This window comes from Ovis canadensis, chromosome 16 (genome assembly GCF_042477335.2).
Source record: "Ovis canadensis isolate MfBH-ARS-UI-01 breed Bighorn chromosome 16, ARS-UI_OviCan_v2, whole genome shotgun sequence".
Classification (NCBI taxonomy): domain Eukaryota; kingdom Metazoa; phylum Chordata; class Mammalia; order Artiodactyla; family Bovidae; genus Ovis; species Ovis canadensis.
This window is the reverse complement of record NC_091260.1, coordinates 50,300,023-50,411,206: the sequence shown is the minus strand read 5'-3', so window position 1 is coordinate 50,411,206 and position 111,184 is coordinate 50,300,023. Positions and strand designations below refer to the sequence as shown.

At 38.5% G+C, this 111,184-nt stretch overlaps 1 protein-coding gene across 2 annotated transcripts; it reads right to left on the bottom strand.

The window, feature by feature from the left end:
• Nucleotides 1-5,981: 5,981 nt before the first annotated feature.
• Nucleotides 5,982-109,981, bottom strand: CPLANE1 (ciliogenesis and planar polarity effector complex subunit 1). Of its 2 annotated transcripts, none has more exons than XM_069556169.1 (54): nucleotides 109,855-109,981; nucleotides 108,320-108,446; nucleotides 107,023-107,158; nucleotides 106,774-106,893; nucleotides 106,151-106,383; nucleotides 104,992-105,098; nucleotides 103,627-103,783; nucleotides 103,095-103,198; nucleotides 100,254-100,436; nucleotides 97,809-98,058; nucleotides 97,398-97,553; nucleotides 96,457-97,226; nucleotides 95,672-95,880; nucleotides 95,386-95,466; nucleotides 92,551-92,715; nucleotides 88,731-88,904; nucleotides 87,712-87,940; nucleotides 86,517-86,656; nucleotides 84,091-84,305; nucleotides 81,463-81,627; nucleotides 74,710-74,848; nucleotides 73,914-74,023; nucleotides 73,609-73,767; nucleotides 73,400-73,508; nucleotides 70,592-70,892; nucleotides 68,210-69,119; nucleotides 67,298-67,446; nucleotides 66,510-66,673; nucleotides 65,914-66,005; nucleotides 64,642-64,724; nucleotides 63,509-63,586; nucleotides 61,556-61,748; nucleotides 58,348-58,641; nucleotides 57,394-58,164; nucleotides 55,812-55,978; nucleotides 54,566-54,698; nucleotides 53,539-53,593; nucleotides 50,370-50,474; nucleotides 49,290-49,355; nucleotides 48,213-48,322; nucleotides 47,694-47,889; nucleotides 47,325-47,474; nucleotides 44,597-44,850; nucleotides 40,614-40,701; nucleotides 31,506-31,628; nucleotides 27,528-27,558; nucleotides 26,888-27,019; nucleotides 24,549-24,714; nucleotides 20,695-20,753; nucleotides 20,083-20,250; nucleotides 18,921-19,048; nucleotides 14,403-14,492; nucleotides 7,024-7,196; nucleotides 5,982-6,496 (listed from the first exon to the last, which is right to left on the bottom strand). In XM_069556169.1, exons 2-54 carry the CDS (start codon nucleotides 108,398-108,400, stop codon nucleotides 6,323-6,325), a joined length of 9,795 nt encoding a protein of 3,264 aa, XP_069412270.1. In that variant the 5' UTR covers nucleotides 108,401-108,446; nucleotides 109,855-109,981; the 3' UTR covers nucleotides 5,982-6,322. The 2 variants fall into 2 exon arrangements, with proteins under 2 accessions (XP_069412270.1, XP_069412271.1); XM_069556170.1 differs by having other exon boundaries at nucleotides 64,642-64,721.
• Nucleotides 109,982-111,184: the final 1,203 nt, after the last annotated feature.

Genomic DNA, 111,184 nt, shown 5'->3' with positions numbered 1-111,184 from the left:
TCACCTCATGGTTGATAACTGGCTCTAAAATTCTAAATTGAAATTTTTCCCTTTAAAAATACTTTCCCCATAATCTAACATGTTGGTGTTAAGAGGGCTGCTACCATACAGATTTATTGTTCCTTTGTATATGATCTTTGCTTTCCCTTTCTAGAAACTTGGGATATCTTCTGTATTTCTCATATTGTGAAATTTCACTGTGACGTTCCTTCAGTTCAGTTCAGTTCAGTCGCTCAGTCGTGTCCGACTCTTTTGACCCCATGAATAGCAGCACGCCAGGCCTCCCTGTCCATCACCAACTCCCGGAGTTCACTCAAACTCACGTCCATCGAGTCGGTGATGCCATCCAGCCATCTCATCCTCTGTCATCCCCTTTTCTTCCTGCCCCCAATCCCTCCCAGCATCAGAGTCTTTTCCAGTGAGTCAACTTTTAGCATGAGGTGGCCAAAGTACTGGAGTAAGTGATGTTTCTTGGTGGATCTCTAAAAATTCACTTTTCAGGGTATGTTATAGACTTTTGATCTGTGTTCTTAGCTATGGAGAATTTTCTTTGATAATTTCTTTCCCTTTAGTTTCTTTCTCTGTAATTTGTTAGATGTTATTCCTCCTGGGCTCATCTCCTCAGTTATGTTTTTTGCTCTTTTCTTGGGTCTTTTGATGCTATATTTGAGAATTTTTCAACTTTATCTTCTAACTCTCCTATAAACTTTTTAATTTCAGCTGTATTTTAACTTTCAGAGTTTCTTGTTCTCTGGTTGCCTCTTTCATACAGTAACTTGTTCTTATTCTGTGAATGCAACATCTCATATAAATCTATCAGATTAAAAAGTAGACTTCTCAGTTGCCATTTGGTGCCCTGAGCTCAAGCCACAGCCAATGCATCCTATGTTCAGATTTAAGGAGGTTGAAAAATCACATTCCCTCACTCCTTGGAATTCTGATAAGAATTACAAACTGAAGTCAGACAGATGGAGATAAAATTAACAGCTTTATTGTCAGTAGAGCCAGGGTAGAGATACTGTAGCATGGACCTGCAATCACATGGGGCAATCACATGGACCTGCAATCACAATCAAGCTTGCTGCCATTTGCCCCAAATCTAGACATATATCCATCTGCTGGTGGAGTATTCTGCAAGGCAAATACAGAATCTACTTAGCTTCCTGCCTGAATGAGAAACCACTACCCATCACTCATCAAGAATCAAGAGTAGGGATAAAGGCAATGAAACCACACATACACTTGGTAAATACATGTATCAGTTCAGTCGCACAGTCGTGTCCGACTCTTTACGACCCCATGAATTGTAGCACACCAGGCCTCCCTGTCCATCACCACCTCCCGGAGTTCACTCAGACTCACGTCAGTCGAGTCAGTGATGCCATCCGGCCATCTCATCCTTTGTCGTCCCCTTCTCCTCCTGCCCCCAATCCCTCCCAGCATCACAGTCTTTTCCAATGAGTCAACTCTTCGCATGAGGTGGCCAAGTACTGGAGTTTCAGCTTCAGCATCATTCCTTCCAAAGAAATCCCAGGGCTGATCTCCTTCAGAATGGACTGGTTGGATCTCCTTGCAGTCCAAGGGACTCTCAAGACTCTTCTCCAACACCACAGCTCAAAAGCATCAATTCTTTGGCACTCAGCCTTCTTCACAGTCCAACTCTCACATCCATACATGACCACAGGAAAAACCATAGCCTTGACTAGACGGACCTTTGTTGGCAAAGTAATGTCTCTGCTTTTGAATATACTATCTAGGTTGGTCATAACTTTTCTTTCAAGGAGTCTTTTAATTTCATGGTTGCAATCGCCATCTGCAGTGATTTTGGAGCCCCAAAAAATAAAGTCTGCCACAGTTTCCACTGTTACCCCATCTGTTTCCCATGAAGTGATGGGACCGGATGCCATGATCTTCGTTTTCTGAATGTTGAGCTTTAAGCCAACTTTTTCACTCTCCTCTTTCACTTTCAGCAAGAGGCTTTTTAGTGCCTCTTCACTTTCTGCCATAAGGGTGGTGTCATCTGCCTACCTGAGGTGATTGATATTTCTCCCGGCAATCTTGATTCCAGCTTGTTTCTTCCAGTCCAGCATTTCTCATGATGTACTCTGCATAGAAGTTAAATAAGCAGGGTGACAATATACAGCCTTGACGTACTCCTTTTCCTATTTGGAACCAGTCTGTTGTTCCATGTCCAGTTCTAACTGTTGCTTCCTGACCTGCATATAGGTTTCTCAAGAGGCAGGACAGATGGTCTGGTATTCGCATCTCTCTCAGAATTTTCCACAGTTCATTGTGATCCACACAGTCAAAGGCTTTGGAATAGTCAATAAAGCAAAAATAGATGTTTTTCTGGAACTCTCTTGCTTTTTCCATGATCCAGTGGATGCTGGCAATTTGATTTCTGGTTCCTCTGCCTTTTCTAAAACCAGCTTGAACATCTGGAAGTTCACGGTTCATGTATTGTTGAAGCCTGGCTTGGAGAATTTTGAGCATTACTTTACTAGCGTGTGAGATGAGTGCAATTGTTCGGTAGTTTGAGCATTCTTTGGCATTGCCTTTCTTTGGGATTGGAATGAAAACTGACCTTTTCCAGTCCTGTGGCCACTGCTGAGTTTTCCAAATTTGCTGGCATATTGAGTGCAGCACTTTCACAGCATCATCTTTCAGGATTTGACATAGCTCCACTGGAATTCCATCACCTCCACTGGCTTTGTTCATAGTGATGTTTCTAAGGCCCACTTGACTTCACATTCCAGGATGTCTGGCTCTAGATAAGTGATCACACCATCGTGATTATCCGGGTCATGAAGATCTCTTTTGTACAGTTCTTCTGTGTATTCTTGCTACCTCTTAATATCTTCTGCTTGTGTTAGGTCCAGACCATTTCTGTCCTTTATCGAGCCCATCTTTGCATGAAATGTTCCCTTGGTATCTCTAATTTTCTTGAAGAGATCTCTAGTCTTTCCCATTCTGTTCTTTTCCTCTATTTCTTTGCCTTGATCGCTGAAGAAGGCTTTCTTATCTCTTCTTGCTATTCTTTGGAACTCTGCATTCAGATGCTTATATCTTTCCTTTTCTTCTTTGCTTTTTGCTTCTCTTCTTTTCACAGCTATTTGTAAGGCCTCCACAGACAGCCATTTTGCTTTTTTGCATTTCTTTTCCATGGGGATGGTCTTGATCTCTGTCTCCTTTACAATGTCACAAACCTCATTCCATAGTTCATATACACCAACCCTACCTAACAAGGGTTCTTTTCTTCTCACATGTTCCCCAGACTCAATCTTTATGAAAATGAAAGCATTAGTTTCCGTTAGGTTCTCCTTAATGACACAAAGTCACAGTCTAGATGCTGAACACACATGAAGGGTCAGTATATGAGCAATGCCTAAAGGATAGTGGAGTTCTGGAGGGCTACCAGTGTGACTTCTATACCATTCCTGTCTCTCCTATTCCTTCAGCAAGCTCCAAGGATTGGCTGCTTACAGAAAAGCTAAACAAGACACAAACATATTACTTGAGTTGCTGGGAAATGAAAAAAGGTTTAAGCTATAATGGCTTTTCATGAAGCCATCAAATATGTGAGCATACACTAGGGCTAGAAACAACAGGAGCTGAAGTAGGAAGGTAAGGCTGAAGTCAGTGATATTCACCCAGGTCCATGGATATAATTTCTTGGCAGAAGTCTTGTGTTTGAGCTTCCTTTGTTTAGATTCCAAACTCAGCCAGAATAGAGTAGGACACTCAGATGTGGCTTTGGTTTAGTGACGCATGCTATTAAATGCTGTATAACATTTTCTAATAAAAATGTGAGCAAAATGATATTGTTTTGAGAAGTTAGGAATCCTTTTGATAACTGAGGTAACCCCAAGTATGGCAAGTGCTAAAATCTAGATGTGGAAACTTTCTTTTAACTTATGTTTGGAAGGTATACAGTCTAGACCCCTCCTTGGAAGGATGTTTTCTCTGTGTCAGGCACAGGAATTACACTGCAGTTTTCTGAAGACCAAAAGAACATATTCAAGCTAGATGCTGGAGACTGCCTAGGGCTATTGGTCCTCTGCTGACATGTTCTACCCGCCTTCAGTCCTCTTTCAGGTTTGCTGTATGCAAAGTTCTCCGAGACCAGAGAAGACGTCCACTTCTAGCTATGACAGGGTACAGGATACAGGACTAGCCTTGCTGCTTTAACCATAAAACTGGACAAAGTATATGTGAGGCAGCTGCTTTTAGACACTGGACAGCATACAGCAAGAGACGGTGATCCCCGAGGGAAGAGAGGCTCGCAAGGTAAGTCTCACCAGTGCTTGGCTTGTTAAGTGCATCGTCATGACTCCAGCATAACAAGTTATGTCCAAGGAGACCACAGCGGTCCCACTAAGCTGAGGAGGCAGAGGTCGAAGTGTAGGATGGTAAGCATTGACCAGACTCTATAAGGCCTCGAGTGGGGGCTCCCTGTGTGTCCTTGGACGAGAGTTGAGCTGCTCATATCCAGTTCTGTGCAAGAGTACAAGGGGCTTTACCAGAAAGCTGTTACTATACTGAAACGTTGAGAGACAACAGTCTCTGGGGGATGTTGGAGGCCCAGCTCGGCTACGAAATGGAGAGATCTTGCTGACAGCCTATTAACATTCCAGGCATCCAGTTTATACAACAGGAAGGCCCATCTTAGAAGTAAAGACCTTGTCCTAGAATAACTGCTGCAAAAATACCCTTCAAGAATGACAGTGAAGGATCATAGTTCAGCCAGTGAAAGTCGGAAGAGAAATGCTACACATAAATATGGATCTGAAGGAGGAAATGGAAAAACACCGGAGGCAACACCCTCAAAGGCCAACCGAATGTTTAAATCACAACAGGAGTGAACAGGTATAACACCAGTTTATCAGGAAGTAGTGAGAGTGAAATGTCAATATTGACTCTGTATAGTCTTAAAAGACCTTGATGCTGGGAAAGATTTAAGGCAGGAGAAGGGGATGACAGAGAATCAGATGGAGGTTGCATCACCGACTCAATGAACATGAGTTTGAGCAAACTCTGAGAGATGAACAGGGAAGCCTGGCGTGCTGCAGTCCACAGGGCACAAAGAGTCGGACATGACCAAGTTACTAAACAGCAAAACTCTGGTGGGCTCAGCTCACATTGTTACCTCTACAGCAGCAGTTCTTAAACTTTTTATTCTCCTTATACTCATGATTATTGAGGAGCCCAAAGAGCTTTAATGTAGGTGTATCTGTCAATATTTATGTCAGAAATGAAAACTGAGAAAAATGTTTAAATTACAATGACCCCCCCCCCCATTCAATGTTAACATGTGATGCATGGCGATGTTTGAAAGTTTTACAAATATCTTCATTTCTGGCTTAACAGATGACTGCTGAATTCTCAAAGCAGCTTCTGCGTTGATGTCTTTTTAGATGAAGTGTATGAAGAAAGTCTGGCCTCATACAAGTAGGTAGTTGGAAAAGGAGGAATATTTAACATTCTTTTTCAGATAATATTCTTTGATACAGCACTAAAAATGGACAAATATGTGAAAGTTTTTAGTTTTTTTCTCATAAAAAATTATTTCCAAGATTATGATGCTGTTTGGGTGCAGCATCATAATTACCCAGGTATCTGCCCCACGGTTTTCACGAAGTTAACATGAGCCTTCCAGAGTCAAGAGTCACAGTCACTTTCTTCCCCACCCAAATCATCCATCTCCTTTTCTTCCTCCAAGTCTTTTTTAGTTGAGGACAGAGGACAGAAGATCTGGACGACATGAAACGTGGTTTACTTAGAAGTTCAGAATTGGTGGAAGGTGGTTAGTTCCTTTTTACTCCTAGGCCAAGCCCTATACAATTTTAGGATATGTTTTAAATGGAGTTGATTATAGAGTGTCTCGGGTGAGAGAGTGAACTTCACCTCAATGAAAGAATTTTTTTTTCTATCAGATTTACCCACATAAGGTTGTTTCTCAAAACTCAGGAGATAAAGGAAGATGCGCGATAGATTTTTATTGAAAGTAGCTTAAATATGATATAAGTTTGGCTTGAAAGGTACTGTTTATTTCATCATTTAAAAAATTATACCTAAAGATAATAAGTCAAATGCAAAAACATATCATACGATGACTATAGTTAACCCTTTTCCCTTGAAGGCAAAATAATTGGGAAATGTTTATTTTCCCTCTTAAAATGTCTAATCCAAGTAACAAGGTGCTTACAGGTGGTGAATTCACACTGCCTCCTCCATCGCTTCTCTCCCTTAAACCCACGACATCTTGCTGAACGTTATCGCTGAGCTGTGGGCCTTCATGTGGAAGCAGAGTGACGCTCAGGTCTTATAGGTCCAGGGCCCAGTGGACAGAGAGGCTCCTGTCCTCCACGCCGGCCACCATGTCTTCCACAGCATCCCAGTCAAGCTTGCTGAGGATGCTGCCTGTGCTCTCAGACAAGCTCTCCATGCCACCTACCCCCAAAGGAGCCTCTGACTTTTCTTCAGTTGGTGAGGAGTCCTATCAAATTGAGAAAGACAGTAAATTGTGGTCCTGAGGAAAAAAAAATAAATGGCACATGAGTTAAGTTTTCCAAAGACCCTAGAGCTGCTCATCCACCAAAGAGTGATGGAAATATGAAGGGAACCAGGGCTGCCGTTGCCCAGCACATCTGGACTGGCGACGGCATGAATGACCATCTTTTGACACGAGATGCTGGTACCAGGCCTGAAGAATAGGCAGAACGGACTGTCGCACTTACAGTACAATATTCTGTTCTTACATTTTTGTTGTGTTTTGTTTGGGTTGTGTTTTTTTGTTGTTGTTGTTAAAAAGAAAATATGCAGTCAAGGAAAATTCTGAAAGACAAATGCTAGAGTATTCAGCCCAAAGTGTCGATGTTTTGAATCACTACTTCAAACTGACCTAACAACCCTGAAGTATGTCTACCTCCCGCACATACACAGAAAATAAGTAAATATGCAAAGAAAAAACCCTTAAGAATACAAATAATCCCTAGGCAAACTGCCACCTGAAATACCGCATACCTGTAGCAGGGAACTGTGACTCTCGTGGAGAATCGCACGGATGTCTGAAGGTACCAACCACGGGCTCACCACAGTCTCTTCTCTCTCATACTCTATACACACCTCCTTGGTTTGAGGAGCAAGCCCAGAGCTTCTGTGACTTTTTATACACTGCTGACAGGGAGCACTGGGGCCTTTCCAGGGAAAAGAACAAAGCATACTTTAGGACTGATTCATTGCTAAGTTTGCTCCTTATTGTGACTTTTACTGTCAAATCTAAGGCAGCCGATCTCATCTAATAGTGGAATCACAAGGTCTGGCTGGCTCTAGGGTTCTAGCAATTCCTGTTCTGTTGGTTTGAGAGAAGGAAAACTGAATTCTGGCCAACTCTTTAACTTTTTATTTTACATTGGAGTATGGTTGGTTAGGAAAGAAAAGTGAAATTGCTCAGTTGTATCCAACTCTTTGCCACCCCATGGAGTACCAGGCTCCTCTGTCCACGGGATTTTCCAGCCAAGAGTACTGGAATGGGTTGCCATTTCCTTCTCCAGGTTGATTAACAATATCTGATTAGCAATTAACAATGTTTGATTAACAATACTGTGTTAGTTTTCAGGTGTACAGCAAAGTGATTTAGTTGTACATATACATGTATCTGCTCTTTTTCAAGTTCTTTTTTCATTTAGCTTAATAACATTGAGCAGAATTTCTTGTGCTATACAGTAGGACCTTGTTGGTTATCTATTTTAAATATATAGCAAGTGGGTACATGTCTATCCCAGACTCCAAATCTATTCCTTCCCACCATTTGCTCCCCCAGGGGACCATAAGTTCATATTCTGTCTGTTTTGTAAATATGTTCATTTGTGTAATTTATTTTAGATTTCACGTTTAAGTGCCATCATATGGTATTTGTCTTTCTCTAACATACTTTGCTCAGGATAACTTCGTCTGTCCATGTTGTTGCAAATGATGTTTCATTCTTTTTGATGGTAAGTAATATTTCATTGTATATATGTACCTCACCTTCATTATCCTTTCCTCTGTGATGTACATTTAGGTTGCTTCCATATCCTGGCTATTGTAAACAGCACTGCAGTGAACACTGGGGTGAATGTATCCTTTTGAACCATGGTTTTCTCCAGATACATGCCCAGGAGTGGGATCACTCAATCATATGGTAGCTCTATTTTTAGATTTTTAAGGAACTTCCATACTGTTCTCCAGTGGCTGTACTAATTTACACTCCAACCAACAGTGTAGAAGGATTCCCTTTCCCTCACAACCTCTCCCAGCGTTTTTTAAAATTTTCTTCTTCTTTTTTTTTTTTTGTTGTGGCGCTACACAGCCTATGGGATCATAGTTCCCTAACCAGGTATCGAACCACTCCCCCTGCACTGAAAGTGGAAAGTTCCCACCACTGAACTACCAGGTAAGTCCAAGCATATTTTCACGTGTCTGCTGGCCATCTGTATGTCTTCTTTGGAGAAATGTCTGTTTAGGTCTTCTGCCCATTTTTTGATTGGGTTGTTTATTTGAAATTGAGCTATGTGAACTGTTTATTTCAAATATATTTGTATATTTGGAGATTAACTCCCTGTCGATCCTATTTCTTGCAAGTATTTTCTCCTGTTCCATGGGTTGTCTTTTCATTTTGTTTATGGCTTCCTTTACTGTGTAAAAGCTTTTGAGTTTAACTAGGTCCCATTTGTTTATTTTTACTTCCATGACTCTAGGAAATGGATAGAAAACAAGATTGCTGTGATTGCAAAAAGTGTTCTAAGTTTTCAGCTAGGAGTCTTATAGTATCCAGTCTTACATTTAGGTCTTTAATCCATTTGAGTTTACTTTATGTATGGTGTTAAAGAATGTTCTAATTTCATTTTTATATATCTAGCTTTCCAGTTTTCCCAGCACCATTTATTGAAGAGACTGTATTTTCTCCATTGTATAGCCTTGACTCCTTTCTCACAGATTAACCAACAAGAGGAGCATAGCTTGACCTCTGGTCTGTCTATCCTGTTCCACTGATCTATGTTTCTGTTTCTGTGCCAGTACCATACTGTTTTGATAATTGCAGTTTTGCAGTAGAGTCTGAAGTCAAGGAGCCTGATTCCTCCAGGTCTGTTTTTTCTTTCTCAGAATTACTTTGGCTATTCAGGGTTTTTTTGTGTTTCCATACAAATTAAAACTTTTTTTTGTTCTAGTTGTATGAAAAATACCATTGGTAATTTGATAGGGATTGCACTGAATCTCGGAGAAGGCAGTGGCAACCCACTCTAGTACTCTTGCCTAGAAAATCCCATGGACAGAGGAGCCTGGTAGGCTGCAGTCCATGGGGTCGCAAAGAGTCAGACAGATGAGTCGGACATGACTGAGCGACTTCACTTTCACTTTTCACTCTCATGCATTGGAGAAGGAAATGGCAACCCACTCCAGTGTTCTTGCCTGGAGAATCCCATGGATGGAGAAGCCTGGCAGGCTACAGTCCATAGGGCTGCAAAGAGTTGGACATAACTGAGCAACTAACACTGTCATGTTCCCGCAATGCACACTTTTGGAGAGTGTTTATCATAAATGGAGTTGAATTTTATCAAAACCTTGTTCTACATCTATTAAGATGATCATATGGCTTTTATTCTTCAACTTGATGTATCACACTGATTTGCAGATACTGAAAAATCCTTGCAGAGACTGGTTTAAGATGGTAGAGCAGAAGGACCTGTGCTCATCATCTTCTGAGAGAGCACCAAAATCACAACTGTTGGACAGCTATCGACCAGAGGACACCAGAACCCACCAAAAAAAGATACCCAATATCCAAGGACAAAGGAGAAATTGCAACAAGATGGCAGGAGGGGAACAATCACGACGAAACAAAATCCCAAACCTGTGGGGTGGGCAACCCACACACACTGGATAACAATAATACCAAAGAAGTTCTCACACTGTTGTGAAGGTTCTAGGCCCCACATCAGGCTTCCCAGCTTGGGGATCTGGCAAAGGGACTGGGAATCCCCAGGGCATCTGAAGGCCAGTGGGATTTGATTAAGGGACTCCCACAGGACTGTGGGAAACGGAGTCCACTCTTGAGGGCACAAACAAAAGCTTGTGTGCACCAGGACCCAGGGGAAAGGAGCAGCGACCCCACAGGAGACTGACAAACTTGGCTATGAGGTTTTGAGGGTCTCCGCAGAGGCATGGGTCAGCTGTGGCCCATTGTGGGGACCAGGGCATTGGCAGCAGCAGTCCTGGGATGTGTGTCTTGGCATAAGTCCTCTTGGAAGTCACCATTAGCCCTACAATAAAGCCAGAAGATCAAACTGATCAAATTGCCAACATCTAGTGAATCACTGAAAAAGCAAGAGAGTTCCAGAAAAACATCTATTTCTGCTTTATTGACTATGCCAAAGCCTTTGACTGTGTGGATCACAATCAACTGTGGAAAATTCTTCAAAAGATGGGAATCCCAGACCACCTGACCTGCCTCTTGAGAAACCTATATGCAGGTCAGGAAGCAACAGTTAGAACTGGACATGGAACAACAGACTGGTTCCAAATAGGAAAAGGAGTACGTCAAGGCTGTATATTGTCATCCTGCTTATTTAACTTCTATGCAGAGTACATCATGAGAAATGCTGGATTGGAAGAGACACAAGCAGGAATCAAGATTGCTGGAAGAAATATCAATAACCTCAGATATCAGATGACACCACCCTTATGGCAGAAAGTGAAGAGGAACTAAAAAGCCTCTTGATGAAAGTGAAAGAGGAGAGTGAAAAAGGTAGCTTAAAGCTCAACATTCAGAAAACGAAGATCATGGCATCTGGTCCCATCACTTCATGGGAAATAGATGGGGAAACAGTGGAAACAGTGTCAGACTTTATTTTGGGGGGCTCCAAAATCACTGCAGATGGTGACTGCAGCCATGAAATTAAAAGACGCTTACTCCTTGGAAGAAAAGTTATGACCAACATAGATAGCATATTGAAAAGCAGAGACATTACTTTGCCAACAAAGGTCCGTCTAGTCAAGGCTATGGTTTTTCTAGTGGTCACGTATGGATGTGAGAGTTGGACTGTGAAGAAAGCTGAGTACTGAAGAACTGATGCTTTTGAACTGTGGTGTTGGAGAAGACTCTTGAGAGTCCCTTGCACTGCAAGGAGATCCAGCCAGTCCATCCTAAAGGAAATCAGCCCTGGGATTTCTTTGGAAGGAATGATGCTAAAGCTGAAACTCTAGTACCTGGCCACCTCATGCGAAGAGTTGACACATTGGAAAGACTCTGATGCTGGGAGGGATTGGGGGCAGGAGGGGAAGGGGACGACCAAGGATGACATGGCTGGATGGCATCACTGACTCGACTGACGTGAGTCTGAGTGAACTCCGGGAGTTGGTGATGGACAGGGAGGCCTTGCGTGCTGCGATTCATGGGGTCGCATAGTCAGATACGACTGAGCAACTAAACGGAACTGAATCAAAATAAAAAGAAACAGGATTATGTCCCAGATGAAGGAACAAGGTAAATCCCCAGAAAAACAACTAACTTAAGTGGAGCTAGGCAACCTTCCATAAAGAGAATGCAGAATAATGATAGAGAAGATAATCTAGGATCTTGGAAAAAGAATGGAGAAGATGCGAGAAATGTTTACCAAAGACCTAGAAGAATGAACAGTAACGAACAGTAGATGAGAAGGAATCAAGAGCAGAATAACTGAGGCAGAAGAACAGGTAAGTGACATGAAAGACTGAATGTGTGGAAATCACTGCTGCGAAACAGAATATAGAAAAAAGAATGAAAATGAATGAAGACAGCCTAAGAGACCTCTGGGACAACATTAAACACACCAATATTTGCATTATATGGGTCCCAGAAGGAGAAGAGAGAAAGGACCTGAGAAAATATTTGAAGAGGTGATAGCTGAAAACACCCCTAACATGAGAAAGGACATAGTCAACCAAGTACAGGAGAACACACAGTCCCAAGCAGGATAAACTCAAGGAAGAACACACTGAGACACGTAGTAATCAAACTGACAAAAATTAAAAACAAAGATAAAAATTTAAAAGCAAGAAGGGAAAAAAAAGACAACATACAATGGAAATCCCACAAGATTATTAGCTGATTTCTCAACAGAACCTTTATAAGCCAGAAGGGAATGGCATGATATATTTCAAGTGATGAAAGGGAAGAACTTTCAACCAAGAACACTCTACCCAGCAAGATTCTCGATCAGATTTGATGGGAGAAATAAAAAGCTTTCCAGACAAGCAGAAGTTAAGAGAATTCAGCACCATTAAACCAGTTTTACAACAAATGCTAAAGGAACTTCTCTAGGCATGAAAAATCCTTGCATCCCTGGGATAAATCCCACTTGATCATGGTGTATGATCCTTTTAACGTATTGCTGGATTTGATTTGCTAGTATTTTGTTGAGTATTTCTGCATCTATGTTCATTGGTGATACTGACCTGTCATTTTCTTTTTTTGTGTGCCATCTTTGTCTGCGTTTGATATCAGGGTGATGGTGGCCTCACAGAATTAGTTTGGGAGTATTCTTTCCATGGCAATCTTTTGGAATAGTTTCAGAAGGACAGGTTGGTTAACTCTTCTCTAATTGATACAATTCACCTGTGAAGCCATCTGGTCCTGGACTTGAGTCTGCTGAAGTTTTATTTTTTATTTATTTTTTTAATTTTAAAATCTTTAATTCTTACATGCGTTCCCAAACATGAACCCCCCTCCCACCTCCCTCCCCATAACATCTCTCTGGGTCATCCCCATGCACCAGCCTTTCAGTTCAGTGCTTGTGACTGGTTTGTTCCTATTTTCTATTTCCTGATTTAGTCTCCAGAGATTGTACCTTTCTAAGAACGTGTCCATTTCTTCTAGGTTGTCCATTTTATTGTCATATGGTTGCTTATAGTAGTCTCTTATGATCCTTTGTATTTCTGTGGTGTCCATTATAACTTCTTTTTCATTTCAAATTTTATTGATTTAAGCCCTCTCCCTTTTTTTCTTGATGAGCCTGGCTAAAAGTTTATCACTTTTGTTTATCTTTTCAAAGATAAACCAGCTTTTAGTTTCATTGATCTTTTTCAACTGTTTCATTCATCTCTTTCATTTATATCTGCTCTGATCTTTATGATTTCTTTCATTCTACTAACTTTGGATTTTGTTTGTTCTTCTATCTGTAGTTGCTTTAGCTGTAAGGTTAGATTGTTATTTGAAGTTTTTATTTCTTAGAACTGTGTCCCATAGGTTTTGGATCACTGTGCTTTCATTGTCATTTTTCTCTATTCTTTGGTTTCTTTAGCGAGCCATTGGTTGTTTAGTAGCATATTGTTTAGCTTCCACATATTTGTGTTTTTTCCAGTTTTTTAACCTTGTAGTTGATTTCTAATCTCATAGTGTTGTGGTCAGAAAAGATGCTTGATATAATTTCAATTTTCTTAAATTTATGAAGGCTTGCTTTGTAGCCCAGTATGTGATCAACCCTGGAGAATATTCCATGTGCACTTGAGAAGAAGGTGTATTCTGCTGCTTTTGGATGGGATGCTCTCTAAATATTAGTTAAGTCCATCTGGTCTAATGTGTCATTTCAGAACTGCGATTCTTTATTGATTTTCTGTCTGGATGATCTATCCACTGATGAAAGTGGGGTGTTAAAATCCCCCACTATTATTGTGTTATTGTCAATTTCTCCTTTTATGGCTGTTAGTATTTGCCTTATTATATATTGAGGTGCTCCTATGTTGGGTGCACATATATTTGTAATTTTTATATCTTATCTTGGATTATTATGTAGTGTTCTTCTCTCTTGTAATATTCTTTAAAGTTTATTTTGTCTGATATGAGTATTTCTACTCCACCTTTCTTTTGATTTCCATTTACAAGGAGTATCTTTTTCCATCCCCTTACTTTCAGTCTATAGCTGTTCTTTCTATTGTTCTAAGGGGATGTGAGGAGGCCACTTAAATTCTCTGCCTTAGTTTGCTCAGCTGTAAGATGGGGATAAGAGTTGCCCTATCAACCTGGCATTAACAACCTGAGAGTTAAAAGGAGGATGAATGTGAAACTATGTTTTAAATTGTAAAAAGTAACAGCAGTTGAGGGATGGGCTAGAGGAGATGTCAGGAATTTAGATAATGAGCTATAATTTCCTTCTCTCTAGCTGATCAGAGGAGAGCTACTTTGGCCACACTTATGGGTCTATGTACTCTATGGCTATGTGGTCACAGCCCTTTCCTGACCACTTGTTTTTATGTTGAGCAGTATGCTTATTAAGCCCATTAACACCATTTCATACTAAAATCTGTATCTGACATTTCTAAGAGTGATTTATGATTTTAAAACTTTTAGTATTAAGCCCCAGAACTTTCTGTCCTTTATCCCATACCTTTTCGGATGATAACTGGAGATTGTACAACCTTTCTAACTGCCATTTTGGCTGCACCAGCTTTTCTCTGTACGGTAAAAGTAGCAGTTTCTACAAAGACAGGAAAACTCCTTTAACTTTCCATACGGATGTGTGATTTTTCATCTTTCAGGTTGTAAATTCACTGAGGACAGAAATCTGACTAGTTTATGGCTCATCAGCATAAAGTCCACCTGCAATGCAGGAGACATGGGTTCAATCCCTAGATAGGGAAGATCCCCTGGAGGAGGGCATGGCAACCCACTCCAGTATTCTTGCCTGAAAAAAGTCTCATGAATCTCATGGATACAGGAGCCTGGCTGAAAAGAGTTGGACATGACTGAAGCAACTGAGCACAGTAAAAGATGGCTGATTTGAACCAAGAAAGAAAACCAAAGTGTAGCTGAAGGAAGGGAAAGTCTATTTGGGCTTGGTATCTCTATAGGACAACCACAGACCTTTCTTATCTGGCACGTGTGCCTCAACAACATCTCTGGCAACTGGAAAATCCAGGCATATAAGCCTATTCCCAGTGGAATACCTAGGCAAAATGCCAGGAGAATGATCAGTTAAGGGTTCTTAAATTCCACAATTGGTAGCAACCATTTACTGTATATGTTATTGAAAATATTTTACTTATAATCCTCAACAACTCTATGAGGTAGATTTTTAAAAACATATCTAACGACACAAAGTAAGCAAGGGAGCTGGGCTATGAACCTGGATGATTTCAAAGGCTAAACCTATTATTAATGCCTATAATGCCTCTCAGATACTTATATAGTCTCTATATATCGTTTTTGATAGAATTAACCATAAAACAAGGGGAAAAAAAGATGCTTACCTTTAACAGTTTGCACACAGGGCTGAATAAAATAGCCAAAAAAACCCATATACTGCTTTATAAAAGACAGATAGCAACATATATAGTCAAACTCACACGTATTTTCACGAAAATTTCTTTTACAGAAGAACTTCAGGGAACTGTTAAATCTTGATGGATCCAAACTTCTCATCTGTACAATGACTAAACTTGCCCCAGTGGGGTCAAGTTGACTGTTTCACTGACCGGGTTTCTCCCATTGCCTCTGAATGCTGCCAGGGGAACGGCTGGTTCTGGGTGTGGCAGAGGCAGTCAGGAAGGTCATTGTGTTCACAGTCCCTCAAGCTGCCTCTACCACTTTACCTTTAGAGATCTAGGGAAGCTAAGTGACAGGTCCTCGGATAACAGCTAGTCATATACTGTTCTATGATTACTGTATAAGTACTATAATATCTGCCCATTAATATACTTGAACAATAATTAGCTTATAAATAGCTACTTTTAGGCAAAAAACTAGATAGCCTTTTCTCCCATTTATCTAATTATTCAATTATGCTAAAGCTTTTGACTGTGTGGATCAGAGCAAACTGTGGAAAATTCTTCAAGAGATGGGAATACCAGACCACCTTACCTGCATCCTGAAAAACCTGTATGCAGGTCAAGAAACAACTGTTAGAACTGGACATGGAAAAATGGATTGGTGCAAAATTGGGAAAGGAATACATCAAGGCTGTATATTGTCACCCTGCTTATTTAACTTCTATGAAGAGTACACCATGCAAAATGCTGGGTTGGATGAAGCAGAAGCTGGAATCAAGATTGCCCGGAGAAGTATCAGTAACCTCAGATATGCAGATGACACAACACTAGTGGCAGAAAGGGAAAGAAACTAGAGTCTCTTGATGAGGGTAAAAGAGCAGAGTGAAAAAGTTGGCTTAAAACTCAATATTCAAAAATGAAGATCATGGCATCCGGTCCCATCACTTCATTGCGGATAGATGGATAAAAAGTGGAACCAGTGACAGATTTTATTTTCTTGGGCTCCCAAATCACTGCAGATGATGACTGCAGTCGTGAAAATAAAAGATGCTTGCTCCTTGTAAGGAAAACTATGACAAACCTAGACAGCATATTAAAAAGCAAAGACATCACTTTGCTGACAAAGGTCCGTAGAGTCAAAGCTGTGGTTTTTCCAGTAATCATGTATGGATGTGAGAGATCACAAAGAAGACAGAGCACCAGAGAACTGATGCTTTTGAACTGTGGTGCTGGAGAAGACTCTTGAGAGCTGGACACCAAGGAGATCAAACCTATCAATCCTAAAGAAAATCAACCTTGAATATTCATTGGGAAGACTGAGGTTAAAGCTCCAATACCGTAGCTACCTGATTTGAAGAGATGACTCACTGGAAAACAGCCTGATGCTGGGAAAGACCGACAGCAGGAGGAGAAGGGGGTGCCTGAGGATGAGATGGTGGGATGGCATCATCGACAAAATGGACATGAGTTTGCGCAAACTCCAGGAGATGATAGTGAAGGACAGGGAAGCCTGGCGTGTAGCAGTCCATGGGTTTGCAAAGAGTAGGACATGACTTAGCAACTGAATACCACCACCACCACAAGATGAAGAGAGTCTTGCTACCCTCAAAACATTTAGTCTATAATGGGACAAAACCAACTTTATACATAACTACGACATAAGGCCCGTTGCAGTAGTGCCTCACAAGGGGCAGAAACATTGGATTGAGGATTCAGAGAACAAATAAAAAAACCTGATTTGTTACCAGTGCTACTGTGCTACTGAGCTCAGTCGCTCAGTCATATCCAATTCTTTGTGACCACACAGACTACAGCCCACCAGCCTCCTCTATCCATGGGATCATCCCAGCAAGAATACGGGAGTGGGTTGCCATTTCTTCCTTCAGGATTGGTCTTCCCAATCCAGGGATCAAACCCATATCTCCTGCACTGGCAGGCAGATTCTTTCCCACTGAGCTACCTTTGGGAAGTCCCCACCAATGCTACTACTATTTGTCTCTACTATTCACACCACTGTGCAAGTTAAGTATTAGCCAATTTAAAAGTGAAAACACAGATGTTAAAATCATTACATCAGGTTAGAACAGCTAAATAACTGAAATTAGGGATGTCTTCCAAGACCCTGGAAGGGTATCATTATGGTAATAAGGGGGAATTTCAGTGTTGGAATGGGAGCACACAGCATGTGTCTGGAAAACAAGCCTGCAAGTGTCATGGGTTATCTGGATTTTATGGAGGAAGGAGGCTAAGGAAACCGGCGGGGAAGACACCATGCAGGCTAGGGAGAGGGTCTGGACTTATCTGCACAGGCTGGGGGTTACTGAGAACTTCTGCGTGCCTTGACAGCAGGAACACCTCATCAAGCATAGCTCAGCAAGAGAAGGCAGGTAATGGGTCCCAAGGGGGCCAAGGTCTCAGCCCAGTTAAGTGCAAGGTAACAATACAAGCCTAACATTGGACAGGTCCAAGAAAAAAGATGTATTTCTTCACAATCCAAGACTTTCCATATGACATTAAGAAACCATGATTCAAGTTTAAAATCCTCTCCAATTTTGGATATTTAATTTTTGTAAATGTATAAGGTATAAATTTTTTTAAAAAAGTTTTTAAAGGTTACTATTTTGAAATTTTAGTTTTAAAAAGAACAGTTTTCTTATTGTAATCTGTCAACCAAAATCAAGAGTTAACAAAATTATAAAGTTTTATCTAAAGGATTGTGATTTATGGAAACTCCAATTTTCTCAACTGAGGCAGCATACTGAGGTCACGTTTTACACATGGCCCTGACTGGGTTTGCATACAGACTCTACCACTTCCTAGATATCTGATCTTGGGGAGTTACTTCAACTTTCTCTGCCTTAGCTTTCTGATGCTTAAAATGGGAACACAGTATTACCTTTCTAACAGAGTTGCAATTCTAATAATTAAACAGAACCTGGCTCATTAGTTATTATTATACAGTCTTAGCTGTATATATTTATACTACATGTTAGTTATGATTATACATTTTTAAACAAATAAATATGTTTTACTTTAGTAACAAAAACCCAAATATGGCAAAATTAATTAAAGGAAGGCTAGCTGAGGCCAGGACACTGGAGTGGGTAGTCTTTCTCTTCTCCAGGGGATCTTACCAACCCAGGGATAGAACCCAGGTCTCCTGCATTGCAGGCAGATTCTTTACCAGCTGAGCTACCAGGGAAGCCCATCAATAAGTAAATAACAGATATTATATGTTCAAATATGGAAAATAATATTCAAAAATGGTAAAAACAAATTATTTCCATCTAAGCCTCTTCTATTCCTCCTCTATGATATATCCATCCTGTAATCTATTAGAAGTTGATTGTAAAAATGCCTACATCTTTAACCAGACACATCAAAGAAACTGATTCCCAAATAAGTCATATCACACAGAATTAAAGGCCATAGTTTATGAAGATTCCTAGGGTCTTCTCATTTCAAAGTAATAGAACAAAATTCCAGTACAGCTAAATCTTCATCAATCTCTTGCATTCAGTTGAAATGGGAACTGCTTTTAACTGAGATTTAAAACTTTCACTAATGAAAACACAAGTCTGGAACCAAGAAAGAATAGGTCCAAATTACACAAGATAAAAGAAAGCTCTCAATCTTACCACGCGGCCAAGGTGAGCCTTGAGATTGCCCAAAAGGTCTCCCCTTTTGGGTATAACTTGGTTTGGTGGATGTATGTCTGACTTTTCCAGGTCTGTATATTGGAAAATTGTGACCATGTCGATTCTCTCTGAAGTAGAAATCACATAATTATATTCTAGACTCTTCCATTAGTGATATATTTCAAAAATCCAAATTCCAGCTCAGATTAATACATTCATTTGACTTGGTTTATTCTGCACCTCAGTGGTCATTTAGTGTATAGTAACTTATACCTCAAAATTTACTCATTTTTTCCCCAAAGAAATTGGTTTTTATTATCTCTCTAATCATTTCAAAAGCTGTATACATTTGCCAGTTATTTATGTATTAAATAGTGTGCATTATTCTAAGAAGTATTCAAAGAGAATCTCTGCTATTTTGATTACACCTCAAATTACACACAAGTAATATGATTACATCTAGGTTTGCATTGGGTAGCATTTCCTCTAGGTTCGTAAGTTACGAGATCACATTTACAAACCTAATCAGTTATTCTGTCAAAGGTGGTAATTTTTAACAACATTAAACTGCTAATTCATTTCCTCCTTATGTGTCACTAACAAATTTTGTGTTTGTGTGCCGTATGAGAAACTTTACTCTTGGGTGCTTTTCTTTAGCATCCACGTTTAATTAATCCTTGCCTACTGAACTCATATCCAAATGGAGTGAAGGCCATTAATTTAAGAAACATGATAATATCTACAACTGAATCAGCAATAACTCGGAGGGGACAGCAGAAGATGCAGTAAGCTGATGAGGACCATTGTTTTCCTACAAGAGTGGAACCAACTGGAGAAACAGGGAGAGCAGCTAGGAGGCAAATTACAGAAGGAATAGTCACAAAATCTACAGAAAGGAAGAAAACAGGATTGAATGGATATAAAAATTGTATTAGGCATTCAGAAGTGCTTTGTTATGTCTTAATTAGATATTTAGTGCCATTTTTGTCCTTTTCCTTGGTGATTCTATAAACTAATGGAAACTCCTAATGATGGCACTATTTCCCCCTTCACTTTATTACCATATTTCAGAGCAAACACACTGAGCCTGAGTCACAATGGTGCTCCACACTTATCACGCCTGGAGTTATCTTGGCAATTGACATGGCAAACCTCATCTTACCCTCTTGGAGAAGGGGAGCGTTGCCTTCTGGGAATCTGAGCTTTTCTGGGTTTGTTAGGCAATGGTTTCTGAGCAGCTGCTGGAAGCTGTGCTGATTCAGATAACAGTTCATTCATCAGAGTGTATGCTTGTGAGATTCGACGACTATAGTGGTCTGAGAGTAGCAATCTTTAAAATAAAAAATTAAATACCATTTAGTAAGAGAGTCCCTTTCACTTCATATTTCCAGAGGGAACACAGTGTTTGAAGACCACCTAGTATTGATTTTCTTCAAAGCAGTTCAATGCAAATTCAAATGTCAGATTTCTGAAAACCATTAGGAGGTACTATTACAGGCACCTATGGGGTACTTAAAAAATGTACATACATATTTGGGTTGGGAGAGGGAGAGGGATTTCAGAAATAACTTATAAAAATTGAATGGAATAAACAATATTTGAAAGAAAATTCCTAAAAAGGATAGTGGAGTCTAATTATTTTCCCTGCACTTATCTCCCATACTTTTCCATTTATCAACAAAAAGGGACTACTGTGAAAACTAGAATGCCTAAGGCGTTATCTATGGTCTCAGTGAGTGAGAGAGAAGGATCAGGGTGTACCTACCAAACTCACCTGTCTTTCTCATGCTTCATCTTTTGTCTCAGCCTGATTTCCCTTGAAGTCATGTATAACTGCACAAGAAACAACCAGTTAGTTCATTACCATTCAGTTCAAATGATTAAACCATTACAGTCCACAGAAAACATGAAAATTTCACTAATAAATTTTAATAGGAAGCTAAAATATAATTTTGCTATTTAGGAACAGTATAATACATTGTCATATTCAATGAAGCTTCCTATTCTAGCCCAAAACATGAAAATGTTAAAGCATCATGTAATTAAAATAAAATCCAATTTAATAAATAGAGTACAAAGTCTACTTTAGCAGCTAAATTCATATATTTTCTCAAAAGGAGAGATCCTTATCAGCTGCAACTTAAAATGGAAAATAGGAACATTTAAGGATGGAGACACCTGTATTTTGTACTTTGTCTTGTGATTAACCTCACCAAGAGCATGGTTGATAAAAGCAGAAATGAGTGAGACATTCAACACCATCATTTTAATGTTTTAAAATGTTTACCAGAAACCTACTACAGTAGGTTTATTGTGACATGTAAACTCTTCAAAATGCATGTGACACAAGGTAAACTGGCCAACATCAGCTATAAATATGTCTTATTCTGAAACATTAAGAGTTACTGTTGTAATAATGAGAAAGTAGAAAAAGAAATTAAGGAAACAATTCCATTCACCATTGCAACGAAAAGAATAAATTACTTAGGAATATATCTACCTAAAGAAACTAAAGACCTATATATAGAAAACTATAAAACACTGAAAGGAATCAAAGAGGACACTAATAGATGGAGAAATATACCATGTTCATGGATTGGAAGAATCAATATAGTGAAAATGAGTATACTACCCAAAGCAATTTACAAATTCAATGCAATCCCTATTAAGCTACCAGCCATATTTTTCACAGAACTAGAACAAATAATTTCAAGATTTGTATGGAAATACAAAAAACCTCGAATTGCCAAAGCAATCTTGAGAAAGAAGAATGGAACTGGAGGAATCAACTTGCCTGACTTCAGGCTCTACTACAAAGCCACAGTCATCAAAACAGTATGGTACTGGCACAAAGACAGAAATATAGATCAACAGAACAAAATAGAAAGCCCAGAGATAAATCCACACACATATGGACACCTTATCTTTGACAAAGGAGGCAAGAATATACAATGGAGTAAAGACAATCTCTTTAACAAGTGGTGCTGGGAAAACTGGTCAACCACTTGTAAAAGAATGAAACTAGATCACTTTCTAACACCATACACAAAAATAAACTCAAAATGGATTAAAGATCTAAATGTAAGACCAGAAACTATAAAACTCCTAGAGGAGAATATAGGCAAAACACTCTCCGACATAAATCACAGCAGGATCCTCTATGATCCACCTCCCAGAATTCTGGAAATAAAAGCAAAAATAAACAAATGGGATCTAATTAAAATTAAAAGCTTCTGCACAACAAAGGAAAATATAAGCAAAGTGAAAAGACAGCCTTCTGAATGGGAGAAAATAATAGCAAATGAAGCAACTGACAAACAACTAATCTCAAAAATATACAAGCAGCTTATGCAGCTCAATTCCAGAAAAATAAATGACCCAATCAAAAAATGGGCCAAAGAACTAAATAGACATTTCTCCAAAGAAGACATACAGATGGCTAACAAACACATGAAAAGATGCTCAACATCACTCATTATTAGAGAAATGCAAATCAAAACCACAATGAGGTACCACTTCACACCAGTGAGAATGGCTGCGATCCAAAAATCTGCAAGCAATAAATGCTGGAGAGGGTGTGGAGAAAAGGGAACCCTCCTACACTGTTGGTGGGAATGCAAACTAGTACAGCCACTTTGGAGAACAGTGTGGAGATTCCTTAAAAAATTGCAAATAGAACTACCTTATGACCCAGCAATCCCACTGCTCGGCATATACACCGAGGAAACCAGAATTGAAAGAGACACATGTACCCCAATGTTCATCGCAGCACTGTTTATAATAGCCAGGACATGGAAACAACCTAGATGTCCATCAGCAGATGATTGGATAAGAAAGCTGTGGTACATATACACAATGGAGTATTACTCAGCTGTTAAAAAGAATACATTTGAATCAGTTCTGATAAGATGGATGAAACTGGAGCTGATTATACAGAGTGAAGTAAGCCAGAAAGAAAAACACCAATACAGTATACTAACACATATACATGGAATTTAGAAAGATGGCAATGACGACCCTGTATGCAAGACAGCAAAAAAGACTCAGATGTGTATAGCGGACTTTGGGACTCAGAGGGAGAGGGAGAGGGTGGGATGATTTGGGAGAATGGCATTGTAACATGTATACTATCATGTAAGAATCGAATCGCCAGTCTATGTCCGACGCAGGATACAGCATGCTTGGGGTTGGTGCACGGTGATGACCCAGAGAGATGTTATGGGGAGGGAGGTGGGAGGGGGGTTCATGTTTGGGAACACATGTACACCCGTGGTGGATTCATGTCAATGTATGGCAAAACCAATACAGTATTGTAAAGTAAAAAAAAAAAAAAAAAAGAGTTACTGTTGAATTACTAATGAGGGTAAGTCCTTTCACAGGGTCGACTTCGTATATAAAAATGTACACAGAGAAGTGAATTCACTTTCTCAAGGTTCTATATAGTAGTCAATAATAAATGCAATGTTTTATTGATTTCTGATAAAAATGTAAATTTTAAATTACAGGAATCCCTCACTAGTTGCATACCTTTATCCAAATAGAAACTAAAAATTTACCTGCAATACTGAAGGAGATGTCATAAAGTCTATGAACAAAACAGTCCCAACACCCTCTGAGTTAATTTATTCTAAATTTGGATATAATTCTAACCATCTGGGGATATCTGTTTGGCTGATGGGAGGGTGATATGGGAACTCACCCTCCATGGCGTGGAAGAATACACATATTCACACGCACTGTAAGACTCTGGTCTTCAAGTAGCTCTGAAGGTCATTATCATGTCTCCAGAGCTATCAACAAAATGTTATCTAATGTCAGCATGCTCTCTCCAGACACAGGTAAATAAGTGACATTAAGTAACAGTTCAACTACTTTTGTACATTTGATGCTTAAATGTGACAATCTTGGAAGATTCACTTATTTTATAAAATGTGTTTCCCTAATGATGGAGAAAACAATGAAGTATTATATTTATTTCAGATTACAAAGTAAAAGATACACTATAATCCAAATGTAACGTAAATGTGACTTTCATAGTTATGTAATCATCAAAGTAATACTGCCTTATTTCATCTTCTGAAGAAAAACACTTCTGACCTAGCCATGGTTATATCCATAGTCAGGACTCGGTAAACAAATGCTGACAGTTTAAAGGAAAGCTGAAACACACACAGAAGTGCCACTGTTCTGTTGGTACATGCCTGGACCATACTTTAAAAAGGTTTTTTTGTAGACAACTTACAGAGAGAAAATTGATTTTTAAAATGCCTTTACCACATACATAGTCAAGTTGTTCAACTGCAACTGACTTTCACTGAAAATTAAGGGAGTGACTTCAGTTGGTCGTCCAATCCCTTGATCTCTTCATTCAATGGTTACAATGTTAGAGCCATAATTAGCGTCAGGGAGAAAAAATATTTAAGACAGTTGAATAAAACATGGTTTGTAGTCCCTTGCTATATTTTGTTAAGGTAATTTCTTAATTTTCCCTGACTTAAGCAAAATGCTGACTTTTCTATCAAATAATAAATGATTCCAAATTATGTTCATCCTCCTCTTGAATACCTGCCAGGAAAAAGTTGCACATATTCTGTGATAATTCCTCTGCCCTTGATACTGCAGACTTACTGGGTTATTCCGGGGGCAGAAAGGATCGTGTTCTTGCCCTCTCTTCTCTGCCAGCTGATTTAAGTACTCTGCCATTCTTGCTTTTCGTTTTCTTTTCATCCAGACTTGAATCTCTCTTCTCTCCTTCTCAGTTCTTTGTGGGCGTCTACCAGAGGGATGCTGAATCCTGAGAAATTTAACCAGCAGTGCATCATTTGATTTTAAATTTGTTATGGAGATAACACATGTACCCCAGTGTTCACTGCAGCACTATTTACAATGGAGAGGACATGGAAGCAACTTGAGTGTCCACTGATAGATGAATGGATAAAGATGTGGTGCACACATACAGTGGGATATTACTCAGTCATATAAGGAACTGAGTCAGTTGTAGGGATATGAATGAATCCAGAGCCTTGTCATACAGAGTAAATCAGAAAGAGAAACAAATTTTGTGTATTAATGAATATATGTGAAGTCTAGAAAAATGGTGCTGATGAACACATTTGCAGGTCAGGAACAGAGAGGTACAGATGTGGAGAATGGACCTGTGCACACAGTTGGGGAAGGAGAGGATAGATAAATTGCGAAAGTAGTACTGACATATACATACCGTGAGTATGCTGGACAGCTGGCGCTGCTGTTCAGCACGGGGAGCTCAGCGCAGTGCCTTGGGATGACCCAGAGGGTGGAATCGGGGGCAGGGGTGGGAGCGAGGCTCCAGAGAGGGAATACATGCATACATATGGGCTTTCTTGGTGCCTCAGACAGTGAAGACTCTGCCTGCAATGCAGGAAACCTGGGCTTGGTCCCTGCGTTGGGAGGATCCCCTGGAGGAGGGCATGGCATCCCACTCCAGTATTCTTTTGGGTTTTCCTGGCGGCTCAGATGGTAAAGAATCTGCCTGCAATGTGGGAGACCTGGGTTCAATCTCTGGGTTGGGAAGATCCCCTGGAGAAGGGAATGGCTACCCACTCCAGTCATATGCTTATGATGTCTAGTCAATTTGCTCCAATCTGTCCCCTGAAATCCACTGACAACAATCTCAGGTCACCAAGAGCCTCTTCAGTCTTCCTCCTACTGGACTTCTCTATAGTATCTGGTGCAACTGGCTTCTTTCTGCTTTAAACTCTCTCTTACCTGAGTCTTTTTCTCACTCTCAAAACACAACATACCCTCTCATACTGGGCATCCTTCTTCTCTGCTCACCACCAATATGAATGTTTTTAAAGGTTCTGTTTCGGATTTCTTCATCGATCTATTTCTAGACCATCGCAATCACTTCCAAAACTTTTTCCACAGAGATGACTTCTAAACTGCAGCCCTCCTGGATCTGGATCTGGCCTCAGGTTCCTGCCCAGGCTGTACTTCCCAGGATCCAACCTGAGCTAACGAGGAGCATGGCAGGGATGCTGTGGCTGGCCCTGACCTATAGGAGACAGGACTCCTCTGAAGACTCTGGCTTGATGTCTCACCACTGACCCAGATGAAGCTTTCCTAGAACCACACTGTACTCTGGACTTAACTGACTCAGCCTTCTCTCCTCCACAGGGAGGGAACAGACTTGCACTGTGGTCTGATGCCTCACTTCTGATTTTCTTCCTCTCAGGCATTTGCTCGATACAGCTTTTGTACATCTAATCCTATCCTGGCTTCTACACAAACAGTACTAACAGTGGCCCAAGAAAAAAGGTGGTGTGAGACAGCAATTCGGGGCTGACTCGAAACATGCAGCATGGGAAGAAGACAACATCCTAACATGAAGAGGGGTTATGGATAGAGACAATGTGGTTTTATACTAGACACCTGCTTTTCTTCTGGAGTTTGGACTCTTGGGATGTGCCAGGCAGAGAGTACCCTAATCCAACCAACCTCCAATGAATCAATAAGCCAAAAGGTATATGTATCCCAAAGAAGCATCAGTAGAAGAAGCAGCCTTTATTCTATCAAAAACCAGTTCATGGCGCAGGAAAGGCAACAAGGAAAAACTTTTTAACATAATGTTCCAAGAAAAGCTATTGAAAATGTATTCTAAAGGTTCATGTCTAGGGTAAAGTACTATGAACTAAATTATTAATTACTTTAAGAAGAAACAGGATTATATTTATGTTGTACTCAGAGCAATGAGACCTTCAGAAAACTCAGGATACAGATGTGCTGTATTAGTTACAGAAGCCAGTCTATGATTGTTGGAGGAAGGGGAGGAATGACACAAAATCACAAAATCTATTAACAGAGGAAAAAAATCTATGTAAGCTTTGAATCTGTTTCCTAAAAAATCATCAAAAATGGTCATTTTTTCAAATACTCTTAAACATAAACATTTTAAACAGGTTAAAAATGAATTATTCAATGATTACCTGGAGATGCTCCTAGCCTGTTGCTCTGTTAGGCCGAGCTCTTCACTGGAAACTCCATCTTTCGTTATGAGGTCATTGATAATGTCCGCAATATCAGTCAGTTCACTCGTCTGGAGTGGATCTACCAAAACACTTCATTCCCAAATGCAATATGAGAGATATAAATCAGTATCCACAACTTACTTATATTAAGCAAAAATGAGCGTTTAAAACTACACTCTCCAAGAGCATAAATGAAGACAAAAAATGATAAGCATATAACTAATTTCATTCTATTGCTTTAATCTCATTAACCCTCAGTGGAAAAGCCTAATCATCAGTAATTGACAACTTCATATATACTCTCAAAGGAGCAAATGTAAGGCCTAGAAGACAGCTTCTAATCTGTCCTGCCTATTGCAATTTAATACATATGTAGTAAAAGAAAATGCAGCAAAGACTCTACCTACTCTAAAACAGTAAGAGAGATACAACATAACAATCATCAGTGTCTTAAAAGATCCCATTCCCAATGGGAATTACATTCCTTTAATCCACAAAAAATAAACAGTGTAAAGCTGACATACATATGAACAACAAAATTTCCAGAACATATGATTTATACCTAACTGCAAGTAAAACTATGAATTAAGATAGTTACCTTTCAAATAATTCATCACTGTTATTCACACCTTAAAAAAAGAGAAACATTAGTATCAATTAAAATTTCAGGTCAGTTATTTTTTTCTCTTTTAAATTATTAGCCTGATCTAGAAATTATATGTCCAGAAACTGAAATATTTTTAAACCTCCATTTGGTGGTGAATAGTGTTCACATTTTAAGATGACTTGTCTATCCAGAGCACTCTGAACAATACATGTTAGGAGGTATAATCTACTTTGCTTCATACATGGTTTAGAATACTGGAGTGTGATTTACTAAAAAGAAAAGAAAATAAAAAAACTTTTGATGATCTGAAAGGAGTACTTTGTAGAAAACATCTAATTTAATCCCCAAAGCCTTGACATGGAAGAACATGACTCAAGGATGATTTTTAAATCTTGTCCAGTATTAATAACATGTCTTTAAAGTAAAACATAGCCTTTTCAGCTTTCTGTGTTTAACCCTCAGAGAACTGGGTTAACAGAGAGAAACTGTCCTGACATCTCTTCTCAAAAACACTTCCTGCATATTTTCTTATACTAAGATAAACCCACCTTGCCTCTTTGACTGAGACATCCCCATGTTTTTAATATTAAATAATTTTGCTTTCTTAAGCACATTTTTTGTTTTTTAATCCTCACATCAAGAATTTCACATTATCTTTGGTCTCTGAGTCTGGTCATTTGTGAGTTCTTCAATAATGGTGTAAGTATAGACTTGTTCATATAGTTGCTAAGTCATGTCTGACCCCAAGAACTGTAACTCGCCCAGGCTCCTCTGTCCATGGGATTTCCCAGGCCAGAATACTGGAGTGGGATGCCATTTCCTCCTCCTGGGAATCTTCCTGACCCAGGGATCAAGCGTGCATGTGGGCAGGCCGATTCTCTAGCACTGCAACAGCAGAGAAGCCCTAAGTATAGACTGATCAGATATAAAAGCTCTAAGAAATGAATCATTTTGATAAAGTGATTCCTTTTATCAAAAAGCAGAAAAGTGATATAGTCAAATAACAACTGTTAAAAGTAGTTACGTAGGAAGATTCTATCCTTCATTTTCAAACCATTTTTGGATTTTTTTCTTTGGGATGGCCTTTATAACTTACTAACACACACAACAGATCAGCTTCATTCCTTGACAGTCACAGTTCCTTTTTGAAAAAATGCCAAACAGTGACACTCAGCCTGATCATCGACTTCACTTATTAGGAATACCAATAGGTCTTAAAGTGCTCAAAAAAATTCAGTCTTCTTTCTTGACTTTCTGGTGGCCTGTGAAACTGTCAGTGATTCACTTTTTCTTGAAAGCCCCTTCACCAGAGGCTGCTCATCTCCTTCCCTCACTGGGTGGGGTGGGCTCCTCCTGCTCTCTGATGGATGACATTTCTTAGGCTGGTCCTAAGATTTTCCCATTTTCCATCAGTATTAACTATATAATTAGGGAAAAGGCTCTTCTGTTTTTTAAGCTTAAACCTCTCAGCAAGCTCTACTTGCTTAACAAAAGCTAGGTCCTAAATATGATATGAATATCACCTGAAATACTACATCTGGTTGAAGGTGCTCTAAGAGTTTGACATTAAGACCTGGTGATATCCTTGCTCTTAGTCTGACAATGCTAACCAGCCATTTGTGTTCTCATTTTCCACCCATGCCATCCACTTAGTCAGTGAGTATCAGTTCAGTTCAGTTGCTCAGTCATTTCTGACTCTTTGCGACCCCATGAATCGCAGCACACCAGGCTCCTAGTCCATCACCAACTCCCAGACTTTACCCAGACTCATGTCCATGGAGTCAGTGATGCCATCCAACCATCTCATCCTCTGTTATCCCCTTCTCCTCCTGCCCTCAATCTTTCCCAGCATCAGGGTCTTTTTCAATGAGTCAGCTCTTCACATCAGGTGGCAAAAGTATTGGAGTTTCAGCTTCAACATCAGTCCTTCCAATGAACACTCAGGACTGATCTCCTTTAGGATGGACTGGTTGGATTTCCTTGCAGTCGAAGGGACTCTCAAGAGTCTTCTCCAACACCACAGTTCAAAAGCATCAATTCTTCGGCGCTCAGCTTTCTTTATAGTCCAGTGCTCACATCCACACATGACCACTGGAAAAACCATAGCCTTGACTAGATGGACCTTTGTTGACAAAGTAATGTCTCAGTAATATGCTGTCTAAGTTGGTCATAACTTTCCTTCCAAGGATTAAGGGTCTTTTAATTTCACGGCTGCAATCACCATCTGCAGTGATCTTGGAGAAAATAAAGTCTGCCACTGTTTCTACTGTTTCCCTTTCTATTTGTCATGGAGTGATAGGACCAGATGCCATGATCTTAGTTTTCTGAATGTTGAGCTTTAAGCCATCAGCTGCCTATTCAGAATGTCTAATTTCTTCTCCTTTCCCATAACACTGCCCAGACCCTCATCACTGCCCAGGTCACATTAATTTAAAAGTTCACTGACTGACCTAGACCTCCATCCTAGACTTTTCCCAAACCTCTCCTGCTCAAAATCTGTCAGCGATTCCCAAGTACAAAATGTAGTTTAAACTTCTCAGATACAATCAGAATCCACTAAGGCCTCTTTAACTTCATTTCTCAACTCTCCCTTCCATAAGAGGAAAGAGGAAAGATACCGGTGACCAAGAACCTATAGGAATCAAACAGATTCTCAGCTAAATGCTTTATATACAGTAATTAATCTTCACAACAACTCAGTGAATAAAAATGATTATCTTTATATGATGATGACTGAAATATGAACAGAATCTAGAAAGAGTTTAGAGAACAAATACAAAGGTTAAAAACAGCTTAATTGTTTTTATTTAAATAACAGCAATGCCATTTAAAAATAGCATTTCTAATGGCTTATATAACTTTAATAATGGTAATAAAACATATTGCAAGCATTCAATAAAATCACCCTTATTGACCATAAGTATCTGAGGGCAAAGAAGGTATTTCAAGGCCACCATTAGAGTTCCAACTGTGATATGTAGTATGCCCTGCTATTATTATGACACAAAATATCACTTAGGACTAAGGAATGGCATTTTGAACTGTCAGCTCTGAAAGAAATAGAAGGAACAATGGCCCCGAATTTCTCTAAGCCTCAATATTCTCAACTATAAAATGGGAGAATAATGGTAGCTAGATCACAGGTCAGGCTTACACCAGGGTCAACACACATAAAACAGCGATGTCTGGCATGTGGAAGAGGCCCAAAAAGTCAGTCATTATCTTGTTTCCAAATCAAAACTCTTAAAATTGACAGAGTTTTAATTTCTCAATTTTTATAAAAACCAAATAGTATAGTATTATAGTATAATATACCAGTGTAATACTATAATGTTTCAGTTGCTATGTATTTAACGGGGCTTCCCAGGTGGCGCTCGTGGTAAAGAACCCATCTGCCAATGCAGGAGATGTAAGAGACTTGGGTTTGATCCCTGGGTCAGGAAGATCCCCTGGAGGAAGGCATGGCAACGACTCTAGTATGTTTGCCTGGAGAATCCCATGGACAGAGGAGCCTGAACTACACAGAGATATAACACATCTGTGGAGAAGGCAGTGGCACCCCACTCCAGTACTCTCTCCTGGAAAACCCCATGGATGGAGGAGCCTGGTGGGCTGCAGTGCATGGGGTCGCTAAGAGTCGGACACAACTGAGCAACTTCACTTTCACTTTTCACTTTTATACACTGGAGAGGGAAATGGCAACCCACCCAGTGTTCTTGCCTGGAGAATCCCAGGGACGGGGGAGCCTGAATTACACAGAGACATGGTACATCTTGTAGTGTATCTTATGAAAGTGACACCATAACGTAGTTCTTCATGTAAATGGCACAATTTTTAACTTTCTTTTCCCTGAAACTTATGAATGTTGCAATGGCTTCACAAATCCTTCACAACTATATTCCCAGTAAAGTAAGTACTCTTCAGTAACAGTATCTTGGAAAATAAGAGTAAAGGAAAAAAAGTTAATACCAAGGGAAGTCACATTCTGGTCACTGGAAAGGCTGACAGCTGAATGAGCTGAAGGAAGCACATAGGTTTTCTGACTAGGGTAAATTTCTGTTACTGAAATCTCTTCTTTGTCTCTCTGATCTTCTTCATTCATATAAGTCAGGAAGTGCATTAATCCAGAGTATATATTAAAATAAAAAGAAAATAATATTAATGGGAAAAAAATCACATGGAAAAGACATTATTCTGGTAACTTTCTTACTGCATAATAAAATAATTTAATATAGTATTTAAAGTTTAAACTGTCTCACAGTAAGAAAATTTATTATCTATTACTAAATTTATTATCAGCTTCAGAAAACACAACAGATGGAGCTGCAGTGAATAGGCCCATTACCTGTATAAAACACAGAAGAAATGGTGAACTTAGAAAAAGAATCATACACAACCAATCAAACTTGTAAATAAAATAAGTCTCCTGGTGTCATAAAATAAAAAGGAATTCTGGGCACTAAATGGACAATGCTGCTGGTATAGTCCAAGGAGGAACAGGAGACGTGGTTCCTGCAGACACAGTGAGAGGAATTGAGAATGCTGAAGGACAGTTCTGTCCATAAAGTGGGGATAAGAAAAATTCTGCCCCAGAGAAATAGCAAGCTTTTTTATCTCCCTGGGTAGTGGATGGGAAAAAAATAAAAGTTAACTCTGAGAAAAGACACCCACCCTGTCTTGCTATACTACAGGCAGATGTGGGATCTGAATTTATACTATCTATGTGGTACAGCAACTCCAACTAAAAAAGTGATTATAAAAACATGTCCCCATTTTTTTCTACTTCAGTAACAGCAAGAAGAAAATAACAAAATCATGCCAAAGAAAAACATACACAACGTAGCAGAACTACCTCCTTAATAAGCTCAGTATAAAAAAATCACAACTCACACAAAGGAATAAGCAGCCCAGAGAGTCAGTATATACATCTGACAATTGAAAATATGCACGCACGAAATAAGAATCTGGAAGGGCATAAAATATTACTAAAATGATCAAACTGATAAAATACGGTATAGAAACCACAGTAAAAGAAAAGGGCAGAGTACATCCAAAGAACAGATAGATCTGAAAAAGAAAGAAATCTTCTGGACATTAAGAATGTAGTCATCGAAATTAAAATCCTACAGCAAAGAAGACACAGCAGTAGAGAGAATGAGTAGATGAACAGAAAGAGTTCTGAGGAAATGTCCTGGAGCACATCATTGAGAGAGAAAAGGGAGAACCTGAGGGGTGGTTAAGAGGCAGGGGATAGACTGAGAATTTCCAGCACACCTCTAACAAGTGCTTTAGCAAAAGCACTACTCCAAAAGAAACCAGATAAAACCTCCCAGTGTTAAAACTGCAAATTAACAAACCATTCCCACTCCCATATAGAATAAATAAAAAGAATTATACACCCAGACACACTGTTTCAAAATGCAAAATAAACCAAAAAGATGAAGACTATAAAAGTGATCAGAGATAAAAGAACAGCAATTAGACATCACATAAGTATTATACACTCAGCAATTAGAAATGTCAATGGAAAATGGAATAATATCTTAAAAGACTGAGGGAAAATAAGCAGCAACCTAGAATTCTGATCTCAGCTATAAGCCATCACTCACAAACTGCAGTAAAATTACAACTATTTTGAAAGACTGGGAGAACTGGCTACTGACAGACTCTAGTCGAAAGAACTAATAAAGGAAGGAGGAAAGAAACAGTCCTCAGTGAAGTGGCTGCAAGGAGCAACTCCGGGCAATAACCGCACAAAAGAGAAAATGCCAGACCTGGGGAATAATGACAAGTATTATTTGATGAAACTCATGTTTTTGTCTAATATACTTATTTTTTACATATGTACATCATTCAGTTTACAATTTCTTTGAAAAAAAGAAGCAACTGAGGGGAAATAAACTGGCAAACATGCTGATAAATTCAAATTAGTACAGACATATAAAGATAAAAGACAAAGGAGACTAAGCGGACAGGTTAAAAACAAGGTACAGATCTAAACTATTAGAAACAACATCAGAGAAGATGTGAAGAGGCACATGTGTATGTGTGCAGAGTCACGTGCAAATCTTTGCAAACCCATGGACTGCAGCACGCCAGCTCCTCTGTCCAAGAAATTTTCCAGGCAGCAATACTACCTGGGTTGGCATTTCCTCCTCCAGGAGATCTTCCTGACCAAGGACTGAACCTGCATCCCAGTGTCCCCTGTATTAGCAGGCGGATTCTTTACCACTGAGGCCCTGGGAATACCAGTGCTAAAAGCTCTAACATAAGACCTTATGTTGCTTGTGAGGTAAATATATTCATCTCAACACTCAATTCTGAATGTTGAAAATTTAAGAATATGCTCTAAGGGAATAAAAATAGAATGTATAATTTCTGAACACATAGAGGGGGAAAGAGTGGATACAGAAAACTCAATCCAATTGAAGGAAAGAAAAACAGGACAAAAAGTAAACAAAAGACAGAGTAAATAGGAAGCACAAAATAAGATAACAGAAGTGAGCACAAATGTATCAATAATCACAATAAATAGCTGCCTGTATCTTATGATTAAAACACAAACTACGTAATTATTTTAAGAATGAAATCTAGAGATATTTGCTGAACACATCTCTAACAGTCACTCATCTTTAAAGTGAGGGGATGGCTAATGACAGGAAATAAAGGGAACAGAGGAACGTGTAAATGACACCACAGAGATGCAATTAACAAAATGTAGACCCTGAAAAATACTTCAGGACAAACCACCAAGTTTCTGCAACAAATAAACTAGAAGGGGAAGAAGAGAGAGAAAAAGACGAACCCAGAAATTAAAAGAGAATTATAAGCTATCAACCAAATGCCATGTATGGACCTTATCTGGACCAACTAGAGGAAATAAACTATTTTTTAAAATGAGCCAACTGGCAATAGTTGAACACTTATTAGGTACATGACAATACCAAGACTTTTTTAAGAAAAGAGGTGATAACGTTATTATTTTTAAAATAGACCTTGTCTTTTAGAGAATGTTAAAATATTTATGGATAAAACTGTGTTGTCTGGAATTTGCTTTCAAATAATTCAGGAAAAGATAAAAAGAGTGGGTGGGATATATAAAACAGGATTGGCCATGAGTTGATACTTGTAAAAGGTGATTGTTGGGTACATGAAGGTTAATTATACTATTTTGTCTTGTACTGAAATATGCCTGAAACTTACCATTAAAATTTTTAGTAAAAAAATATCAAAAAAAAGATATACCAGGCAAAAGAAAACAGAAATGGACAAATTAAACAAAACTGACTTTGAGTCTAAACAACATTATTGGGAATAAAGACAGTCACTGCCTAATGATATTTCACTCAGTCGTGTCCAACTCTTAGCAACTTCATGGACTGCAGCATGCCAGGCTTCCCTGTCCATCACCAACTCCTGGAACTTACTCAAACTCATGTCCATCGAGTCGGTGATGCCATCCAACCATCTCATCCTCGTCCCCTTCTCCTCCTGACCTCAATCCTTCCCAGCATTAGGGTCTCTTCCAATGAGTCAACTCTTCCCATGAGGTGGCCAAAGTATTTGAGTTTCAGCTTCAACATCAGTTCTTCCAAAGAACACCCAGGACTGATCTCCTTTGACATGGACTGGTTGGATGTTCTTGCATTCCAAGGGACTCTCAAGAGTCTTCTCCAACACCACAGTTCAAAAGCATCAATTTTTTGGCACTCAGCTTTCTTCACCGTCCAACTCTCACATCCATACATGACCACTGGAAAAACCATAGCCTTGACCAGACGGACCTTTGCAAGTGTCTTTTAATTTCCTGGCTGCATTCACCATCTGCAGTGATTTCGGAGCCCCCAAATAAAAAGTCTCTCACTGTTTCCATTGTTTCCTCATCAGTTTCCCATGAAGTGATGGGACCAGATGCCATGATCTCAGTTTTCTGAATGTTGAGTTTCAAGCCAACTTTTCGGAATGGGTGAATTTAACTCAGATGACCATTGTATCTACTACTGTGGGCAAGAATCCCTTAGAAGAAATGGAGTAGCCATCATAGTCAACAAAAGAGTCCAAACTGCAGTACTTGGATGCAATCTCAAAAACAACAGAATGATCTCTGTTCATTTCCAAGGCAAACCTTTCAATATCACAGCAATCCAAGTCTATGCCCTGACCAGTAATGCTGAAGAAGCTGAAGTTGAATGGTTCTATGAAGACCTAAAAGACCTTCTAGAACTAATACCAAAAAAAGATGTTCTTTTCATTATAGGGAACTGGAATGCAAAAGTAGGAAGTCAAAACATACCTGCAGAATCAGGCAAATCTGGCCTTGGAGTACAAAACGAAGCAGGTCAAAGCTAACAGAGTTTTGCCAAGAGAACACACTGGTCATAGCAAACACACTCTTCCAACAACAAAAGGGAAGACTCTACACATGGACATCACCAGATGGTCAATACTAAAATCAGATCGATAATATTCTTTGCAGTCAAATATGGAGAAGCTCTATACAGTCGGCAAAAACAAGACCGGGAGCTGACTGTGGCTCAGATCATGAACTCCTTATTGCCAAATTCAGACTTAAATGGAAGATAGTAGGGAAAACCACTAGACCACTCAGATATGACCTAAATCAAATCCCTTATGATTATACAATGAAAGTGACAAACAGATTCAAAGGATTAGATCTGATAGACAGAGTGCCTGAAGAACTATGGACGGAGGTTTGTGACATTGTACAGGAAGCAGTGATCAAGACCATCCCCAAGAAAAAGAAATGCAAAAAGGCAAAATGGTTGTCTGAGGAGGCCTTACAAATTGCTGAGAAAAGAAGAGAAGCTAAAGACAAAGGCGAAAAGGAAAGATAAATCCATTTGAATGCAGAGTTCCAAAGAATAGCAAGGAGAGATAAGAAAGCCTTCCTCAGTGATCAATGCAAAGAAATAGAGGAAAACAATAGAATGGAAAAGACTAAAGATCTCTTCAAGAAAATTAGAGGTACCCAGGGAATATTTCATGTAAAGATGGGCTCGATAAAGAACAGAAATGGTATGGACCTAACAGAAGCAGAAGATATTAAGAAGAGGTGGCAAGAATACACAGAGAACTGTACAAAAAAGATCATGACCCAGATAACCACGATGGTGTGATCACTCGTCTAGAGCCAGACATCCTGGAATGCAATGTCAAGTGGGCCTTAGGAACATCACTACAAACGAAGCTAGTGGAGGTGATGGAATTCCAGTTGAGCTATTTCAAATCCTAAAAGGTGATGCTGTGAAGGTGCCGCACTCAGTATGCCAGCAAATTTGGAAAACTCAGCAATGCCCACAGGACTGGAAAAGGTCAGTTTTCATTCCAATCCTAAAGAAAGCCAATGCCAAAGTATGTTCAAACTACCACACAATTGCACTCATCTCACGTGCTAGCAAAGTAATGCTCAAACTTCTCCAAGCCAGGCTTCAAAAGTACTTGAACTCTGAACTTCCAGATGTCCAAGCTGGTTTTAGAAAAGGCAGAGGAACCAGAGATCAAATTGCCAACATCCACTGGATCATCGAAAAAGCAAGACAGTTCCAGAAAAACATCTACTTGTACTTTATTGACTATGCCAGAGCCTTTGACTGTGTGGATCACAACACACTGGAAAATTCTTAAAGAGATGGGAATACCAGACCACCTGACCTGCCTCCTGAGAAATCTGTACGCAGGTCAAGAAGCTACAGTTAGAACTAGACAGGAAACAGCAGACTGGTTCCAAATTGGGAAAGGAGTACCTCAAGGCTGTATACTTATTGATAAAACAGATAAAATTCAAAAAAAGTAATCATCATTAACTATATTCATTTAACATAGCCTAAACTACTTAAGATATACCTATAGCCTGAACCACATAATATATACCCAATTGAATGCAGAGTTCCAAAGAATAGCAAGGAAAGATAAGAAAGCCTTTTTAAGTGAACAAGGTAAAGAAATAATAGAAAACAACTCAACGGGAAAAACTAGACATCTCTTCAAGAAAACTGGAGCTACCAAGGGAACATTTCATGCAAGGATGGTCATGATAGAGGACAGAAATTCTAAGGACCTAACAGAAGCAGCAGAGATTAAGAAGAGGTGCATAGAATACACAGAAGAACTGTACAAAAAAGGTCTTAATGACCTGAATTACCACAATGATGTGGTCACTCACCTAGAGCCAGACATCCTGGAGTGTGAAGTTAAATGAACCTTAGGAAGCATTAGTACAAACAAAACTAGTGGAGGTGATGGAATTCCAGCTGAGATATTTCAAATCCTAAAAGCTGATATTGTTAAAGCAATGTACTCAATATGTCAACAAATTTGGAAAAGCCAGCAGTGGCCACAGGACTGAAAAAGGTCAGGTTTTATCCCAATCCCAAAGAATGTCCCAACTACCAAACAGTTGCACTCATCTCACATACTAGCAAGGCAATTCTCAAAATCGTTCAAGCTAGGCTTCAACAGGACATGAACTGAGAACTTCCAGATGTTCTCAGCTGGATTTAGAAAAGGCAGAGGAACCGGAGATTGAATTGCCAATGTTCACTGGATTATATAAAAAGTAAGGGAATTCCAGGAAAATATCTATTTCTGCTTCATTGACTACACTAAAGTCTTTGACTGTGTGGATCACAACAAACTGTGGAAAACTCTTAAAGAGATGGGAATACTAGACTACCTTATCTGTCTCCTGAGAAACCTGTATGCAGGTCAAGAAGCAACAGTTAGAACTGTACATGGAACAACAGACTGGTTCCAAATCGGGAAAGGAGTATATCAAGGCTGTATATTGTCACCCTGCTTATTTAACTTATATGCAGAATGCATCATGTGAAATGCCAGGCTGGATGAAGCACAAGCTGGGATCAATATTGCTGGGAGAAATATCAATAACCTCAGATATGCAGATAATATCACCCTTATGGCAGAAAGCAAAGAAGAACTTAAAGAGCCTCTTGATGAAACTGAAAGAGGAGAGTGAAAAAGTTGGCTTAAAACTCAACATTCAGAAAACTAAGATCATTGCAACTGGTCCCATCAACTCATGGCAAATAGATGGAGAAACAATGGAAACAGTGACAGCCTTTATTTTGGGGGGCTCCAAAATTACTGCAGATGGTGACTGCAGCCATGAAATTAAAAGATGATTGCTCCTTGGAAGAAAAGCTATGAGAAAGCTAGACAGTATTAAAAAGCAGAGACATCACTTTGCTGACAAATTTCTGCATAGTCAAAGCAATCGCTTTTCCAGCAGTCGTGTATGGATGTGAAAGTTGGACCATATAAGAAGGCTGAATGCCAAAGAATTCACTCTTTTGACTATGGTGCTGGACAAGACTCTTTGGGAGTCCCTTTGAAAGCAAGGAGATCAAACCAGTCAATCCTAAATGAAATCAACCCTGAATATTCATTGAAAAGACTAATGCTGAAGGTGAAGCTCTGAGAGTTTGGCCACCTGATGTGAAGAGACGACTTGTTAGAAAACACCCTGATACTAGGAAAGATTGAGGGCAGGAGAAGAGGGTGACGACAAAGGATGAGATGGTTAGCATAATCAACTCAACAGACATGAGTCTGAGCTAACTCTGCGTGATAGAGAAGGACAGGGATGCCTGGCACGCTGCAGTCCAAAGAGTCGGACATGAGCTGGTGACTGAACAACAACAAAAAAACAAGTACATAAAGAGACATTTAACAGAATTACAAAGAGAAATAAACAATTCCAAACCATTTCAGGTCATTTTTAATGTGCCCTTCTCAACAGTATAATTTAGAAGTTTGACTATGATATATGTGTATATGACCACACACATACATCTCCTACATAAACAGAAAATGCTCACTCTTTTCAAATAAACAGAATATTTACAAAAACTGACTATATATCCTAAGCCTCAAGGGAAATTTTAACAAATATCTAAGAGTGATATTCATTGGAAGGACTGATGCTGAAGCTGAGGCTTCAATACATTGGCCACCTGATGTGAAGAACTGACTCACTGGAAAAAAATCCTGACCGTGGCAAAGACTGAAGGCAGGAGAAGGGGATGCCAGAGGATGAGATGGTTGGATGGCACCACTGACTCAATGGACACGTGTTTGAGCAAGCTCTGGGAGCTGGTGATGGACAGGGAAGCCTGGTGTGCTGCAGTCCATGGGGTTGCAAAGAGTCGGACATGACTGAGCAACTAAGCTGAACTGAAGAATGATATTATCATACACCCATCTAATCACAATACAATGAAAATGGAAATAAATTACAAAATTATAGCCCAAGCCCCATAATATTTGGAAGCGAAAAAGTCTTCTTATGAGCTGAAGAATAAATCTCAATATAAATTGAATACCACCAAAAGATATAACAGCAGCACCCTTATCTGGCTCCTTGAAGAAACATGTTCAGCCTCAAATGCATTTATTAGAAAAAAACAAAGTATGTAGCTAGGTAAAATCCCACAAAGTAAGTCTCCAAGAGCAGAAGAAATAATAAAGCTAGAGTAGAAATTTCTGAAAAAGAACATTAAGAAACAATAAAGAGAATCAGTAAACCAAACCCTGTTTTCTGGCAAAATGCATTAAACTGCTGACTAGACAAAATGAAAAAAAGAATACAGATATTAACAATCACAGGTATAGTAGACATTTTAAAAAATATCCAAATTCTCATTCTTAAAATAAGAAATGCAAAAGCTTAATCACTTCACCGTTGCCAGGCCACTGAACCTGAACTTCAGGTTCTGGCTCCTCTGATGACTGTGGACAGACCACCACCTCAGCACAAGATCTGTGTGATTCTCAGTGGTTATGCAGCCAGTGGTGCGGAGTCACAGAACTGAGGTCCAGCCCACCCTGCCTCATTCTGGTGCAAAGGTCAGAGGGGGCCACAGCATCAGCTTCTCAGGAAATAAACTGGCGTGAAGTGGGGGCCAATTATGTTATCACAAAACTAATCCTCATCTAAAAATAAGGGGACTGATGGCTTCAGCTCACGTAAGACTATTTCTGGCACACACACATCCTTCCCAAGAAAGGCTTCAGTCCCACCCAAGATCCCTCACAAACCTTCTTCAGAAATGCTAATGGTTTTTGAAGGGAATGTTTTTTCAGATTCAGGGCCAGAAGACAGTTCAATGGGACCCACAGGTTCAACCTATAGAAAAACATACACCACAAAATAACGGTTACAAATTTCATAGTTTGATTATTTCAAAATACCATTAATAATTTTACATAGGTTTTTCATATTTGCATTGAAAGAATGCAAATACGAAAGATGAAAGAAGAGGACTGAATCTAATATGAGTTAAATGGTGAGGTTTTTTAAAGAGGAGTAAATTTTTACTTATTTTGTATCTTAACCAATTTAACCTTTTAAGAAGCTCAGGAAAACTGCATCACAAATTTTAAAATGGGGAGGAAGGTTAACTTCCATCAAGACAAAACTTTCCCTTTTATTTACACAGTTCACCTTTATTCTACTGATTTTTTAATTGAAGCATAATTGACTTACAATGTTATATTAGCTTCAGATGCATACTACAGTAATTCAATATTTTTAGACACTACTCACCATACAAAGCTACACAACATCATTCATTATTCTCACTGTGCTATGCATTATACCACTGACTTACTTTTATAATTAGTAATTTGTACCTCTTAATCCCCTTCACCGATTTCACCTGTCTCCCGCCCACCTCTCTTCTGGCAACCACTGGTTTGTTCTCTTTGTCAATGAGCCTGTTTCTGTTTTGTGTTTCAGATAGTCTCTTCAGCAAAAAGTGTTGGGAAAACTACTGCTAAGTCGCTTCCGTTGTGTCCAACTCTGTGTGACCCCACAGATGGCAGCCCACCAGGCTCCCCTGTCCCTGGGATTCTCCAGGCAACTGGAGTTGGTTGCCATTTCCTTCTCCAATGCAGGCAAGTGAAAAGTGAAAGTGAAGTTGCTCAGTCGTGTCCGACCCTCAGCGACCCCATGGACTACAGCCTTCCAGGCTACTCTGTCCATGGGATTTTCCATGCAAGAGTATTGGAGTGGGTTGCCACTGCCTTCTCTGTGGGAAAACTAGACAGCTCCATTTAAAAGAAGGAAACTAGACCATTTTCTTACACCATACACAAAATAAACTCAAAACTATCTGTTGCTGTTCTCCGGTTACTAAATTGTGTCCGACTCTTTGCAACCCCGTGGGTGGCAGCACACCAGGCTTCCCTGTTCTTCACCATCTCCCAGAATCTGCTCAAACTCATGTCCATTGAGTTGGTGACACCATGCAAACATCAGATAAAGACTTAAATGTAAGACCGGAAACTGTAAAACTCCTAGAAGAAAACTTAGGCAATAGGCTCTCTGACACTGGTCTCAGCAATGTATTTTTGGATCTGTCTCCTCAGGCAAGTGTAACAACAGCAAAAATAAACAGAGACTGCAACAAACCAGAAAGTTTTTGCACAGTCAAGGAAACCAACAACAAAACCAAAAGGCAAGCTACAGACTGGGAGAGAATATTTGCAAATACTCTCTCTGATGAGGGAGTAATATTTAAAATATTAACAGAACTCATACAGCTAAATATAAAAAAAAAACCAATTTAAAATTGGGCACAGGACATGAACAGACATTTTTTCCAAAGATAACATACAAATAGCCAGTGGGCATATGAAAAGATGGTCAACATCACAAATCATCTAGGAAATGCAAATCAAAACCATGATGAGCTATCATATGCTGGACAGATTGGCTATTATCAAAAAGACAAACAAGTACGTAGAGAAAAGGGAACCCTTGAGCACCACTGGTGGGAAGTCAACTGGTGCAGCCACTATGGAAAACAGTATGGAAGTTCCTTAAAAAAATAAAAACAGACAATAAAAACATAAAGAATCCAGAAATTCCAATTTTGGATATTTATTTGAAGAAATCAAAATCTTTCATTTTAAAGATGAGGAATGAGGGCCAGAGAGATGCAGAGACTCTCAAATCCAGCACATGGACTTGAACCCATACTTTTAAGGCACCTGGTTGGGGTGTTCACAGTGCCCCTCAGCTTCTTCCAGGCCTATGGGCCATTTCTTAAACTAAAATGAGCAAGTAAAAAAATCTCTGTATTTATGTGTGCATAGAATAGGATAAGAACATTTTAAACCAATATGCCAAACCTTTCATTTAAATCAGTTCTATTTCCTTCAAAGTAGTCGCCTCGGAAGACTATATGCTTATTGAGTTTGATCAACCAATTTCAGACTTCTTTGTCTGAAATTTCCTCCCAAGCTTGGGTGACAATTATTAATAACTATTCCACTATTATTATATGAATGTGATTTTATTTCTGTCTGAATATAAAAATGAGAGCACAAAAACCACCATCAAATAAACGTTTATCAGATGTCTGCCATGCACCAAGTAAAAGACAAATTCTTACCTTCCAGTGTGGAAAGGCTGGGGCCAAGAGGGGACCAGTATCAGAATTTAGGGGAAACTTTAAAACACCCAAGAGTGTGACCTATGCCCTGCTCCTGGAGAGGCCACCTCCCCCTCCCGTCTCTTTCCCCGCCCCACCTGGTCAACAGGGCTGGCATATTTACACAGTCACAAGAAGCCTTGTACCTGTGTGTCCTGACAGCACCCTGTTCACATGTATTTTTGGTGCACACATCTATCTTAGATTCTAAGTTCCTTGAGAGTAGGGACCATGCCTTATTTACTTTCCTATTCCCAGAACTTAGCACAGTGCCCAGCACGTGGTAAAAGCTTGATAAATGTTTGTTAAAGGAATGAATGACTCACCAGATCTGGTGAGTGTGAACAAGCCAGGATCAAGACTAGACTGAGGTGGAAGTAACATACCTGGCTTTACATAAACTAGAAGAGAAGGGAATTTTGAAAGTGATTCCTTGGAATATGGACTTCTAGGGACAATTTCAACACTCAACATTAATTTGGATGTAATAAATCTAAACCTGGATTAAAAACAAAAAGGAAAACAACCAACTAAACACCATAATGTCATTACTTAATAGTAATCCTGAAACTAATACAACATTGTAAATCAACTACAATGCAATAAAAATTTAAAAAACCAAAACAGCAATCCTACTTCATATATTATTTTCACTGTAGTTTCACATATATTAAGTCTTAACTTTTTAATAATTGCTAAACCTTTGTTTTAAAGAAATGCCATAATCCTAATAAATATATCTTTTAAAATATCAACATTCTAGTAACCTGGAATATTTGTTAGGTATGTCACTGATGGAATTCTTTTTCTGCAAATTTTCATTTTCTGTAATTTGTATTTCCCAATATAAGGCTTTAATACATTCAAAATATTTTTACTATTTGTAATCTTTATTGTATATAAATTTTATTTCCTAAAAAAAGATAGGATATTTGTATAAAATAAGTCATAGAGACTTCTTTTCTATTTGTCTAACTACCATTATATACCATATACATAAACATTAATCTCTTTATGATGCATGCTTTTTAAAGATACAGAAAACTTCTAAGGACTACTAATCCCATTCTATAAACTGTTTGAAAGAAACTGAGAATTCAAAATGTAAGGACAACAATGTCTGCAGAGTTATAAAAATCTTGCTGAAGAAAATGATACTCAGTTGAGAGCAGGATTTATCTAAAACCACTTTCTGGTTTTGTAATTCATGTATTTATTTTCCTGGTAGAAGTTGAGGGTTCAATTCTTAAAACCTTAATGCTTAAGTGGTTCTCCACGGGCAGTGATTTTGCCCCTCAGAGGACATTTGTCAATGCCTAGAGACATTTTTGGTTATTAAGGCTAAAGGGAATGCTACCGACAGCTAGTGGGTCAAGACTAGGGATGCTACTAAAATCCTACAATGCATGGGATAGATGTCCACAACAGAGAATTACCTGGCCCAAATGTCAATAATGCTGGAGGCTGAGAAACCTTAGCTTTTGAAACCCTTTCTCATTATTTTGAAAAATCAAGAGTCTAAAATTATATCACACTACAAATCTAGTAAGTAGGCTAACAAACAAATAAACAAAGACAGTCTACCTTCATACAGTGTCGATCTAGCACTGTGTGTCTGGGGTAATTGTGCTCTATGTTTTCAGCGAGGTTCTGTATTGCTAAGAGCTGTTCATCAATTTTCTGAAGTTTTGCCGTGAGATGCTCCAGCCGGCGAGCTGCAGGGCTTGGTGCACGGTGAGCGGTGGGGACTTCCTGTAGCACCTCCCACAGAAGATAGTCTTCTGTAGCATCTGACTTTGAGCTCAGTTCCTTGAAGCGAAAATCTGGCTTCGGAGTATCTATATATTATTAAAGGTAATATCAGAACTGACTACAATTAAGAAAGAAGTTGTAGTAGATGCCAATGATTTAATTTCTCGAAGACCTCACTTTAAGTCAACATAACATTCCCTTCTTCCAAACCAGTTTTAATATACTTAGAAATATCCTCAGCTTCTTGACATCTGAGATTAGTCTTTGTTGTGAGATAAGAATACATAACAGTGTTACCCCAAAGCACCATTACAATGAAATCTGAATGTTAATGTTACTTTTACCTTCTGCTACAAAAATACATTTCATCAAAAAGCAACCTTAAAGTCTTTATGACTTTTTAAAACTCTACCTGAAAACCAACATCACACAGTAAAAGCTAGGTCCAATGTAGGCCTTTACTGACTCTATGTGGGATCTCAGGCAAACATTAAGCCTCTCAAGACCAATATATATCAAAGTCAATGACTCTCTGTACTTTTGAACTCAGCTGATTCTTGTCTCTAATTTGAAACACTTCTTCTGGCCTCTGGGTCTTCTCCTCCCTATCTCACTCTCCCTTCTTAGTCATCATCTTGGACTTTTTTTCTGCAACCCACACTCCTTTCACCTTTCAGTATTTCCAGGGCACCAGTCTCAGATCATGGCTCTTCTCAACTCCACCCACCCTCTCTGGGTGAGGTCTCGGGCGCACTGCTGCCTCTCACATCCAAACAACTCTGTGAGCTCCAGTTCTAAATCTGTGTCCTGAACATCTTCTGCTCTTACTCTGGTTTTCAGTCACTAAGTCACGTCCGACTTTTTGCGAACCCATGGACTGCAGCACGCCAGGCTCCTCTGTTCTCCACTATATCCTAAAGTTTGCTCAAATCATGTCCACTGAGTTAGTGATGCTATCTAATCATCTCATCCTCTGTCATTCCCTTCTCCTCCTGCCTTCAGTCTTTCCCAGCATCAGGGTCTTTTCCAATGAGTCAGCTCTTCGCATCAGGTGGCCAAAGTACTGCAGCTTCAGGTTCAGCATCAGTCCTTCCAATGAATATTCAGGGTTGATTTCCTTTAGGATTGACTGTTGTGATCTCCTTGCAGTCCAAGGGACTCTCAAGAGTCTTCTCCAACACCACAGTTCAAAAGGATCACTCTTCAGCACTCAGCCTTCGTTATGGTTCAGCTCTCACATTCATACATGACTATTGGAAAAACCATAGCTCTGACTATCTGGACCTTTGTTGGCAAAGTGAAGTCTCTTATTTGGCAAAGTGATGTCATCTTATTCAGGCTGTCCCAAAGGCAGATCAAACTAAACTCACAGCTTCTGCCCTTCTACCCTCTTTCCTCCTGATTCCCCAGCTCAGGGAACAGCACTATCATTCACCTAGTTTCCCAAGCCAGCTGCCTGAAATGCATTCAAGGTTCTTCTCCTTCCTTCAGTTCCAACATGACACCAAATACTGATGATCCCCTTGCCAATCATCTCCTCATTCCTACCACCACAGCTTAGCCAAAGCTTTCGCAACCCAAGGACACCAAACAGTATGAAAGAAAGTGAAAGTAAAGTCGCTAAATCGTGTCCGGCTCTTTGCGACCCCATGGACTGTAGCCTACCCGGTTTCACCGTCCATGGGATTTTCCAGGCAAGAGTACTGGAGTGGGGTGCCATTTCCTTCTCCAGGAGATCTTCCCAACCCAGGGATTTGAAGCTGGGTCTCCCGCATTGTAGGCAGATGCTTTACCGTCTGAGCCACCAGGGAAATCCCAATCTCTAAATACTTCACTCCTCTCTAACCCAAATTCTACAAAGGCCCCAGAGAGATCTTTTAAAACATAAATCTGATATGGTTCCTTTTCCACCTGAAATCCTTCAGCATTTCTCTAATGCCTTCACCTTAAAAGTTCAAATGCCTTGGAATGAGAGACAATGGCATTGTTTTTCCTAGGCCTTCCTATCCAGCTCTTCTCTTGCTATTTCTTTAAAACAGAAAAACACCAAGCACACTGAACTTTCATTTTCTCAGACTTAGCATCTTGAGTCATCACAGGATCTATTCTATCTGTGTGACCTATTCTATGCAGCTTTCTCTTGCTCAGTCCTACTGTTAAGATTCCATTTAGGTGTCTCTCCCCTACATAGCCTCAGTCCTTCCCAGAGATGGATCAGATGCTGTATTCCCCAACAGTCTCATCCTTATCACCATGATGGCACGTACCGTGCCGTCATGTACTATAGTCACCTCTTTACTTCTCCGCTTTCCTTTCCCCCATATGTGAGCCCACAGGCAGAGACCCTGGTGTTACTCTCTTCTTTGATCCCTACATGTTGCCCCTAACTTGGTGCTCAGTGAATGAAGAGATGGTCAGATGAGGCTTATGACGCCTGTCCTACTTGACTCCACAGAGATTTTGTGAAGATCATATTGTTCAACAAAACACCCTAAAAAATTCGAGTGACTAAACAAATGTAAGTAATGATTATATTTCAGTCCCAGGGCAGGAAATTCACCTGTGTCCTGCTGTATGTCTGATGGCAGAGGTGAGATGACACGAGGCTCCTTCACTTCTGTACTGCCTGCTCTCCAGCTGCTTCCTCCCAGGCAGGATGGAGACACTTTCGCAGGTTTAAAAAATAAATCCACAGCAGAATAGGCAGATTCTACCAAGAATATGAAAAGCATACAAAGACTGACTCTAAACTTATAAATAAAGTATTGAAAAGATTAGCAGAACATTTCTAAATGTGAATATAAACATCTAGAACTATAGCGGATTTGGAGGAGGAGAGCTAAGAGACAAGAGTAGGGATAACAATGCTATATTAAAGAAGTTTTCAAAAATGTTTTAAATTTATTTTAAAAGTAGGAAAAATTATTACCTTTACTCTTCAGATTGTCAAGAGTCGGGGGAATAGCATTAGTAACTGAAGCTGCCATGTAATGTAATTCTGCAGAAGATGGGACTTCTAGACAATCACTGTGTTGCTTGGTATTATCTGAAGGCTCTTCCTTGACAGGTAATTCCTGTAGATCATCAGCTTCAATGTCAATCACATTTATGTAAGTGTGTCCAACCTGAGCCAAAACATATAAAATCAAAGAGGGTTACATTCCTTTTATTTACATGGCCATTTCACCCTATCCTTACCCAAAAAAGGCTTAATTCTCAAGGCTGTAAGAGCTTACATGAGCCTAACTTGGGCAAAACTGCAAGAATTATGTGTTATAGTCTTATTTACAATATCTGGAGGCATAACATTTAAATATTAAACTAAATATTTTAACAAATCTACATAGGTGAGACTTTTTGGCCTTATTTCATCTACACAACTGAATAATGCAGAGGACCGTGATAAATTTTAGCACAAAGGTATTATTAAAACTCTCAAATTTAGTACCGTATCAGATGCTGAAGGTGACAGAAGTTCCTCTGATGTTTCAGTGGGAAGTCTGAGATTTAGACATATATCTGGAGCCAAAAGTTGAGGAACATTCAAAGTTTCATGTTCTAAAAATCAAGATAGTAAAAAAAAATTCCTGTAAATAGTTCTACATCATTAACTTTGTAAGAACAAGTTAGCAACAAACAACATTAAAAGTATTTGTTGAAAATCTAAGTAGAAGTTTATTTGTATAAATAAAGAAAATTTTATTGTACTCTAGTGCCAAGATTATATTTAATCTAGACTAATTCATAATTGAATGCAGACTGACTACAGTTTTTCTCATATGAATGATTCATAAGAATAAGGAAATACCTAAGTCATACCAAGAAAATGCTATAATTTCCTTTTCCATTTCAGATATACTATGTCATTGTTGTTTAACATTTCAATAAAACCAGATTTTAGGAAATTAATCATAGCAAATTTTTTACTTTCAACACTGCTTCTTGTTTGTTTATTTGGTTAAACAGCTTTATTGAGACATAATTCACCTCCTTTAAAAATGTATAAGATATACACATGTATGAGTGTATATATATGTATGTATATATAAAAATGTATAACTCAAATGTATAAGTCAGTGGTTCTTAGTATACATAGAGACCGTAGCTAAATCATACCACTTAAAAAGTTTTATATCTTAATTTTATAGAAGTCATTAGCTTCTTATTCAAAACAATAAAGAACCCTATCACAATAGACCGCCAGTCTAACTGTGCTTTTTGTCCTGTGACTCTAATCTTATTTCCTAGCACCATAATTTTAATAGAACATTACTTTCAAGTTTCACAAGCAAAATCTAACTCACTGCAGTACCGAGTACCAAAAACTTGGTGCCAAGGCTTGAATTTAAACCACATGACAAACATAAAACTAGAAAAATGAAAACCATTTTCTCTCTATTAAATCAATTTTTGGTTTAACTGCTTTTTTATGAGGGGGGTGGTAACTCCCGTTTTAGCCATCATACAGACATAACCTTTAATTAGTCATGCTGTTCTCAGAAAAAAGAAAAGAAAGAAATCACACCTGATATGGAAGAAATGACTTGTTGATTTTTATGACATTCAGAAACAACTTCTTGAGAAGCAGCTTCTTGATATCAATGAGGAGATTTGTGACAAAAAGAGAAAACAGAAAAGGGACTTTACAACCACAGAAAAAATTAAATATACAAGCTTAGATTTCTTTATATATTGTGCATAAAAAGTGGTAGAAAACTAGACTGCCAGCTTAAGAATTTCATTTCTTAATTAATTTAAATTTTATTACTATTTATATTCTGGGCCTGATCATCTGGATGAATAACAAACTTTCAGCAAATAGCTGCTGACTTGAGGAGACAACAGAGCAGCAAAGTGCTTCCAGGCTTTCTCAAAGATCCATTCAAGAATGTTTCTCAAATGCACACTGAACATTTGTATCAAAAAAACACCTTACTGAAAAACAATCTTATACATGCTCAACCTTATTCAGAAAGAAATAAAAACTAAAATAACAGATGCTTTTTATTTTAATCAACTGGATTGGTAAAGGTAAAAGAGTTATTAGCTAAATCACAGTGATGACCGAAAGAGGGAAAAAAGGTTCTTTGCAAGAAGTTGTTCACGGGAGCACCATTTGTAGGAGAAAAACACTGGAGGCCGCCTAATACATTCATTCATTACATTAATGAAGAAGTTTCAAAATTCCAAACATGAGTTCCTTTAACATGTATTCCCTCTATTTCTGGTCACAGTTACATCTATTCTTCCCACACTAAACCCAGCCTAGTCCTCCTCTTCAAACTCAACTTTAGGCCTCTCAACCTTAGGCATGAAATTCTAGTAAAGTCAATTATGGCATAGAGAACCCAAACTAAAAATACTATTTCTACTGATTTATGATGTAGTCCATGGCATTTTTAAACAAGTATCTATTTTAATTAAGTTATCATAAATTCAGTTTAAAATCTGTAAAGTATATACCAGGGTTAGGAACAAGAACCTGGGACGAGAAACTAACATAATTTCAAATTCCCCTTAAATTATTGTTTTGAAAAAAAAAGTAGGCTATATTAAAGGTTAAAAATATATGAATTTTAAAAATTAAAGTAAAATAGAATTTTACCTGGGTCTGTATTTGTACTTGCATCCTGACATTCTTTAGCTTTCTTTTTCACAGAGGCCATGAAATGCAGTCCAGCAGAAGTATTAACATCATCTTGGAGCTTTTCTTAAATATAACAACAAAACATTGGATACAAGCATTGAGAAGCCAATATATCACCAGGAGCCAAGAAACAGAGTACCTACTTCAAGGGAGGTGAGGTATGCGGTGTCAAGATGTTATCAAAATGGACTTTCTGAGTGAAGGGGTATCTAAGTTGACCCTCACAGACAGTTCAACGGAATCAAAATCAAAACTGTCGACCGTATGCCCAGGCTAGAAACCTATTATTCTGCCTGATGAAGATCCAGTAGAAGTTGTTAGGCAGGGAAATGATAAGGTGAGACTGTTGCTGCTGCCACGCTTCAGTCGTGTCTGACTCTGTGTGACCCCAGAGACAGCAGCCCACTAGACTCCTCTGTCCCTGGGATTCTCCAAGCAAGAATACTGGAGTGGGCTGCCATTTCCTTCTCCATATGGTGAGACTAGTGTTCTAGAAAAACCACCCCAGCCAGTGTGTGAAAAATAAATTCGAGTGGATAAAATTAAAGAAAGGCAATCAGATTAGGTGAGGCTGCTGCAGCAGTTCAAATACACATCCAATAATGGTGAGGAATAACAGGGAGGGGATGAATTTAGGAATTATAAAGAAAGGAAAAAAGAAAGAAAGAACTGCCTACTGACTGGATAAGATGGGGAGGGGAAAGCAGAATTCAGAACAGCGTGTGTTTCGGGGTTTAGTCGGCAGTGACACAGATGGAGACAGAGATCACAGGAGGAAGAACCAGCTGGTGGGGGAGGGATAATGAATTCAGACTTGTAATTTCTACCCTGGAGGGAAAGATCAACAGGAAGCAGAATCAAAGTCCGAACACTATTACGGGAGTTTGGGTTTAGAGGTGGATTTTTCTGGGACATCACCCAGGGAGTCTGAGTAGAATGCAAGAGTATCAATGATGGCACATGGTAGTATAATGAAAAATACATATATCTGGTCTTTGTCCTTTGTTCCAGGCACGGAATTCCTTAAGCTCTTGGAAGTTCCTGAGCGGTAGGAGCATGTTTTGTTATTCCTGATGAGCCCCTTTTGATCATATCTGCCTTTGGGCTAATGAGGTGACCCCTGCAGGGCCCTAGACAGTTTCAGGAAGGGTGCTGCTCACCAGAGAAACCAACTGTCAGCCCCGCCCCACACCCACCTCCAGGGAAGGGAGAGCAACTGGAGTCCGATCTTTCCATGTAGTCAGAGTTCAGGAAAAACCCTGAGACAACAAGGGTGACATCTGCGTTACCTGCATGGGCAGGCAGATTCTTTACCACTGAGCCACCAGGGACGCCCAAATACCTTAATACTAGTATGTAAAAACAAGTAAGTTATAAACAACCAGAGGAAGTATTATTTATATAAAGATATAAAGATAGATAGGGCTTCCCTGGTGGCTCAGTGATAAAGAACCTGTCTGCAATGCAGGAAACCTGGATTCGATCCCTGGATCAGGAAGATCCCCTTGAGGAGGAAATGGCAATCCACTCCAGTATTCTTGCTTGGGAAATCCCTTGGACAGGGGAGCCTGGTGGACTAGGTCCATGGAGTCGCAAAAAAGTCAGACACGACTTAAGAGACTAACACTGTCTTTCATACAGATAGATATAGAAAATATATTTATAGATACATGTGAGTACAGATATTTTGAAAATAAACCCTAAAGAATACTGACTATTTGCATTTTCCAAATTTTCTCCAGTTAATACATAATATTACCTTTGTAAAGAGAAAGAATGTTATTAAGAATGAAAGAGAACAGGGTTTTAAGATAAGAGAATAGGGAGCAAGAACACCAGATGGATTAGGAAGCTGAGAGATGGAAGCTAAGCGGGTAAGGAGATGACAGCTCGGCACACACAGGCCTGATGCTGGGCCGAGGCACCAAGGAATGGAGGGAGCACCAGGTCAAGGGTCAAGTGAAGGAACAGGGTAACAGACGTGAGGTGACTTCAAGGTAAAAATCTTGACCAATCAAATGAATGGTCATATCAGTGACAGGAAAATGCCAGTTTAAAATCTGACTTTTTTGATTTTTGTGTGGCTTGCAGGATCTCAGTTCCCGATCAGGGACTGAACTTGGGCCATGACAATGAAAGTTTGGAATCCTAACCATGAGGTCACCAGGTAATTCTTGTGGACATGCTGAATTTAAGGAGAAAGTAGCAAAGAAAGATGACACAGGGTAGGTGTGTATCTGAGTGTCACCAAAATAATTTAAAAGCTGAAGTTGTGACAGTGAATAAGCCTAGTGGTACAAGAGCATTTGTGTGTACATGTGTGAAAAACACTGGGGAGAAAGCCTTGGGGGAACACATACATTCAAAGGCAAGAAATGAGTCGATCAATTCAAGAAGGAAAAGAATTTACAATGTATAAACAAGCCCTCTTCTCTGAACGAATTCCTTTAATGTATATGTATTCTCTATGATTAATTTGACTCCAAGCATTTTCTCCCATAGTTTCCTTTTGGGCCTCATACATCAATATCTTATTTGAGATTCTAACTAACTGCATTGCTCTACTGTAGGGGCTGATAAACTCTTGCTGGAAAGGGCCAGATAATAAATCTTTAGGCTTTGTGAACCATATGGTCCCTTTTGCAACAAATGAACCCTGGTGCAATGTGAAAGCTGTCATAGACAATATGTAAATAAATGGGCATCAATTAAACTTGATTTACAAAAACAAGTGTGGGCAACCCACAGTATTTTTGCCTAGAGAATTCCATGGACAGAGGAGCCTGGTGAGCTACAGTTTATGGGGGCTCAAAGAGTTGGACATGACTGAGCAACTAACACACACACATACAACTGAAATTAACACAACATTGTAAATCAACTGTAGTCCAATCTAAAATAAAAGTTAAAAACAAAACAAGACAGGTGTGGTCCAGGTCTGGCCTTTGGGTCACAGTCTGTCAACCACTGCGCTAATGGATAACACAGCAAAACACACACACATGGACAGACATACACACCATCCTGTCAAAGACAACATGAAAATTCCTTGGTCTCATAAGCATATTTTTAGAAAGCTGATTTTAACTCTGAATGGAGACATGACACTAATCATGCATATACATACCAAAAGGGATGTCAAAGTCTTCCAAAGGCTGGGAGCCAGGATGTTCTTGTTGCTCCTAAATGAATCCCACATGGTCAATTTATGACTAACTCAAAGACATATATTATTTTGAAAAAAAATATTCAATAGCTATGAGGAATGTTGATTTGGGGGGGGTTAGTTTCAAATCTTATAACTCTAGAAATATTTATTCTATCAAATTATTCTATCAAAGTAATTCCACAGGTGTTCATGAAATTCACAGATCAAGCAACAAAAAAGAGCATTACCAATTTAACGCAGTTACTAAATTACAATATGCAATTTTCTCCTGAAGACTAGCTTTAACTCTCAAATAGTATCAAAACTATTCAAGGACTCGACACTTTACTAAGTGCCGCCAGACACGTTCTTGAGGACTTACTGAAAGAGAGTACCAAGATTCAAGTAAACAAAACTATTTCTGTTTTATTTACTCTCCTGTTGCATATACAGGTAAACAGTCACCAAATTTAGAAGCAATGTTTGCAAAGATCTGACATAAAATAGAGGCTGTATAAAAAACCTATGTTGGGGAAACTCTAGAGGCATCTAAAAGAGATGGGTGAAGCTATCACAGGATAAACCCACAATATGCATTAAGCTGTCACAGAAAAAAATTCAAAGTTACATAAGCAGATGATCTAAACTACAGTTTTTTATTTACCAACAAGTTGCTTTTCATATTAATCACTTTATGTCTATTCAGTATGGAGGGATGCACTCAGGACTTCTGTACCTAATGATGTTAACACATTATTGACCAGGGGATTCTTGCAGAAACTAATGCCTGTGGCCAGTGATTTGTTATGTAAGTAAATGTTCAAACGTCTCTGGTCGATAATGTTTGGGTAACATAAAAGTGTTAATATGCCTCCGGTCAATATGCTGTTAAGATCCTCCTAGTCACAATCAGAAGCTTCTGGCAATCAGATGACTAAATAAACCACAGACAATCTGAGCTCTGTGTACACACAGACCAGGGAAGAATGCATGCTAGTTTCTGTACCTGGGGCTTCACAGCTACTTCTGAATCGTTGCCATTAATGATGATGTCCTCCGGCTGGAAAGTCACACTTGGCTTTCTCCTTAGTTTCTCTGATCTTTCTTCCTGCAGTTCTCTTTCAGCTCGTCGTCTTTGTCTGTTAAAATTCACAGTGTAAAGCATATTTTTACTATTTTAGGAACATCAGTTTTTCATCTGTATCATGCTATATAGGAAGACAGTTATGAAAATTATGTCAATAGACTATTTTCTGTGGCATTTAATTAAATTAGCAAGATATTCTGCTAGAATAAATACAAGCAAAAGTCAGACACAAGAAAGTTACTTCTAGTTCCCTACTACTGAACTGACTTTTCTGTTAGTCATGGGAAACTCAGGTTAGAGTTACACATTTCAGGTAATTTTCAAATTCTCTTTTTGGCAGATTTGAAGCTGGCCCTGGAAACCCTATTAGATACCACCAGTGACCTATTTAAAGAAGTCAGGCAAACTCAGGCTCCAAGGAGGGAACCCCAGGGAGGAGGAAGGAAGGCCCAAAAAGCTACAGGGAAAACTTACTTTGAAGAGGGTTTACTTAGAAAATATGGAAGGAAAGAACCATTTCTGGAAAGAGAGCCCTGGTAGTAGATTTTAGGGCCTGATAAACATGAAATTTTAAAAAATATTTTCTAGACTAAGTAAAAATCCACCATGAATACATGTCTCGAGCATCCACTATTAATGAAACACTATATATGCTCTTCATGAAAAGTCACGGGCTTGCTTTTCACATGCACATTTCTTACTGCCCTGAAACAATTCACACCACTGTGCTCTGTATGAGTCTGGGAGATATAGTAAGATGAATAACAATAAACATTATGTCAGTGTATCGAACAGTATATAGAATATTTCATGAAAAAAAAAAAAGAATATTTCATGATACCAAATATTTGCTGCAAAAGATGATTGCTCATTCTGTTAGAGAAAAAGGTAAAAGAAACCTCCAGCCTACTGAATGCCAGGAAAGAATTCCTTAATAGCATGTAAAAAATACTAGTATTTGTATCTCACATTATAGGAATTTTTCTCATCACAAGATGTATTCAAACGCATGATACTTGACAAGGAAACTGAATATGCAATCATGTATAGGCTGAGAGGTTGAACCAGGTAATTTCCATCTATTTAACTGTATTATTGTCACTAATAATAAGCTTGTCGTATGTTTGCAGGTATATGCTCAAATAAAATTTCACTTAAAACTTGCCTTTTTTTACTGTCCTTCCCTTGTCTCAATTCAGATGATTCTATTTTGACCTTTAGAAGCTGGAGATGTCCAGGATCACCTTGTTCAAAGAAATTATGTGTCCAGTTCTGTTGCCTTTGTTTAAATGCAATGAGGTTTTCAAGTGGAATAAGTTGTGGTTTTTGGTACTATAGAAAAGAAACAAAAGGACAGTAATTTAAACTCACAAACATGTCAACTAGACAACATGTTAATAAAAACTGAGAGAAACGTTTGTTTAAACTAAGATGTGCAAGTGACAGAACATGTCAGTTAACAATGAGTACAATGAGTATCCAGATCTTAAAGTATAAATGATTTTAGAAATCATTTCTGAAACTTTATACTGAGCATTTCAGAAACTTTTCTACAAGTTCTCATTTTCTTAATTTCTTTTTCATATTAAGAATCTTACTTCTTACCATTACAAATTAAGTTAAATAATGCCTAGCTTGGATTTAAAATTCTTTGGAACTGGGAGGATGCACAGGGGTGGAGATTATGGATGGAACAAATAAGCGATACGTTGGTAACGACTGTTGTTGGGTGATGGGATAACTTGGGGGTTTATTATACTATTTTAATTTTTTAAAAAAGTCTTTAAAACCTTCCAAAAACATATACTTCTTTACTCCTTCAATTCTTTCCTTTTGTTTATAATATGTTCAGAAGAAAAGGAGGCATGATAAGTATTTTTTCTAAGGAATGACCACTTCTTTTCCCAGTACCATTTTAGAAACTTAGAAGGGTACCAGAGAATGAATTACTCAACTATACTGACTTAACAGAAGTAGAACCTGAACAGTCTGAATCTCATTAATCAAAGGTTACAACTTTAAACAGGATTTGGTGGGTTTATAAAGATCTAATCTTTGTGTTTTAAGTATTTAAAAAAAGAAACATTTTTTTAATAAGTAAAACTACTTACAGATCTGGGTCTATTTAACAATTTTAACCTGTAATAGATTTGAAGGAAATCATAGTACAATTACTAGGAACCTCAAACAATGCTCTCTCACTCTAGACAGAAACACATACACATATACACGCTCCCCTACATGTATAAATAAGAATACTGGTCATACTGTTTTACTTATTTCTCTGAGCAGGATCTCAGACATATCTATGAAAGAGTCTAGAAAACGCTGGTACTGATGTACAAGACCTAAAACCTCTGTGCGTGCTTAATTGCTTCAGTCGTGTCCAACTCTGCGATCTCATGTACTGCAGCCTACCAGGCTCCTGTCCATGGGATTCTCCAGGAAAGAATCCCGGAGTGGGTTGCCATTTCCTTCTCCAGGGGATCTTCCCCACCCAGGGATCAAACCCATGAGTCTTATGTCTCCTGTACTGGCAGGCAGGTTCTTTACCACTAGTGCCACCTGGGAAGCCCTAAAACCTGTAAGATACCCAAGTATTAGTTTAAATCAAATCTGTATATTATTTCCAGTAACAGAAGCATTATTTTTTGAAAAATAAATGTGTTAAACTTTTCATTGAGTATACATTTATGCTATGAAAAATGCAGGAATGTGCTTTTGCAACACTCTGCAAAAATCATTACCATATTTTCTGGGCCTAGACATGAATGAAGTAGTGATAATCTTGGGCATTTTCTTTCTTCTGCCATAGTTCTAATAGGTATGGATGGAACTGTAATGGATGCTCTTGAGGTAGAAGAAAACAAGTAAGGAGGTTTAAGTTGCAGGTACAATAAAGGAAGTCCAGAGGAATTCTGAGAAGATATCTCAAAGGGTCCTGGTTTAACATCAAACATTTTTTCTGGTTGCATAAATGTTTTAGAGTCCTGTTGAGGTGTCAAGTTTTCTTGTCCAACACACGGATCCAAGTTCACATGCTTTGGGATTTCTTTAATTATTGTTTCTGCCCATTTTTTCGGCTCAGCTGCTTTTTTTATGGCTTCAGTATTATACTGGCTCAGATTCAAATGGGACACTGAAGTAGTGGCCATTGCTGTCTTTGGCAAAGGAGGCTGTGAGAAATCAGATAATCCCCAAGCCTCTCTAGGCTTTGGCAGAGGACTGAAGGGAAGCTGAGGAACTCTTTCTGTCTGAAAGGAAATGGGCTGAAACTCAGGCTTGGGCTGAAACTGAAGCAAAGGGAAACCATCACCAGGTCGGGAAGTATTTCCAGTGGGGATAAGTCTAGGTGTCTTTGGAATGGCAGAAGATGCAGACAAAAGGTGGAGGTGACTGTTTCCAGCAGGGACTGGAGACAAAGAAGCGGCTGGTAAGCTGTGAGATGCTAGAGTTAGTCCTCTATTCTGGGGCTGACCTTCTGATTGACAAAAAGGAACACTCCCATGTGGAACATTCTGGAAGAGAGAGGAAAAACTATGATGTAATTTTAAAATATATTACAAACTCCTTATTTGTAAATATTGTTCAATATGTTTTAGAGTGGGTAGAATATAATAACTACTAAATAACTCATTTTCTCAAATAACCAACCACTGAAACTATGAGGAAAACTTCAGTGGTATTTTAAAATGCATTACCTCTAAGTTTCCATTACTATTTTCATTGGATTGCACAATTTCTTCATGGCAGTGTGGGCTCTTCTTGCCAGGCTCTCTGGCATACTCTCCCATGGGTTGTGGTTTAATGAAAAATCTCTCCTTCAGATTTCTACTGGTGTCTCCAACATCATTACTCCCTCTCGTGGGGTTTGATCCTTGGCTTCCCACCAAATGCACAGACTGAGACTGTTGGAGAAGTTGATGAATATCTGGGAGGTTTGCGAAGGATGATCCTACTATTTGCATTAGGCTCATGAAGTTGATCTGTTGCAGCTAGAATAAAATAAAAATTACAGAAACATCTTAAAGTCTAATGAAAAGACCCAAAAAGCAACAATTATCTGAGTATTCCAAAATAGTCATACTTCCATCTTAGTATCTGTCACAACCATAAGTGCTGAGTATGAAGCATAGCTGGGAGAGATCTAAAAAAAAAAAAAAATGGAAAAGAAGAATAGCTTCCTGTCTTCAAGGAGGAGTCAACTAGGACTATGAACTCATAATGCGACTTGAGGCCATCTGCGAAGCAGTTTACACAAATATCCCAGGGATCATAAAGGAGTGAGCTGATGGAGCAGGTGAGGATAACTAGATTGCCGAAATTTTTAAAATCTTTATTTATTTTGTGGGTGAGGATAATTAAAGAAGAATTCCTAAATGGGTGTGTGAACAGGTTTTCACGAAAGAAAAAAGTAGAGATCAGGAAACAGGTGAAGAGGGAGGAATTCCTGTGAAAGGGCCATTCGAATGAAAGGCAATGCACAAAGTGAAAGGTATGCACAATGGTTGACAAACCTCGCCCAACAGAATCACTTGAGGAGCAGTTAAAAAATCCCCATGGCCAGGTCACACCCCATGCCAATAAAATCAGAGCCTCCGGGGGATCTGAGCCAGGATGAGTAGTTTGTAGGATGATGAGGTGACTTCAATGTGCAGAAAAGCTTCCGGATCACTAGTACACACACTGGCTTGGATGGAGCAGGAAATTTACCGCTAATGAGCAGAGAGGCGAGCACAGTGGTTCCCCAGCTGCAGCGTCAGCGTCACCTGAGGACTTGCACTCTTTGATGAGCACCATCCCCAGAGTCTGATTCCAATCGGTCTGAAATGGGGGCCTGACAACCTGTGTGTCAAATATCTCAGTGATGCTGATGCTAAGGGTTCAGAGCCCACACTCTGAGGACCACTAGACTTGGGAGAGTATGGAGGGAAAAGAGGGAAGATAGCTGTACTTTATAAAATAAGCCAAGAAGGAAACCCTGCAGGCCTTTTTAAAAAAAAATTTAGGTTCCCCAGACTTATGGACATGGGGCAGTCGGGGGAGGAAAGAAGAAAGAGGGTGGGAAGAATGGAGAGAGTAACACGGAAATATATACATTACCATAAGTAAACTAGATAGCCAATGGGAATTTGCTGTATGACTAAGGAACTCAAACCCAGGCTCTGTAACAACCTCGAGGGGTGGGATGGGGTGGGAGGTTCAAGAGGGAGGAGACATAGATACTTCCATGGCTGATTCGTGTTGATGTATGACAGAAACCAATACAATATTGTAAAGCAATTACCTTTCAATTAAAAACAAATTTAATAAAACATGGATGTTCCCTTCAATTATAAAAGAAATACATGCTTATTACATTAAAAAAAGAAGCATAAAAAAGGAAATAAAAAATGATACACAATCCTATTCCCAAAGATAAGTAGTATTAACATTTTTGGCAGTCTCCTTTTACTCTTTGTATTTTAACATGATTGACATCATAGAGTATATAAATTTGTACCTGAAATTCACTGAAGATTTTTAGAACAGAAAAGTAACAGTGTTAGAACAATATCTGGAGAAGATCTCAGAAATGCATCTTTAAGACAATAGAAGTGTGAAGTTCTAAGAATATAAGGTTGGTAACAGCTACAGAAATAGCAAATATGGGGAAGGAAATGGCAACCCACTCCAGTGTTCTTCCCTGGAAAAATGCACGGGCAGAGAAGCCTGGCGGGCTGCAGTCCACGGGGTTACATGACTGAGCACTCACACGAGGAGGATGGAGGGAGGCAGGTTGGTAGCAACAAACTGGTAAAACCAAAAAAGAAAAAAAAAAAAAGAAACAGACATACAACGTAGGCAAAAGAATCAAGAAGACAGTGCCCAGTGAAAGGGGAAAGATGGCTCTCTAAGACAGTGACTCTTTATCTTTTGTGTGTATCGGAATTATCTTGAGAACTTGTTAAATATTCAGGGAAGTGACCAGCAAAGACTCTAGGTAATCCAGAAAACAAGTTTGACAAATGCCTCTAAACCTTTAAGCAGGGGGCTTCCTGGCAGTCCAGTGGCTGGGGCTCTGCACTTCCACTGCAGGGGTCACGAGTTCAAGCTCTGGTCAGGGATCTGAGATTCCACATGCAGTTTGGCCAATAAATAAAAAATAAGTAATATATGAAAATTATAAACAAAAAATTAAACTTTAACCTGGTAAAATAGGTGATGCTACTAAAGAGAAAAGGGAAATAAGAAACTCAGAAGAGTAAGAATAAAATCAGTTTCAAGACGATCCATGGGATGGTGGAGCATGCTGAAAAAGTCTTTGTTATCAGGGCCCATAAATTCAAAGAGAAAATCAGTGCCCCGAATTGCCGGTACAGAAATGATACACTGCATCACATAAAAAGGTATGAAAGTGGATGTAGAATACATGAAGAAAAGAACAGATGTGAGGGAATTAATGTATAAGCGATACAGCAGAAAGGGGAAAGGGAAATAATTTTAAATTGCTGGTAGAGAGAAAAGGATAACCAGGTGAGAAAAAGATGATGGAAGGCAAAGTGCACAACACTTTAAATCCAGGTGACAATTTCAAACCAAATATGATGTGACAGGCTGTGTCAGAAAATAAACTGATTCAGATACCTCTGAGCAGGGGTTGGCTGGTCTGCTCAGCCACCTCACTTTTGTCAGCAGCTCTGGATTCCCAAAAGCTCAGAAAAAAGAAGTCATCAGGAGAAGCAGGGAACACAGTTGAGACTCTAGGCCCTAGAATTAGGACTTCTGAATAACAAAGGAAAAGTGCCCCAAGCAGGGAAACCCTGCGATTTAACTTGAACTCGTCAGACTCCGAAAGTTTGTTCGTAGTTTAAAACCTGAGGTAAACACCATGTGTAGACTTAATGGGTTAAACGGAGATGTGCTTACCTGAACTAATTTAAACATTTCATCTTGGAGCATTTGCCTAACAGAATTGGAAGACTGCGATAACTGAGCGCTGGGTTCATTTCTCTGGGTTGGCTGAGCTGTTGGTCCAGGTGTTTGTGAAGCCACTGTGACTCCATTTGATGCCAAAGGTGGAGCTGAGGAAGATTTATCTTTACATGCAGAGACTGGAGTACTATGTGGAAGCATATAAATAAAAAGCACACATTAATCAAGGAAAAAAAAACCACATTAGGTGTTCATGAGCTGAGTATTTTGATCCTACTTTTTTATTCTATTTTAAAAGCTTTCTGGAAATTTTCAGGAAATTTAAACCCTAAAGCCTATCTCACTGTATATCCCTTAGCCCCCAGACACAGTTGTCATCAGCAGAGTTGTTCATTCAAATGCCATAACCAAGGGACATGTGATGTCTAGCCAGCCATGGCCCCCGCCCTATGGTGTTACAATGCCCAGGTCAGCTCACACATTTATTTTACTTGCCTGGTACCTGTAGGCATCTGAGTTTGAGACCTGTGCAATCATTCTGATCAGCTGGACAGATGATGTCATTTGGCTTAGGAATATACTTCCTGGATTAAATTTAAAGATCGGAGTGGATTTAAGAAAACTGTGGAAAGTATGGGTTAAGAAATATGTTTAATTCTGGGCTTCCCTGGTGTCTCACTGGTAAAGAATCCACTTGCCAATGCAGGAGACACAGGTTCAAACCCTGACATGCCACGGAGCAACTATGCCCGTATGCCACATCCACTGAGCCTGTGCTCGAGAGCCTGGGAACCACAACTTCCAAGCGCACGTGCCCTAGAGCCTGTGAAGTCAGTGCAATGAGAAGCCTGAGCGTCACAACTAAAGACTAGTCCCCACTTGAGCATCTAGAGAGAAGTTCGCACAGCAACAAAGAACCAGCAGAGCCAGAAATAAATAAATAACATATTTTAAAAACATGTTTAATTCTAACATGGGTAGAGCAAACTCCTGCTGTTCTTCAATAAATGTGAAACAATAGTATTGTGAATATTTCATTTCCAAACAAATCAGAGAGTTTACAATAATAACTAAATCCTAACAAAAAATGCTTATTTAGAAATAAAAATGAAAAGTCAAAGTAAGTTTTTGTTTTAAATAAAATGATTGTTTGAGGATGATTCCTTAAAACACAAGAGGTATTCAATGTTTTACAAGTAAATCAATATAGGGAGCAGGTAATATCATGTCCAAATGAACTGATCACTGTCTCTAAACAGAAAATAACGAATTAAACTGTGTTTAGATTTATTTGGATTTACACTCATTCCGTTTCAGCAATAATTTGAGCCTTTTTATTAAGCATGTGCTCAATAACAGAATTCTATTTGGGAGATCCATGAAGAACAGACATTACAACTTACTTGCCTGTTTTAACAACTTTATTGGCCTCTGCTTTTTAATAAGTAGCAAGGAGATAAATTTTAATTATGGAGAATTTTTCTAAAGCAAATTTATGCTGTATCATTCTCTGATTTCAACACCATTTATACACTTCAACCATTGGAAAAGAAATTCAAAAGACAGAACCGGATGACTCTTCTATGAGAGAATTAAAGGCATTTGATATTTCATGAGAAATCTGCTAAAGGCTGAACATGAGCAAGAACTACCTCTTTCAATAACATACCCATGACTTCTCCTTTTTGGAAGAGACTTGTTCTAAAATAGTTCCTGCATGTCTTTAAAACACAACTGTTACGGGAAAATCTTTCAGCGAGAAACATAAAGTTGTGAGAAATGGATACCTATATTGATCTTTCAATGCGTAATGTTGATTTCATTTTACTTTCTTAGTTTTTGGTCAAGATGTTTAGTAATTGTTTCAAAATGGTACAACAGGCATCATTTTTTTCTCTTTTCTATTTGTAATTATATCAGAATGGTACAGTAGGCAAAAATGCTTACCTAGAAACTTCTGAATTTGTATCTACACAAAATGAATGAGGAATGATATGTTCAAGATCTGCAGAGGCTTCGATCATACTATAATTAGAGATTAAAAATCGGTTAGGAAGATATTCTTTACATTATCTAAGATACAGGTGATCTAAGGCTCAACCATCTAAGAGTCTAAATAAACATCCTCTAATCTTCTGTAATGCTTAGCTCATAATTACAATCTATTTACATTTGTCTCCATAGCAATAGTAAGAGATTCAAATAAAAGCAAAGAATTTGTCTGGATGGCTTTAATACATGACTTGAACATTATTAAATGTTTGGCAACAGAAATAATATAATCTAAAATGAGTGGAAATGAAGTTAGCTGGGACCTCAAACTTCACCTGGGAAGAAGCAGAAACTTTGCTCAGAACACTACAGAGCTCATTATCACATCTGAAACTGCAATGACTAGTTTCTTATTAATAGAAATATTTATATTACTTGTAAAGACACAGGACATTAAATATATTCTTTTATTAATTATTCACAGAAGGCCTGAACAAAATTTGTACATAAGAGAAAGAGAATTTAACTGAGTTGCCTTCCTTAGTCAAAGTAATTCTAAAAATTCAAAACTTTAAAAATCCTAACAAGAAATCATGCCCAAATTGCAACATATGAAAACTGTCTTCAGCTATCCTTGAAGCAATAATAAGCTGGCAAGCAGAGTACGTGTCCACTGAAGCCCCGCGGACAGTGTGCAATGATCATACCACAATAGTGAAAGATCATACACATATGTTATGACCAACATGATTCTTTACTTTTACCCAATAAAAGTGAAACTAGTAGGGAAAGGGAGGGCCTTAACTAGCAGGTGAATAAACTCCAAATATTTCTAGCTGTATTTTAAGACTGATAGTGATAGGAGAACAAAAGGTATTTTAGACATCTTTACCTCACTCTATCAAAATTTAGAAGTATAACATTTACTAAAAATCATCATTACCATTGCTATTAAACTGAAGTTACCATTTCACTAGGAACACAGTATCACTGTAAAACATATACTGTCAATCATGAGGAAAAAGAACCCTCTTCACCACGTGAATCGCAGTGAGCCCTGAAAGCTCCCCAAGACTTTTCCCCCTTACCCTTTCTGTTCAGTTGATTCCTCCTCCATACACATCTCCAATGGTTCTTCCCTTGGACACTGAACCTCTCCTGTGGAATGCTGCTAAAATTAATAGCACCCAAAAAAGCAAAGAGGTGAAACGGGTATTGTTGTCTTTGGTACCTTGGGTTTCACATTACCACTCGCCTGAACAAAAACAGTCTGAAAGCAAGTGAGAAACCAAACACTGAAATGTCCTCCCAGTCCTGCTCTGACCAGACCTTCATCCTGTGATGCCTCAAGCCCATCGCCTTAAGCCACTGAGCATATTAAACTGCAAAGACAAATGATGCCACTAGAAATCGTTTACAGTGTATTTATGATGTATCTGTAAATTACACACGTATTACTACCTAAGTACAACAGAACGTTGAACAACTTGGGTTTGCACTGAGCAGGTACACTGATACGCAGATTTGTTTTTTCTAATAAATACATTACTACACAATCTGGGGGTTGGCTGAATCCACACCAGGCCCAGGAACCAATCCTCTGTGAACACTAAGGGACGACTGGACATGCATTCCTGACTGCATGGGGGGGTCGAAGCCCCTAAATGCCATGTTGTTTAAGGGCCAACTGTACACTGTGAAAACAACTACAAAATGAGAAAAAATAAAAACCTAATCCCTCTTAAAGGAATTGTTTCAATAATTGGAAATGTCTGTGTCTTACCTGGAAATCTAGTGTATAGTGTTTTGAGAAAACAAATAATACATAAAAGTGCATGTATGCGCAAAAACTGCACACTACTGACAAACTTATACATTTTGAGTACGGAACACTGCAGCACTCTTGGCCAAATTAATTTACTACAGCAATTTATGTAATTAACACTTTACTGCCTGAAAGTATTAAATCTTAGTAGTAACAGAATTTCTGAGAAAGAAAAATGCTGCATGGCTATACTTTACGATTCACAGTATACTTTTAAGAGACAATAGCCTTGGTTGGATATACTGAATAAAAACACTATGGTGTTACCATAGTATGATTTAAGTAACTTTATATTTACGAAGACTTCCCAGTGACTCAGTGGTAAAGAATCTGTCTGCCAACACAGGAAACACAGGTTCAATCCCTGGGTTGGGAAGATCCCCTGGAGAAGAGAATGGCAACCCATTCCAGCATTCTTGCCTGGGAAATTCCATGGACGGTTGAGCCTGGTGGGCTGCGGTCCATAGGGTCACAAAAGAGTCAGACACGACTGAGCAACTAAAAAAACAACAACAATCCATATTTACACACTTACCTTTTCTAAATGCTGTGGTAAGGTTTGCATCTGCGTGTAAACGGCAATATTAGGACTTTCAACAGGTTCTTTGGCAAACTCTTTGGCATCCTCTATGGGGAAACAAGAGGGAAGAAAACACAGACCTTTTGAAAGTTAATCAATTTACTTTTCAGAAGGTTCAGGAATATTACAGGAAACATGATGGCAAAAACATTTCCTATCCTCCTTACAAAAATATTTTTTAACACCTAGAGACAACTCCCCTTCACCGAGTGAGTCCAGATACACCTTGAAAGGGCTTAGATCAGTGTGTATAATTCCATATAAAGCTCTGAGAGTTGCTGTTTTAAAGAAACCTCCCAAGGAAAGGTTCACAGGATTGGTTCACAGAAATGAAGAGACTCAAAATAATTAACACAGCAAGGCAAAAGACTCCAAACTCAAGTTAAGAGTTAATATGCTTAACATTTCAAAAATATTAAATTCTCTTTAAACAACTGGATTTAGGCTATTTTATAAACACACCAATTTAGATATAAGACTAAGTTATCTCATAATCATTCACCCTATCAAATCAGTAAGGTCAAACAAAAAGATTAGCTAAATAAACTGACCTTCATGGTCTGTTGGGTATACATCCATTTCCTCCTGTGTAAATGCTTCTACTTCTGAAAGATCCTCATCGATATTTACAACTTCTTTTTCAGTAATATCAGTGACAGAAATAATCTCATCTTTGGTTCCCTTTATTTCAGGATTTTTTCCTTCTGTTGGCATTCTATTGACAAAAATGAAGCAGCTAAAATCGTAACTCATACTTGGGAACAAAGAGTTTGCTTTCAACGGATGCAGTTAATTGAAAAAGAACAAACTAAGCTTTCATACTTATTAGGTCTTTCTTTTAACCACATATGGCACATAGCAGAATATCAATAAAAGGTTAAAATGAAGAATAAAAATGAATTTTAAAAGGTTCAATAAATAACTGAATATCCCATTTTTATTTACTCAGATTAGAATAATTTCGGCTTATCTAAATTTCCCATTCCCATAAAGGAATCTTCCTGCTACCAAGCCTTCAGCTTTAGTATTCAAGGATATATTCCTCACAGTACTATATATTAAGTAAAAATGGATGAGATGGTTAGTTCAACTTTGACACGGGAAGTCAATGAACATAATAAAGGGATCTCTTGGGATGAATTTGCTCCTGTCTCAGAAGATATACGCTAGACTAACATGGAAAGAAACATAATTTGTAATGTATTATTGAAATATTTCATAAAGCACTCCTTGCTGCTTCTCTAGGTCAAAGAAACACTCATTTCCGTAACTTTCAAGGGTTCAATTCTCCTTCAAGACCAAACATCATCAAACAAAGTATCTATAATCAGCAACTTACTTCAAGATACTTTGACAGGATTCATTTTGATCATTTATTTCCTCAGTCCCACCTTGAGCGGATACTGCAACAGAACAGCCAGCATCTGTTCTATAATCATTCTCTATACTGGGTCCATTCTGAGGCCCAGGGGAATTATTCTCTAGCACCTAAAACAAACCATTAATAGTACTTAATATTCATTACTGAACCCCTTACTTTTCATTATATTTTTAGATTATTAATACTTTCTACAGAACTTCTCACTAAGTCTCTTATTAATTTATCGAGTATTCATTGCATTTCTCATACTCAGTATCTGATGCTAAAGCAATGGCTAACTCATTATTCCACCTAGAAAAAACAAGCTTGACTACCTTAAGTATTCAAAAGAAATCAGCCTTACAAACTTGAAAGGTAAATCACCCATGTTTTCAGGCCGTAGGACAACAGAAATAAAAATGTAAAGTTGCTTTCATTTCACTTTCCTTACTATTATAAAGATATTTAGCAATAATATAAATGTAACAACCACTTGTAATATCACTTAAAATTATCTCTTTTTTTATTTTGGCCATGCCATACAGCTTGCAGAAGCTCAGTTCCCTGAACAGGGACTGAAGTGGGTCCATGACACAAACAGTGCCAAATTCTAACCACTAGTCCACCATGAAACTTCCTTTTTTTCTTTTTTATAGACACACATGGAACCTCAAAGTCTCACAGCCTCTATGAAAGTACTTTAACCCTAATAAATAATTTCTAAGAATTAAAGGAACTACTTTAAAATATAAGGTGATACAGATTATAATTAGCATTGTCATCAATTCTGTCACTTATTGATTCTTTATTAGGTAGGGAAGTACAAACACGGTTTTAATCTAAAATAAGAATTCTAATTTGTATCTAATCATAAGCAATTCAAGCATTTACCTTAATGACGGCATTTTTTGCCTTATATGTAGCAAAATAGGGTTGTTCCAAAAGCCACAATGATGTAAGAATGGCGGCTGTTGAGGTCTTCACACGAATGACAGGACTGTACTCACAGGATGGCTCGGTGAGTCCAGAGTCACAGAGCAGTCTTTTATCAGACCATCTTATCATCCATTCCAATAGCCTTCTTGTATTGCCACACATGTTATTTAGTGCTACAGGAAGATCTTCTTGAGGGTTAATATCATTACATTGAATGGCTTTGAAAATACATCTTCTAGTTTCAGTGGATTTGGGAATGCAAACACTACGGTTTGACAATCTCTGTATTAAAGTTTTCTCTGCACTGTCATCTTGTACTCTATAAACTGACTTCTGTTTTAAACCGAACAACCCACTCTTCCCTTCATTTTTATTGACTTCATTCAAAGGGTTCTCGGAAAAACGCCTGATCCCTTGATTAGCTAGTACGGAAGCTGAAAGTGTCTGGTTTTCTGATTTTTCACACTCATATGACTCAGGAGCAACAACAAAGCAGGAGCCGGCTCTGAACACATTCTGGCTTCTGGTTTTGCTGTGACGTCGTTTTAATGTTGTATGTACATCAAAGAGGAAAGAATTAAGTTCATGTTCTCTAAGATGTCCAGAAAAACTAGTTAGAAATGGAATGCCAGCATCCTTGGAACCAAGTAGGTCTCTTTCAAGAACATAACTCAAGAAGAGTTCAAGGAATTTAATATATTCGTCATCGTCACGTTCAAATTCCCAAACACCTATTACAGGAAGTGCATTTTGTAATAACTTTTCGCAATCTTCTTTTCTTTTAGGGTTTTCCTTTTGATTATATATTTTCTTTTTACCTTTGGGCTTACCAGTCAATGTTAATTCCATGTGATTTGGGGCACTTCTGTAGCAAAATTAAGTTTGAAAAGACAAATTAAAGATCATTTAATCACTAAAACTGATTGACAATAAAGACTCTCTCCACTGTTATAGTCATACCTATCATTTTTTAATGCCTTGACTACCTGTCTTGCAAATGAGGGAGCTGGACTAAATGATCTCTAAACACTTGTTAGAACCGAACATTCAGAGTCCAAAAAATATAACAGTAATATCAAAAGAGAAATCTGATTTTAAAAAAGACTAAAATGTGTTCAAAGAAATTTCACTATTAAAAAAACAGGCTTTTTCTGGGCAAAAAACAGTGGTCCTTTAACAGGTCAGAATTTAGGAATACAAAATCAATAAAAATCACAAGCCACCAATACACCTCTTAGTTTATGGTTTCCAGTTTCTCTCTTGCATCTGTCCCTTTCAGCTTCCCTGTGTGATGAGCAAGGAGCAGGACTGCCCTCAGGATTCTTTAGCACACAAAAGCCAGGTATTTTTTCTGAACAGTCTCTGCTGCTATAAAACCTGTTGGGCAGGCACCTAACCATTAATTACTTTTAAATCTGTTTCTTTCCAGCATGGTTCTCAGGGGAGAACACAGATCCCTAGTTCCCTCAATAAAAGAAATAAAGGTTCCAGTTAGGCACGTGGCTGAAGCCACCGTACTTCTTCCTATTAAGACTGCATAGCAAGCAGCCTCCGAGGTATTCCTGTGCTAACACTGCAGCTGTCTGGTGGAGCAAGCACACCATTCACGATACTGCTAGCTACGGTCTCAGCAGATGTTTGAAGTAGCCACCATTTCACCTAAACAAGATATGACTGACTATATAGTTCTTCAGTCATGAGAAGGATAAATTGCATTGTAGATACTGGAATTATAAAGGAAAAAAATCTGTATAAATCAAAGTAAAAGAGGTTAAAATGATAAGCAAGAATTTCTCGACAATTTATAGACAAGCTTCAGAGATGAATGTGTAAAAAAAAAAAAAATGGATGTTCAAATTCTTGCCATGAAAACCCTAAGAACAATGGAGTGGGCTGCCATTTCCTTCTCCAGGGGATCTTCCCAACCCAGGAATTGAACCCAGGTCTCCTGCATTGCAGGCGGATCCTTTACTGATTGAGCCACCAGGGAAAGCCCTAAAAACAATATAGCTAACCAAATAATCCTTAACTATTTAGGTCTAAGATTACTAAAAGAACTAAAAGTCCTCCATTAAATTCTAGAATTTCATCTACTCATTTTATTTTATACCTTCAGATGGCAAAATTATTTAGTATCTCAGTAATACTTTAAGTGGATTTTCAAATGTAGGGTCTCATTTTGCACTTCTGACATTCCTGTGAGTATGGCACTTATCATTCATTATTAATAATACAGTCAGAGGTTGCTGGGAGTAGAAGTCAGGTCAGCGTTGCATGAAAATACTTTTTTTCCCAAAGGAAGTGAATGCTTTCTACTTAAAGAGATCTCAGTTGTACCTTTGACAGAAATGTGTTCTGCTTTTTTCTTCAGCTGACAAAGCTTCTGAGAGGGTATCGGCCATATCTGCATCACTGTGAGCCAGAGAACTGCCCAGTTCTGTGAGTGTGCTCCTACTCAGACTAGTTCCCAAGGAAAACCTGTCAAAACCTGCAACCTCGGCTGGCTTTTCTTCTTCAACTGGCTCCCATATATTCATTTCGAAAGAACCTATATTTCTCTGCACACGCTTTAGGGCTTTCACCCTCACTTTATGGATAGAATGCATGATAACAGACATCATCTCTTCTGTTTGGGGACCTAGAAAGAAAAGAACAAAAGGCCTTAAAGTTCATTAAAATATTTCAACTCAAGACATAAGGGGATCCAACTCTGGTCCCCTGCTGGGAACATGAAATCTAACTGAGGGCTTAGTTTCACAGTCTTATAGACATGCCTTCTTTAATATTTGTTAAAAGTTCAGTTCAGTTCAGTTCAGTTGCTCACTCGTGTCTGACTCTTTGCGACCCCATGAATCGCAGCATGCCAGGCCTCCCTGTCCATCACCAACTCCAGGAGTTCACTCAGACTCACGTCCATCGAGTCCGTGATGCCATCCAGCCATCTCATCCTCGGTCAACCCCTTCTCCTCCTGCCCCCAATCCCTCCCAGCATCACAGTCTTTTCCAATGAGTCAACTCTTCACATCAGGTGGCCAAAGTACTGGAGTTTCAGCTTTAGCATCATTCCTTCCCAAGAAATCCCAGGGCTGATCTCCTTCAGAATGGACTGGTTGGATCTCCTTGCAGTCCAAGGGACTCTCAAGAGTCTTCTCCAACACCACAGTTCAAAAGCATCAATTCTTCGGTGCTCAACTTTCTTCACCGTCCAACTCTCACATCCATACATGACCACTAGAAAAACCATAGCCTTGACTAGACGGACCTTTGTTGGCAAAGTAATGTCTCTGCTTTTGAATATGCTATCTAGGTTGGTCATAACTTTTCTTCCAAGGAGTAAGTGTCTTTTAATTTCATGGCTGCAATCACCATCTGATTTTTGAAATAAATTACTTCTAACATTTTCATTTTCCAGGGCATACATTTTTATGGAGTCCCACTTATTCTTCTTTAACGGACTTTTTCTAGCTTCTGGAGTTCTACCTTAAAATTATGGACCGTAACTTTCAACAAATATAGATCATGCCTTCTTCAATATTTGTTAAATTTACGGTCCATAATTTTAAGGTACAACTCCAGAAGCTAGAAAAAGTCCATTAAAGAAGAATAAGTGGGACTCCACAAAAATGTATGCCCTGGAAAATGAAAATGTTAGAAGTAATTTATTTCAAAAATCAGATAATTATAAAAAGAATCAGTAACATTTTTCTCATTACCACACAGTAGCAAATAAGAGAAAGTAAGTACATTTTTATCCAAAGAACAAAAACACCTATTTGACTTTAGGTAACAAGAAACTGTCACCAGTAACAAGAAACGGTCTATGGGATCCCAAAAGTCAGATGGGACTTAGCCTTAGTGACTAAACCACAAACCATACAACAAGAAACCACAGGAAGGGGAGTTTTTCAAGCCTGCCTACAGAAAACTTTTACATGTCATTAATACATAAACAGGACATTTTAGAGATTTCAAAAATGTCTTAAAAACATACATCACAAATAGAGTGTAATTATACTAGTGCAATGCCCAAGCATAGGATATTACTAGACTTAAGTGACTATAGTTCTACAGAGAGCAATTTGAATTCTTTAAAAATGTCCACAACATTATGAATTTACAGAAATAGCTCATTTATTGTACTTCACAGATACTGCAATTTGTAAAAAATTGTAGGTAAAGGTTTGGGGTGATCCTTCTTCAAGCAAGTCTATTGGCACCATTTTTCCAACAGCATTTACTCACTTCATGTCTCTGTGTCCCATTCTGCTAGTTCTCACAGCATTTCAAACTTTTTCATTATTATGATATTTGTTATGGTGATCTGTGATCAGTGATCTTTATTACTATTGCAAAAAGATTATGATTCACGATTATGACTCAGATAATGGTTAGCATGTTTTAGTAATAAAGTACTTTTTAATTAATGTTCTATATTAATATATAGTGTCTTTTTTTAGGGCACACTTAACAGACTATAGTATACTGTCAACATAACTTTTATACACACTAGGACCAAAAATATACATGTGACTTGCTTTACTGCAACATTCACTTTATTAAGGTGGTCTGGAACCAGAGGTATACTGTCTCCAAGGTATGCCTGTGCTTAATGCCACTGAACTGCACATTTAAAAACATTAAATTTGATATTATTCATATTTTTCTACAATAAAAAATTTTCCAAAGGTCATCTTGAATGCAAATAACTGTAAATTAGAAGCATAAATAACCATTAAAAGAAAAAAGCTAGTTTTCAATAAAATATCTACATTTTATATATATATACACACACGAAGCATTATATACTCATTTTATATATTTATCTTGCTTAATCCTCTTTCAATATACATTCATAACACAGGTATTAATATACTCATTTTACAAATAAGGAAAAGAGGCTCAGAGATGCTGAGCAACTTGCCTATGGTCACATAGCTACTGACAGGCATGACATGAAGTCAGTTTTGTATGATTCCAAAACAACAGAATTGGTGACAGTGTAATGAGGAATTACTTCTGCCTTCCCATACTCTTCATCTCGAAAGAGAAATGCATAAAAACATAAGCATGAAAAAATAAATGCTTTCAAAACAAAATGAAAATCTTCAGCAATTTATTAGATGCCTAAGAAATGCCAAAAATTACCTTTCACAACACAGTGTCTGAGTCTCTGCTGAAGAGAGTGATATTTTTCTCTTAAAGAAACTCTTATGTCCTCAGGATTGGGAAATGCCTTCACAAAAATTTCTGCTACCTTCAGAAAAATTTTAAAATGAGTTTTATAAGCAACATCATTCTTAATTAAAACAAAATTAAAATTCTTTAGTCTCTGATTCTGATTTATTTTCACCTACCTTTCTGATTGGTGGCAGTTCTGCAATGAGGCTCAAAATCAGATCCTGAATAAGCTCTTCAATATTAGAAAACCGAGAGAAGGGCAACATTCTGTAAGCCCATTCCACCGCACTCAGACAGTGCTCAACTAGACAGGGGCCAAACTTTGCCTCAAGGCCCTATACGGATATTGAAAGGGTCATTTGCTTTTCGCTTTACACTTAATGATTTAACGGAATGTAGTAACAAACAGTAAAATATTCTATCAAGCAATAATTTCCCAAGTAATATTTATGCATTTTTCTTACTCTTCTGCAGTTAATACCTTTTTTTCCTCCACATTTTCTCTTGCCTTCTGATACTGCCTACAACTATAGGATAACTTATCACGGACATGCAGCATCCAACACAAAGCACAAAGTTCTCTGAAGCAACCTAAATCAAGAATGGAAATATGAGAGAAGCCTGTATGAGTATATACATTAATATTACAACAACTTCACCTCTGCTGGTTATGTTCCAAAATAAATGTTTTTATATTGTTGATTATAAAAATCACCCTCAATACTTTGTATGAAAGTTGCGGAGATCCTTACAGAATTTTTACACATATTATTCTGGAATATTTCATACATGTCAGTTACATGAAAATATTAAAAACACTATACAGTATAAAAACTACTCTATTTACTAGTCGTTTACTTGCTTTAAACTTACAGTATGTTGTGGATATTTTTCAAAGTCAATACATATAGCTCTACTTAATACTGTATTGTTAATTTATTTGAAAAATCATTTATTGATAGGCATTTAAGTTTAAAATTTTTCAATACTAGAAATATAATTTCCAATACAAAACAATTTTTAATCAAAAGTAATACAAGTACACAAAAATATATAAATTATACTATCTATACAGTTTTTCAACTATCCCTCATTTCCACCCCACCCCCCAAATAATGTATCTTGGATATATTTCCATGGTGGCAACATACATACACACTCTTTTCCATATCAGTATAGTATTCCATTACCTGGAAACATCCCAAAATCAAATGTAAAATATATCATTATTAATATTTAGGCCTAATTTCTAAGCAAGCAATTCATTCTGGACAAACCTATTGCTTTAATGGACGCTTCATCTAGCTTCCGGTCTCCAGCAGCTCCAGGTCGAAAGAATGCTACACCTCCTTTACAGTAATTAAGTAACGACTCAGGGAAAGGACTCAATGAAGGAAGGGACCCTTTCATGCGAATCTGTAAAAAAAAGACAGAATATGTTAATTATCAGTCATATAAGTTAGTTTTTAAGGAAATTATAAAACAACAAACAAGGCATGAAAGATAAACCATAAAGAATGGAAAACCCAGCATTGTTCCTATACTATGTAAGAAAATGACATGGAAATCACTCACACTTACACAAACTTAGTGGACAAACTCAACAAAGTCACTGGCTAAATCTCAAAAGAAAAAAAAGTTCTAACCAAATTAACCTCTTTTGTCATTCAGTTTTTACCTAAAAAGTTTTGTATGAAAAGAACTTAATGCTATTTATCCTGGCTTTCCCCAAAGAAATAATAAAAGAAAATAAATTTAAGTATCTATGTGCAGAAAAAAAGTATATTTACATACATAGCTTTTTAAAAAGTTATATATGTATGTAACTAAAAAAAAAGATGACAATTATAGTCACCATATGGCAACTCCTGATAAAATAATAACTCTAGAAAGGATCAGTAGATGTCAAATTAGGTAAAATGTTGATGGACAGTGCATGGAACATGAGCCAGACTCATCGATTCATCTCACTGTCCTGATAAGTGAAAGAAAACAGACAAAGGTGCCATGCGATACGCTGCAACAGGGGAGTGCACAGCACCACTCCTGAAGGACTGAATTCTAAGAAGATGTGAACCTGAGTTTAATCAAAACTGGCTCCCTTGATGAGGAGAGACTAATTACTGGCTTGTAAGAAATAAAAGGAAAGATGAACACATTGCTGCTGTTGCTGCTGCTAAGTCGCTTCATTCGTGTCCGACTCTTTGCAACCCCATAGATGGCAGCCCACCAGGCTCCCCCATCCCTGGGATTCTCCAGGCAAGAACACTGGAGTGGGTGGCCATTTCCTTCTCCAGTGCATGAAAGTGAAAAGTGAAAGTGAAGTCGCTCAGTCGTGTCTGACTCTTAGCGACCCCATGGACTGCAGCCTACCAGGCTTCTCCATCCATGGGATTTTCCAGGCAACAGTACTGGAGTGGGGTGCCATTGCCTTCTCCCGAGGAATACGTTAAATGACGCTAAATGAAAAGATGACAGACAAACCCAACATATAGTTCAGAGACAATTCCCAAGTCTAACAAATCTAGGGGAAAAAAAAGTCAAAGGAAACTGACAGAATAAAACAAAAAGGATCTAAGACACAGCAACCTGGGAAGAAAAGAGTTAGCAGCAGGCTTGGAATCTCTTTTCTCCCTCTCTGGCTCACTTCCAGAAAGACGTGATCTAGTCAAGTCCCCTTGTAAGCATGCTAAGCATGTCTTCTTGTCAAACAAATTAACAGTATTTATCAGAGGTAGAGAGTCTGTCTAGGCTGCTTATTAGAAATAAATTTAGAATATAGAGATTTATGGATTATGACCCCATGAAAAACACAAGCTATATAATTAAAAAGATATAAAAAGGAGATGTTAAATAACTGAAATAGCTCCCTTTTGTGTCATGGTGTTAAACAAAGGCCAGGACACATTCTTCTGCAGTGAGAAAAGACTTGGAGTAGCATATACAATTCCATCTTTCCAGGCAGGTCAGTAGTAAAGAAACTGCCTAGCAACACAGGAGATGCAAGAGGTGCAGGTTTGAGCCCTGGGTCGGGGAGATCTCCTGGAGTAGGAAATGGCAACCCATTCCAGTATTCTTGACTGGAAAATTCCATGGGCGGAGGAGGCTGGTGGGCTTCAGTCCATGAGACTGCAAAGAGTCAGACACAATCGAGTACAGCACAGCACAGCAGCAACAGTGTGTACAATTCCAGATTTCTCTGCATTTCATCTGTACCCTCTGGCTACCTATATCCTTGAAATTATTGGTAAACTTTGATCCATGGATGAAAAACATGTGTCTATACCAAAACTTACACATAAACATTCATAGCAGCATTATTCATAATAGCCAAAGTGGAAGCAATCCAAGTATCCATCAATGGGTGAAACAATAAAACAAAATGTTATATATCCATAAAATGGAATGTTATTCAGCCACAAAAAGGAATAAAGTACTAATTCACACTACAATATTGATGAATCTTAAAACCATTAAGCTATGTGAAAGAAGCCAGTCACAAAAGCACATGTATTGTATGATTTTATATATATAAAATATCACAATAAGCCAATTCATAGAGATAATAGATTAACGGTTGCTGAGGGGAAGGAAAGGAAGTGGGAGATTCTTACTAATGTGCTTCTTTTTTGAGGTGATGAAAATATTCTGGAATTAAACAGTGGTGATGGTTGCACAACTCTGTGAATATACTAAAAATCAAAGGAGTGTACATTTTTTAAAGGTTAACTTTATGGAATACAAATCACATATCAATTTTAAATTGGTAAAATCAGCTAAAATAAAGACTTTGGACTATATTAGTTTTCTATTATGGCCCTAACAAATTATCAGAAATTTTGTGGCTGAAACCAACACCAATTTAATATCTCACCGTTTTGGTGGATCAGAAGTCTAGGAAAAGCTCCACGGGTTCTCTGCTTAGTCTCACAAGGCCAAAGTAACAGCAGGACTGCCTTCCTCTTCAGAGGTTATGTTGTGGTTGTTCCACTGCTAAGCTGTCTCTGGCTCTTTGCAACCCCATGGACTGCAGCACACCAGGCTTCCCTGTCCTCCACTATATCCCAGAGTTTGCTCAAACTCATGTCTGCTGAGTCAGTGATACCATCCTGACATTTCATCCTCTGTCACCCTCTTCTCTTCTTGCCCTCAATCTTTCCCACCATCAGGGTCTTTTCCAATGATTTGGCTCTTCCCATCAGGTGGCCAATGTACTGGAGCTTCAACTTCAGCATCAGTCCTTCCAATGAATATTCAGAGTTGATTTCCTTTAGGATTGACTGGTTTGATCTCCTTGCTGTCCAAGGGACTCTCAAGAGTCTTCTCTAGTACCACAATTCAAAAGCATCAATTTTTCAGCACTCAGCCTTCTTTTTTGGTCCAACACTCATATCCATACATGACTAATGGAAAAACTTTGACTGTATGGAGCACTGTTGGCAAAGAGATGTCTCTGCTTTTCAATACTCTAAGTTTATCACAGCTTTCCTTCCAAAGAGCAAGCATCTTTTAATTTCATGGCTACAGTCACTGTTCACAGTGCTTTAGGAGCCCCCCAAAATAAAATCTGTCACTGTTTTCACTTTTTTCCCTTCTATTTGCCATGAAATGATGAGACTGGATACCATGATGTTAGTTTTTTGAAGGCTGAGTTTTAAGCCAGCTACTTCACTCTCCTCTTTCACCTTCATCAACAGGCTCTTTAGTTCTTCTTCGCTTTCTACTATTAGAGTGGTATCATCTCATACCACTGATATTTCTCCTGGCAATCTTTATTCTAGCTTGTGAGTTCATCCAGCCTGGCATTTTGCATGATGTACTCTGCATATAAGTTAAATAAGCAGGGAGACAATATACAGCCTTGACGTACTCCTTTCCCAACTTTAAACCAGTCCGTTGTTCTACGTCTGGTTCTGTTGCTTCTTAATCTGTATACAGGTTTTTCAGGAGATAGGCAGGGTGGTCTGGTATTCCCATCTCTTTAAGTTTTCCACAGTTTCCTGTGATCCACACAGTCAAAGGCTTTTGCGTAGCCAACAAAGCAGAACTAAATATTTTTCTCGCATTTCCTTGCCTTTTGTATGATCCAATGAATGTTAGCAATTTGATCTCTGGTTCCTCTGCCTTTTCTAAATCCAGCTTGAACATCTGGAAGTTCTCAGTTCATGTACTATTGAAGCCTAGCTTGGAGGATTTTGAGCGTTACCTTGCTAGCATGTGAGATGATTGCAACTGTACAATAGTTTGAACATTCTTCAGCATTGCCCTTCTTTGGGAATGGAATGAAAACCGACATTCTCCGGTCCTGAGGCCACTGCTGAGTTTTCCAAATTTGCTGATATACTGAGTGCAGCACTTTAACAGCATCCTCTTTTAGAATTTGAAATAACTCAGCTGGAATTCCATCACCTCCACTAGCTTTGTTCATAATAATTCTCCCTAAGGCCCACTTGACTTCACACTTCACACATTCACTGGCTCTAAGTGAATGACCACACCATCGTGGTTATCAGTTCATTAAGACCTTTACTGTACAGTTCTGTGTATTCTTGTGACCTCTTCTTAATCTCTTCTGCTTCTGTTAGGTCCTTGTCACTTCTGTCCTTCACTGTGCCCACCCTTGCAAGAAATGTTCCCTTGGGATCTCCAGTTGTCTTGAAGAGATCTCTAGCCAGATGTTCTAGAGGAAATTTATTTCTAGGCTCTTTCAGGTTGTTTGCAGAATTCTGTTCCATGTGGTTACAGGACTCAGGTCCCCCATTTACCTGCTGGCTACAGGCAGGGGAACTATTAGAAGTTTCCAAAAGCTGCGTTTATTCCTTGGATATTGGCCCTCTTCAAAGCCAGCAAGGCTGAAATGAGTCCTTGTCACTTTTCTAATCTTCCCTTGTGTGGCTTTTCTCCCATCTTCCTTTTCCACATTTCACTGACTGACTCCTCCACCTCTCTTTTTTGCTTCTAAGAGGTTATCTGATTGCATGGGGTCTACCAAGATAAACCAGGATAATGTCTTTATTTTAAAATCAGCTGATTAATACCATCTGAAAAATCCCTCAAGCCAAATTAAATCAGTATCTAGATTTATGTTTGAATAGCCAGAAGATAGGAATCTTGCAGCTATCTTTGGAATTCTGCCTACTACTTGTACTATGCTTTAACCTTATACAGTTAACTTATTACTTGTAAAGATTTTCACAAGGAAGAATATCTTCAGCAAAGTGGCTAATTTTAAGAGAATCTATAGTCTTTATCTGCTAGTTAAGTTCATTAAAACTAGGTTAAGTGAGATTAGTCTCAGAAGTTTGTAAGACCAAACATAACTTAGAACTTTAAACAGTTTTCTACAGTAAGCAACTTCTAAAATAAAGTTTCCTATAACAAACACACAGGCTCAATAGAACTTAAAACTATCAAAAACAATCTTTCAATAAACACTTTGCCCTTCTTAGTAAACATACTTAAAAACTTAAAACTTTGGAATAACAAGTTATAAATGAATATAGTTTTATATTTTTATGGTGGCTATAAGCAACTTTCACAAATATTTCTCTCTAATAACAGGATAATTTTCAAACACTTGATAAACAACTTCTCAGGGTCTCTTAGGGTTTCTACTAGAAAAGAAGCCATAAACTCTTGGTACATTTAGTAACTTAACCAACAGCAAAATTTAAGATATTTGGGGGCTAATAATATTTATTTCTACATTTTATAGAGACAGATGACTGGCCTACCAAAGAACTGGATCTGGATAAGGAGCACAGAAGTAGACATCCCATCTGGCTGCACATCAGATAAGAAGGCAGCTACATCTCGGCTGAAGTCAGCGTAGAAGAGGACAGCAGCCCCCGAACCAAAGCGAACTGCACACCTCAGAAGACAGGAAGGGGGAGACTGACCGGTGGAGCCTACTGCAAAGGAACACTTAGCCGAGAGCTAACTCTCCATGGTTTGACCCCACAGAGGCCCCCAGAGAACAGAGGGAACATCTCGGGAAGAAGTAGTATAAATCCTGAACTGAATTTAAATCTTTAATGATTGTGGGGGAGAAAAGTAATTGGGAAAAGAAAGAAAGTAACTGAAATTTCCTGGGACTAACCGACTAGATCATACCTTCTATCATCAGACAGGAAGGGGCTAACACAGAGCTCCAGCTCAGAGTCCTTATCTTTCAGCAGAAACTTGGTCTGTCCAGATTTCATACTGTAAGCAAGTCTGAAATTTATGGATTTATGGGGCAGGACTCCTTGGAAAAATTTCACAATTATAAATACTAATGCGTATTAGTATTTTTAATACTAATACGTATTAGTATATTTAAATTGTTCATGCCAAGTCACTTCAGTTGTGTCTGACACTGTGTGACCTTATGGACTGTAGCCTGCCAAGCTCCTCTTGAGATTCTCCACAAAAGAATACTAGAAGGGGTTGCCATGCCCTCCTCCAGGGGATCTTCCCAATACAGGGATCGAACCTGAGTCTATAAAGTCTCCTGCACTGGCAGGTGGGTTCTTTACCACTAGCGTCACCTGGGAAGCCCTTTAAATTGTTTACCGTAGTGTTACCGAGTCTAAGCTCGTATTGCTTGCCTCACAACAGGCCAAAAATTGACGGATGAGTTGTTGCAGCAACAAATAACGACTTTATTTAGAAAGCCAGCAAACCGAGAAGATGGTGGGCTTGTGCCTCAAGGAAACATCTTGCCTGAATTAGAACCAGGCTCCTTTTCTACTAAAAGGGAAGGGAATAAAATTAAACACTTCCTGTTCCCATTAGCCTCTGGAGAGCATGTGTTAATTTCTCCCTTCCCATGGTCATTCACAGGTAGGCCTGGTCAGGATGTTTCCCATGAACTAAACAAAGGTATTTTAGCTTAATGCTCATGACCTGGGAAGCAAGGTTACCAGAGATAGGCCATTATGTATAATTTAAGCTATAGGCAACATCCCTATAGTGATTAACTTGTAACAGAATACAGAAGGTTCTTCCCTATTGCAATAGCACACAAGCGACTTAAGACATTTCCACACCTTTTGCATGACTTTTCTTGCCCATCTCAACTGCAAGATGTACCACTGTGCTACAGGAAAAGAACACCGAGCTGCCCGGAAAAGCAAGAGAACACGCTGAAGGATTCCAGACACCTTTTGGCGATTATCTTTTTCAGCTTTTAAAAGAAGATCATCACCATCTTCCTAAAAAAAAAAAGAAAAAAGAAAAAAAATTAGTAGCCAGGAAAACAGAAACTTCCAATGTTACAGTAAAAATAAAGATAGTGCTTCTCAAACTAGACTATTCCTGGAGATTCACAAAGAAAGTTTGAGGCATGGCCTCAGAGATGAACTACAGCTCTTTCCAGGGTCAAGGAAACACTTGTCTCACCTCAGTGGGAAAGGCTATAATAGTTAAAGCCAACCATCCCTGACTTCACTGGGGGAATATTACAGAGATCACTGCTTTCAAAAAGAATCCCTCTTCCCTTCCTCTGCCTAGAAAAATCCAATTATATTTCAGTGTCACCTCTTCTGTGAAACTCTTCCATTCTGTGGTATTATGGCAATTTGCTCAGATTTCCATTCTAGCTTTTACTAATTTATTCTTGCTAATTTATGTATCTGTTTCCCACACTGTTGAGACTGGTCAAGAGCAAAGGCCTTGTCATCTACTGCACAAAATCCAATGTGTGGTGGGATCCAATAAATGTTTGTTGATTCAACACATGATTCAAGTCAGCAGCTACAGATTAATTTTCCAGAAATGAGACAATGCAAATATTATGAACATTTGCTTCCCTAACATTTTCCTACCAATGCCACTTCTTAAGAATACTCAGTTATTGGTGGGGGGGGTGGGGAACATCTGTCCCTTTTTTACATAGCTAAATGATTCAGAGAGAGCTGTTCCTATGGCCCCAGCTGCAAGGGAAGGCCCTAATCAATTGCCAAGCAGCACTGCACATTTAGCCCTAGCCAAGGTGTGTGATTCCAGGCCTGGCCAGTGACCTTGATGGGTCTTGCAAGAGTAACTCTCAGTACTCCTGTTTGGATGCTGGGAGAGAAACACTTTTACTGCTTTTCTCTCTCCCCTTCCCACTCCCTTTGGGCATGGACAAAGTATCCTGAGAAGCTGCTGGTAGCCATCCGGCTCCCACAAAGGGAGCCAGCCTTAAACTGAAGCTGACAATTTAGAAAACAAACGAGGGAGAAAGAGCCCAAGTCTCTGAAAACATAACTGGGCTTCTCAATTATGCCAGCCAATACTTATCAAGTTTTCTGTTACTTTCAACCCCAGGGGTTCTAATTGGTACAGAGTGACATTTACGAGAAATCCTACCATTCTGGCTTATTTTAATAAAAAATAATAAAATGAAGTACTACTAAGGATTGCTAGTACTCAAGTATCAGCACAGCATATCCAGAAATACATTAAATGCTATTTCTAATCCCTAAACCAATATACTTGGAGAAGGCAATGGCACCCCACTCCAGTACTCTTGCCTGGAAAATCCCATGGACGGAGGAGCCTGCTGGGCTGCAGTCCATGGGGTTGCCACTAGTCGAACACGACTGAGCGACTTCAATTTCACTTTTCACTTTCATGCATTGGAGAAGGAAATGGCAACCCACTCCAGTGTTCTTGCCTGGAGAATCCCAGGGACGGGGGAGCCTGGTGGGCTGCCATCTATGGGGTCGCACAGAGTCGAACACGACTGAAGCGACTTAGCAGCAGCAGCAGCAAACCAATATACTAAAGACTCAGACATAAGAGGAAAGAGGAATTACTGAGAAATACCAGGGACTACTTATTCTTTCCATGTGCAATATATCACATGTGAAATATCAACCAATAAAATATTTTAACGTATTGAAACGTAACTCAAAACATAACAGATAAGAATACAACAAATAACTGAAAAAAAAAGACAGAAGACAGATTTCATACATAAAGATAGAAGCTGCCAATTCTGAAACAGTAAGAAACAATACCAGAATCGATTTAAACTGTTAATTAAATATTAAAACAATTTAAATGTAAACAGTTCACATTAACACCATAAACCTTAAAACCAGCTAACAGTAATGTTACTATTTTCAAAAAGAGCAGAGGAAAAGGTCCTGAGAGGAATACAGTAATTGCGATTTACAAGACAGAACTATCAACTGAAAAGTACAGAAGAAAACAATGATCTTTCCAGTCAAAGAAAATCAAACTAAGTCTTTCCAGAGAGGCAAAGACAATGAGATGAATGGCTTCCAAATTCTGACACTCATTATTTTTCTACGGTAAACAAATGTTTATTTTTAAAATAATATCTGGATACAGAGAAACATCTATTAATTTTGTTTTATTATCAAAGTAATTTTAACATTTACAGAATGTTTACTATGTGTCCTAGACACTAAGGTAAAAGCTTTTTCAGGGTGTCTCGTGTAATGCTCACAACAACGCTGTTAGAGGTACTATCACCTTCATTTTACGAATAAGGAAACAAACATCAGCTGCGTACAATGCCCAGGAAAACTATTCAGTTAATAAACAGCAAAGCTGGAATCCAGAAGTGGGCTTCAGAGCTTGCATTTTTAACTTGATGATTCTTATCAGGTTGATTATTTTAAAAAGTGGACAAAATAAATGTTAAATTAAAAGGTTACGCTTACTTCACTAAGAACAGCTGGCTGAGGACAATATAACGGAGGAGCTGGAAGATACAAGCCGACGGGCACTAAGCCCCACAGTCTCTTACTGAAGTCCTTGGCAGAGTCGATCAGAAGCTGAAAAGTCTCTGAAAGAATATCCGCGTCAGCCATAACTGCTGCTTTCAGTATTTCCTGCACAGAAGCAAACAGCAGATCCGCATCTTCTTCAATGGGATCTGCCAAACACAGAATTAGGGAAAGCAGTTACAATTTATATTATACTCTTCCTTCTATTTTGCAGTTTAAAACTTCATATCTGAAACAGTTGACTGCCAAAAATAAACATATTGGTCGAAATGCAAAACACTCAAACTTCTGGACAGAAATGTAAGATTTTGTTACTTTTAAGATTATAGGTAGAGCACAAAGACTTTCTGAAATTATACGAGATACTGTAACACAACTACAAAATAAACACATGCTTAGAATATAATCATCACTCAAAAAATAATAATAAAAGGAAAACATTAATGGGAAAAATAGAATGTAAGAAACACACAAAAATAATACAAAGCATTATGTGGAGGCAGTGAGACAGTAATTTTCGTTTCCTTAATACTCAATCACAGTACTTTTATAAAAGGACTTGTGAAGCTAAAGAAGCAAAAAAAAACCAAAAATATATGAAATAGCCATACAGTATGGCTTCAGTTTTATAAATATTTGTAAAAATGGGGAAATGTTCTAGAAGACAAAATGCAAAGAGATGCAGGTGGCAGACCTGTAGACTTATGGACTTTTACATTAGGAATTCTCTCAAAGCACACCTCAAGGTATAGACTATGAAAACACTCAGGTACTGACTTTTCATCCCTGTCTGATATTCATGTTTTCTATATCCAATTTAGGTAAAAAATAAAATGTTACAGCTACAGCTGAAATTCCTTAGGTACCAATCCTATTTCACTTCCTATTTCCAGAGGTCGTCACCATCCAGAATTTAGTGTGGCTCTACTGGAACTCCTACTGAATATATGTTGTGTCTTCTTGTTCAATACAAAGTTTAACCTCTCTTTCATGTTTTCCAAATGTTTTCTTTTTATCCATATATGGATATATTTTATCTCTCTATATATTTTGTAAATGTATACAGGGTTCAAATCTATTTTCTAGTTTACTAACCATCTGCTGAGTTTTTTGTTTTTATATCAATCTGTACAGGTATAATTTACATACACTAAAATTATCCTTTTATGTACACAGTTCACCCTGGTGGTCCAGGGGCTAGGACTCCTTGCTCCCAGTGCAAAGGGCCTGGGTTTGATCCCTGGTCAGGGGACTAGATCTCACAGGCCTCAACAGAGTTTGTATGCCAAAACTAAGATAGAAGATCTTGCATGCTGCAACTAAGGATGGGAGCAGTCAAATATATAAACAAACATTTTTTTAAAAATACACAATTCAATGAGCTTTGGCAAATCTATCCAGTCTATGAGAACATTTTTATCACTCCAAGAAGTTGTCTCATACCTCTTTGTTGTCAATTCCCCCCTTGCTGCAGTTGCTGCTGCTAAGTGGCTTCAGTCGTGTCCAGCTCTGTGCGACCCCATGACAGCAGCCCACCAGGCTCCCCCGTCCCTGGGATTCTCCAGGCAAGAACACTGGAGTGGGTTGCCATTTCCTTCTCCAATGCATGAAAGTGAAAAGTGAAAGTGAAGCCGCTCAGTCGTTTCTGACTCTTAGCCACCCCATGGACTGCAGCCCACCAGGCTCCTTTGTCCATGGGATTTTCCAGGCAAGAGTACTGGAGTGGGGTGCCACTGCCTTCTCCTCATTTCTTCCCTTACTCCTAGGTAAACACTGATCTGTTTCCTGTCCCTATAGTGTTGCTTTTTATGAAATGTTACATAAATGGAATCATAGAGTGGGTAGTTTTATTTATAAGTTCTTTCATTCAGCATAATGGTTCTGTGATTCATCCATGTGGTTGCATGTTATCAGTGGTTTCCTCCTCTTTATTATTCTACATTACAGATAAATTACAATTTGTCTATGTATCCACAAGTTAATAAGCAATTGGGTTGTTTCAAGTTTTTGGCTGTTATGAAAAAGCTATGCACATTCACATACAGGTTTTTCAGTGAACCTAGATTTTTATTTTTCTTGGGTAAATACCTAAGAAAATCTTTAAAACTTTAAATCTGAGCCTTTAAATGCATATTTTTATATTTTATCTAGAAACACACTGTATCTATGTATTTATTGTGGGAGAATTTTCAGATCATCAAAAAGACACTGCCAGAACTAGAAGTTCAGACTGGGAATTTTTTAGTCCTATTTTTTTTTTCCCAAAATATTCACAAATGTGTGGGTACTTAAAAGCTTTTAAAATACCATAAGCTTTGTATTAAACTGATACACAGGTCAACCATACTTAGGTAACTCACCTGTAAACTGTTTGCATTTTGAGCTCATTTCATTTTTTGCTTCCAAAGAGGCTGGCTGACCTAGGAAACCCTGTAGTTTTTCCTGAAAAATCTGTGCTGGAGTCATATTTAATGGTAGATTCAGACTCTTTTCCTTGGATCTGAAATCACATCAAATTAGGGGGAAATAATTACAAATTTTTAAAAAAGGAAACATATACACACCAAGAACTAAACATGAAATTTTTAAGAACCAGAGAAGTCCATGTTATTCATCTTGTGTTTAGAAAAGAAATAATTGAGGAAATGCTGTGTTGAGGAGAGTACTGGGGTCCTCTACAATTATAGTACTGATATAGCTCCCCATCCTTAACCACTTACTACTGCCCTACATACAGACTCTCTCCAAATGAAACCATAAGTGCTTTGGGCCACATGCCTTTGCTTCTGTTTGGAATGTTCTCTCTCCCTACAGCTACTTGCTTTGTCAAGATTCCATCTTCCCTTCATCACCCATCTCAAATGACATCTCCCACATAAAGTATTTCCTGTCTGTCCCTCACTTGATATTATTGCTCTCCCTACCATACCATGGATGGGCTTCCCTGGTGGCTCAGCTGGTAAAGAATCCGCCTGCAGTGCAGGAGACCCGGGTTTCATCCCTTGGTTGGGAAGATCCCCTGGAGAAGGGAAAGGCTACCCACTCCAGTATTCTGTCCCAGAGAATTCAAAGACACAGCAATGCCATAATATTCATAAGATTTAAAATGCAGGGATTAGTTTGATTAGCTTAAAATATAAATCCTGTTTGGGAAAGAGAAAACTCTCCCATTGACTATAGGCCCTTTGAGGGTACTACTAACAAGTAAAAGTGCTAAATAGATGTTTAAATACAGTAAGGAAACCTCTGAGCTGTCTAACACAGTCGACAATAGCTGCATGTAGCTCTCTAAATTTAATTTAATTAAAATTAGATTGAAAATCCAGCTCCTTGGTCTTATCAGTCATCTTTCAAGGGCTTAATAAATACATGTGGCTAGCAGCTATCAGACTGGACAGCACATACAGAATATTTCCATCACCAAAGAAAATTCTACTGGACAATGCTGAACTAAGGATTCCACAAAATGTGTAAATATCAGCAATGAGTGAAATAAGAAACACTTTAGATTAAACCATGGTACTTTTTAAACTTAGATGTGCCTAAAATACATACCTCATGAATTTGCTACCACGCTTACAGAAGAGTTGAAAAGCCACACCGACAGAAATAGATGTCTTCCAGTCTCCAAGTTTATGTGCCAACCACACGGCTTCTGGAACCAGGCCACTGATCAATAATAATTCAAGGGCATATTCAGCGGTCCACACATCAGAAAGATTCTGCTCTCTGACCGCACTGGCCACCTTATAGTGTTGCAGAGGAATAAGTCGAAAGGGCTGCTCTGTGAGTAGATGAAAAAAAATGGATTAACTACAGTTATACACAGGAACTCATTCCTCCCTACACAGATCTCCTTAATCAATACTTTCTACACAAAAGCACAACAAGGAAGATACATATAAAATGGCCTAAAATAATACTTAACACACTCTAGAATAGCTTTTCTTTTTTTTTAAACACTGAAAAATGTGTCTCTTTAGTGGGTCATGCAGCAAATGTTGGCATTCCTAAAAAACCGAAACCGAGTAGACAAACAGAAGAAATAGTATCAGAGTGCATTATACAAAATAAAGGTAAATACATACAGTTTCATCAGATAATATAAGGACATGATTAAATAGGGCAAAGAAAAAATGACCCAAATAAAATAATAAAATGTCCAAAAATTAAATTCTAAATAAACTCCGGGAGTTGGTGATGCACAGGGAGGCCTGGTGTAGTCCATGGGGTTGCAAAGAGTCAGACAGGACTGAGTGACTGAACTGAACTGAAATTAGAATACTCAAACTTTGTTCAATTACCACATTTTTATAGCTCTCTTACTTAAAAAAAAAAAAAAGGAAACTGTATAAACACCAATGTGTCCAAAATTTGCTATTAAAAAAATACATATTCAATAAAAACAAGTTCAAAGCAATTATCTTTCTCAGATTATATTCATTCGTAAATAGTCACCTACATGTCAGGCACTAAGCTAGACAGTATTATTTCCATATACCAATGATCACTGTGTCAAATGGTTTTAAATATTATGTGCAAAAACAAGGTGAGAAAATTGGTTACTCTATTACCTGTTTTAATATGAAGGGGAGGAAGAACATCCACACTGTGAGGTGGCAAAATGCACAGCCGCTGGTTGGTGAAGTAGGCGGCCATGAAGCGAGCCATGGACTGCACCACCCTCACCGCCGCTTCGGGATGAACACTTCCAGTCACCCCAGACTCACAAGGAGACTTCTTAGGAACTGCAGGATACACCAAATGAGCAAAGGAGATTCCGATCAAACTAACAAAAGTAGGAATAGTTAAGCTCCTAACATGATGCAAGAAGAAAATTATAATTAAAACTTCTTTCCAAGATCAACACCCCTGGCCTATACAAGGTAACTTGTAACAGGTATCTACATTTCTTAAAGACAATAGAACAAAAATAAAATAATAAGCTCATAATTATCAACACATACACTTAGGAACGCTTTTATGACTTCAAGTTACCAGTTTTATCTAAAAATGTGGAAGGATCTATAAAAACAATCTAGCCATAATGGACTTGCAAGCTTATCATTTGTTTCCCCTTCTTCCTCCTCTTTCTCATTTTCTTTCTTTAGTGCAAGGAGGTAGACTTTACTACAAAGAAAATCTGAAAAGAGCCAGAACAGTGATTCTTCATGTCTGTTTCTGTATTATTAGTGTACTCCCGTAACATTAACTCTTTACTATTAAGATTCTTTTGGGAGGTATGCACAAGGGGAACGTGTAGGATGGAGGGAAAAGGCAGAGGAGAGAGTCACATTATGATTTCTAGAGTGCTTCTGACATAAACTAGAGCAAACGTCATCCCTATTTAAAAATTGAAAAACTTAATAATATAAACTGGATTCAGATATTTGAAAATAAATAGCTAAAAACTATTGAGTGAGTCAAAGTCACTCAGTTGTGTCCGACTCTGCGACCCCATGGACTATACAGTCCACAGAATTCTCCAGGCCAGAATACTGGAGTGGGTAGCCATTCCCTTCTCCAGGGGATCTTCCCAACTCAGGGACTGAAGCCAGGTCTCTCGCACTGTAGGCAGATTCTTTACCAACTGAGCCACGAGGGAAGCCCATACGAGATAAACGTTAAATTATTTTTTATGACATTTATGGCCCCAACAGTGGCAAAGTATCTTTCTTTCTCAGAAGTCACTTGAGGCAATTTGCAGGTGGTCCAGTGGTTAGGGCTCCATGCTTCTACAGCAGGGGGCCCGAGTTCAATATATACAGAGGCCTGTGCATTCTCCCTGTGAATCACTGAACTTGAGGGGTAGTGCTGGGGACTCCTGACCAAGATAGGATATGCTTAAAATACTCTAAACAACTATCATTAAAAATTAAATACATTACCATAGGTTTAACTTATCTTGACAGTTATATCATATCATGACAATACTGCTGGAAAAAAAATCCAGTCAGCTAAAAAGTCACCCATAAGAAAGGACAGTCACATACAGATGTCGTCCACTCATACACAGGTACCAGCCCTTTTGGAGGGCAATCTAACACTAGGCATCAGAAGCCTTGACTCTATAACCTCATTTCTCAAAATTTAACATGCAGACATTAGCAATGCTCACAAAAATTTACGTACACTGCCACATGATTTAAAATAGTAAGTAGGTGGTAACAGTCTAAAATATGCAATAATGAGGAAAAAGCTTACTAGGTTTTTAAAAAGAATATTATTTACATTCGAAAATATTCACAACATTAAATTTAAAAGATTACAAAACAGAATATTAGCTCTGGTAATAAACATATGTGAATGCACATAGATAAAAATGGTAGCATTAAAAGTGATTTTAGTTTCTTTAAACCTTTCCATGTTTCAAAACTGTCTAAAATGAACCTATATTACTACTAAATAAACACAAATTTAAAAAGACAAATATCATAGAGTAGGAAATCCATAAACAGTGGTTGCATATGGTATCACTTATATATGGAATCTAAAAAGATAATACAAATGAACTTATTCACAAAACAGAAACAGACTCACAGACTTTGAAAACAAACCTACAGTCACCAAAGAGGAAAGGTGGGGTGGGGGGAGGGATAAATTAAGAGTTTAGGAGTAAAATATACACTCTACTATATATAAAATAGATAATCAACAAGGGCCTACTGTATAGCATGGAGAACTCTACTCAGCATTCTGTAATAACCTATGTGGGAAAATAATCTGAAACAGAATGGATATATGTATATGTACAACTGAACCATTTTGCAGTACACCTGAAATGCAATATTGTAGATCAGCTATACTCCAATATAAAACAAAAATTAAATTTAAAAAATGCAGAGAAAATATGAGTCCCAGGATAAAATTTCATAGTATTCTACCATCTGTCCTTAGCCGCTCAGCTGTGTCTGACTCTTCGCGATCCTTATGGACTGTAGCCTGCCAGGTTATTTTGTCCATGGGGATTCTCCAGGCAAGAATACTGGAGTGGGTTGCCATGCCCTCCTCCAGGGGATCTTCCCAACCCAGGGATCGAATCCAGGTCTCCCACATTGCAGGTGGATTCTTTATTGTCTGAGCCACCAGGGAAACTGAAGAATACTAGAGTGGGTAGCCTATGCCTTCTCCAGGAGATCTTCCTGACCCAGGAATCGAACTGGGGTCTCCTGCGTTGCAGGTGGATTCTTCACTGGCTGAACTACCCAGGAAGCCCATTCTACTATCTATCTCACCTTAAAATAAAAAAAAAAAACACCACAGTGGCTGAAACCAAACAAACTAAACAAATACTGTTCTCCTGGACAAAAATGATAAACTGGTAAAAATCAAAGAAAGGGTTTTACAAACCCTCTCAAACTATTTTTCAAAGCCTTTTGTAAACTAATTTCTTTTGATCTCTACTTTCCAACAATAAATGATTTTTAAACCAATAAATAATTAGTTATTAGTAAAAAAAACAAAAAACAAATACTCCATCTAGAGTCATGAACTCCATTTAGAAAGTACTGATATACTGGCCTATCTGACACAGTCATATGCAAAGTATGTATCTCACGGTCTACCACTGTAAAACAGCATTATAAATACATCATGTGCTCATTCACATAGATGTCTTTCACTCTGTTGCTATTGCTCAGTCACTAAGTTATGTTCGACTCTTTGTGACCCCATGGACTGCAGCTTACCAGGCTCCTCTGTCCATGGGATTTCCCAGGCAAGAATACTGGAATAGGTTACCATTTCCTTCCCCCTAGCGGATCTCCCCCATCCTGGAACTGAACCGGTGTCTCCTGTGTCTCCTGCATTGACAGGCTGATTCTTTACCACTGAGCTACCAGGGAAGCCCATCTTTCACTTTGGTTATTGCTTAATTTAAATACATCTTTTTTAAAAAAGGACAATACAAATATTCTACAACCTCTTAAACAGATTTTAAAAAGGCCCTGAATATGTCAGAAAGTGATTTTGATCACTTTAGCAAACTACCTTAAGCAACCATTAGAGAAAATACAAACATGTTAAGGAAAAGTACCTGACATTGGGTACCTGACATTATGTCTAACAAACAGGCCTGTGAGATGTGAGACAACAATTATAACAGTTCAGCAGGCAAGTACCGCTAAGCTGAGCGACTCAAAGGTTAAAAACAAGCAAAAACATGATCCTTGATGCTGAGAAGCTGACAGTCCAAAAATTCACCACAATGCAACAGAGCAACCAACTTTTATGTATAAGCAATTTCATAGCTAAACCTGTAAATACAAATTGCTAACATTAAACATACTGATTTTACATTGATGAACCAAAATACATTAAACCCAACAGATGGCATTAAAAGACAAAGAAACAAGCAAACAAACAAACAAAAATACTGATTTTTGAAAAGCATACCTGAACAATCTTCATTTTCTTTTACAGGAAGGTGGGACCATCTCAGTATTTCTCTTACTAGCTGATCACATAATCCTTGAGCATCATTTAAATTATAGTTATAGAGGTGGCAGTATAAAAGAGAAAGATAATAGCGAAGCTGAAGAAAACATGTCCTTCTTCCTCCTTAAATAGGGCAGAATTACACTTACATTAAAAAACATGTTAGCTACGTAATGTTCTTGATCTGAGTGCTGGATAGACAGAAACGTTCAGTTTATAAAAATTCATCAACTGTACACTCATGTCATGTGAACTTTTCTGTACCTGTTTCACAACTGAGTAAAAGAAAACAGGTCAGCAATATGTTCTTTTTCATCATAAATTCTGAACAATTTTATTTTCTGTGGTCAGGTAATAAGATGACTAAGAATTTATCCAAAAAGAGGCGCAAATGCTCATCTCAGTACTAACTGAGGTCCACTAACAACGTCCATCTCAAATACTATCTCAGTACTAAGGTCCACTAACAACATCTCTCTCAAGTACACACACTATGAAACAGAAGTGAAAGTTGCTCAGTCGTGCCCGACTCTTTGTGACCCCATGGACTGTAACCTACCAGGCTCCGCCATCCACGGGATTCTCCAGGCAAGAATACTGGAGTGGGTTGCCATTTCCTTCTCCAGGGGATCTTCCCGACCCAGGGATTGAACCCAGGTCTCCCGCCTTGCAGGCAGACGCTTTAACCTCTGAGCCACCAGGGAAGCCCATGAAACAGAAGGGCACATGCCAAAAACACAAATTAAAAAAACACAAGAGAAACCATACATATATCAAACAGACAGTCAAAGAGACTTTCCAGAGAAGAAACACTACCAAATAAGATTGGATCCCTTGACCACTGTCTTCAAATATCTAAAAGGTGCTTAGGACTGAGACTGCCGGTTACCTGCCCCTTATCCACCACCCTGAGTAATAGAATTCTAATTTTATTCGGAGTTCCAATGCACTCAGATCATGATTTCTTGCTAGACGTGGCCATGAGAAAATATGACAAAGTTCTTAGCCAAGAGATAATATAGTGTACAGCTGCCAGACAAGCTGTGTCAAGAGGCATCTCAGCCAGGAGGTGTGTCCTCTCTGGCCCCTCCTGCCTGCCTCCTTTCTGTTACCGGGATGATGCACGTGATGGCTAGGACTCCAGCATCCACGTTAATTCATGCAACAGCCTTAAGAGTGGAAGCAATGCACTAAAGATGATGGAGTAGAAACACTAAATATAAGCTTGAGTCCTTGATGAGACCACCGAAATACCAAAATAGCCCCAGACTGTCAACTCCTTGCCTCCTTTCCTAAGAGAAGTAAACTTCTTGTTGAAGGCACTGTTACTTTCAGTCTCCCTTACAAGAAACCATTCCAAATGGATACAATTGGAAATGAAATTAAATTAAAAGGTCCAGAATAAAGCTCATTATGAAAACTTTTCTTCATGAGAACTTCTCATCACACTGAATGCCACTCTTCTTCATCCAGATATAATCTCCAAATCTGAGAACTGCATGAGACTTTTTTCTCTCCTCGGTCACAAGTTCACTTGATCAAACCTATTAAACATCTAACAAATGTGACTTTTGTTCCCCAGTACTCTTGACATTGCTTTGCTTCAGGACTTCTTCAACTGACTAATTTTCTTGCTTCTAGATAAAAACCCACATCTCTATACCACACTCCAACAAATGGCCCTCTGTAATGTACCAAAGTGATCTTTCCAAATGGCCTATGTTTATTTGAAAAGCACTCTTTCTGTATCTTAACAGATCCCACTGTCTTCAGGATAAAACCTTCATCCCATGGCACTGCAGAGCATCTTTCCTTATCATCTATTCTCTCCTCTCACTTTAGCACTTACCACCTTATCCTCAATATTACATATATGTTTCAAATAACCTGGTCAACTACTTGCAATTTACCAAACTGCCACGGTTTCTCATGTCTTCTTGCTTCTGGAGTGCTATATCCTGTTATACCATTCCCACTCCTTCATCTGAACAATTTTCTCAGTTTTACATGTCTGTTCCTCCAGGTCTTCTCCAGATTGATTTTTGCACTCCAGTTCAGACTGTGCACTCCCCCAGCAAATACCATAAAGCGTAATGAGAAACATGCCAGTTGTTTATGCAATCTATCCTCCACACTGTGGGCAATTTGAGGGTAAACTTGTTTATTTCAGTTATTCTTATTGTCTAATACACATAGCAGGCCCTTAATACACAGCCACAGCAGCCAGAAAATAAATTTAATAATTGGCTAAACCTGACCAGTAGTGGCAGTCAAGGTTAGCTCCACAGTCACTGGCTGAGAACCTCTATTATCTTATACCCTCAGCCCTAGATCATAAAAGCTATCACCAGTTTCTAGAATCCACATCCCTACTGTCTCATCAAAAACTCCATGTAGCCTAACTCACAGGAAATTCTTAAAGTTGAATTAATTAAGGGCAGAGAGCCTTAGCTCCAAGTTTCTATAAGTTGGTAATAGCACCTTATTTGACTCATAGTGTCTCTTGTAGATATTTGCAGTCTTACTAAATAACATTTTTTTTCAAATTTAGGATTTAAGTCTCTTTTTTACCCATTACCAATCAATCACAGGTTCCATCACTAACCAAAAAAAGGACAGAGGAGTCTTATCTACCAAGTAGATAATAGTCAAGGTACCTACAGTATGTATTTTATTTAGGCATTAAGAAATTGTCAGTTCTCAGAAATCTGAAATTATTTTTAAGAATAGCAGCATGCTAAAATATGGTCCCATGAACATTATGGCAAGTAACATTATTTTAACACTCCCTACCTTTCTTGCAGGTTTCTTGTAGAGCTTTCCTCCATATTTGAACAGATTTTTCATATGATCCTAATAGGAAACACTCTTCCCCTACAAAATTTTTAACCAACAGTTAGCCCTGGTTAATTAAATTACATTATAAAAATTTACTTGCTTTAAAATTTAGTGGATATAGCACCGCCAGAAATTACTTTGAAAAAAAAAAACAAATAATTACAACCAATCAATAAACTCAAAGCCCAACAACCTACTATCACTTACGCCTGGAGTTAGAAATTGTTTATAAGATACTGACCATTGATAGATTTAAGTTCTAAGGTCTGGTTCAAGCGAACTCCAGCAGTCTGCAATTCAGCCTGTATATGGCATAACAGGGACTTGACAGCAGATGCTTCATGTGTCATCTTTTCAGCTAACTGCATGCCATCTTCAGGAACTCTCTGACTTAATTGCATCTGATACCATAAAGTCTTTCTGTACAATATTTTCCAGAGAACACTCAATCTGCACACAGAATTAGGTAATCATAAAAATCAAATTTCAGACCAGGGATAAGAATGAGCATAGCCTCTTTTTAGCCTTTACTAAGAGTTTAATTAATGAGTATAGCCTCCTCATTAGTCTTTTTCTCTCCATGTATTCTTCCCTGAGGTAATAATATGCATACAACTGATCAGGTTCAAAGATAGCACGAAGTCAAAAAAATGCACATTTTTTTAAACTTTCATAAATGTTTTATACAACTGTGGTCATTTTTTCTATAGTGCTTATCTAAATCAAATAGTATCATGATTGCCCAAGACTAATAAAATAATGTGTGTTGAAAAATGTTTGGCATAAATCCTAAAACACTTTTAAATAACATAAAATCTATGATGCTGAGAGCTAATGGTACAAGGTTTCTTTTGGGAGTGACAAAAATATTCTGGAATTTGGGCTACTCATTCTACAACCTCGTGACTATAATAGAAATGACTGAATTGTATCCTTTAAAGTAATGGATTTTACAGTATGGGAATTATCTCTCAATTTTGAAGACTCGACAATGCCGATGGTCTCCTAACAGTCAAGTCACTGTACCTGTGTCCTGGCTGTTGCACAAAATGTAATACTTGAGGATGAATCTCGAAAGATGAGTTCCAAGACCAGTTTTCCCAAGATCCACTGTCTTGAAACATTTGAAAAATGGGTAACACCAATGAGTCTTGCTTTGCTCTTCTACTTCCCTCAGCTGATGCTGAGATAACTTCAGGCTGAAGACTGTACACGCCATTTAAATGATCAGCTACCATTCTGAGTAAATGAAAACAGGCTAAAAGCTTCTCTGAGAATAACAGATCCTGTTGTTGCTGTGTTAGCAAAAGCTTTATAGTATTTGAGGTCAGCTTCACCAAATGTCCTACATCTTGCTTGTATCTCATATCCCAATACTGGATTGATAAACACTGATGAAAAAGTTGAAAGATACAAAGCACCCATGTATTATATTTTGAGCTCTTGCTTAAAAAAAGATCTAGTTTGGGAAAAGGACATTTTATAAACTGAAGAATATACAAAAAATGAGTGATACAAACTACTGTGTAATTTAACATTAAATTTTTTTCTGTCACATTTTTTGAAATTCCTATAGTCCATGCTGCAAGGAGATTTTTCTGGACAGAGTGCAGTTCTGTAACAGTTTTATCTGTCTCCTCAGTATTATCTTTTGCATGAATTGTATCAAACATAGAAGCAAATTCCAATCGTCCCTCCTCAACACTACTAAATAACAGATCATTTTTTTGGTTCCAAAAAGAGAATAAGTTGTTTGGAAAACATATGCCATCATCAGTTTCTTCTGCTTCAAAATCCTAAAACATGAGTGAGAAAAAATTATTATTAATATCATTTAATTTAAACTGATTATTAATCAGTTTAGTGTTATCAAATTTCTCTTCTCTTTAATAACAGGAAAACAAAATATGTTTCTTGGAATAAAATCAGTATATAACTATTCAAAATAAAACGTTGCTAGCAAGTACTTGCAAATCCGCTGTTTCTTCATTTAACTTCAGTGTTTCTTCTGCTTGCAAGAATTTGGGAACAGTAGAATCAGCTACATTTTCATCTCTTTGGTGCTTTAACAAGCTAGATCTTAGGGAATTCAGTGATCGCAAGTTCAGACCTTTGCCTTTTGGCTAGAGAAGAAAAAAGATTTCCAAGAGCAAAGTTTTATCCATAACTGTACTACAATTATAACTTCTATAGATAAACATATACAATCCAAGGACACCACTGTCAGTACAGTTTTAAATTTAAAAAGACTGAGAATGTTGACATTCAGTGGGAAACAACACAATACTGAAAAGCAATTATCCTTCAATTAAAAATAAATATATTTTTTAAAAAAGACTGAAGCGAGCTTTTACTGATGGTACCAAAAAGCACCATACCTTACACAGTATCACACTTTCGTATGTTTTCTCAAGCCTCTGCGTTGAATCAAGTAGAAGGGATCTCATGAGCACTGATGGAGACAGATTATCAAGAAATCGAAGGGTTGTGACCATGTATCCATCAGAAATAATGAGGTAGGGTAATCGTGAGTGTGCTTTTATAGAAAATCTCTGTCTCATAGGGTCACTATCTGAAGCTGATGAATCTACAGAATTATTTGAATCTTGAAGTGTAAACTGCTGTGGTCTAGCAAACAAACATCAAAATCCAAGAATTAGTGAGAGGAAAATCTTTTAGAAAAACAATTATATTATTCCAAAGGAAAAACAAAACAAACATTTCAGAATGATGAAAAAGCAAGCAAATTAAACAGAAAAATATTAAATGTGCACAGATCTGTGAGGAAAACGTAAGTAATTAAATAATACAGAGGTTGGTGGGTTTTTTAAAATTTTCCCAGAATTGTGACATTTACCCTATTGTCTGTAATATTGTTTGTAATCCAGTTTTATATTTCTTTTAGAAAAAAATTGAGGCAGTTATTTTTACTATTAAAGACAGTTTAGCTGTTAACTTTCTTTCTTACTGTATATTTAAAAATCCTTGTAAGAATATAAATAGGAGCTGTGAGTATTCTTGTTATTAAGAAACATTTGGAGAGGATGATGATGAGTAAAATTTTATCAGCTTAAGGTTAAATTTGACTGAGTTTCCATATAAATGTATTTATTGTTACAGTGGTATACCTAATTCTGAATACTTAATATCAACTGATTACTTAATATCACTATTAACTTTGGGGTCTTATAAGTATAAAGACAACAGAGAACCAAAATATATTTTTTTCTGGCGAGGAAAATAATCAACTATAGATTACATGAACCAAATGGCCCATAACAGAAGGTTGGTTTTAGAAGGTACAGTCTACAAAATTTATAAAATCATTAAAAAGAGACTCCATGGAAAGATGTATAAGACATACTGTCAAATCAAAAAAGCAAAACAGTAAACAGCATATATCATATAATTAATTTTGCTTTAAAAATAAATTAATGTTGTTATTGCACATGTTATATAAAATTTTCAAATTAAGAGGACAACACACTAAAATGCTAATAATTGTTATCTCTAAGGAATAGGATTCCAAGTCTTTCACTTTCGATAGTATTTAGTTTTGTAACATTTGATTAAGCTTTTAAAAATAATGAATATGTATTACTTTTGTAATCAGAAAAAACAATCCATTCTGAAAGATCCTAAAGACTAATTTTTAAGGAAAATGTGAGGAAATTTAAGTCAATTAGGAATCAGACCGTAATAAGGAAAAACATTTTCACTGCAGGAAGTGACAAGTTTTTCCATCATAATTATCTATTGCTAGAAATAAAGTAAAATCTTTGTTAAACATAATCAAGGACACATCTCTCCTCAGTTTTCCTTCTGTAAAGCAAAGGTAATGGATTAGTTTCAAAGACCTTATCCAATTTTTTGTTTTGTAAACAGCTATCTATATGTGTCTACCCGAACATAATAATATCAACATCAATAAAAACAAATATTTACTGAGCTCTTATGTTACGCCAGAACTGCGCTAAAGCAATTTAAAATTATTTATTATCTTGCTTCATTCCTTCAGGTCTAAGAGACAATTACTGCTGTCTTCATTTCAGAGTAAAAGAAAATGAGGCTCAAAGAGTAACTTACCCAAACTCACACAACCAATAAGTAGAAGAACCAAGATCTGATTCTTGATCTGATACCAAAGCCAAACTGCTACATGATCTCACAATTTAAAATTTAAATATGGCTGAATTCTAGAGTCTACTATCCATTTCCAACAACTTTCCCCTTTTTCCCTTTGGGAAAAAGTAGACACATCCACCGGTGCTCAGTCGCTTAGTCGTGTCTGACTCTTTGCGACCCCACGGACTGTAGCCCACCAGGCTCCTCTGTCCATGGGATCCTCCAGGCAAGAATACTGGAGTGGGTTGCCATGCCCTCCTCCAGGGGATCTTCCCAACCCAGGGATCAAATCCATGTCTCTTACATTCCTGCACTGGCAGAAGGGTTCCTTACCACTAGCACCATCTTGGAAGCCAGATACATCCACATCCCAAGTTAGATAAAAATTAAGTGTTCTGCTTTTAAAACAATAAAAGACATATCACATTTTTATTAATTTTTATATCAAAGAAGTTACATTTTTTAATACAGTTAAATATTTGAATAACATATACTTACATAGTCACATTGTCAAATTTTCACCAGGATTAAGCCACAAAAAGAAATAGAAGAAAACTATAAATAAACAGATACTGAGATGACAGACTCAAAGAAAGAATAAGACAGTTTGAAACATGAAATTATATTTTTAAAAAATATACAGTAAAGCAATAACAAGAGAAAAACTATAAATAAATTAAATGATTTAAATATCTCACCTATATGTTATTAGCGGGTGAAGAGGAATAAATTCTGCTGGCCCAAATTCTATAGAGCAACCAAATGTAATTAACGTTAGCAATTCACCGTGGCAGGTCAATAAAACCAGGGAGCCACGTTTTAACACACAAGCCAGAAAAAGACTATCGTGAGTCCAGCTGACATCACCTACCCAGTATGACCTAGAAAAAGCAAAACAAGATGTTTAGAAAGGACCCTCTACAATGTCTCTAACAATTTATAATGGCCAAGAAGGGGTGAGATACTTCAAAAAATAAGAGCAAAGGAATGAATAGCAGGCAAATGTCACATACATTTTGTGTATCTTACGTCCCAGGAAACAAGTAAGAAGAAAGGAGTTTGCTCATAAACATCTAGTTCATACAACAAACCAATTAGAAATTTACTTACATTCATAAACAAATCGTAAGATGAAAATACTACCTAAAAATGTAAAACTTTTAAGTCACTCACATTATAGCCAGAACAACTTCTAATCCTAGTGATATCCATTACTAAGATCTACTGGTAGATTCTGAAGGTCAATACCATGCCTATCTCTCAGGAGCCTGCCAGAGCTCCACTCAAGGGCAAATTTCCTCTTGCCAAAGCCATCTTTACCACTCCTTAACTGTCTGAAAATATTAATATTTCTTTCATGGGGACAGAAAATAGCTCCTTCTCATTTAAATTATGGACACCCTCAGTCAAACAGATCACTGAACTGAGACTAGAAAGGAAATTTTAGGAAGAGAAAGAAAATAAAAATGTATGGCTGGATGAACCTGAAAACTCTGAAAAGTCAGAGAACAGCAGAGAAGTGTTCAGAAAAGGAAATCAGAAGGATCCAAGAGGAAGAGGAAATCTTCCTACCCTATAATCCTGCACAGGTTCCTTGCCATCCAAAATCACCGCTTACGGTACTGTCCACCCATATGCAGAGAATGCTGCTGCTGCTGCTGCTAAGTCGCTTCAGTCATGTCCGACTCTGTGCGATCCCATAGACGGAAGCCCGCCAGGTTCCCCCGTCCCTGGGATTCTCCAGGCAAGCACACTGGAGTGGGTTGCCATTTCCTTCTCCAATGCATGAAAGTGAAAAGTGAAAGTGAAGTTGCTCAGTCGTGTCTGACTCTTCGTGACCCCATGGACTGTAGCCTACCAGGCTCCTCTGTCCATGGGATTTTCCAGGCAATAGTACTGGAGTGGGGTGCCATTGCCCTCTCCGGCAGAGAATCCTGGGTTGGGAAGATCATTTTATATACCCAGGCTGAGGTGTTTTTAGCCTTTTAAACGAAGTTAGCATTACCTCAGCCTGAGTAAATAAACTGATCTTCCCAACCCAGGACTCTTCATTTCATCTCTTTAAGCTCAGTATTTCTCTACCTAATCATAATCTCACTCCTCCTAAGACAACATAGAAAGAAATAAAAGAGAAAAGAAAATGTGTTCAAGTATCTTCCACCCTATCAGACCCTTCCTTAAAGGACTGAAGGCTTTCCTTATGTAGTGGTGTCTGACTCTTTGTGATCCCATGGATAGTAGCCTGCCAGGCTCCCCAGTCCATGGGATTTTCCAGGCAAGAATACTGGAGTGGGTTGCCATTTCCTTCTCTAGGGGAAAGTGAAGTTGCTCAGTTGTGTCCAACATATAAAGCAAACTTTAAAGTCTATCAAGCACAAAAGCTGAAAGCTGCATTATCTATCTAAATATCTATTTGTTGTTCAGTCTCTCAGTCATGTCCAACTCTTGGCAACCTCATGGACTGCAGCACGCCAGGCTTCCCTGTCCTTCACCATTCCCAGATTTTGCTCAAATTCATGTCCATTCAGTCAGTGATGCCATCCAACCATCTCATCCTCTGTCAACCCCTTCTCCTCCTGCCTTCAATCTTTCCTGGCATCAGGGTCTTTTCTAATGAGTCAAGTCTTTGCATCACGTGACCAAAGTATTGGGGCTTTAGCATCAGTCCTTTCAATCAATATTCAAGATTGATTTCCTTTAGGATTGACTGGTTTGATGTCCTTGCAGTACAATGGACTCCAACACTACAGTTCAAAAGCATCAATTCTTCGGGGCTCAGCCTTCTTTACATTCCAACTCTCACATCCATATATGACTATTGGAAAAACCATAGCTTTGACTATATGGACTTTTGTCAGCAAAGCAAAGTTGCTGCTTTTTAATATGCTGTCTAGGTTGGTCATAGCTTTTCTTCCAAGGAGTAGGCAGCTTTTAATCTCACGGCTGCAGTCACCATCTGCAGTGATTTTGGAGTCCAAGAAAACAGTCTGTCACTGTTTCCATTGTTTATCCATCAATTTGCCATGAAGTGATGGGACCAGATGCCATGATCTGAGTTTTTTGAATGTTGAGTTTTCAGCCAGCTTTTCCACTCTCCTCTTTCACTTTCATCAAGAGGCTCTTTAGTTTCTCTTTGCTTTCTGCCATAAGGTTGGTGTCATCTGCATATTTGAGGTTATTCATATTTCTCTGCACTCTTGATTCTAACTTATGCTTCATCCAGCCTGGTATTTTGCATGTACTCTGCATATGAGTTAAATAAGCAAGGTGACAATATACAGCCTTGATGTACTCCTTTCCCAATTTTGAACCAGTCCATTGTTCCATGTCCAGACCTGCATACAGGTTTCTCAGGAGACAGGTAAGGTGGTCTGGTATTCCCATCTCTTTCAGAATTTTCCATCTCTTAAAGAATTCTTTTTAAGAATATTTGTTGTGAAAATATATATTTAGACACTAGTTATCAGAGCCTTAAACTTTACTAAACTATTAAAAAGGTAAAAGAAAAACACTATTTAGAAATAAAAAAGAATCCTTACCTGACAAGAGTAGCTGGAACCACAGGATTCTTATTACTACATCCTTTAAGGCTACCATAGAGAGTAACAAAATTCAGTGTATTTATAAATAATACCTGAGTTGCCTTGAAAGAGAAAAAAAGACAACAAAACAATTAAAATCATTTTACTTATATTTCTGAAGACCTAGAGATCTATTACATCAATGAACTATCTAGTCTTTCCCAACTGGCAAGACAATACCAACTACCTATATAACTCTTTTCCCTTTTACACTACATTTTAAGAATATCAGTTACCACTTTGCCCCTCTTTCTTCCTTTTCCATTATCCTCTTTTCGCTTCTGAAGGTCAGATTTCGAAAATTATGGCACCTAATGTAAATAATGTTACCAATTTACAAAGCCAAGTTAGATCAGAAAACACCAATTTAAAGAACATAAAGTAGTATTAATTAAAAAAACAAACCATATTCAAGGGGGAAAAAAGTCTCTAAACTGAACTAAACTCTCTCTTTTACAGCTTACTCCCAAGACAGATTACATTTACTAACCTTTGGGTTTTTCTGATTAAGCGTTACTGCCAGGGTAAGTCCATCTCTTGAAAATGCAGAAATCAGAGCTCCCCTTGACTTCACTGACTCACATTTAGGGATCAGACTGCACAGAAGGCAATCCTGCTGAGCCCACTGAACATGATATGGCAGTGATCTAAGAAAGGAATAAAATAACTGAAAACAGGAAGTATAGTAACTTTTACATTAATACATATTTCACTATAGAAAATTGACGGGTCCAGCTAAATTCCTTCATATACATATATATTCGGGGTCTCTTAGCAACTGCTCACAAGTTTTATCCAGGGCACAAAAGAGCAACTGCTAACTAAACAAGGTAGGTCCATATCAGAGTTTTGTAGTAATGGCATGTCCTACAGCCAATCCCAAACAAATCTGCATCCACCAGAAGTTTAGATACACATATTTCTACATTATTACAAATATTTTGGGGCTTCCCTCATAGCTCAGTTGGTAAAGAATATGCCTGCAATGCAGGAGATCCAGGTTCGATTCTTAGGTCAGGAAAATCCCCTGGAGAAGGGAATATCAACCCACTCCAGTATTCTTGCTTAGAGAATCCCATGGACAGAGGAGCCTAGCAGGCTACGGTCCATGGGTTTGAAAGAGTCGGACACAGTTTAGCAACTAAACCACCAACACCTAGTTGTACATTTAAGATTTGTTCATTTGCCTTTATATAAATTACACCTGAATAAAGTACTGCTAGCATAAGAAATAAAGAAAATAAACAGAAAAAAAAATCTCACTATTTTAGTAAATCTTAAGTCATTCTATGCTTTTAAATGCATTCTATTTCATTGGACTTTTTAAAATAAATAAAACTACTTTTAGTTAAAAAAAAAAGAGAATTTAAAAGGTATGGTAGTAAATTCAAATAAGTTACATCCTTTTCAAAATTCAACTGAATTAGTTTTCAAAGGAGTTTTTTATAGTCTTAAGATAAGACCATAGCCAGCCTTACCTTTTATGTGTTCTCAATTCCAAGAAGGGAAACAAAATAAAAACAAGAAAAGCTTTCTGTAATAAACAAGTTAAATGAAAAGTAAAGAAACAGAACAATACTTATAGGGAGAAACGATTTGTAAAGTCTCAGAGGTCGATGTTCACATTTCATTAACTGATCTTATTATGTATTTATGGGCCAAAAGATATTATAATAATGTTTCAAAAGGGAGAGAAGAACTTCCTTGGCAGTCCAGTGGTTACAACTCTGCACGTGCAATGCAGGGGCTGTGGGTTCAGTTCCTTGTGGGGGAACTAAGAAGATTCCATGTGCTGTTCAAAACAGTCAAAAAAAAAAGAAAAAGAAAACAAGGAAGAAGGAAACATTTACCTCACCTTACAGGTGTAAATACATTTTCATGCCACCGAATTGCTAGAAATGTTAACTTCAGGCATTCCCCGGAATAGAAAGTAAATGAACACAAGCAGCAGTCTCCAAATAACTGTAGATAAATTTCATATACTTTAGTATATAATAAATCTGAAAATAAATCAAGAGGATCTAGAAACTGTCATACTGAGTGAAGTCAGACAGAGAAAGAGGAATATCATATGATATCGCTTATATGCTGAATCTAAAAAAAAGTGATACAAATGAACTTGTTTATAAAACAGATTCACAGACTTAGAGAATGAATTTATGGTTACCGGGGGAAGAATGATGGGATAGTTAGGGAGTCTTGGATTAACATGTACACACTGCTGTGTTTAAAATAAATAACCAGCAAGGAAAATGGAAAATAAACTCATGCATGAAAGAACAGAAAAACAAGCAAAAAAACAGCCCCACATTTTCTTATAAGATAAATGAAACGTATCAAGAACCTGCTTATACTTTTATTCTTAACATATAGCTTAACATTAAGCTAAACACTAAGAAATGTACTTCTGAGCCAGAGGCATATCTCAAATGAGAAATCAAGGTGCAGTTACTCTCTCAAGAAAATACTGCCATTTACTTTGGCTATATAACTAGGAATATTCTTATATATTTATTTTTCTCTTCTTTTATGGTTGCATATTATTTAAACTAGGGCACTATTCATGAGTAAATAACAAAAGTTCAAAAACAATTTTTAACAATAGCAAATTGGGTAAAAACATATGGGTCAACACATACAAAGAGAATCAACATGTCTTTTAGTTAATGAATGTGTTAATTCATTAACTTTTAGTTAATGAATGGCTTACTTAATATCACCAATTCTAGTTTTTTTATTGCAAAGCTAGTTATATTCTAAAACTAAGGAAAAGTAAAACTAGGAAAAGACCAAGGAAGCTCAAAGTTCAAACCACTTTTAATAAAATCTTTTAAAATGGGACCAAAAAATATAAAAATACCTTTTCCACAATAATTTCACCATTACTACAATTAATGATGACTGGAGATATACAGCTATCATTACACATTCTGCTCAACAGCATCCCAGAAAGTGTCTGCTCTTAGAGTCTGAGGTCTCTACTTCAAGAACACCCTGTCTGATTCGGATTTTACCTCATTTTTTATAAAAACAGCATGTACTACCGCTTCTTTATCTTCAGTGGAAGGCAAAGGAACTGCTTCTTCAGGCATGATCTGGGACCACTGGCCCACCAAGGAGAGGCTTTTGGAAGATGAAACATTCTTGAATTCCAAATGTTCCCAAAGGAATATGCATCCAGAAGGAGTTATAAGCAGAACTCTTTTCCCATTGCCAGATACATACAAGTACAGTCTCGAAGAGCTTGCTAAAAAAACAACAAAAAAGTTACTAAACCTCTGAAATCAGAATTCCTGCAAAAAAAGTACAAATTTTATCTATTCTGACAACGAGGAACCTAAATGAGGTTTCCATTCAGAAAGCAAAACTAAGGTATTAATAATAAATTAAAAGTACAAATAATATTAACACTTATCATGTATTCATTCATGTGTGATATTAGGAACCCACTGCTATCACAGACATGTTAGGCATGCCAGATTTTTCTTCCTCGAGATGAACCTTAGTGTTACAATAACCAACATCAAAAAATACATATACATGGAAATACATATAGATATTTACAAAAGCAGAGGTATATTTCTTTTCCTCCTATATATCAAGTTGAATCAATTTAAACAAACAAAAAAACTCCCACCTACTGCAGCTTCAATCATTTCCTTAGGCTTTTCAGTTGCTTGTATAGTTTTCAAACAATCTTGATCTTTGTTCCAGAGGAAAACCTCCCCTGTAGTGAGTACCCCAGCCAGCCAGGCATCTGTTTTCAAAATGGAAATACAATGCTTATAGTCTAACATTTTCCTTAATATTACCCCCAAAATTATTTTAAAAAATATAGCCTAGATTTTTAAAATCTAGCCTTTTGACAATATCAGTACTACTTAACCATTACTGGACGTTGTTAGGAGTATAACATCCTTCAACAAAGGCTGAAGACTGGGAATTTTCTTCTTTGTCCTTCCTGAGAGCAAATTAATTTCATTTACGAATTTATCATCCAAAAGAAAAACAGCTTCATTTTCCTAGAAGAAATACATGGAAACTTAAGAGATGCCAGAAGTTAATTCAGCCTCCTACCTAAGTTATCACATAAAGGAAAAGAAAGTGACATCTAAGAAAGATGGTATATTTGTACTACACATCATAAAATGTTTTATTTATTGGCTGTACTGGATCTTCACTGTGGCTCAAGAGCTTCTCTAGTTGTGGTGCGGGGGCTTAGTTGCCCAGTGGACTTAGTTCCCCGACCAGGACTCAAATCCACATCCCCTGAACTGGAAAGCAGATTACTGATCACCTGACCATCAGAGGTCCCAACAATAAGGCTAATTATGTAACCTGAAGATTTTTTCATTCTATCTTAAAAGTACCACTTATTAGAATTACTAGGTAGGATGATCTAGTAGCCACATTGAGATTTATTTGAAGTTTGAAATTATAGGAGCGTCTTCCAATTCTGCTCACCCAAACTGAGATATCTGCTGTTAGCTCACTGATCTGAAGAGTAGTATGAGCAAGTTTTAAATTATTTACTTAAATAGACATGGCTTCTCATTTCTGAAGCAGTAGCATGTGCTCCTAGACTTCAGTTTTAGAAAACATCCAGAAAATGTTCTGAACTTCCTGGAAACCTTCCAGTTAGACACAAGGCTGCTTCATCACCTTGCGTGGGTATTCCAAGATTCACCAGGACATGAAACTCCCCAAACATGTGCCTTTGCTCAAAAAAAGACCCTGTAGATGCGAAAGCCATGCTCATTTTCAACAACTGCAGAGAGGCTTCCTGGCTGGGCAATCTCAAAAACTGGGACCTGCAGGGTGAAGAAACTGTGTCCCAGAATTCCCAGGAGAGCCCAGAAGATGAGAGTGAGGATGATACACCATCCCAGAACTCCAAGAGTAAAGCAACAAAGGATGGTGAAGAAGATGAAGCAGGTGATGGAGAAAAGGAGCAAGAGAGTGATCAGAGAGCTGACAAATGTGACCAGACCCAGAAAGACTGATACTCCCTCCCCATCTCTGCCAGCCTCCTACCAAACAAATACACAAACTCCTGTTCAGAGGGCAAGTGATCCTTCTGCAGATGCTACTTTATTTCTTAAAGGTTATTCTTCAATCCTAGAGGCAAAGCACACATGTAACACATATTACAATTGATATTGCACAACTGAAGAAAAACTTACCTGTCCCAACCAGGATACTCGTGGCCAGGGTTTTTTCTGCTTGATACTGGTTGAAGTCAAAACTTCTAATCGTATCTCCATGCTTGTTAAGATAGCAAAGACCAATTAAGTCAAAAGTCAGAAGATGCTGTAAAAATCAAAACAAAACAAAAAAAAATGATAAGACCCCGTAATAGTTACTGAAGATTTTAAGAGTTTTCATAAAGTTTCAGTAAATGACTTTTTCATTAACTCAAGTTAACTCTCTTTTTAAGGTAAAATGCTGATACTTTATTCAGTATCTAATCTTGAATAGTCAGGCAAAACGTTTGCTTTTTTGAAAAGTTATTCCTCAGACTATGAAAATAAACACGAACTTGAGGAATATCTTGACAATATAGTTTCTATGCGATTACTTTCTCATCTTTCCAAAGATCACCACAAAAATACCCCCTACCCCATACGCTCTTCTTACACTATGACTTTAACACTCCTCTCTCTCATTGAGAGCTCTGATCAACGCCTCATTCCTTGAAATTGGGTGGTTTTTTACTACTTTGACCAAGACTAAAATGGAAGTGAGGCTATGCATTTCACAACGCTAGCTCATACAAGGCAATACCTCTTCTGCCTTGTGTGTGCGCGCGCTTATTAGCTCAGTTGTGTCTGACTCTTTGCAACCTCTACAGCCTGGCCGACTATAGTCTGTCAGGCTCCTCTGCCCATGGGATTTTCCAGGCAAGAATACTGGAGTGGGTTGCCATTCCCTCCTCCGGGGGATCTTCCCAACCCAGGGATCAAACTTGGGTCTCTCAGGTCCCCTGCACGGGCAGGCGGGTTCTTCACCACTAGCGCCACCGGGAAGCCTAGAGATGGATACTAATAAACACCATGAAACATGTCAAATTAGTTAATGGACGACAGAGATAAACTCGACCACACAAAATATGTGAGAAGAAATAGGTTAAGTTTTACCGCACCCCTCCCCCCGGCTCCCCGTATCTTAATTTAAAACACACTGGCAAAAGCAATTTCCAGAGGAATAATCCAAGTTGTTCGGTGGTTTGCATCACAGACGAGCCTAAGAAATCACGTCCGTTCCTCGGCGCTCAACTTATCCCCCACCAATGTCACACACAGGAGTTGGCCCACGACCACTTCGCATGAGGCATCCCCAGGGACCCCTCTGAGATTCCCTACCGGACCGTGCGTGGCAGCGCCGCCCTGCACCCCCGCGAGCTGCCACCGCGGCGCCCACCGGGGACCGGGCAGGAGCTGGAGGACACCGGGCCGAGGTCAAGCCCGAACCGGACTTCGTTCCCAGCCAGCCGAGGGCGACCCCGCACCTCCGTGAGGCTGAGGATGCTGCGGCCGGACGATGACGCCGGGGTAGCGGGTAGGGGGCTGGGTGCGGCGGCGGATGGCGGGGCAGGGGAGGTCGCGGGCGCGCCAAGACTCGAGAGCGTGAGGGGGCGGAGGAGCCCGAGGACGCCGCGGGCCGGAGGGCGAGGGGAGGAGGCTGGGGCCGTGCGAGACGGGAATCTGCGGGGAGTTACCTCCGCCAGGGCCGGGCCAGTCCGGGGCACGAAGGCGCGGCGAGGCCGAGATGAAGGAGGGCGACGGAGACGGGCCCAGCTGCCCGCCCCGACGCGAGCCTGCGCCTTGGCGACGGCGGAGGGCGGGGCAGGGACGCGGGCGAGCGCCGCCAGTGCGCCTGCTCCGAGCCGGCTGGGAGCTCGGGCAGGAGACTGGAGGCGTTCCCCCATCTTTCTCCCTGCCGGCTCTCCCCGGGTTCCCGCCCCCGTCCTCCCAGCGGTCCTGCGCCTCTGCTGCCTCCCCGCCTGCCTCCGCTGTGCCCGGCCGCCCGTCTTTCCGCTCAAGGTCTCATCCTGAGCTGCTGGGGTCCTTCTGTTTCACCTCCACGATGGTGCGTTCGTTCCTCTGACACACACCTTTGAGTGCCCAGGCTGTGTGTGGCGTTCTCCAGAAAACCGTTTAATAACCGACTAATATGTAAACTGTGAAAGTGCTGCACTCAATATGCCAGCAAATTTGGAAAACTCAGCAGTGCCCACAGGACTGGAAAAGGTCAGTTTTCATTCCAATCCCAAAGAAAGGCAATGCCAAAGAATACTCGAACTACCGCACAGTTGCACTCATCTCACACACTAGCAAAGTCATGCCCAAAATTCTCCAAGCCAGGCTTTAACAGTACCTGAACTGTGAACTTCCAGATGTTTAAGCTGGATTTAGAAAAGACAGAGGAACCAGAGATCAAATTGCCAACACCCGTTGGATAATCGAAAAAGCAAGAGAGTTCCAGAAAAACATCTGCTTTATCGACTATGCCAAAGCCTTTGACTGTGTGGATCACAATAAACTGGAAAATTCTGAAAGAGATGGGAATCCCAGACCACCTGACCTGTCTCTTGAGAAATATGTATGCAGGTCAGGAAGCAACAGTTAGAACTGGACATGGAACAACAGACTGGTTCCAAATAGGGAAAGGATTTCATCAAGACTGTATATTGTCACCCTGCTTATTTAACTTATATGCAGAGTACATCATGAGAAACACTGGGCTGAATGAAGCACAAGCTGGAATCAAGATTGCTGGGAGAAATATCAATAACCAGATATGCAGATGACACCACCCTTATGGCAGAAAGTGAAGAACTATAGAGCCTCTTGATGCAAGTGAATGAGAAAAGTGAAAAAGTTGTCTTAAAACTCAACACTCTGAAAACGAAGATCATGGCATCTGGTCCCATCACTTCATGGCAAATAGATGGGCAAACAGTGTCAGACTGTATTTTTGGGAGGGCTCCAAAATCACTGCAGATGGTGATTGCAGCCAAGAAATTAAAAGACACTTACTCCTTGGAA

Coding starts and splice junctions, on each gene's coding strand:
- CPLANE1 (XM_069556169.1), bottom strand. CDS start 108,400: ATGGAGATACGATTAGAAGTTTTGACTTCAACCAGTATCAAGCAGAAA. Junction 107,159..108,319: donor GAGTATCCTGGTTGGGACAG/GTAAGTTTTTCT, acceptor TATTTCTTCTAG/GAAAATGAAGCTGTTTTTCT. Junction 19,049..20,082: donor CGCTCCCCTTCTCCAAGAGG/GTAAGATGAGGT, acceptor TTTCTACTTCAG/AGAGAATCGACATGGTCACA.